This window comes from Columba livia, chromosome 7, assembly GCF_036013475.1.
Source record: "Columba livia isolate bColLiv1 breed racing homer chromosome 7, bColLiv1.pat.W.v2, whole genome shotgun sequence".
NCBI lineage: Eukaryota > Metazoa > Chordata > Aves > Columbiformes > Columbidae > Columba > Columba livia.
The window spans coordinates 33,083,978-33,210,945 of NC_088608.1; the positions used below are offsets into that span (position 1 = coordinate 33,083,978).

The 126,968-nt window shown below is 42.6% G+C and overlaps 1 long non-coding RNA gene across 2 annotated transcripts; it reads left to right on the top strand.

The window, feature by feature from the left end:
- The first annotated feature begins 251 nt into the window (after positions 1-251).
- Positions 252-69,275, top strand: LOC110358223 (uncharacterized). 2 transcript variants are annotated; one of them, XR_002412420.2, is made up of 4 exons: positions 252-388; positions 892-1,016; positions 67,220-67,296; positions 68,302-69,275. It is a non-coding gene; the product is annotated as an uncharacterized LOC110358223 (long non-coding RNA). The 2 variants fall into 2 exon arrangements; XR_010473742.1 differs by lacking the exon at positions 67,220-67,296.
- Positions 69,276-126,968: the final 57,693 nt, after the last annotated feature.

The window sequence follows — 126,968 nt, forward strand, 5'->3', positions numbered from 1 at the left end:
TACATCTTTTTAGCATGTACTGAGCAGAAATTTGAACCAAATTAAGCTTTGAATTTACAGGATTGTTTTAGCTGTGTGAGAAGGAAGAGGGGAACCAAAGTAACCCTAAAACAATCCCTTCAGCCAGGAGTGAAGTGTTTGTGACCAGCTGCAGCAGAAAGCTGATGTGCGTTAGCAGAGCGAGCTCGTTACTGAGATGGTAATTGGAGGGGAGGGAGGGGGAGAGCTGCAGGTGGTTTTGTGGTATGTGCCAAGTGATTGCTGCCTGTACCCTTTCAACTGGAGCACGAGCTCTTTGGGTGGTGCTTTAGAAGGGGGATTCTCTACTGGGTGTCTTGGAGGGACAAAGCTTGCAGGGTGTGTTGGTCTTCTCTTGCTTAAGAAAAAGGTATTTTTGCATTATGCTCTGTTGTGTCTTCTTGGTTTTCTGTTGCTTGACCCAACTTTGTGTGAAGCTTTCTGCGAGCTCAAAAGAGTGAAAATTTGTTGTATTGGACTATTTTCCTTTGATGAAGAAATCTTCTGTTGGAAAGGTGCTGTGTTTGTGTGTGATGGGGAGTTTCTAGCTGCTGACAGCTTTGTTCTACTCTAATTATGCCCTGCTACCCTTAAGACTTCAGAAACCTTATGAATGTTTAAGCTATTTTAAATTTTTCATTTGTACAGGAAGATGTTTAAAATTAGGAATAGTCAGTGTCTTGCTGCCTTTGTTGCTGCTTGTGTTTTCTGCTCCTCTTAACCGATGGTGACTGGAATGAGCCCTTGTATTCCTTTTGCCCCTGTGTGCTTTGAGTATCTCTGAAGTGTGAGACTAGGTAGAAAACCCCATGGAAGACTAAGCATGAAGATGACCTAAAATGTTTGGGGTTTTTTTTGTGTGCTCTCTTTCAGCATTGTCCTTTCTTGTGGATGAACTTTAACACCAGCAAGCGGTCTGCTGTAGCTCTGGGTAGAGATAACAGCCTCATGTGCGCAGCAAGTAACACCTTTCACTTAAGAAGTTTTGGGTATTTGTGGTGAGTATTTTTGTTTGGTTGTTTTTTTCAGTCTGCTTCACTGAGTTTTACAAGTAAGACAAATATTATTGGTGCTGGTGTGCAAACGAGTGAGAAATAAGATGTAGCAGTAGAAATACAGGTGTTCTGAAATAGGTCTCTATCTTGTTATGTGGAGAAATTGAGGCTATTCATAGTACAGAAGCTTAAAAACAGCATCTCTTCATGTGTGGGAAATAAGCAAATGGACAGTGAATGATTGATCACAATGGAGAGATACAGATTCACCTGAGACGTTACCCATTGCATGCTTAAGAAATAGCATGACAAATACTGTTTGTTTGTTTTTCTTTCTTTTTCCCTAGCCAACGTAATGGAGTAGTTTTTTTCTCTGCACATTTCAGACAGTGTTTTAAAACTTGCTATTAACAAACAGAAGAAAATCATTTCTGCTTTTTGTTCTAAAAAAAAATAAATTTTGTTTCAGTTTTGTGGCTTTTATGACAAGGAAAATATCTTTTAAGAAGAAAATGTGCAAGGTGTAAATAAGAGTTTACTGTATTTTGCCAATTATCTTAATTCTAGTGTGCTGGGTATTCTTATTTTATAACCACATCTTCATTCTCACATGAAAATGGTAAAAGTCTTATTTGGAGAAGGGTGAATATTTCTGCAGAAGATATATGAAAGTGCTTTTGTAAGGAGGTCTAGACAGCGATATTTCCCTCTTTGCTGAGCAATGCACAGAAACAGCCTGAGACAAAGCCCGGCTTGTTGATGGAGTGTGGCACAGATAGCAGCTGCAAGCAGTTAAGGGCTAGAGGAATCGTTTCAGAGCTGCCGTCTTCCCCACACAGACCCACCCAGTTCTTACACTCCTAGTCCCTGGGGGCAGGCAGAGTAAGGTATTAATGTAAAATGCTATTTCTTATTCCTGTTGTTAACAAAACTGTGTTTTGGGAACAGTGTATGTTAAATTTAAATAGTCTGGAAAGGCAATACTTGTGAATGCTCTCTTAAAAATGTGGATAATGCTGGTATGTCTAATTCCTTGTAAGCTCCTCCTCATGTTTAGACCGTTTTACAACCCATGAAAGTAGGAAGGCTTTCTGGTGCTCTTGGTGTTGTTACCAAATGTATTTTCTTCTGCTTGCCAGCTTCTAAAAGCCAGGTACTACTTTGGTCTTGAGCGTGTTTGTATTTCTGTCAGCCACCTTCTTTCGGCTTTTGTTAGAAACACATGTTTATTTGAGGCAAGCCTGTTCTGTAATGTTTTGCTGATGCCTTTGAAACAAATGGTGGTTGGACAGTTGTCAGAAACAGCCTCTCTCCTTTGAGTATGAGAGGAGGGTGCAAAGGCCATGTATCCTCTCCCCATACATCTGGTGCTCCCACCCGTTGTCCATCCCGCTTGTCCCAGTGAAAGAGCAGCATGGCTCCTCTAAGGTGTGTTGTCAGCCTACAAGGCATATCTCAAGTATGGGATGGACTGGCTAACCTCTTTCTGGAGGATCTGTGAACAAGGAGCTGGGGTGCAAAGTCTGGTCCAAGTTAATGAGTCTTTTGTTGTGCTGTATTTGCTAATTCTGGCTTCCCTCTGTCTTGGTCGTGGCTTCTAATAATGCAAGGTTGGCCATTGGTGGCTCAGGTAGCGCAGTGTGAACCATTTTCATGTTTGGTTTCATCTACTTTAACTGAAAAATCAAATTTTTATTGCGGCTCGTGCAAATCCAGATTCTTGAACTTCAGTCAGCTGCAACAATCAATTCCCTTGGGCTTCAGCCTGCAGTTCTCTCCTGTGATAAAATGAATCCTTTGACCTGCTGCTAGGATGGTGCCTTATCAGGTTTGTGCTGTCTTAAGCAGCATTCAGCTTGTGGAGGTTACAAGTTTAATGTAACGAAGTACTATCTATCTTTTTTGACCAGCTGGGAGCCCAGTCTGTGTTGAGAATGAGTTTAGAGTATCTTGAGTGCAGGCAGTAGTTGGCTAGAATAAGACAGAATTAGAGCTTGTGCTGTTTCTGCAGTGATGGCAAACTGTGAAATTTTACTACTGGTAGGTAGTTAGGAGACTGGGCCACTGTGATCCACCATATTATACCTTCTCCCTACAGCTGTTTCTGGCTTTATACCCATACAGTGGTTGAAATCCGTCATCCTTGCACCACATCAACAGCACAGGCATGAAAAAATGAAGACTGTGGCCCAATATTCTTAATTTTCCTCCACTTTCTGGATTATCCTAATCTTAACATTACTGTCATTACATCTGTGTCTTGTTTGTTTCTTTGTTTGTTTTCCTGGCCAACCCTTTGGTTTTGTGTGATGTAGTTTTTTTTTTTTTTATTTAGTGGGTTTGTTTTTGTTTTGTGGGTGTTTTTTTTGTTGTTGGATTTTTGTGTGTGTGTGTTGACTTTTTTTTTTTGGCTCATTTGCTGATTATGCAAGCAAAATATTAAGGCTACATTTTCTCTCCTGGATTGCAACTTTTGAACAAACATAACAAATTCCACTCACTGGAAAGTTACCAGTGCAATTAATTTCTTTGGTACGTGTGTCTGAAATCTACCTCTTGGAAGCACTTCATTCCCTGTAAATACAGGAGAATAGAATAGCGGTACCTGCCCCATAACTACTTTGAACATAGTTAAAGACTCATTCCAGGTGTGGGCTTTGTCCCTGCTTTCATGCAAATACCCTTTACCACTGATTCCCTGGTTCTGTGTGGAAGAGCATTGGTTACATGAGCTGTTATTATTCATGTGCACAGTACCGATGGTTAAGTGGAAACTGCTTATATGAGTGAAACCTTTGCTGGTTCTAGTCCTAAGTTACAAAAAGTCAACCATTTATTAAATGTTAAGTATCTCTGTCAAAAGCCTGGGTGAAAATATGATTCATAGATATATATAGAGAGTTCTCCTTACCAGATGAAACCTGCAGGGCAAAAAACTGGTGGCTTCAGCGGAGATGTTGCGCAGATAATTACCACCTGAAAGTATGACTAGTAGAAAATGAGATTGGATGCTTTATATATGACAGTATAGTCTTAAGGTATTTTTTTTTTCCTGCAGTTTTTGATCTAAGAATCATTATGAGGTTGGGAAACCATGATAAAATGGGTCTGGAGCAATAGGAAAGGAAGAAAAGCTGTGGTCAGTTTTAAGGGATATAAAGCATGTATTGCTGAACATTTGTTGACATGTAAACAGTGCTCTCTTAGCAGTATGAAGATGCTGATCACTAGTAGTCATGACTAATCTCCTGACTCCTCTTCACAGGGTGCTTTGCTCAACAGAGCCTATGGACACAGCCTCTTAAGAGCAGATGTGGTAGGAAGCCTTCTGACAGGAAGTTTCCACACAAAGAAAATTTGTTTTAACAAATTCAAAACTTTTATGGTAAAATGCTGGCGTTGGAACAGTTGCTAATAGCAGTGACAGAAAAATGTGAGATAAAGTCTCTGCTGCATTTACTTTTCAGTGTTTGTTGAACAAAAGGGTCTCTGCCTTCTAGGTTATGAAGTCCTTATATCAGGCTAATCACAGAAGAGACAGTAGTAGATGAGGTAGTTTGGTTATTAGCATAAATTAGAGGAGTTCTGTCATGTTCTTGCTCTTTACTGTAGTCCCCAGAAAGCCAAGGTAATATCAGAGCTCTGTGATGCACAGGGAATGGCACATGTTGATAAGAGTATTTGTTACCTGGGAAGTTTATCACCTAAAGCAAGAGATGAGTATTACTTTCTTGCTGATGTTGGGCTTTTCAGACATAACTGTGAAGCAACACTAATACATCTTACTGATGTTTTGTCAGTCACAATGTGGGAGGCAACTTGCATCCCTGGCTCACATGAATAAACCTTGAGCTGTATCCTCCCTTCCCTGACCTTGGCTTCTCCAAGGGAGCTTGAAATAGATAAGAAACCTTTTGAGGCAGAGAAAGATAATGTGTCCTAGATCACAAGGTAGGTGGCAGACCCAGAACAGACCTCAGAAATCTTGCTCTACAAGTCAGCATCCTCTTTATCTGCCACAGAGCTTTATGTTGGGTTTGGGCTGAGAAAATAAAATCTGGGTACCTTTCAATACTCCTTGTGATACTTGTCTAGAAACAGCACTTTCTACCTCACTCTGCCCTGGCTATGCCCTGTACTTTTGAGTGCTGTGAAGAGGGTGGAGTAGGTACCGATGCCAGTCCTGGAATAAAATGTTTCTCCACATCCGAAGTATTGGCACTTAGCTGGGTCTGGGTGGAGTTTAGGGCACCAAACCAAATCAGTCCTACTGGGACCAGGGCTGATGGGACCACTCTTGCAAGACTAGATGTAACCATCTGAGTGTACTGAATGGAGTCAGTAAATGGCAAAAGTTTGTAAGTGTTTGGATCGTGCCTTAAATGGTCACATCAGCCACAGTCTGCACTGTGCCAAGATCATAAAACCATGTTAAATTCTTGCTTGCCAGCTCTTGATAAAAGAGCAAAACTGTCATGCAAATTCTTTGCAGATAAAACTGTGTTTAAACACTTCTACTCCATAATTTAGTGCCTTTTTTTAAACTGCTCCAAGTTGATGACTTTACAGCAGACACAACTTCAGTGGATAAATATTATTTCTGAGTGGTGTAATGGTGGTTTGTCATCCTAACGTTCAGGCAACTCATACTGGTATACCGGCTAAAACAGGGGAAAGTCATTTTTCCTACTTTAAGTTTCTGAAACTTTCAGGATTGTATTTTTAAGCATATATGGAACCAGTTACTGAAAGAGTGAAATAACTCATTGTGCAAAAAAACAACTGTGCTAGTGATTGAGGATGGACTCAAGTTCGATTCTGCTTGCAGGAGAACTAATGCTCTTCTAGCTTTACACAGCCTCTAACTATTGCTGTAATGCTCTGGGAACATGTATTTTTTTGAGTGAAGGTGCTTTTTGTTCCTCTTCTTTTTTAGAAAAGCATAGAGAAGAAACTTTCTCACACTCTACAAGCCAAAAGTAATCTTGTTTATTCCAAATGGGCAAATGGTAGAAACATTCAAATTCAGTGCTTTTTGAACCTCCAAATAGTCAGGCTTATCTGCTCTAGACGTGGCTAATATTTGAGGTGAGGAAGTTATGACTGTTAGTGTGTGGTGTTCCTTATCACCACAGTATTCATCCTAGAGTGATTTCTCTTGATGACTCTGGGTGGAAAAAATCTATTGCTATTGTACTTGCAAATGTGTCCTCACCTCTCAATTTAGTGCAGTTAATTCTGGGTTCAAACCTGCAGTGAGCCAGAAGACCCAGCCCAAGCTTGACAGTGAAATTATGTTAGGTACAATACTAGGCAGAAATGTGCAAAAAGGATTAAACACCACTGGAGGATGTTCAATGGGATGAATGCAAAAAGCTTCAGTGGCCTTTTATCAGAAGCGCAGAAATGTCACATCAAGCATATATTTATTTTAAAATCCAATGGTGTAATCCAGAGGGGCTGGAATATGTTGATTGAATTTTGTTAATTAGAATTGATGCATTTCGCATCAGACATCGAAAGCAGCTGATCGTGTATGGTATTGGCTTAAGTTTGTCGCAAAATCCAAAGCACTGAAATAAGTTAAGTCTTGTGCTGACTCTTGAAGCTTTGTTTTCAGTTTGGAGTTCTTAGTGGCTCCTAAGTTGCTGTTCATAATTAGCTCAAGAGTCTGAATTTTCCTGTGTAGCTGACAGCAAGATATGCTGCACAGGAAATTGAACACAAACCCAGAGTACTGATTTTATTTCTTTTTCCTGTGAGGACACTGCCTGGAATAAGGTGCCTCACTGCATGGTACTGGAGCTTTGTCCAATAGCCATCAGACTGTGACTTCTGAGGCTGGATTTGAAATTCAGGCTTGAAAACATAACAAAATGTTTGATCTGAAGCAGGGAGAGAGACTTCCTATTAGGGTGGAGTGTTTACTTTGCTCTGTGAAATGTTTTTATGGTGTTCTTTATTTCTTCAAAGCTCTCTGTGCAATCATTTAAGAAACCAACATGCCGTCAGCCTTGTTAATGGCAAGTCCTGGAAGCATTTTTCAAACCACCTCTCTGATTCATCCTGCCAGTTTCTTCACATATCTAATATTTGTATATGTAAACAGTTTATTTCTAGTTTCATGCCAAAAAGGGTGCTCATGCATGTACTTAGAGCTTACATTTTTGTAATGAAGGGGTTTAATTGGCATCAGTACAGTTATATTGGTGCTCTGTCAGTCTGTCCAAACATAATACCTTCTGCTCAGAGCTTTTTCTTAAACTGCTTTTGGCTTTACTATGTAAAGACCGCAGACTAACTAATTTGAGGACTAAATTAGCTCTGTTCCTGGTAACACAAAGGTTTGTATGTAGTCCTGCTGCAGGCAGAGCTTGGAATGCTAGGGGCCCTAGCATGCATGAGGATGTCTTGTATCGTTTTTCTATTATATCAAGTGATGATGCTTCCATAGGAGACTTGGGATTTCTACCATGTCCTGTAGGTTCCCAAACTGATGCCAGAGACTGTGACTTTGGCTGAAGCCTACAGACCAGCCATCTTTTCCTCCCTGTCTTGAATTCTTCATTGATGGGATCATTTCTAGGATGCATTAGAGGGGATGAGGTAGATTTGGTTTCCAAAGGGACTTTACCCAGCTGCTGCAGCTGCTCTGTGGGAGTGTACCACAGGCAGCCACACAATAACAAGGATCTAGTCTTTATTGTAAATGTGAACTTCACCATTTTGGATTGACTGATCCTGTCTACTGATATTCCCTTGATCTTCACAAGTACCATTGACTGTTTTGGTCTTGCCCAAACCCAGTTCAAGTGTATTTTAGGTCATAAGAACTGGTGAGAGTGGGTTTCAAGCTCCCTGGATGTAGCAGGGCTGCAGTGAACATAATTATTTCACAAGCTTGGAAGCATGCCATCATTCAGAGCCTGCCACTTCCAATAAGCGTGCACTGCTCAAATCTACATACAGCTTAGTTGTAGGCTTGAGTTAAAATGAAAATCCAGAATGAAAGCAGCTAATTCCACTTCAAAATTGGACAAGAGACACCGAGCTTGCTAAAGGGAAACACATTGCTACAAGAATGGCTCTCCACCGAGACTGTTAGTACCGTTCAGGTTGCAGAACTGCTTGGATAAAGCTGGTGTATGTTGTGGGAGGAAGTTATTATCATATAAATTGTTCAACAATTCCTACCAAAAAGGAGTCCTTTTTGATAAGACACTACCCAGGAGCTGTATTTGCCCCTCTGTGTGGCAGTTCGGTTGGGAATGCCATGTGGTGAGCCACAACTGTGCCTATGGAGTGTGCTGCAGGTTTGCAGGGAGTCCTGAGGAAAATCTGCAGTATGTCAGATGCAGTTTTAACTTGCTGAGTGGATCAAAAGCTACAGGGTTATTAGTTTGAGTTTAGCAATTAGCTTGAGCTTAGCCCTCAGTTCCTAGCATCTCTGGGTCAGCCCTGAGCAAGCAGTTGTCAGTGTGAATAACACTTGGTGGCCACATCCAGTGTGTTACATGGTGGACAAACAGTTAAACATGTCTGACTACTGAGCCTGGGACAGTACAGATGCACCTGCTTGTCTCACCTTTCTGGCTTCACAAGTAACTTCTGCTGGTTTCCCTTTAAATACCAGAGGACTTGCCTTGTGCAGTTTGATGCTGAGTATACAGAAGTAGCTTGCAGCCTTCTGTCTTGATCAAGACAGGTACTTAAGAGCAACACAAATACTGGTGATACTGCAACATTCAAATAGTCCACTGAAACTTGACACTGCCAGCTATACCTGGTGTTGTACAGAAAAAGGGAGAGGGATGTCACTGTCCCTGCTGTCAGGTAAATCACTTAGCATATGACTAGTCCTGCTAGAATTGTGCTGACCCTCAAAAGCATTGCAGCAAATAACACCTGCTTCCCTCATCTTCTTTTAAGATCATAATCTCTTTTGCCTGTTTGTTCTCCTAACTGCGGAGATGCTTGGCTTTTACCTGTGGGCGATATTCAGGCAGAGATTAGCATGATGATGGAAGAAAGAAAACCTGAAAGGAGGCTTAAGCAGTGCCCAGCTCTTGTTCTGACCCTTGATTTCCTCCACTTGATAAGAGCCAGCTTCCTCCTCCCACAGAAAACCCACAAACAGCACCTAGTTATACAGTAATGGAGATTAAGAAAGAGGAATTTACTGAAGACCTCAGCACTCTGGGAAGTGTCTTGTTTAAACCCTGTTTTGCACTTTGCTATTATAGTTTACTCGAGTTATCCCAAACCCAAGGAAGGAGAAGGTGTGCTGCCAACTCATGGGTCATGAATTTCCAGACCATGCTGAAAGGTGCAGAGTTGAGCATATTTTTCTTAGTGTTTTACTGACAACAAATATTTGTGTTTGGAATATTTTTGTAGAAAGCAGAGAGTGGGGCTGCTTGCTGGCTTGGAGCTGCTCATGGCATCACTCTGCAGTGAGGCATTTTGAAGACCTTAAGGCCATGTGGGACGTGCCTGGCAGACCATGGCAGTCATTCTCAGCTTAAGATTTATGGGATGATAACAGATTCTGAGTTCTGTGGGGGGTTTTGGTCAGCTATATGCTAATACTTTTCCTTTAGTAAAACTTATCCCCTCTGGTCATTCAGTAGAAATTCTACAGCCTCTAGGCTGTGAAATTTTGGCGTATGTTCTTGTTCAGCTTCCTTTGAGCTTTGCTGTGCAATATCTCATCTCTTGCAGGTGATGCAGATGGTGCTCAACCAGTGGCACTCTCCTCTGGGGTTTGCTAAATTAGGATAAACCACCACTCGCAGAGGCTGGATTTTTTCATGAGATGCTAAGGCAAGGTTTTTAACTTGAACATAGTGCTAAATAGCTTGCAGTATTATTTTAGTTTGGAGAAATGATGTAAAGTCCGGTCTTGGTCAAGCTTTCATTTATGCTGTTACCATCTGCCTTTCTGTCTCTTCCTTGAACTCTTATTGAAACCTGATGGCTTTATTTCTTTGTGTCTTCTGTGGTATAGACCTGCTGAACAACTTTATTTTTAGAGATGTCTGTATTTCAATGGTATATAAAAAATCTTTCATGCATACTCACTTCGGCAAAGACAGAGACTGGTGACTAATTTTAAGTAAATGAATAATCTCACTGAGTTGGGAATACTCCTATAAACAAAAGTCCTCAGGGGTTTCCTAGGATATGAATCAGTTCCACATGTGAAACATTTCGGGAAGAAATTTTCTGTGTAAAATACAATTCTAAATGGTTGTTTGAATTTACACAAACCTACACTTCTTCAAGGTTACAGGAATACTTCCAATTTGTAGCTTTAACAGTGTAAATGATTTGTTATATGTAGTTTTAAATACCTTATTTTCTAGGCCAATTTTTGTGATTTTTGCGGTTATGGTTTCTTATAGTTAAAAAATACTGTTTTTTCTCTTTGTTGCTAAGAGAGAAACACAAACAGCAAAGCAAACTAAATACAGTCCATTTAGCTATTCAGAAGAAAGCTACATCAAATGTAAAAACAAATAAAAGCCTTTCTCAATTTTTTCATTTGCAATATGCACATTTCAGAGTGAGAGTAATATTTTTGGACAGAAGTATAATTAAGACTGTGCACATTAAGGCAATAATAAATTGGCTTTGTAGAGCTGCACACTTAATACCTGCCTTGGAAATGTTGTGACTGTGGAGCTGTGCAGCTTTAAATCAACTCTGTTCAAAACCATATCCTGTGTTTTATTATTTGATCTTGGATACTACTTCAGCTATGTCAGAGTTGTATTTGTACAAATTCACAATGCTGTTCCTATGAATGTCATTATGAATAAACAGAAGCAAAAGTTATTTTAAGTCTGAAACACACAATAAAAAGTGTCACCTGCCACAATGTTTTTAGTTACATTGCAGGTTGTAGTTTTTCAAGTAATACAGTCCTAAGACTGAGGGGAATGTTGTGTTATCTGTATTGTGTCTTTTATCTGGGGTTTGTGTGCTTCAGTGTTGGATCTTGGTAGCCAACAGTGAGGGCTTTTCATGTGGAAATACTTGGTGCTTTGAAATTCCTATACTTTTAAAAATAAAGGCATTAAAAACATGAAACCTGGAGAACTTGGGGGGTGGAAGTGGAGCACTTAATGATGTAAAAACTGAAGATAGAAGGTAAAATGTTGGTTTAATGATGTAAGTGTAGATAAGAGCAATGTATGTGCTGCAGGTACTGCTGTGGGCGAAGAACACCAGGTGTGCTTACAACCCAGGGGTGTCTATGCACCTCTGGTTGCCCATTTGATCTGGTTAACCCTGGAAGCAGCGCATGAGCATTAAGCTGCCAATGCACAGATGTCCTCAGAAGGAAGAGTAGGGTCCCTTAGGAGACAGAGAGCCCATATGCTGAATTTTATTAATAGGGTGCTCAAAGTTAGTGATAATGGTCCTCATCCATAAGTGCAAGCAAGAATTGGTTTACGTGGCCTGTGAAAAGCCATGGAGTTAGTGCTGGGTATTTTTTGATCCAAAATGTATGCAATGTTTTAAGGTATGTTATCTGTGTAACTCAATTTACCAAGGTGCATCTAACATAATTGCTCACATATCCTCAACGTATCCAAAAAGCAAAAAATGCGGATTATTTTATGTGAACTGGCTTATCACAGGTATATGGAAATAGGTAAAACTGATTGTGTAGGAATATTTATATATTCAGGTGTGAATGAGGAGCTGTCAGAACAGCTGTAAGCCATGCATGTACGGAAAGAAAGGGAAGGGAAGGCCATCTATGCAGGGATGTTTCTCTAGCACAGAGACCTACATCCTTTTTATCAGGAGTTATGCTCAATTTGGAAACTCTGATACACAGAGCTCTGATACACTCTGATTAGTCTGTAGAAGAGAGTGTTGGCAGAACCTGGCCCTGCAGCATCACTGAGGAGATTGTAATTTCACGCTTTGAAGTCACTGTACATAATATGATGTAGGATGTATGGGATGTCTTTATGTAGCTAAGAAATATGCACATGCAAAAACATGTAAGAACAATATATAGTATTCCCCTATATATGCCATGGTGGACACTACAGTTTTATGCCAATATGCGTTCCAGATTAGGAATTTTTTTCACCTGGATGTTGTTCAGATCTGGCATGATACAGTTTTATAACTAAAATTAAGAATTTGAAGAACTTCCCTTTAGCTTCTCAGGAAAGGACTTTCCTACCAGAAAAGAGCATTTTAGAAAAGTAGAAAACAAACAAAAAAAGTCATTGTCTTCAGTTGCAGACACAATGCACCCTAAACCACAGGAAGCGTAACAGTGCAGTCCAGCCATTCTTGCTACTTCTGCTGAGTTTCAGGTATTCATAATTTTCAACTTTTAAGCAATGGTTTAAAATAGGTAAAAGGGAATATGTATATTTATACAACTAGGAAGATCTTCTCCTGTGATTTCTTGGATGAGATGATTCACACTTTCACATTTATTTTTTTTTTTTCTCCTGAGTGACCATCTTTGCAGAGACTAATATTTTTTTCAGTAGCATAATCTCTATTACTGGAGGAAAACCTACTCAACAAAAAACTTTCATCAAAATAGGTATGTGTACAGGAGGAGTTTATCCTAAATAACCTCAATTCAGGTTCTCCTTTAAACTTCATAACATCAGGGTCAGAATCAACAGTCCTGTAGCTGAGACTGGCATGTAGGGCACAGCAAAGTATAGCAGGGCTGTAAATAAAGATTACAAGTATCCCTGAATGTCTTATCCGCTAAACTAAAGCAAACAAGAATGCTTATTATTGTATCTTGGGTAAAATTCTTCCTTAGGTCCTTGCTGCTTCTTCCTGCCAAAACTTCTCATGTGGGTTTAAGTCATCATTTATGACTGTAAGAATAACAAACTTTAATCCAAACATTTATGTATAAAGGCTTTTACTGTTGTTTTGGTATAAACAAATGTACACAAATTCTGATTGTCTTTGTCTAACAAAGCATAAAGGACTGGTTAGAGACACTTTCAAATAAATTCTGGGTGGCTTTCTTGTTTTCCCCTGCAGCAGTGAGAAACTTGCTGAAGTAAGACAAGCCCTGCTCCGCTTCCAGCCTCTCCCAGCCCTGTCTTTTCAAATGCAGCCAGCTCCTGCCTCCCCTGTGCTTCCAGGCTTGGACCTCGACCTGTGCATCTGTCAGGAGATCTTCACTTTTGCCTGTTTTACAAGCCTTTGGGTAACCTTGCCTGAGACCTTGTGCTGTTGCTGCATGTCACATGGGTGCTGCTCTCTCTGTTTTAAATATCAGGGTGTTCATTCCCTAATTTGTCATTAAATGTGATTCCAGCTGTTTCAAACATTTCTATGCCTCCAAAGGCTCATAGAATAGTCAGTGTTTTCAATAAGTAGTAGAGACACACAGTGAGTCCGGTCTTCCTAATGATACCATAAAAACAGAAAAATATCGAGAACTAAAAAGCAAGACAACTTAGAATGTGTTCCTGAGGGTTTTGATTTCTATCCAGCTGTGGTCAAATAATCCCTTGTTCTTTCAGATGAGCAGTGAATTTCCAGTAGGGATGGTCTTAGGAAACTTGTAAATCCACACATAGTTTCATCTCTTCCAGGCATTTCTTCTTGCTTTCTGTCAGCCAGTGTTTCTCTTGAACACTTTCATTTTCTGTAGAAAGCCCTCCTTGTCCTGTTTCTAAACTTCTTGGGTTTTTTCCACAATACCAAGTGCTTTTTCTCTTTAACCTAGATTTTAAGTACACTCTCACTTTCATTGGGTGCTCAAATAATTAAAGAAATCTTGGTATAATTATCAAATAATCAAGTTGCTGATATCTGATTATTCTTTGAGTTTTGAATATTACTCAACCTATGTGGAGCAACTGATCTATGAACCGTAACCTCATACTCAGAGGATATTTGGGAGTTCCCACCAGGGAGAGGTTTTTGTTTTGGTTTGTTTTTTTGTAAGTGGTCCAAGCTGAGGAAAAGCTGCAGTTGAACTTGAAGTTTACACTTCTGATTTTTACATTTCAAAGTTAATCAGGTGTGAGGATGCTCCTGAATGCACCTGCGTACAGTTGAAGTTGCTGTTCATGCTACATGACAATCTGGCTTAGCTATTTTTTGAATGCTCTTAGAAACACTCAGTTTGGTCTTCTAAATATTGAGAAGGTCAGTTCCATACTGTGGCCACTAGTATGGCTAAGTCCAAACAGTGTCAATATAGCTAATACAAGTAAGCAGGGAAGGACTATTGTCATACTTCAAGAAGAATGACACAAAACCCCTGGGCAGCCTAGTAGGTTATTTCTTTGTGCTAAAGCCCACACTTCCGCACTCATTTCTACTGGTAGCCGTGCTGGCTCCTTGAGTCCACCTCTCTGTGCTATGCTTTTTGTATTAGTATTTGTGTCATATTTGAAGAATGTTATGGGCAGACTTTTTTTGTAGCACTCATGGTAAACAAATTGTGCCATATTCCAAGCATGTAGTCTTTATTTACAGCAGCTCTGTATCAATAAATCCCTGGTCGAAGCTTAACTCTTAATTAAGAAGGAAAATAGCATTCTTTAGCAGTAAATGCTGTTGGGGTAGCTGCCTGGCTATACTTCATGTAAAGAAAACTTTGACAGTGGGTGGGTGGGCTAAATAGCTCTGTTCTGCTCCTGTTGCCTGCAAGTTGCTCTACTGCCTGGGATGCTGCACAGGACCATTGCTGTCCTGAATGCCCGCGGGGGGGTGTCTACACCTCATGGTGCAGGCAGTTCAACCTTGGAAGGCAAGTGGCATCAGGTCTTGATGAAACAGGGATGAGGATGGCAGGGATCTCTGTACCATCCTGACAGCTCTGCCTTGGGGGTTTCCAAATGCACTGGCAGTCATCACTTTTTTTTCCTGGCTTTCGGTTAAGCTGTTCCTAAATGTTTGGATTTGCAGGGATACTGTCCAGCTGTTATACCCCCTCCTCTCGCAGAGCAAAATGTCTCTCCTCACATGTTCTTTTTCAACAAGATATCAACAGTCTGAGTGCAAGAAAAACCATCATAGACTCACACATTTCTGAGAAGAACTGTTGTGATAGTACACTTGGATAACAGAAGTACATTCAAAGTATCAGGTGTTATCTGGTGGCTGACTTCTGATTGGTCTGAATCTGGGAGGGTGAGAGCTCAAATATGATATAGGATGGTCTCATCTTGCTGTCAGGAATCAGTTTCTCTCTAGCACATCTGCTTGCAAATCCTTGGGTAAGAATTATTAAAAAATACCAAACTGCAGGGTGCCCCAGGATATGATTTGGCTTCACATGTGAGAAACAAAGCAATCAATAGGAAATAATATATAGCCAGTGCTAGAGCATCTAAAAAGACATCATTGTTACTGGGGGAAATTTCCAGACTGGCATCAGCTCTCAGCAGCTTTAATTTCAGTTGTGATAAGGTGTGGCCAAGAGGTCAGAGTTTCGTTTGACAGTTCTTAGTAATGTCAAATGGGGTATCCAGTGACTGCATGATCAGATAAGGCTTGGGATTTTAACTTATTTTTCAGTTTTTCAGCTGAATTCTACTTCTGTGGCAAAAGCAGAACAGCTAAATCCTGAAAATTTGCATTGCTAGATGGTTTGGAATAAAATTTTATTTGGAAAGTCTTGGTGTCTCTGGTTCATATGCCAGAATAGAAGAATTCAGGAGGGTGAAACCTAGTGAAACATCTCTCCAGGGAAGCTTTACTTTGTGGTGGTGTTTTTTTTTTTGTGGGGGGGGGGTTGTTGTTGTTGTGTTTTGGGATTGTTTGTTTGTTTTAATAAAAACATCCTGGCTGGACAGGAGAACTGTGAGTGAATCTATTTTAGTGGTCAGTTCTGCCATTATTTTACACACAGGGCTGCTCTTCAGGAGTAAAACATGCTGCAGCAGACAAAAGTGTTTTGCCCGTCTAGTAGAGAATATAGGGAGTATTTTTGAATTTGAACAAATAAATGACAGTTTCATCAGGAGAGCTTAACTCTGAAATAACTCTCAACTCAAGGAATTAATCTCATTATGCTTAGACTCTCTCCAAATATAAGTGCACCCAATTTTGAAACAGAGAAATAGCTGTTGGTTGTAATGGATATACTGTGAAGGTGGATATTGTGGGGTGAGAGACTTCCTCAAGAAATCTGGACAGATGTGGAACAAAAACAGTTTTGGGGAGTAATGGCTTAGCTTGAATTTATCCACTTCTTTGGGCTTCTGTTGCTGGAAATTCACTGCATGCTAGAAGTGGCAAACTGTTTCCCGCAACTGGGATGTGAACAAACATACTTAGTAATAAAACTCCTAAACCTTAAGACAATTTGGCTTATTCTGATACCTCTTACCTCCCTCATCAAGGTACAAATAAAACTATTTTTGCTTCATAATTCCAGCAGAATAGATTGCCATACTTGCCCATCACAAGTATCTCTTGATTGGAAAAAACATCAGCTTAGGAGTGATTTTCAAAGGAAAGTGAATGAACTGCTTATGATATTTGGCTAATTAATCAAATCTCTAATTACCTCCAAGGTGTATAATGATAACGCACATAACACTTGACAAATGCAAGGACCGGTAAATAGGTATTTTTCCTTGTCAGACTTCTTTCCCACCTCACAATAGCTGTTAAATAAAGTGAGAAACAGTGCATGTGGCTCAGTATGAGCTGCTTGAGTTGTTACAAATGCTCATTAAGTCAGAAGATGGGAGTAATATAATGAGTACTGGATGTTGGGAACCGAGTTCTGTCATCTCATACATCTAAACTTGATAACCACTGTGAGATGGTTCTGATTATTGTCTATGGCAGGGACATGGTGTTGGTTTTGTTGTGTGTGGTTTGTTTGGTGTTTTTGTTTGGGTTTTTTGTTGTTTGTTTGGTTTTTGTTGATGTTGTTTTTTGTGGGCCTTTTGTTGTTGTTTTTAAGGGAAATCTGTCCCATCGAATATGGAGGAGGAAGCGAAAGTTGCTCTGTGGTGCAGGTGTCAGGTGCTTGTTTGGAGCCCCAGAAAAGCAGGTGCCACTCTCTCTTGCTGTGCTGAGCTACCACTAAAGCTGATGGGACCTACATTTTTTTAAATGTCTGTTTGTTTTGGTTGTGGTGGTGTTCTTGCTGTTGGTTTTGTTTGTTTATTTTGAATAACTAATTTGCATCATCTTGAAGGAGGGGGGTTTTTGGAGGTGTGCTATCCTAACTGCAACTGAATTTGGACACTGAAAAAAAAAAAAAAGTAAAAAAACCCCATCAGTATCAGAAACTTAGGTCAGTATTGCAAAAGTTTGAAAGGCACCGAAGGGCTCAGAACTAATTTGGATATTAATTAGCTCAAATCTTTTGGCTTGGATATCTGTCTACCTTTCTTCCCTGTGTTGACATTGCTGTTTCTAGTTGTATCTGTGTCTGGAGCCCTTTCCTCTGAAAGATATCACAGATTTGAAGAACAAGGTGTCATAATCCATGGGTCTTCCAGCAAAACCTTGAGGCTACAGCATGGCAGGTGGCTACAGCCAGGAGCTGTTGTGCAGCTTGGAGACTGAGATGCCTCAGACACATTCTCTGCTCTGTTAAATATCTCACAAAGTGCAGGTGTGATGCTGTTCAAGTGGGAGCAATGCACAGTTTGAGCACATCTCGTGGATTGCACCAGGGGAGAGTATATTCTGGGTACTGGTGAGACAGCAAATATAAGAATTAACCAGATTTAAATATCTGTTAGCCCTTTTAGACATACTAAAACATCCTGATTCTTCTCATTGCTATTAGTATCTCGTACCAGTGGCCAGGTATTAACTTTCTTTAATGTAAAGGATGTTTTCAGATGGCGATGGATGTTTTGTATTCACTGGGTTGGGAGTGGACAGGGAAAGGAGATAAAAAAATATTCCAGCACTTTTTCTCACCCCTGCCTCTTCAATAGGGAAATTGCAGGTTGGTTTCTACTAAATGCTGTGAATATTTATTCCAGCAAACTTGAAAGGGATATGAGTAGTTTGCAGGTCTTAAACTTTACCTGGTTGAATATTATGCATTTTCTCCTCTAGGAGATATCATGACTTCATTTTGTAAGAGTAGTTTAGCTACGCTATTGTGATATCAGTCATCCAAGGTAGGAGCCAACCATGAAGAATGCTTGTGATAGTGCCAGTAGTGTCCTGCTTCCCTGTTTGGGAATGACACCATTTTCTCTGCTGAAGCAGGGGAGATGAATTCATGCCCCCTCACCCTGTTTTTTATTTGTATCAAAACAGAACAACGGGACTGACATGGTCATTTGTTGCACTTTGGCTAAGAGGGTGTTGTGTCTTAATTGGCAGCACTAATTTTAAAGCATCTTGTTTCTTGCAATTATCTAGTTATGCCCCTTTCAGTGTGCTAAGCAATTTCTTAATGGAACTTTACTGTTAAAAACTTGATTAGATCTGGTGCTGCTTTGGCTTAAGCTGGGTGAAGCAATGATAACTTTAGTCTACTAAAAAGAAATGTCAACTCTGAGGAAAACAATACATTAATTTCCTCTTAACAGCATCTCCCTTCTACTTATGTTTGTTTCTCTTTCCTAGTTCCTCTGAAGTTCAGAGGTTTCGTAGTGTGAAGTGTTGGTCATTTGGCAAACTCTTTATACAGAGAGGTAGGAGTTGAATGTTTCTGTCTCTAATTAAATGAATTTCTCTAATTTCTTGTTAAGGAGAATATTTCTTGTGTGTGTGTCATGTTTTGGGGGTTTTTGTTCTTTTGTTTTGTGGTAGTGTGGGGTTTGTTTTTTTTGTTTCCATCTGGGAGAGATTTTTGAGCAGTGATGCTCTAAGAATGTATGGCTGAATTATCTGCTGCTGATTTCAGTGGAGCTGGGCCAGTAGGGACTTTGGCCCACTGTTTGTCTGTGTTTCTCAGAAATGCTTTTCTGAGCAGATTTTCATTGTTTCCTGGAGGAAGGTTAACTCTACTTAATGTATTAATCCAGGCAAGTTTGTAAATGCAAGAACCACATGGCAAAGTGTATATATGGGAGTGAAGGCTACCTCGTGTTAAATTCCTTTATCAGGTTTTATAATGCATTAAACAGTCAATAGTAACTCTTCTGTCTCTGCCTAGTTATAAGGATCTGTTGGGCGTTTGTCACCTGAATGTGTGTTTCTCCTCTCCCTGCAACTTTTGAGTACATAAATCAGCCTCTCATATATCACAAGACCAAATCAAACCAAGTCGTCAGAGGGTTTCCCACTTAGGTGTAGTGAGGTTAAATCTGGCCAGTTATGAATGAGCTGAAGAAATAAGCAGGTGCTTGTTATGCAGTAGTTTACATCAGCTCAGCTCTGATGTGTCTGTAAATACACTACAAATGTTGTGTCATGTAATGAGTCAGGTGAACTATGAGGCCCAATGGCTTCTGTATTTTTGTGGCTGATATTTGTTACTTGCAAAGCAGAGAAGTCTTGCTATGCTTGCAACTTTATTCCACAAGTGCTGTGGTATTCGTGTGATACAAATATTTGTCATCCTTCATTGTAAAGATGTGTAATTCTACCAAGCTCTGAGTACTCAGCCATGTGTGACCAGCCAAATGATGAAGCCAGGCCCATATTGTTGTACTTTTCTTGAGCCAGTATTCCTCTTGGGATTTCCATGATGTATTACAGGACAGGGCACTTGCCCCTGAATAAGGTGACTGACTTAGACTGAGTCACAGTGAAGGAGAGCACTTCTGTCTTTGAGTAACAGAGGGAATTGCAGAAGGTTAAACCTACATGCCCATTCCAAAATGAATATGTGACCTCCAGCGCACATGAACCTCTATAGGTATCTGGCTTCCTTGGATTTTGTACCATATAGGGGATCACAATGCAGGAGTCTTGTCTCCAATTCTGAAGCACAGGTCAAAATTTGGGTGTTGGGACCCACTCAAAATGTTACATTGGAGAGAGAGGAGGACTTCCTTCAATTTCTGCATTTTTCAGACTATTGCAAGTGTTAGGCTGTCTGACTGCATATCTTTCAGTGTCACTGGCCAGTTCAAATGTCCCTTTTTGCACAACTGGCAGCACATCTCTGCTTATTAGATGTGGAACAGTTGTGGCATCTCTCCCTGCTTTGGACAGAGGCAAAACATGGACTTGTGGCTCTGTATAAAAGGCCACAGCCTTACTGACAATATGCCATCATATGAGTCATGTAAGAATAATAATAATCTAAGCTGTCTGAGCAACTGTGAGAAAGATTTGTGGTATGAACAGTTAGGCTAGTACTCGGAAAACTGGATCCATCCTTTCATGCTGTTTACCATTGTCTGCTGTTACAGACAGACTTAAGAGCAGCTGACTGCAGAGCTAGAGGGAAATTTCCCAAGTGTTCCTAAAAGAGAGACCACCCAAAATTCCTGCCCAAAGATATGAATAGTAACCAGGGATGAACCCTCCTGTAGATGAGAAGAAAGGCTATGGCCTACTGCTGCTTAGAGCAACCTTATTCTCCTCCCTTCTTGGAAACTTTTCTTTGTTATGTTTGTAAGAGATACTTCTGTTGGGGACTAGAATATGTAACCAAATACCGGAGGCAGATGTGTCTGCGGGATCCTCTGCAAGTTGTTCTTCCAAAAGGGGAGCTGATTATGTGTGACTGAGCAGCCCAGAAAGCCTGCAGGGTGAGGGGTAAACCCACCACTTCCCAATCTGTCCATCTTTGGCAAGCTTCAGTAAGAGATGAAGAAGGAGGAGGTGTGATGATGGGGACATTATGGTCCACTAGATCTGAGCAATAAAAGGCTATTCTCAGGCAGACTGGTTGGAAAAATCCATTCTCCTTCAGCAGAGTCTGAGTAGACAAGGTACAAGCTATTTTTCTTGCACCTGTGCTAGTTCAAGAACAGCAATCAGTCTGGCCCACCAGGTCTGTTTGTCCTGAGAACACCGTAATCATTCACCATAAAACACCAGCCAATGGAGCTTCCATGAAACACACTCTGAATAAATATTTTTTTCTCCTTCGTCTATTTCTGTAAAAAGGGTCTTTTGATGAAAATATCATTAGTATGTTTGAAGAAACCATCCCTTGAGTAGTTATTTACTGAGTCTTTAAATACACAGGCAGAATAATTGCCTCCTGTGAAAGTGCTGCTGCTGTAGACCAGGTAGAAATGCCCCATGTCCCAGTCCAGAGCCCCCAGTCATTTCCTCTCTGTGCTGCAGACGGTGTGTGGCTGTGTTTGCATGGATGCCCAAGGGGACAACCTCTGCCACCCCTCCCTGTCTGACTAGTGTGGGACATGGTCAGCGTCTCAGACCTTGTCCTTGCCTGTGCACCATGTGTCTGGCTATGCATAGGTGGGGAATAGGATCTTGAAAGACAAGGGACACTGTGAAACCTGCAGAAGATGTCAAGGGGGATTAGGAGTTTTCAATGCCTTATTTTTCAGGTAGTACGTAGGGCTTGTGCGTTAGTATTGTCTAACAAAAAGACCAGCCTCAATAACTTTAAGAGAATTTAAGGAGTTTTAGTGTAGTCTTTATACCCCTCTTGTGCCTCTTAGAGACGGCTGGTGCTGTGGTAATGTTCTTCTCTCCCATCTAGCTGAGTACTCTTTCTAAAAGCCTCAGGCAGTGAAGTGTAGAGGTCACCATCTACAATCAATGCAATTGTCCCCTCACCGAGATCCTATTCCAAATGAACAGTGCCATGGGAGATACATGTTGGGTGGAAATCTATGTAACGGCTGACTTGGCAAAAACTATTTCAGAATGTGCCTTTTACCTGAACATAGCTTATTTTGCTGCAAGCCAAATATATGTATGTATATATTATGTATAAGAATAGCCATGAAGTTGAGAAGCTGATGGAAGGTTACCATATAAGCGGTTGATAAATCCTTGACCCATTTCACATCCCACTGAGCTTTTTATGAATTAAGGAATCTGTGGATCCTAATGACCAGCAATATATGAGATAAAAAACCTGCTCATACTGAAGAGCAAAGCAGTAGTCAGTAAATGGAAATGGTCTTCTTTTGCTGTAGGTGTTACAGATGTTATTTCCACTCACAGTCTGCATCTGCTGTAATATACTTAGGGTGCTGCAAGATACTGCTTGTGAGCAGCTGTGAGGTCTTGTTAGCTGAAAATGGATCAATTTTTATTGTTTGTCCTTAGGAAAGGATGCAGCTGGGTGTGTGGAAATATACAGCTCAGTCTATATTGTTGGTGGGAAAGAAGACAAGCTGCAAACTCCAGTTCCCACCTCTGTAGCGTTGTGCCTTGTCTCTGTGTGCAGGGCTTATTCTCTCTCCTGCCTGAAGTTTTTTGAGGTATTGGTAGCCTAAATTCTGGTTGGAATTGAGTTTGTAAATAGAGCTGTTCAGTTTTACAAACTGTACATCATGTTTAGAGTAAGTCCTCAGCTACAATTACAGCTAACGCTCCCTGAAGTTTAAACTAGATCAGACAGGGAATTCAAGAGTAATCATGTTATTTGGAGGAAAAAAACCCACAAAATTCTGCTGATCTGAATGAACCAAGTGTCTTTTTCTTTGTGTATAATACATAAACTAAAATACACTGGCTGTACTGGGAATCAGTCCTCCAAGTCACTGAGATTCTTTAAAAATTGCATGTACTTTCAGTTAGATCTTAACAAAAAAGGCTTTTTAATCAGCACCAGCCTACATCTTTGAGTAGTTAAAGCATCTTTTAACTTGGGCCTGTGCTCTAGAATCTTTATGTTTAGGTGTCTGCCTCTGCTGTCAGGTGCCTAATTCAGTCTTGAAAAATGGGACTTAGGGTCCTAAATCAAATGGTACTTACTGAAATACAAATCTATAGCCAGATGCTGTAGTAGAAATGCCCAACTTCTAACCTCCAGAAATTTGTTTTACGTTTTCTTTTGTTCTGTTGTGGATAAATAATTATTCATTTATCTAGAACCTGCTTAGTTCTGTAGTTGATTCAATTGCCTGTCTAATCATTCATTCTTCATTGTTTTTTTTATTAACCAGGAATATTTTTTTACTATTCAGCAAGGTCTGGTATTTTTAACATCATCTTAGTGAGGAGTTTATAAGCATTTTTTGCTGTTTTCTCCATTAATAAAAAGGTCTATAACAGTGCTGTTAACAGTTCTGCAGTGCCAGAACAGCACAAAGTCACCAGTGCTGAGACTTGCTCTGTGCGTTTAGACATAGTACAGAGTAAAATGTTGGCTAGGACTGTGCTGAAAAGGTGATAGGAACATTTTGTAATCTGTGATTGCTTTCATGGTGTATTTTGGGGGTGAAATTGAAATGCTTGGTAAAAATGTTAATTTATCAATATATTACTATCATACATGTGTGGAGACCAGGAACCTTTTGAGGTTTAGTGATTTATTAAGTCTTTCTGCAGGATTCTGGGAAGGATCATTTAACAGATCCCTTTTATGCTATCAGTGCCATGCAGAGAGCTGTTAGTCTAAGTCAGCTTTCAGTTCTTCACATTTCAACTTCTGGAGGAAGTGTTTGAACCAAGCCTCTTTGTATAAATAGCATCTTGCTTTCTCAATAGCCCCAAAATCCACATAGATACATACCCTAAGTTAAGGTAGACTGAACTGAAAAACCTCCAACTTCCCCTGTGTTCCAAACTCATCTCACTCTGGAGCTAGATTTGTGTGGGTAGGAACTGCCTATTTTATATGTGTATTTTGAAATGTGTGATCTGAGGGATGGAAATTGTGCCTCTGTTCTAGGCGATTTTCATTTTCCATACTTTCCAGGCTAGTCTCTTAATAAACTAATATTGATCGTGCCTATATTCAGTGTTAAGAGGAGGATGGCTTTGTGTTCTCAACTTCAGGCCACAGTGGTGGTCCAGCCGTGGCAGCACAGCAGCATTGCTCTCTAATGCTGTGTTTGAACACTTTGGTGCCCTTCTTAAAATATCACTTCACATTTATCCATGCTGCCATGTGGACAGCATTTAGTCATTTACTTATTCATATAACTACTGTTGCTGTTTCCATGGTAAAAGCAGTTGTCTGCTGTTTCTGCTACTTAAAAAGCTTTGTGTGCTCAACAGCCCAGAGGAGCCACATGTCCCATTCCCAACATAGGCCCTTTTATCTCTAGGTTACTTTGAAAATGTCTCTTGTATTACTGTAGCTCTTGTCTTAATAATAAAGCTCATGGTCACAGGAGACCACCCATGCATAAGATGTTCAAAGCAGCAAAGGGGACATCCTCTGTTTCTTATAGTAGTCAGGGTATCATCATCCCTCAGTGTCAGTGTTATATGGATATGTTGTGTGAGGCAGCCCCTGCTTGAGAAACACCTGGAACTGTCAAAAAATGAAATCAGTGACTAGTCAGTATGATGTTTATCAAGTAAACCCTCTACTCTGGATAAGGAATAAGCTGTTTTCCATATTGCCAGCTGGGTTCTGAAGAGGATATCCTGGAAGGAGGCTGCATGAGGATGTATATTTGGGGAGAAAATGAGCAGAAAGAGCATTAGATGTGTAGCAATGGTTCTTAAGATAAAGTAACAATCTGAGTATCAGGCTCAATGGGCAAAATGACTTTATCTGGGAAGAAATCAGAAGAGGAGAGGTCTATAGGCTAATGTCATAACTTTGTTAGCTTTAGGAGCTGCTGACTGTGACAGCAATGCCAGCTGAGCATTGGGGCTAACATTGTTCAGTAGCATGTGTATGGTATGACATAGGATCCTTTGCATCTAACGCAGATTTCCTTGCCAAAGTTGGTGTATAAATGTACATTTTGACCTGTAACTTCATCACTGTAGACAAATCTAAGCTAGGATAGATGCTATATTTAAAGCTGAGATTATAATAGTACTTACTATGGTTATAGCCTTCCCACAGTACTAAGGAAACATGACAAATCCAAGCCAACTATTTTTCCAGATTTTGTGCCAGAATTCAGTTTGCATAGGTGGCAATATTGGAAACTCACCAGAGAAAGCTTTTTATCAGACCATTCATTTCTACTAGCTGTTCTCATCTTGAATCCCACTGAATCTGAGTCTAAACCTGCCATAGCAGAAAAAGCCAAACACTCTGCTATCCAAAACAACTCACTAGTTTCAAACCTACCGCAGATTGAAACAAGCAAGTCTCAGATAAAGGCAAAGCTGGGCTTTTCCATTTCCTCTGCTTATCAGAGCCAAAACCCCTTTTCTAACAAGTTGAACTCATCCAAAGGAACTCAAAGGAGAATATGGGTAATTGGCTGGTTGCTTTCTGCACACACGTGTAGGTTTTCACCATTGGCACAGGCAAGTAAAATATCACATAGTGTGCTGAGGGCCACCCACTGGGCAGATCAGTGGGTAAAAATGTGAGTTCGCCTGAAGGCTGTTCTTGCTTCACTTCAGACAGCTTGGAGGTGAGAAAAGGGAGCGAGCTGTAATTAGTGACCTCTGCCATTGAGAGTTATGTCTACACTTCAGCCAAATGACACCTCTGAGTAAGAGCGCTGAGCAATTAATAATAAACTTGGAGTTCTCAGACAAAAGGTCTGTTGCAGTGAAACTTTAGGAAATTGGGCTATTGTCCAGTTATCTGAAGATACTGAATGGTCTGGTTCTACAAATAATACAAGAATCACTCTGGAACTCTAATATGGGTACTCTTTTAGAATAGACATATATACGCATTCTTATATGGAAAACAATCATAATAATTTTACTTTTTGAACAGTTCTACCAAGTGGCCACTCATCCTGAGCTGGTCCCTTTCTGGGAACCAAGCCACTTGGAAGCTGAGTCTTTTGATCTAGTGAGCTTTTAGCAGTCTTGGAACATGAGTTACTTGTTTCAGACCAGTGTCTCCTGTCTGTATCTGGAAGGAGCCAACAAAGATGGCCACAAATGGTATCACCTCTGAAATTCAGGGTTGTGAATGTGAATGATAGAGATGGGTGAATCCATAAGCAGCTGAAGATGAAATAGTGCTCAGCAGATTGAAATCTCTTGTGCATTGTGTGCCTTGGGAGCAGCAGTTAGTGCTAAGCTCTCTTAAAATTCCTGAAGTCACCAATTATCTAGGCTTGAACAGCTGTTGAAAACCTTTTACTAAGGTTCTGTTACATTGGAAAGCAAAGGAAGGATCAAAGTCTCATGACTATGAGAATATATTAAGCATTTTGAAGGCTGAGGTTCCCCTTTTCTCCAGAGAATATTATTAATTTTGCTGAGTTTTGAAAAACCAGACCACACCATGTCCAAAAAGAAGAGCAGCTAATGATGCTGGGTGAACTGACTGTTCTTAGATGTGGAGTCCTATGTGCAGAATCAGCTCCCCTGGGATTCTCACTGGAGAGGGTTCCTGACTGCAGCAGTAAATGTAGCTTGAGGCATTCAATAACTATATAAAATTCTTCATTACAAAATAAGAGCCACTGTATCTTCTTTATTCACTTGGCTCCATGTATTTGCTCAATCTGTTTCTCTGTTATATTTTAATGGCTGAGAGGTAATCACATGGAGAGCCTAAAGAATTTGAACTAGTGGGGAAGGAAGATCACAGCTGGATTGCACAATTCTGAAATAATGTGACTACCTCTGACAAAAGTCACTTTTTTGCCTTGTCTATTTAGACTACAGCTTTTAGGTTATAACATAGTGAAGATACTAATTAGTGTTTAACGGAAGTCAACAGACTCTCTTAAATTGGGGAGACCTTGGTAATGAGCTGGTGCCAGCTGACAGCCCTTTGCCATTTATTTGAAACAGCTGAATTTACTAATCTTGTGAAATCACTAATGACTTCTACCACCACAGCACCCTGCCACTTTTTTTTTTCCACTAGTAGATGACAGTTGAAATCACTTTTTAAGTGTCTGTCATAGTTATGTCTTAGACTTAAAGCATTTAAATACGTACTTAGGTTTATGCATGTGAATGCCTTACTGGCTTTGCTGAGATTACTTGTGTGTAGGCACACGTTATCAGTAACTCACCAGATCAGAGTTTAACTATGTATAAAAAAGTTTCCTCTGTTCTCTAGTCCAGGAGAAACAGGATCTGTGCAAAGCTGGAAGGCATTGCTAGTTAGAGACAAAGGGACTCCCTCATCAGACGCCTCATAAGCCTGGGGTTAGAAAATTAAGCTGAAGCATAATAGAAGTATTGGCATAAAGTAGAACTTGCCAGTTAGAAGTGAAATGCTGGCTAAAACAAATATCCTCACAAACCTGGGCAGCTGGATTGATCAGAGAGCTTGATTACTCATCCTTTCCTGTCTAGACAGACCTAGGTTTTAGATTTCATTATAAAAATTAATACTTATCATGTTTCATGGCTGTCTTGGTGCTGGGGTGAGTTTTTTTGAGTTACTGTCAGTATGATTTCAAATAGTTTGGGAAACTACTAGTAAAACAGATTTACCTTTTACTATATCTCAGTGGAAGAAACATGGTCTTCTGGGGGTGCATAAAAGAGGGAGAACCTCCTCCTGCCCCCTTTTCAGAGTTCAATTACAGTAAATGCACTTGGCATATTCTAGATTGATGTATTAGGGAAAATCTTGGTCCATTTGCTTATAAAGAAGGAATACTGCTTGCATGATATGAGTTCTTGAAAGCTGAACAAAATCGAGGTTGACAAAGGTAACAGGTGTATGGAGAAAGGGAAGTGCATTAATGTGTTCCAGGAAGACTTTTTATTTCTTGGGGGATAACATTGCTTGTTTAAAGCTATAAAGGCAGGAGGTGACCTGTGTAACCTGAGGCTGGGGCTTTACATTGTATGACAATGATGAAGCTGTCCCCTTAGTAAGTGCTCAAGGAAGGCAAAGGGTTTGCTTTTCCCCTTTATCTGTTGCTCTGGTTGCAAAGTGATTTCTCATCCTTGGGGATAAGGAACCACAGAGTTGGCTGTGTGCTGGGCAGTCTTTAAAGAGGGCCATTTGTTGTTAGCCCAATCATTCATATATGGGGCATCAGAGCTGAAGACACTGATGTGAAACAGTCCAATGTGTTTTAATAGATTCAAAGGAAAAGAACATGAGAAATAGATATGACATTGTCAAAACTCTGAATTTTGTTGGAGAAAGGCAGTTTACCTTTATGGGTTTTTTGTTTCCCCTTTTCTTTGTTTCTTCTTGTCTGAGTGAATCTGATTAAGGTAATAAGAAATTTTCCCTGGAATTTCATACTCCAGAACAGGTCAGTTTGAACAACTTTTCAGTTCTTTTTTAATTAAATTTTAATTAAATATGTTGCAATGTCTGTTGAACAGTTGGGCAAAATGTAAAGGATCCAAACAACCTGAAAATGCTTAGACTTTGTGCTCAGACTTTACAGGTGTATAAAGAGACATAATTGGGTTTGATGGCAATTGCCAAATACATTTAGGAAAAATAATGTGGTAAATAATATCTTGATAAGAAACATAGCTCCTGTTGTTGTGCTTAATAGGGTGAATTTTGAAGCTTCCAAAAAAGTATGGTCATGGCTATTTACTCATAATACTGTGTTCTATATTAATTATCTGTGCTAGTTTAACTTAGTGTTTAGTGCTGCCCATTATTGTATTGCTGTATTGACTTCTGAACGTACTGGAGAGTGTTGCCTTTTGCAGCCCAGCCAATATTGAAGTGGGAGTTGAGAGACACTTGAGTACGTGCCCCACTCCAAATACAGTTGCTTTAGACAGTCAGAATGAAGACACTTTTACAGAAGGGAGGTCCAGATCCAGGTTTATAGACTCTCTGACTCTTACATTGGAAGAGAACAAGGAGTACAAAATATCTGCAGAGAAAAGTGCTGAAAGGACATGCCTATAACAGAGTTGAGAGCTAGATGAGAATTTCAGTCTGTACGTAACTGGATGCTCTTAGTAGGTAGTCTCTACAAGTTGAGTCTATCATAGTATGAAGACGACTGAGGTGTTATGAGAGAAACACAGCAGAATACTGGAGTGATGCTGTGCCGTACCAGAGTGTGAGCTGACTTCATTAATGGTCTGGTTTTGATCTATCTTCACTAGCCACAAATTTTAGTAACTGCCTGCTTCCAGTTTCAGACACTCTAGCTCAAAGCATATCTGTTCCTGAAGGCAGGTCAGATCCTGGAATTTACCTTGGAGAGAAGCTTTAACAGGTATCTGAGCTGTTATTTCATCTTCTATGAAGAGTGTTATGGTAAGTGCTCTTTGGCTGCTGTTTCAGGGAGCTGGCGTGAGCGAAGTGGTAAGGAGTTAATTTTAATACGGCTGGACTCATTAACATTCCAGATGCTGAAAATGTGCACAGCTGGGTCATTGCCAAAAAGCAGGCCTCCTCATCTGTGGCTTTCTGGTGGCCTAAAAATAAAGTTCAAACTGACTTTATTAATAATCTCTCTATATGTATACCTATATAAACATATATATTTATATGTATATAAGCACACATTACGGCCAAGCTGATGTTTGCCTATTGCCTGTTTAAAGGATGAAGTCCTGCTCTGTCCTTTGCTGGTGGACAGTGTCAGATTGCAAGAACTATATTCACATCCAAGTCTTGAGGTGATTAGTTTGCCTCACAGTAGTGCTGAGATGCTCTGCTGGTTCCTGAGCTGGAGAGGCACTGTTGCTGTAGAGTACTATATCACCTTACTTAATATGACTGTATTCTCTCTGTGACCAGGCTGGCATTTCACCATGCTTATGCAACTCTAACTTCTAGTGAGTGGGAATGTTTAGAAAGCCACCTTCTTCAGTAAAAGTTGTAATAAGTGATTATATGAAAATAGAAGCTCAGCTGGGGTGAGGAAAAGATCAAATGATGCTAAGAACTTACCAGGACAGGAAAAAGAATAAACCAGACTTGTGGCAGTGTATAGATCCTCAGCACATCCTTTTCCTAAGAACTGTGTGCGGTACTTGATACTCAAAAATAAAGTATACGGAGAAGGACAAAAATAGATGAAGAGTGTGAAATGGCTTTTGTACAAGAGATGACTGAAATTTCGTGTCATTTATTTCAGCATAGAAACATAAACAAGAACGAACTGTCTTTAACTTCATGACCTTCAGGGATAAGGTCAGTGAGGAAGACTTAGTCACTCATAGTTTAAAAAGCAGAGGCCTCAAATTAAGTTACTAACTAGATTTTCAAAATGCATGAAAAGATGTACTTTGTCACTCAACATGTGAGTCTGGTGTGGACGCTTTGCAACTTTTGGCAATGACAACTACTGATATCCAAAAAAGGTTTTGGAGAAATTACCGGAAAAATAGGGATTACTAAACACGAAGGTCTATTTAAGCACATGGACTCTGGCTCAAGAAGTCTGAGCCGCACATTGCCAAAACCTGAGCGAATAATGGTATGTGTTGCTGAATGTCTGTCCTCACATGCTTCCCTCTATAGCTGGCTGCAGCAGCTGAAGGGATGTTACTGGGCTTGGATGGCCCTGTAGTCTAGTCCATGGTATGCAAGTTCTTCAAGACAAAAGCTTCCTGATCCAATAGGCTGAAGTTGAAAGACTGGCTGCAGTGCTGCAGAACTAACCAAAGAGACTTTATCTCCCTTCAGTCACCACTTGACTTTCTACCCTCTTTCCTTTAAGGAGTTAGTTTTCTGGGCTTGACTTTAGGGGAAAAAAAAAGCTATGAGGGCTAGATATTTCAAGATGCTTGGGCATTTTATTTGCTTATATTTTCAGGAGAAAACTGTATCCTCTATGGATCTTTCCCAAAAAGAGGTCGCCTACATTTAAATATGCCTAGGTCTTTTAGGATCTGTTTTATTGGCAGAAAGGAGTACCTTTCTCTAGCTACTTACACAGGTAAAGGTCCCTTTCTTAATCAGGCTTTGCCCATTCCTGGGTTTGTAGACATGCATGTTTCTACTTGAGAACTTAAAAATGGCTTGTACACTTCTCTGAGCAAGACACTCTGACACAAAGCAAATGAAGAATGGAGGGGGGAGAAGCTTCATAATCATGAATGTGGACAGGATTGACCTTTAGGTGGAAGGGGGAAATGAGAAAAAGCTTAGCAAATTTAGTGCAGAAAGACTGTGGAGAGAACAGTGTCAATGAATATCACCTTAGGAAGAGGAGTGATGGAGATCAGCATTGTGCTACCAAATCACCCCTCTGAAAAGTCTGCAGACTTTACCAGGGTGTCTGAGATGGGAAATATCCATCTACTGTTTGTTTACCATTACATGGTGGCTCAATGAATATGTTTGCAAATAATCCCTGTTCCAAATAAGATGATGTTGAATATAACCACTATTTTCCCATCACAGTCTAGTTCAAAGTTGGCCTTGCGGGTTTATGGTTGTCTAGTTCCCTCTAAATTCTGATACATGGGCTCATTTTTAATTAAACACCCATCATTTAAGGAAATAAAAACAGTCCAAAAAAGTTCTGTTGACTGAAGTCTGAAAATATGAGATGTTCTTTGGGGGGTTTTGGGTGTGGATCATAAGGCACATTTTCGTAATATTTAGTATGTCATCTTCAAGTAATGTTTTTAAACCTCAAAACTCCAGGGAAGTTCTTTGGGCTCTAGCAAACAGATGTTAGCAGTCAGGAAAGAATTATGATTCCTGCCCAAAAATATTCCCTCCTGCCTGTCAAGATATCCTGACATGCAGTCCCTTCAAGATATGTCTTTTATGGAAGTGGGAACACAATGTTTCTGCAGGTCTGTGTATAGATAGATTAAAAAGAGCTCTTGTGTCCCTCTTAATCATCAAGGCAACGTATCACTTGGGACACCCTGATTAACAGAGCGTGTGTGTTTTAGTGCACGCTTTGTCTCTATCTAGTAGCTGCCTAAAGTGGTTTGACTCAGCTGCTGCCTGTAAGTTAACAGTCTTTTAACTTAAACATGTGCACCAAGATCCTACATATCCCGAGCTCTGTAATCTGCTTCAGGGATCAATGAGAATTAACTATGAATCCAGACCCCTGCTTTTATGAAAACTGAACAAAAGTTGGTGGCAAAGGTCTTGATGAGGGGGAAATAACATCATCTGGTTAATGGGGAAAAATTTAGCTTCACCTCAATGGAACTCTATCACCTTACTTGCATTTTCTGTTTAAAGCTTAATGGTGAAGGTAGAGTGAGGTTCCTGACACACAGCAGGAGACCATAGCTCACTGATCCTACGGACAGGGAGCTTCTGCTGTTTTACAAAGAGTTTGACAGTGTCTTCATGAAACTTCCACGTAACATGGGGCAGGTGTGTAAAAGCTTGAAAATGAGCTGACACTGTGCTGACATGAGAAACCAAAGGACTGTCTCAGCATTCCCATTGCAGAGGCACCACGAATAACACAACTCCATTATCTTTGGGTTGATGCAACTCTGTGCTGTGTCCTTACCATTGGAGAGCATAAAAGATATGATCAGCTCATCTTTCAGAGCTCTTGTGTGTTACGATTTAATGGAGGCATCTGAAATCTTGCTCTCGCTTGCTTTCTTTGTAACAGCCCTCTGTGTGGTCAATATGAAAACCTGTAGGCAACATGCCTATACAGCCAGCTGTCAGTCTGTGGCCTCTTGTTGCCTTCTAGGCTCATGACCATGTTTCCACACAGCAGAAGAGCTGTGCTTTTGAATCTAGGGTGGCTGGACTTAATCCCTGCATATGCCTTCCCAATTTTACTGCTTTTCCCACCCTTTCCTGGGCTATAAAGAAAACGGGAAGGAGGGATGATGACTGTAAAGGGAGTTGTAACACTTGTTGACTGTGGTACATGTTACCTTCTGGTGTTCTGCTGCTGTTAGCAGTGTATGTTTTTCTATGTGTTTCGACTCTGTGTTTCTGTTCCTGAAAGTTACCTTTCAGCATGGGTTCCAGCCTGAAAACTGCTTTCAACTGCCTGTTGAATGCTCAGCTTCTGCCCTTTAGGTCTAGAGAAACAGCAGCCAAAACCAAAGACTTTAGGTTTCCTTTTAGTACTTTTGTCAGTGGGAAGCAGATAATAATACTCATGGTGTAGTCTTGGTTTCTCACTAAAAATACAGACTGATTTTTATTTCTCTGGGAATCCAGTGTCTGAACTGGTGTGCCATTTTCATACCTCTCACCAGCTGTTATATCTCCTCTTTTATGCTTCTGCTTGCCAACACTTGCAGGATTACTGTTTCAGTGAAGGTGAGTCATAATTTCAGTCTTTTTGGGAGTTCTGATTTTTAAACTTGTGGTGGAATTAATAATTTCTAATGGAGAAAAAAAAATCACTCTTGGAAATAGCTCCACTTAATGTAAATACTAAGTTTAGGATCATGTTCTACCAATATTTACCTTAATGGACATGCCTGCTCTACACATGAAATTTGCTAGACTTTTAAATTACTCTAAAGTGAAACTGGCTGCCCATGAAAAGTAAATATCTGATTAATACATGCTAATTTTATCTGTGCAGTGTATACATAACCCATTCACCTTCAAAAAAGCTTCCTGTGTCTGTACTATATTGTCTCATTTTACAAATGATTCATACTTTGTGGTGGGGAAAGAACGTAGGACATTCCCTATTAACATGTTGCATTATCCATACCTTCTGTTTGTTATTGCATAATGGAAAGAGATAATCCTGTGTGTGGATGAGCTCTTTGGAGACCAGCCCAAACTCACTTGGGTGTTTGAAATGAAGTTCCCCTTGATTTGGGATCTGTGGTGGAGCTGTTGCTTTATGAGAGGTGTTAATTAAACTTTAGAGGATTATGATGTCTTAATTACATTAATGTAATCACCACTAGTTTGGAAGTAAGCTGTCAGGAAGGCAGTGATTAACCTCAGCTAAAGAATTGCTGGTGGCATAGGCCAAATAACTTTCTCTGTGATTGATATTGAGAAAAAGAGATGGTCCAAGAGCAATGCTAAGGGTAGTATATTTTGCCTAACTCAAAATCCATGAAGTCTTTGGAAAGACTCCTTTTTATACTTCACCAGGCTTCAGACATGCTCAGAGAGGCTAAGAAAATATGTGACATGGATATGGTGCTTTGACTGAACATGAACCCAGACATTCTGGCAGATTTCCTGACTTAAGGTGAAATCCCTTGCAAACAACTCGGTCAACCTAATAAAAATCAAACTACAATCTCTCAGTTCAGGAAAGTACAGCCTAATTGTGAATATAACCTTCTGCTGTCTGAACCACTTAAAAATGAATGACATGCTGAAGGAAGGTAGAACTTGCAGATTTATTTATTTATTGCCTTTACTACTTTAGTGGCTGGATGTAAAGATACATTATATGATTACAAGTCCAAGAGAGGTGCTCCCTGGGATGTTTTTAAAAGCTTTCAGAAATAGTGAGAGTCTGACGAGCTTGGATTGAAAAGTGCAAAATTCCAAGCACAGAAGCTCACAAGTTTTGTTAGAAGCAAAGAAAGCTTAAGTTTATAGCTGTTTCAGGCCTGATCCAACTCTTGCTGATGTCAATGGAAAGCACTTTGCTCACGTTCTTCATCAGCGAGGTTCTGAGCCTTGAGAGGAACGAGATTTATGGAGAAAGCCATAAATAGGCAGTTTACACCTTTCAGCCTGTTTAGCAGTAGGAGCTGCAAAAGATTAATTTACAGCAGTTTCACTGCTGAAGACATTGAACCATGAGAAGATGCAACAGTGCTAGTAATGAGTGCTCAGATGCTGTCATTTGCATTTCCAAGGTTTTGAAAGAGTAAACAGTGACGGCTCAAGTGGTGGACTTGGAAAATAGTGTCTAGCTTGGTATGTTAGGAAAAGCATGGGGTGTTGGGGGGGTTAGTTTGTTTTTCAGGAGGCAGGGTAAAGTATGACAGCACTACCACTGGGGCACTGGAGGTGAGCCAGATGTACATATTTGGTTAGAGAAGAAAAACATCCATGTGTCTAGAAGAGGATGTAAACATTAAATTTTAACTTTCTGTCTTAGCCTCTCCTGTGACAGAAAAGAAGCCTTGTATGTTGAGCCATTCTGCTACTCTGTTAAAAGCTACTGTAACTCAGACTGTATTGAAAAGGAGCAATTTAGGAGCAGATTTTTCTTTTACTGTATTTTTCCAAAAGATTACTTTTTCACATGGGTCCCTTCTGACGTAAGGAGGGAGAAATCATTTGGAAGGAAATACATCTCTACTGATGGCTACTCAGAAGAGAAAAGCAGACAATGAGTAATTAATAAATGCCATGGATGATGCACTGAATAATCTCTTTTGTTATGCTTTTAAGTTTAACTTTAGGCTTCCAAGAACTAGAGACGCTCTTGTTTTTTTGGGGTGTGTGCATTGAAGTGAAACTTTGACTGGATTACCAGTACAAGGAATGAAAAACACTCCACTAGCATATCATTATTATGGCACAATCAGTTTGTACATGGGCCATAAGGCTGGAAACGTATTGAATGCAAAGGATCTTTGCACCTCTTCAGCAGTGCAGGATTCGGTCTCAGAGTGACTGCTGGCCAGGGGTCTGCTAGCATTTTAAACTGGATTAACTTCTGCCTGAAGAATGACTGAACTGCTGTCTAAAATAACTTACTGCTACATAATTGTGTCAGACCAGGAACAGACTATTGATGGGTTACCTGAGGGCCTGACCCTTCAATTCACATTCTTTGTTCTTTATCCTCAATCTGGTAGCTGAGGACAATGAACCTAGTTTTAACTAGGTTGGGTGCAAGCAACATACAGAACTCCTTTCTGCTGTGACTAATCCTCCATCTTGTGCCTTCCACTTCTCCAATCCATCATCTTTGCCTTGAGCCCTTTCCCTTCATATCTTTTTAAAGCTGTTGAATAGAAGACCATTTCTGTTCAATTCTCAGCTGCAGTCAGGAGTTAGATGGCAGATCTAGACTTTAAATCCAAGTCTCCAAACAGCTTTGTCCCCAAGAGGTTTTTTTTTATAGACTTTTACAATGTCACTCCTTTCATTCTGTTGTACATGCAAGGTAGGTAAATATCAATTAGCTGAAGCCTTGTTATAAGTCTGATTTAACAATAAGGGAAACATGCTTCCTGATATATTACAACTTTGATTTAAATGAAAGACAAGCAATTAAATTGTCTTTTTTATTGTTAGGCTTAGGTCTGCAGGGACTGAAGAACAGTGGATATGATTTTTGGGGTTGTGTGTTGTGAAACAGAAAATGAACCTGAAAAAATATAGGAGAGGGTTGATTTCTTATCACCAGAGTCTGAGGAAATGGCAGAGGAGCACTTTGGGATGGTCTCTGAGGCTGCTTGTGCTGTGCTGGAATATTGGTAGGGAGGAGAAATGTGTGCTGAGAACATAAACACGCTCCAGTCCTGATCCAAGGCCACTAAAGGCAATGCCCAGGCTCCCACTGCCTCTGTGTCTGCGTGTTGGACCAGACTGTTTCCTCCACCCTCTGTGCTGAGCCTTGAGTGTGTTTTTGCAGTTGAGTCATCTAGCCTCTCAGAATAGGAGCCTAATGTTAATGCATCTGGAACAGCAAGAGCCTGGCCAAGTGCCTATTCTGATTTGGTGAAATATTCTTGGCAACTGTTGGGTGTTTTTAAACCAGTCCTTCATTAAATACAGCTTTATATGCCAAAGTATGCCAGTTTCACTTTATATGCAAACTATTTTAAGGAGAGTTATGTGCAGGCTTATATTCGTGATAATAGCAGGAGCTGTAGTGCCACAGGCCAGGGTAGCGGTACCTGCGGGATGAGAACTGGCACTTGCTGTGTCAGGCAATACAAACAGAAGTGCCTCTGTTATTTCTGTCATCTTTCATCTACCCCATCTATGTAAGCCTGGATCTGGCCACAAAATCTGAGTCATATGGACTCCCACTGACTTCTGTGGGGCTCTTCTGGCATGGAGGGGCTTCTCCAAACTGAGCTCAATGCAGTGCTGAGGCCTTTCAGGGCACTGGCTGCTCTGTTCCGTGAGAGTCTTGGCTGGTGTTTTCTGTGGGGTTGTACAGCAAGTGGTGGTAATGCTGTTGATGGTGTTTTCTACCTTTATGGGAGGAGATAAATGCTAGCTTCTTAGAAAGTGCATTTTAATAAGCCAGCATTACTTTCCAGATTATTTTAAGGTCATACTGGTAGTAAAGACATAAGTAGCAAACTTTGTTTTCCAAACAAGTTTTGAAACTGTTCTGTGGTTGGGATCAGTACTTCCCTTTGCATAATACTGTCAGACTTGCTGAATTTGACCTTCTAGGTTCTAATATTTTGCTGTTTAGCATTCACATTGCTTATGTGTAACTCCCCCTCTACACAAACTTCTGGGGCTTGATATATCTCCTGTGCATATTCTTTCTGTGAAGGAGAGTAGAAACCAGATGGCAACACCAGGCAGGAATGAACCTCACAGTTACTGTCTGAAGTGAGGGAGTCGGCATGTGGATGGAGTGTCTTTAGTAGCATGAGAGCAATCCCAGATGAGGGAGGGTGATGGGTATGTTCTTCTGCACCCGTTGTCCTGACTCATGTTCCAGGAGAAAAGGGCAGGAGCCACCAGTTCTTGGCCTCCCAAGAGAAAGGAAGGTTATATGCAGCCAGGATCTCCCTTGGCTCTGGACCAGTGTCTACATATGTTGTATCCTCCCAGTGGGTGAACAAGCTACAATTCTCCCGTGCCCTCAGCTGGGATGGGGGAATTGGCATATGGCTGGTCCACATACTCTCCTCCTATTGTGGAAATGTGGAGGTATGTCTGGATCTTACAGTTGGGAATAAACTGTGTTTGAGAGGTTTTCACACTTTAATGTTAATACATAAAAGCATTACCTTTCTGGAAAGAGATCACTAGCCTTGTATTTGCCCAGGCCCTTCTCCAAAAGGGGATATGTATCCCAGTTCAATCAGGAGTGACTTCTTCAAGGGCCACATGTTTTTCATGTGCCTTATTCTATGTGTAAATGTGGAACCAATTTACTGAATGCAGGTCATAGCTGAATTAGGCTAGAATGGGCTCTACCCTGAGGTGCTTGGACTGCAGAGCTAGTGAGAACACCAGCAATGTAGGAACTCAAGCGTTTGGGTCAGGAAAAAGTGAGTTTATTCCAAGCTGCCTCAGAGGTTCTCAGGTTGGCCCTTCAAGTGGTTTTGTCCTCTAATTCCGTCAGTGGCTGGGGCTGCTGTAGGAAAGGGCATTGGGGAAGGGAAAGTGCAGTAAAGCATCAGGGTGGCACTCAGGCAACACAGGTGTGAGACATGGACTTTTTCTATACCTACTGTTTGTCTTGTCTCTGAAAATGTGACCCCATATCAATACTTCATGTCTTCTGAAAGATGCTATGTATTGGCAGTGCTGATGTGCAGGCCCTTCAAATGAAGCTCTTACACTTCTGTCACATATTTTTGTAGCATGCTGAGGGTAGTGTCACTGAATAAAAATGTAGGCTTAAAATATTATTTTATCTTTTTCCTTCTGGGCTGAATGCGATGTTTTGTTTGACCCCAGGTGGGGGGTGGATGAATTTTATTTTTTGGTGCACTCAAAATTTTTAAATCATTTTGGATGGATCTGAAACAAAATACTGTGTTTTTAAGTTCAGCCAGCAAACCAAAATGTAATTATTTGCACAGCTGTAATTGTACTTCAAAGGAGACATGACTCCTCCTGGAGCCCCAGGTGCATGGAGAGGGCACTCCAGCCCCTGCCATGAGCTCTGCATCCCTCCTCTCTGCATCTGTGGAACTCAGGACCGCTGCCCCACTATTTGGATGACTACTGTAGCATCCTGACTAACAGACTGCATTTTACAGTCGAAAACTTGAGGTATGTCTGCAGTGTTTCATCAGCAAATGCATCTCCCCCTTTGCTATGGGCTGCTGTGCTTTGTTAATGTGATGCTGGCCTTGTCCTTACAACTCCATCAAGTTAGTCCTTTTCCCTGTTAAAAGTCTGACTGGCATCAAAGTTCAACCAGATGAGGCTGTGTAGAGCTGAAGGCAAGGGTGAGGCTGCACTTATGTGTGCGCACCTGCACGGGCTCCAAAATTTCTGCCTAGTTTCCTATTTATAAATAAATAGGAGCAGTTTTCATCCCATAAGGACGGGTCCAAAAAGTTGTGTGAGGTGGCTCTGTGGGGTCCAGGAACATGGAAGAGAAAGTTTACCAAGTTAAACCCTGTACATTTCTTTCCTTTTTTTTCAATAATATTGAGTTCTACATCTGATTATAATGGGTATTTATTCCCATCTTGCTTTATAGAGTGGTTATTAAAAAAACAGCCTCTTAAAAAATTATTAAAAATTGTATTTCCATTGGCAGGAGAACATTTTTACAAATTACGTATGTAATTCTTTAACTAGTGAGGGACCTACCATTTCCTTTGGTCACTGATAGAGTGTTCCCTCTTTTTAATGACTGTGTAAAGAGTTTGTTTGGGGTTTTTTTGAAGCTTTTGGGACATGCTAGCTTTAGCAAAAATTTGTTAAAGCAGACAAGACTTCTGGAGCACGCACTTCTCCAGCAAGGCTGTTTGAACAGCTCTGTGGTCTGGGCAGATGTCCAACTGGATGTATTGATAATTTGCTGGAATGATCCAGGAAAGTTTTGTTCCTAAGTTGTATCTTGACTGGCAAATCCTGCTCAGCAGTGGTTTGAGATCTGCCCAGCCTGAGCTTTTACCATTGCCTGGGAACATTTGTCCCACTTAAATCTGGGATGAGTGAAAGGTGCTTTTGCCTTGCAGCCTAATTGCTGCTGTGTTTCTCTCTGAGGTCAAAGACCCTTGGATAACTTGAGCTGGTGTTAATTCCAATGCTGCCATCCATGTCCCCTGGGAATGAGTCAGTTGAACAACCAACCTGCCATATCCTGGCTACTTGTCTCTATGCAGTTTTCCACTTCAGTTATCAAAGACCAAGATGTGTCCCCAACAAGGTGCTGAGGCTCTAGTTTCATGTGAGTTAAGTGTGCACAGCATTTCCTTCAAGGAAAAAAGTTATAATTTGGAGGAAAATGTTTAAAAGCTCCATTTATCCTCAAATTATTTTCTCTGCTAGAAGCAATTTGTCTTTATGTACTCATTTGTGTTGCTGCATTCTTAAGTATGATAACAAACACCAAACTGTACGCAGGCTTGTGACAGGATGTGGCCTCAAGGAAGACCAAGGAGGAGGTTCTGCCTGCCAAACAAAATCCCTGCAAGACTGTCTGGTGTTGCTTAGAGAAATGGAAAGCTGAGATGTGTTACTCTGTCAAAACTCTCCCTTCCCTGTCTCCTGCTGCCACCCACGTCTCCTCATACGGGTGTCCTGTACACCTGACATGTGCTTTGTATGTCTAGACAGAAGTCTGTGCTTTGACCTGACAACTCAATCACATTCATTCTCCTGGATTGCCTGGATGCCCTGGAAATGCTTGCTCTGGGACACAAACATTTGTGGCTTACCTAGAGCTGTGTCATAGCCTTAAACCACAAATATTCTGTGTCCTGGAATTAGTCTTGCATTTACAAGTGTGTTGTTTGAAACAGAAATTGAGATCTGACCCAAAGACCCCTCTGCCACACAGGCTGCAAGGATGAGAGAGATCCTCTTTTCTGACACATCTGCCCAGATGGTGTTTCTGCACTGGCTTCTTCTGCAATATATACAATTCCCATCACGGATAACTGTTAATTAAATGGTAGGCTCAGTGCCCTGAAGCACTGGTTTCTGACACAAGGAAGTAACAGGCTCTGTATTTATGGCCTTTAGCAACATGTGTTCAGTTTTGAGCAATTCATCAACAGCATGATACTGCTGAATTAGTGGGATTTTAGAGAAAAGTGTGTCTAGAAGGCTGGCACAGGCATTGCCACAGAGAAGGTTTGAATGTTAATTATGAGTAACTTAACTGAGCAACACCAAAGAGTCTGTCTGCTGGGATTTGCTAGTTCAAAAAGAGGGAATTGCCCCAGAAGAGACTGAAAACACCTGAATCCAGAAACGGATTCTTGCTCAGCTGCTGCCTGATCCCAGAGACAGATTCCCTGGTCATTTCCTCAGTAGCAGTAGTATCCTAAAATGTCAGTCTTGTTCCCTTCCTTTACCTGCTTGTTTCTGACCTGGTGCCTGGCATGTCTGTTTGATTAAACCAGCATAGTAAATTGGGTCAGTGAACTGCTCTGGGCTATAAAATGATCCTAGATGAGAAGTCTAACCTGATCCATTCTCTAATGCTGTGTCCTGGGCAGCCCTGAGATCAACTGGGCTGTCAAATCATAGTGGGTGATTGATGGGAGACAGACAAAGGTGGAAGCTGTTTAAGCTGGCATAGCTGCTGAGACTAACACAGGCTGACTTTGCCAACCATGCAAAATCCTGCTCAAAGTCAGGCATGCCTGTGGTCTGGACAGAGCCAGACATTTCAGTTCTTACTTAATCCTCATCCATAAATTAGATATATTTTGGTTTGTCTCACATACAGGGTTCAAACCAGTGCACCTTCTCAGATCAGGTGGAGGCAGGCTGGATGCCTAGCACAGTTCAGGGCAATGGTAGCATTTGCCCTGATCTAAGAAGTTATGGTTATAGCACATTCAAAGGATCAGCTATGTTGAGCTTTGGGTCTTCCCAAAGTGAGGCAAATCCAGCACATTGTCCCCTTCCTTCCTCAATGGTTATTTTAGCTACCAGCTTGTAAAATATTGATGGTGGGGTGGAGTAGTCCCGCTTCAAAATGTCAAATTATTTGCAAGCTTAGGATACTGTGCCTGAACTTCCTCTCTGTTTCCAGGTTGCTGCCCAAAACACTTAGCAACAGTTGTACTCATTCTCAGCTCACTTCTTCTGGCCTAATGCCTGTGGTATGCTGGGAAATGGAGGGAATGAGAGCACCACCTTTGCAAAAACCTGGGTGCTGGGGCAGTTCCCTGCAAAGCAGCATCTACAGGTTTAATTTCCTCCAGCAATGAGCTGAACCCCCCTGCAGTTTCTGCCAAGCACTGAACCATCAGATGAAGCAGGAGACCATACAATTACTCCTTCAGCCTTTACAAGACAAGCTCCCAGGAAAACTTTTGGGCTGGGAATCACAAGTGTAAGGAATTGCTTGCAATTTAAGGTTAGGTACCAAAGTTGTGAGAAGATGGGATTAAGGAACTACTCTGGCACGGTTCCCAATGCAGAACAGCTCCTGTTCTGTGGCAGTAAATCTGCCCATACACTTTGCAGTGCATCTAACTTGGATGCTTGAGTTTCATTAAGTGAAACTGCACTCCAACTCTGCCATCTGGGTTAGTGAGGGGTAATTATATTCTTAAATATATGCTACTAACTAGAGGAAATGCTAGCTTTCAACCATGGCCAGAGGCACTGGTCTGTTTGTGATCGATCCTCCTGTAAACAGAAAGGTGATTTTGACCCTGAAGTGTTTCTACAACTTCTTGAAATTTGCTGTTGAAAACCACTTTGAGAATCACACCTGGCTTGTAGCAAACAGCAGCCTTACTTGTTGCCTGGGAGAAAAAGAGAGAATCCAAGCCTTTGGTATGAAAGGTACATAAAGGATACTAATGGCTTCATACATTCAGCATCAGTCCTTAACTCCAGTGGCATGTAGGAGCAGCTGATGAGTGGAAAAACTAAAAGCTTGTTCCAACTTGTATGACACCATTGCTAGTGAGTGAAGGGGTGAATGGAGAGTCCAGGAAGCCTGTGGACATGTGTAATTGGTACCTTGTCACTGTGTGTGGGTCTAAGCTGGCTAAACTACCCTAATATTCTGGTTTGTTGGATCTGACCTTCTAGTCAAATAGCTATATTTCATCTGACTCAGCTATTTTGCTTTTAACAGATAAGAGACCTTTATGTGTCTCAGCTGTTTATTTTCTAATCCCTCCTTTTTCCTTGGCTCAGGTTTCCTACATCTACCCATGGTCTGCTTGTGTCAGTCTGTCTGTGCAGTCAGCATCTCTGCCAGCCAGTCCCAGCAGGGACAGCTCTGAACTGTCTTTTTATTTTAATCAAAGTATCTGTCACTGTTATTGTTATATACAGTGTTCAAAATACCTGGCCTATCAGACTGGTCCTTTTCAACATAATGTGCTTATTTGAGATAAAACCTAAGGATGCTGGTTTGCTTTGCAGTTTCATAAACAGGCAGGTGGATTGCACAGAATAGCTTTGTTTGGATCCTGTTGACTGTGAGGTTCTTTGAAGATGCTTTAAATAAACAGCACTTGCTGGCAGCTCATTATCTAGTCAAACAAGGAAATTTTATGGTTTGGAGCTATACAAAAGAAGAAATCAGCTAATGTAAATAACAGTTAATGGATGAAGGAAGAATTAATGATTTTTATATTCCTGATTGTCAGAAAATGAAGTTGGGACTTGCAGAGCATCTTTGCAATGACTCCATAAAATCTTTAGCACAGACACAAGTGTAACCATTGCACAGAGCACAGGGGCTACCTGTTTACTGAAATGTTAAATTCTACTTAAGTGTTTTGCTGGATTGGGCCCGGTGTATGTATTTCTTGAAACCCTGATCGCCTTACTTCATAAATATTTAATAAAGGCATCACTATCTTAGACCTACTTATGCATCCATAATACCTTGAAATGAGGGCTGGAATAAGACTTAAAGAAACCCAATAAATAGACAAAGGAGTGCACAGAGCCAAATATCTGCTTGGCAAAGTTCCTCCAGCACTAGAGCATTTGGCAGACAATATTTAATAAAGCACTTGCATACACACTTAAAACTTTACACTATTATCATTCCCTGCCTCTCTTCCTCATCATCATTTTTCTTCAGATGTTATTGGAATTACACAGAGATGACCATTATAGCTCTCATGGTATTCATGTTGTTAGAAAGTAGAGATGTTGGGTAGTATAGGTATCACCACGGCTAATGCTTTGGGTTGGCTGCTTCTCTTCTGTGCAAAGAAGATTCCCTGTCTTAACTCAATGCTTTGCAAAGGACAGTGAAGGACTGAGTTAAGATGGGGAGTCTTCTCCCTTTTTTACCTAGGGATATAAAAAAAAAAAAAAAAAAAAAAATCAGCAGTTGCTTGCTTTTTCTTCCACAGAAATCAAGAGGCTATGGCTAAACACAATTTTTTAGGAGGTGATGCTTTTCACAGGAAAGGGGGATGCATGAGACTGTGAGGGGGACTAGTGGTGCATATTTGAGATCACGTGTGTTAAATCTTTTGCTCCATCTTCTGCTGCAGATGTGAGTGTAGCCAGAGCTATTCCCTGTGGTTCTGCATGGCCGGGCATCCCAAGGGATCAGCACTGTGTACCTTGCTCCTTATTCATTAATTTGTGATCTGAGTTTTGTGGAGAAATCTCTTCAGCCAAGAGCAGACCAATAATGCTCTACTTTATATGCTGAGAAGTTTAACTACTATCTGTAGAGTGCTTTGAATGCACATTAAATTTGGTTTCTAGCTCCACTGAGAATCCCAGCAGCTGGAAGATGGCAGGGAAATGGCCAGCCGGTGGCTGGGAAGCCTCACTGGGGATGGGGAGCCTCCCCAGCTCCACTCAAACAAGGGCAAGAAGCCACCTGCCCTATCCTAAAAAAAATGAAACCTTTTACAGATTTATATAAAGGGAATTGATGTGGGCTGCTTTATCCTGGGTAAGTAAAAAGGGTTAGGAAGCTGTGTGTTCTTATTTTATACATAGATATATATATATAAATATATATATTTATAAAATTTTTCCCCTGGGGATAGTTTGAATGATAATTGTAGTGTAATGTAGGAGACTGTTTCCAGGTTTAAGGTGAGTTTTTTGCTCCCAAGATGGGAACACCTGACAGGTCAGTGAGTGGTGAAGCACAAGACCTGTGTCAGAAAGTCAGTCAAGAGGAGAGTGTCAGGCTAATCAGTGATAACTATGAGAGCCAAGAGAGTCTGGTTTTCCTTGGACAAAAAATGTCTGCACTGGGCTGGCTTAGTGATAGAGTGATGTGCTGAATAGCAGGAGCCTGGATAGCTACCCAGCTAATGTACAAAACTGGCAGCAGCAGCAAAACTTGAAGAGATGTTTTAAACCAGGTAAATTTTAGAGGCTCCTGGTTCAGATATAAGGTGGTGAGAGTTGCATGTAAGTTTCTAAGCCTGATTACCTGAATTTGAACACTATTTCTACAATTGCCAACATATAGATGTGAATTCACTTGATAATTTGATACAGCCCTCAGCCATGAACTGCTGTTCAGTGGACATGAATAAAAGGACATATTGACCATACTGTATGCGTGCAGGGACTTGTCTAGATAAATGCTTTCCAGTTACATGATGCTGGAAAACTGGTAGGCTTTGTGTAGTGTATTGGTGAGTGTTCCTCCCGTCCTTGTTTGTTTCAAGCTCGGCAATATTCAGGAGCTATGTATACCTGTGCTGTGCCTAGCACACTGAGCCTGGTCTTGGTAAGGGATGAATCATAAACGACAAAAAAATATGGGGGGGGGGGGGGCAAGCAATAACAAAGTAGGGCTCATAAACATTTGAGTTTCAAGCATTATGGTTGCTCAGAGCCAAGTTATTTCTTTTGTCCCATTGAAAGCAAATGTCTGACCAGTGTTTGACCCTCTTCTCTGTTCTTCAATGTCATTCATTTGCATCTTTACCTCTTGTCACTTCATCTCTGGGTGATAAGAAAGCTTTTTTCTTTATTTTTCAGATAGGAGAATCATAAGGCAATTAGACTTGCTCAGGGTCCCACCTGAGCTAGGGCTGGACCACTCTTTGGTGTGTTATTTTTCTGCATTTGTGCTCAGATTTCTTTTTTTTAAATCCAGTGGTTGTGTTTGGCTTTTTTGAACTCAAAATCATCTGTGGCTGAGAAAAATGCCTTCCAGTGTCTCTAGTTTTAAGTGAAAGGTAACCACACGTTCCTCTTTCTGTACATAACTTCTCCTGCTCCTCCTTCCCCAGGCTGCTCACATCTGCTCTCTTTGCCTACCCTAGTGCACCTGGCAAGGCCACTCAGCTCAATGTGTCACTCCTCACCTGCCTGGGTGTTTTTTCCCCTGCCCGGTCATGCTGCAGCCTGTATCCAGCACCTTGACTGGCCTCTGCAGACTCTTACACTGACCATCTCTGCTCTGCAGCTGCCCTGGTAGTGAAGGCAGTAAGGGCTGTTTCTGACTGCAGCAAGTTGTCCAAAAGAAATAACTTTCATGTCAAATTCCTGACAGAAATTCAGGTTTATACTCCAGCTGCATGACTGTACAAGAATCATACAGATGTGTAGTCAGCTCAGGGACTCACCTGGCTGCAGTGCAGGTGCTTGGCTTCTTTTCTTGCCCAGCGAACTGCCCTGGTTTAAGCTTGTCTGCCCCTTTTTCCCCTCTCTCGGTTACCCTCGAGCGCTGCTTTGCAATGGGTGTGGATCTATTGGAAAACATAGCAAGCCAAACCTTTGGAAATGTTTTTTCCAGGGGCTGTGCCCTACCTGCTCCACCCAGCCAGCATATCACGGCAGGCTCGCTGCTGCAGGGCAGAGCTGCCGAGGGAAGGTGGTAACAAAGGGCAGGACATGAGGGGGCCTGGGGTCTAACAGCCTTGATGGTGGAGGATGTGTCTGAGGTCATGCAGCCCCTTTTCCTTTAAAACTTGTAAGTGGGATCTGTTAAGTACAAGTGGAGGTAGTGATGGGAGTCATTCTGATTTCTTTTATTTTTTTAATGAAAACTAAGAAGTTCACCTGCAGAAATTGTCTGTATTTCTCCTTTCTCTGCTGAAAATATAGGAGGGGAGGACTAGTGAAGATTTTGGCAACAGAGGAACCACATAAATAAAGCTGCTGAGTCAAGGGAGGACTCAAGCTGTTTGTGCTGTAGGCAGATCTATACTGCCTTGGGAAGGCTGTGACACAAATCCCACCGGAGTGGTTTCCAGGACCAGAAAAGGTGGATCCCTTTAGCTGTCAATTAGAGACACTGCAGGACCTGGAAATAGGGTCGTTTGCTGGTTCATTAACATAGAGACTAGGGGAGGGAGGAGAAGGAGTTTGTATTCACACTGACCCACTAAAGGCAGAAAGATGCCCAAACAGGTGCCCAAATGTTGCTGAGAGTCCTCTAGCACTGCTTGCTGTAACACACCTGGTTGCTTTGTTAGATACTAGTACTTGCTGGCACCAAGCCTTGGGATAGAGGGGAAAAGCAAAATGTCAGGTTTGCGTGATGAAACCAGAGTAAGAAATCCAACAAAAGCTTTTTGTTACCATTCAGCAAAAAATGTCCACACCTCACCCCACACTTCTGTTTTGTGAGGGCTGTTTTTGCATTCCTTTGTTCATGGACAAATCTCATTGCTCTGCTAACTGTAGGCTTGCCAGAGATAAACTCATTTTCCCTTTTCCCTGTCATTCCTCTTTGCCCTTGGTTGTCCCTTTGCTGGGAAGTGCAGGGCTCACACCCGCACATCTGTCTGCCATCCCTTTCACTTCATTGACAGAATCCTCCACCGCTTTTTATTAAAGATGGGAAGTGTTTTGCAGGCTGGAGGTGACTCTAGGTCTGCTTGTCTCAAGCTTTCTAGTGACTCATCTGTCTGCAACTGATACAATGTCATCTGATATATAAATATATATATATGTTCCTTTTTTTTTTTCCTAACTGCAGACAGTATTATGTGCTGAGGTATTGAAAGGCTGATTTCTATTTTGACTGTTGTCATGTTGGCTTGCAAAGCATAAGGTATGTGTCACTTTTGGGGGTTAACTGTTCTCATTCAGCAATTTTATTAATAGCTTCTAGGCTCATGAATGAAAAAAAAAATGCAGTTTGAAAATGTGACTTGTTGAAGTTGGAAGGAGTAGGAGGGAACTTTTTCTTTTCTGGTCTGCTGTGGATTTCAAAGACTTTCCCCAGAAATAGACACAGACAGACTTTCATTCTGCCTGGATGGAGCCACAGTGAATTACAGCAGATCTGACTCTGGCCACATTATGTTGGAGAATATATTGATACTTATGAATGAAACCTGTTACATACTAACATGTTAAATATACACTCATGATATCTTTGAGCTGTGTAGTAGTATCTTAGAGACTTAGAATTTATAAATTAAAAAGCACACTGTATTCAGTTCATTAAAGTGATAAAGGTAATTTATAAATTAACGCACAAGATAAATCAACTTAAAAGGATAGTCTAAGACAACTGAAAATATTGCTCTGGCCACTGATCATTACATCTAACCTAAAAAGTAAATTATAACAAATATGCCATTTCTTTTAAAAGCATCTGTTTCTTTTTATTTTAACTGTATTTATTTCCATGTCCTAACCCCTCTGTGATTTATTTGCTTTATGAATAAAACTAACCTGCTGAGTTAGTAATGGAACGGCTTTTACAAAAAGGCCCACAGGTTCAGGAATTGTGCGGCTTTCAGATGAATACTTTATTGTGCCACTCAAGGTGGCCACATCTCTTGTCTTTGATTGCCGATTCAGGCTGTTTTCCACCAAGCAGAACATCTCTTCAGAAATTATGAGCTTGGAAGGGAAAAGAGCTGAACAGAACTTTCTTTTATCGCATAAATAACCCCAGAGTTGCAGCTGAGGGGGAGATGTGCTTGAAGGCAAAGAGCTTGGGCTGAGGGATAAAATTTCATCTCTGCTTCACAGTTCCTGATCCAGCGCAATGAGAGCTTGCCTCTGATCCAGTGGGCTGCAAACGACGCCTGTAATCTTTGGTCCCTAAGCGCCTCAACCAGGATATTAATAATTCTGTATGTCAGGACCAGAGGAAATGAATTAATTAATTGAGGAGCTCAGATTGTACATTAATGAAGCTGTGGGAACAGGCAGGCGAGATGGCCTGAGCCACTCACTTAACAACAGATACCAGAGGATAAACAAAGCATGAGAAAATAGGGAAACAGCTGAAATCTCAGAGAGAAAGAGGAACCCCCCTGAGATCCTTGCAGTTTTAATGGTGTTGCATTCCTCCCCAAAACAGAAGTCCCTGAGGCTGAAGTAACAGGAGAAAGCTGAGTTGGGCTCTGGCAGTCTAAGGCAAAGAGGTGGAGGGGCCAGGTTGTCCCTCTGGAATTTTTATCGGCTCCAGCTGCTTTTCTGCAGGCTGATTCACCTCTGTCTCTAAGGAAACATGGGTAGGAGATGCAATCTGAAGGGGCTTGCAATATGCCCTCAGGGCACTGGAGGTATAAACAGAAGAATTTGAGATTAATTACCTGTGCTGTTTAGGTTGGCTTTCCCCTCTCCTTCCTTTACTGACCTGTAACAGAACTTGTATTGAGGTGATTCATCCCCCCACATTCTTAGTTACTATGGAATACTTTACAAACTGCATGTATACATGACATAACCAGCCACATGTATGTGTACTGAAATGGTTATCAAGGGGTCATTGGGGGCCTAGTATGGTGTTTTCTTAACTGTGTTTTCATTTATATTAGTGAATTGACAGTAATTACAAGGACAAAAAAAACCCCAATGTCTGTGACTTGTGATGATCTTTTGTTAAAGAGAAGCCCCTGTAAACATGGTCTCTGAATATATGAAATGGAAAAGGGGTTATTTCTCCAAGTGACTTTTAAAATTCATTTCACTCATGTGCAGCTAAGAGATACAATGAAAACACCTTGTTTCTTTGCAAATACAACTATTAGCAATATATATTTGATAGAAGGTTCCACATTTGTGAAGAACTTAAGAACATCTCTAGGTGTTGTTAAACAGCCCATACAAAAGCAGAGAGAAATTATCAGAGTCCAGAATAGGGCTCTCAAGTTCTTGACTCAGTGTATTCATCAGATTTCTTGGTCCCGAATACATCCTTGGTCTGTACAGCCTCCATAGCCTTGTAGTTAAATATATATGATTTCCTGAGTCAAAGGAAAATCTACTTATGAATTATGGCAAAGCAACACCCAGCTCGTTCTCACAGGGCTGTGTCTCCCCACAAGAAAACAGGGGTGGTATTAAGGAACACTATTGGGAAAGCAGAGGACTGTAAAAGGCTCAATGGGTGCACATGGCACTGTAACTGCTCTCAGCCCGGGGGTTTTCCCCTGTAGGGGAATTTGGAATAACAGGTGGGAAGAGCAGTATTTTGTCTGTATGTTTAGCTTCTGTTAATGGTTACCCAAAGCAAACTTGCACTTGCTCAATGGGATGCTGTCCTGTCATCCACTTCTATTGGATGGCAGGTAACCTTTTATGCTTGGGTGGTGGAGGCAGTTGCCCGAGTGCCTATACTGATAAATGCAGATGCAAATCCCTTTGGCATTTCTCAGATCCTACCACGTTGATTAGGCTAGACCTTCTAGGAGGCCCTAAGGCTCAGAGAATTTACATGCTGTAAAACTAATTCCCCCTGCTTGCTGAGATCCCCATACTTGCTGAGTATGTGAAAGTACTCACTTTAATTAAAAAAAAAAAAAGGCAGCTACTGTGTTTTGCATCACACAGCATACATATAAGTCTTGCAAAGGTGGTGTTGCTCCATCTGGATCAGAGTTGACTTGCACCCTGAGAGCTCCACCATGCTTCTTCTCTGGTAGCTTCAATGTTTGCAATGACCAAGAGCCTAGCTGGAGCCTGGTGTGGGACCACGAGGTAGGCCTGTCAGCAGGATGAAGTTGCGAGGGCATCTTGCTCTAGTGAGGAAGAGAGACCACCAGTGTGAGGTGAATCACATAATTATGCCAGCTGATGTTGCAGAATTTCAGCATTCATCCAGTAACAGCCATATCTTCAGTCCATGACAAGTCTCATCCACAATCATAGATGACCCCAAGGTAAATTCACCAGGTAAGGGCCACCTCTCCTCCCACCAGTGATTAGGTGGCCTTTTTACAGCAATTGGAGAAATGGCCTTTGGTCTTTCAGTTATAAGGACCAATAAGCGCCTTTGGACAGAGTGCAATTTGAGTCCTGGTTTAAAGTGAAGGAGCAGGCAGCCAGAGAGAAGAATGGGGACCCTGTTGCTGCTCACCTGTGCCTAGACCACATGCTACTGCTCTGCAAATGATGGCTCAAGTCATGGGTTGCAATCTAAAAACTTTTTGTCAACAGCACTAGGGAGCTAAATTTAATTTCTGCCTGTCCCAGCACTTCTGAAGGAGCAGAGCTGCAGAATCCTATGCTGCAGCATGTTGGGTTTGTGTTATTTATATTTTCTTATATTAGAAAAATTAATAGATTAAAGCATGAGGGGAAAAAAAATGTGGCGAAGAGTGTCAGTTAAACAAACATGTAAATTCATGGTAAGCCCTATGAAGAACTCACACACAGAATCACAGAATCAAATGTGCTGGCTTTCAGTCTCAGTTGCAATTAGCCTGTGTGCTGCTTTACTAGGTACTTCCAACCCATGGAAATAAAATATATCAGGCTAGATATAACAGCTGCTCATGTGTTACAAGGATTCATCCTTTTGGAAAAAATACATCTATTTAATAGTTCTGAACAGAGAGGCTTGTATTAATTGCCATGTTTCACTTGTTTGGTAGGATTCTGTAGCTCCTTCAGGTCAAATCTGGGATCAAGTGAAGTGTGAGCACTTCTGTAGATGTGCATTTGTGAAGGAAATTGCAGTGCTACTAATTTGTGGTTAATCCTGACTCCTCCTTGAGTGTGAGGTCTTTACAGGAGGGTAGGAGGTAAAGCTGGTTCACCATAAGTGTGAAAAGAAGTCTAAAAACTGAATTTTTAAGGGGAGGGTTTAAATGGGGGGGACGGGGGGAGTTTGTTTGTTTCCTGTTTGGTTTCTATCTTTGAGAAATATCTACTTTTCTGTTTTTAATGCACTTTCTCACATATTTCCTCTGGAGATTTCAAAATCTGAGATGTTTATAGACTGAAATAGTCTGATTTTATTGGTCCTCTAAGAGCTCCATGTATGGCTCAGCCTTAGAGTCAACTGATGTTATTCTCCATGGTTTAAACAAAGCTGTTAAACAAATTAAACCTCTAAGGATGAAACCCCCCAAAGATCATTTATCAGACATTTGGCAGAATAAGTAGCAGGTCTGATAATGCTTCTGATGGTCCGAATCAAAGATCTATAATCATTTTTCTGTAGTAAATGTGGGTAAATTTGGATCTATTCCTCCTAGCAACCAATAATTTGACATAAATTACACAGCAACAGCTTAGCAGGGTTTGGAGGATGGTGGGGTTTTTTTCTTTGCCCTGAAGATGAACTTCATTTGTGGTGTGGCTGCCAAATCCATTTCATTGTAAAGAAATTTGCTTTCTAAACTAGATAGCCCTAGGGATTGAAATTGTGTGGAAACAAAGCCAAATCCAATTGCCTGGCTATCTGGATGTACGTTAACAAACAGTATCATTCTTTGCATCTTATATTTACTAAGCTCTTTATTGGCTTCAGGCTGCATTCCTGGAAGTCTGTCAAGCTGCTAAAGCGTGTGGAGCCTGTTGGAGAGCTATGGGGGAGCCTCACACCTTAATGGGCGGCTGTGTTACTGGCTGAGAGGTAGACATGGCTTTTTTGCAGGGACTTGTCTTGTATCCCCTGGAGAATTTCTCTTTGCAGGCTGGTGCAGGGGGGAAATCCCATCTGCTGTCTTCCCTCCTCCCAGCTGTTGTGGGTGGGTGCTTGTAATGTGGTCCTGAGGCTTTGCTGGCTGCTGGTGGGGCTTGCAGTTGGTTTTCCCTCTTCTTTTTGTGCTAATATGGATGTTTATTGGAAATCTAGCCTTGAGTAAATCTCAGAGCAACAACAAAATGCATCCAAGGTGTAGCGCTGGGCAATTTTGACCTTTCTCTAGAAACATAGTTATGAACTAAACCTTTTTTTTCTTCAGTATAGCAATTGAGAATGCTTTTTTACTTGGAGGGTAGGAGAATGGGTTTATCTGCTGGCTTTGAACCTTTGGGATCCTAACTCCAAGGTGTCTGTAGGTGCCACTCCAGTATAAATACTTTAGCAAGTGCTGTTTGACCCTACGCTTTGGCTTTAGATCACAGCAGAAGAATATGTGGCCTTTGAAAATCCTCCTCCTCCAGCCTGTCCACTATTGCTGTGGAATTACAACCTAACCATACTGGAAAGGGTAAGTATAGTGCTTAAACTCACAAAAAAAATACAGTCCAAAATGGGAAAAAAGTTCTCTTAGCCAATCGGAAGGTGGACTAAAGAATGAGTCATGTCTGATGCATTTAAAAATATATGGCCTGTTCCTGTAATGTAAAACATTGCTACAGCTCACTGTTCTAATACAGTGGAAATTCCATATTTATTTCTCATGAAGCCTATCTGTTATGTTATCCAACTGAGTTACTTAGAAACAGCAGTCACTCCAGTGTTTTAACAGGGGACTATAACTAAACTCTCCTTTGTGATTTCAGTGTAGGCTTGTCTTGACAATCCATGAAGATGATGTAACCAGAAAACAGCCCATTAATCTCATCTGAAACTTTAAATTCCAAGGTGCAATAAATCAAGTTTAAATTACTTTCCACTGGAAAAAAGTAAAAGGGCTTTATGAAAAACTTTCATTTTCAGTGAGGGGTTCTTTTGCTGCATATTATTTTATAGTTCTTCAAGCAACAGCTTGTTATGCTAACAAGTTAGCACAACAACAGCTAGAAACGGCTAGTTATGTCATAGCAGGAGGGCACTGTTAAATTTTATTTCTGCATCCTTGTAAAATAGTTTAAAAGAGACATAAGCTGCTGGGGGTGGGGGGAGGGGGGGAAAGACAATTTCAATGTCATACTCTTGGGTGGGGGGAATACAGAATTTACTTCTTTATGGCCTGTGAGCAAGGCTGATTGGAGTAGTGCAGAATTACCAGAATCAGCTGGAGATGTTGGGTATGAGCCTGTGAGCTCACTTTCATGTTCTGGCACCTCTAAAGCGCTAGAAATACAAAACTATCTGGGTGTTTGTAAGCTATGTTTTTTTAAAGCAAGTCTCCAGCATTGAGCCTTCCCCTGTTCTTTAATACATAATATTTGAAAATGCTGAGAGTATGTGAAAGGATATAGCAGAGCTGTGTGAAAATGCAGTTTTCTATGCCCTTGGATATAGATGCTGGAGAATGTAATACATACAAATGCACGTGCATGTGTTTGAATATACATACGATTACAGTAAATAAGCACTTGCAGTAAAGTCTGGTGCTCATCTGATGACTCTGCAGAAGTTGTTGACTGTGTCTCCCTGTTGATACATGTGTGTTCCCCCAAACCTTCCCCTTGTTTGCCCAGTTACCCCAAATGATGACATGCATTGATCTGAAGAGACAGATCTCAGCTAAGAGGAGGTTGGGGGGAAGGTCTGAAAAGCTGGGACTCTGCAAAATCACCAGTGCTCTGACGTTTAACAACATTTCCTTACATTTTTCAGTACCTGCCAGCTCCTGCCTGCTGTAGGATGCAGAGGCTCTAGGGTTGCTAATGGCTGTGCCAGACCCGTTGGGCTCCGCAGAGCCCCCAGTCAGTCACATCAGCCCTTCGAGGCTTTGTGAGAGAAACGGGAGGCCCTGCAAGGGGAGTCAGAGAAGGGAGGAAAAATGCATTTATGTCCTCGTTGTGCCGTCTTTGATATATTTTAATGCGGAATTCATGGCACGAATGACATGGAAGCAAGACTTGGAGGACTGGAGTAGATATCTTGGCTTTGGTGGGTCCTTAGTAATTTAGGCTTTTTTTTACTTTTTTTTTTAAATCCCCCAAACTGTATTGAGAAGCTAGAGCCACATTTCAGTATTTCAGTTCCTTTTTCTCATGTAGTCCCTACTTGGAATGATGACCTGAGACAAGGAAGGACAGAAAGGGAGGAAAGAATTCAGTAAAGCTGAGCAGGGTCACTTTGTCTGGAGCTGTTAGGCAACAGCACTGTACCAGCAAAACCGAGAAGACACCCGGGTGCCATCAGAGGAGGGTGGGGGCTGGATCAGTAACCTTTTCCCCCAGGTCAGCTCTAACCAGTGCAGCATGTCCCTAGTGGAAGGGGAAGGAAGCCTTCCCACATAAGTGTCTTGTCTGGGATGTACAAAGCTACTTGGTGGCCTTTCAATGCCTGAATTTTTTTGTTGTCATGTTCCTTCTGCACTTATGATGTCAAAAGTATTTTGCTGGAAATTATGGCAACATCACATTCCTTTGCTGTTAAAACAAAGAAAAGGAACAGAAAGGCTGCAAAAGAAACATGTATGTTCAAGTACAACCATTTACATCAGTGCTCATGTTCCTCCCTTAGGTCAAGAATGTGTTCTTGAATAATCAGTCACAAGTGATTGGGCCTGTTAGTGGTGGCTCAGGTAGAAAAGCAAGATATTTCCCTCCCACAGAGAAGTCATAACAGAGGCTCACTGGCCTGGGTGATGGAGGAGGTGAAGATGTATGAGCAAAGGGTCCCTTTTGGCCTTAGCAAAATATACAAATCCACAAACTTCCTCTGACTTGAACAAAGCTCTCCCTGAACTGAGGAGGAGCTGAAGCATGCAAAAGCTGGCTGCAGTAGCTTTTGTAGTATGTAGATTCAGTAAGAAATAGCATGAAAGGAAAATGGTTTCTGGCCTAAATATGACCTGGGCTTACAGAGCTCTCCAGCATGGGAACAGTTCAGCTGACCAGCAGACCAGATTTGCTGTCTACCTTACCAGGTGATGTCTCTAATTAAAGCTATGCCAGTGTGCTCCTGCTCCCAAGGAGTATTTTTAGAGAGCTCAAGAAGCGCAATAGGTTTGCCAGTGTGTGTCCTTTTAAGCTAACTAAAGGCATATGTGAAGGCATGCCTCCCTTAACAAAATATTTAGTGAAAGGATCCGCTTCTAAAATCAGCAGAGGAATTCTCTCAGGAAGTCTAGATTTCCCCAATAAGAAACTTTCCTCCTTTTCTGGATTTAGGACAATCACCTTTTGTCATCTCCTTCCCTCTGATGGCACTGTCACTTTTTTCTTTCTTTTTTCTTGTTTTTTCTAATAGCAAGCACCCAGGACAGGCAAACAGTTTTTTTTTTTTTGCTTTTCTTATGAGCGCTTATCAGGGCTGGGAACTTTTCTATTAAGGTGCCTTCCCATCTAATTTCCATTTTTCCCCTCCTAAACTCTTCCCTGCTTTATTAGCTATACCGTATTTCACACTGCACATTTTACAGGGCTGGCTAACCAGCTTGTGTTTGCAGATGCAGTTTCTGATTTTGATCCCTGTAGGCTTCCTGTCTGAAGTTAGGACACCTAGAAATTGTTTCCTTTGTGTTTCTCTAAAGGCCGGTCCTTCTCTAGCAGATGAGACATCTCCCTCCATCACCATTCTTGCAACAAGAAGAGGACAAACAGGACAGCGCAGTCAGGTCACACGTAAGTGGTCTTGCAGCATCAGCAGACGTGAGACTCGACGAGTCAGCCTTGAGTCATAAACATCCAGCACCAGAGTCTGGCTAAAGAGGCCTCTCTAACTGGTCTCTGGGTGGGAGGAACTTGCACAGCCTTGAGTAACTACCCAGACTCTTAGAAACCCACCAAATCTGAGCTCAAAACCATGTCCTGGAATAAAGGTTGGATTCTATGTTCCAACTGTATGGTCAGGGGAAGCATCAGTTTCAGGTAAAGGAACATAGTTTATTCCCTTGAGCATTATTATTAAGTCTAGGGTATGTGCAGAAAGATGTGCAGGCATTTTGATATCAGTTTCAGGCTGCTGGAGGGATTTTGTCTCTTCAGGATCTTCTCTGAACGCTGTTAGGCTTTTGGGACTCTGGGGCCATTGCAGCCTCACATTGAATGGGAAACAACAACAGGGAGCGTGATGAATGAACACAGATTCTCTCAGACTCTGAATTTATGAAAGACGGCATATTTTTCCTTAATTATAAGCACTTCTCCTGAATCTCCTGACAACAACCCAGCAAATAGCCCACAAACTCAAAAGTAGTATCGACTGTTTTCCCAGGGCAAGGGAAAAGCAATGTTTACCCATATACTTTCATTTCCAGGATTAAATATGACAGGAGAAGGATTTCATACTTTTCTCTCTTTGTCATCAAGTGCCAATTGGTTATGAGCTTAAGAAACTCAGAATCATGGTTTTTGGAAGGGTGCTTTGGAGATCTAGTCCAAACACCCTGCTCAAAGAGGGTTGGCTACAGCAGATCATCTATGACTGCTTCCAGTCAGGTTTTGAGTATCTTTGTTGGGTTTTTATTTTTTATGTGGGAATGTATTTTATTAAACTGTAGTGGAAAAAAAACCTGGAAAAGACTACCTTTGTGAAACACTGGAGAGCACGGCTTCTTGCCATTGGGCCTGTACTTGGCCTCTGCAGGTACGTTTTAAACCCTCAGTTTCAGCATTTTGTCAGAAAGTTGTTTCTGTATTACAGGAAGAAGAGAGCACTATTATCAATTAATGCGACTTTATGCTACCCACAAGCATAGAGCTGCAAAGCCCAGCACTGAATGGGGAATAGTCCTGGAGAAAGCGTAGATCTGTATCGGAGTTCCCTGTGAGGGTCTGTGCTGGGGAGGATTTGCTTTTGGTCTTGTAGGGCAGAGCTCTTGCTGCACAAGGACCTGCTGGTGAATGATACTGGGCCAGATGTCTCTGGAGGAAATAAGAAATAGCTGGTAATGGTGGTTTTTTCCTTTTCACTCTGCTTTTTCCTTTTATTTCTTTTGTTTTCCCAGTAACCTTGGCACAGCTCTAGATAAGAGCAGTCAGAGGCACCAAGCTCCCAGGCGAGACTCTTGGTGAGAGTGCCCACCTTGGCATAGGTGAACAGAACTGCTGCAAAGCCCCAGCTTCTCACATGAGGTGTGGTGCTGGGATGCTAGGTCCTTGACATATTGTAAACCAAGTAAGCTGTTTGGGTCACTGTCTGTCTTGCTCCAATGAGAAAAATCTATGGAAGTCTGGCATAGTGGAAAATTACTGAGGGTAAACAAGGATGTCAAAAGGAACAGAAACCTCTTCTGATGTATGGCCAGGAAACCTCAAGGTTTGCAGGAAGCTGTGTTGGTGACTCAGGGGGTGGTATTCTTCCCTTTGAGTCAGTCCTGAATCCATGCCTGGGTATGACCACATCTGAAATATGGCCCCTCTGACAGCACAGTGCCCATGAACACTGTGCTGGAGGGCTGGCTTGTTGTTAGATTTTCCTTGGAAAACTCCCATCCAGGAAGAGTTCAGGCTTGACCAACTTAGCTGATGAAAGCTGGCAGAATCACAGCAAAGGCTTTGTAGCTTTGCTTGAGCAAGGAAGAGGAATTCAGAGATGTTAGATCAGGTCCTTGGTTAGTGAAAATCAGTATAACTCTGGGTGATTTGCAACTGCAAACAATCAGTCTAACATTATTAATAGTGCATATCTGCTGATTAAATGGGAGGAGAGAAGAACTGAAGACCTGCTGCTTGCTGTAGTTACAAAAAGGTCACCATTATTTCTAGAAACCAAGTAAAACGCATTATGAACACTGAAGCAAAAATAAGCAGAATATTGATAACAGTCACTGAATGAGTTTCAGGTTGCTCTTTCCTGCCAATGTTGAAGCACTTTGCTTCATGCAAAGGGAAGTTAACTGGAAGCAGGTCTCCCATCTTCACTGAAGCCAGTCATCCTACAACAGCCTGGTCTGACATCTGTGCAAAGTTGGTTTGCTGCAATATTGTGGGCAGGATGTAGGATGGCAAATCACTCCATTTGGCACAAATTCACACCCTGGCTGGAAGAACCTCATAGGAATGATTGGCTCAGAGATGTGAATACCTTCTCATACCCAGGCATGATACCTACAGGTCTAGATTCAGTTTTGATGACTGAAATATGTACAGAGGTTTGTGCTGCTACTCCTCTGTAGCAGTTGCTGTTCAGGTAGAGCATTTCTGTCTGTAGACTGGTCTACAAAGTGTGTTGCAGGGAGCAGAAGATTCTTTAGTTGGAGAACTTGAATGTTTGGGAAGAACAACAAATGATGGAGAATGAGCCCTGTCATTCAGTAAGGCTTCAATGTTTCCTTATGAACAAAGAACCAATTAAAGAAGGCAGCTGATGTGGGAACATGAGAGTAATAAGGTTTAAGGAAACACATTTAATACTAATTTTCCATCACTTGATACTGGAATGATAAAATGGCAAACAGCTGAGAAGTTATTTTCCATAAAAGTTAATACACTGAAAATAATGGGGCTTTCTACTGATTAATGCTTTATAAATGTGTTGATGCAGATGTAGTCCAATGGATGTCAGTGGTGTGGAAAGTAAATTTTGTTGAAGTATTTTCCTCGATTATATTGAGACTGTAGAACCCATAAGAAATTCTGGAGCTGTAACAGCACTTAAACCTGTCCTATTCCACATTAACTAGAGACTTATTAGGCTCCTAAAATACAGGGGCTTATGCAATTTTCAGGTCATGTAGCTGTGGCTCATACAACACTGTTGAACTTGGTAGTATTACCTTTTGGTAATGCTTGACAAGACTTTGGTCAGATATGAATATCTATTCATGTGGACTTGCATAGATGTGAGTGGGAGGAAGGAGAGGGAAACAGAAGGTGAATCAGCACTGCCCCTAGATTATATTTTTCCTGTTTTCCTATTTTACTTTGGGTTAATTGGGTGTTTCTGGTTGTATCCCTCCCCAGAGATGTTACAGTATCTATAACCCCATGCTCTGGGACTTGGGAAGCTGTCTGAATAGAGGTGACTCTCGCCTGTACAGTCAAAGTCACTTATTCACACCTGAGGAGAGCCTACAATATCAGTCTGCACCAGGCCACTCTATGAACACCTCAGAGCTGATGCTCCACAGCTGAGGAACGGGTGCATCTTCTGTCGAGTCCTGCTCTGAGCACAGAGGGGACACTCCAGCACTGAAGTGCAGCAAAGTAGCTTCACAGATTCAGTGTCATTTAATTTCCAAACCCACAGTGACAGGTGTGAGACTGGTCAGAGCTGGTTCAGTTACACAAATGTGGTAGCATGCTGAAATGGATAATAGTTTGCTCTTTTTCTACTGACAGCTTTTGACAGAAACCATTTCTCTGAGCCCCAGATCCACCCATGAACATTATGAGCTCAGAAACAAGGCCTGCAGCCAAACCATTCTTGGTATTAGTTTTGCAAAAGCAAACAAAAAACAAGTGATGAGGTCTGTCCAGCTGTTTTTAACCCATTTCTAATTATAGAATGTCTTCCCAATACAATCAATTCCTCCTGTTGCCCTGGTGGGATCACTTAGAATGGTCATCAGGAGCTGATGGTTTTGGCTGAGCCAAATAACCTGTATTTCTCTGTAACAAAGCAATGCTTGTATGGCAGGATGGTTTCTAGTTACATGCTGTCCCATAGCAGTGCACTCAGGTGCTGAAGCTTGTTCCTTAGTCCCATCACTGTGTCAGCTGCCTTTGCTAAACCAGTAAGAAGGGACTGAATAGCACATGAGAGGGAGAAGGAGCCTTGCTGGGGGACTAGGCAGATAAATAATTGCACTCATATACAAAGAGGGCAGTAGGGCAAGGCAACCATGTGTTGATCTGACTGGCACACTTTGCAGGTAGGTGTCATTGTGCTGCACCAGCGTTGTCATGTTCAGTGACAGGGACATTATGGACAGATGGAAAGCATTGTCTTTAAGTTGGTGTCCACAGCTTCCCTGTGAGTCAGTGCAGAGGCAGCCAGAAAATCCGAGTTACAGTATTTTGGGAATCTGGGTAATTATGGTGGTAGAAATAGTAGGAGGGGAAAATTCTGCAGAGGGGAGAGAATGACAGATTTAAAGAGCTTGCTGATGGTGATTTTTGCTAATAATTGTCTACAGTTACTATATATTTTCATTTAATCTAGTTAAAATACAGAAAGAAAACAATCAACAAAACAACAAACCTCAAACAGGAAAAAAACATCATTCAGATACTTTCATGGATTGCATGAATGTTTTTTGGCTAGAAGTTTCTGGTTTCCTAGCACTGACAAAATAAAAAGCAAGCTTGATATCAAGCATACTTTTGAGTTTGTCCTTTTATGCCCCACAAAAGAAAAATAGATTTGAAGAAGAATTTCTGACCAGGTCTGGTTTTATGCTAATAACCTCTGTAGCAGACAGAGGTGGCTATTTCTGTTGCTCACCCTTAAAATCAAGCTTCTGAGCAGGATCTTGCTTTTGTGGACACTGTTGACCTGATCCTTGTAACTTGTTTGAGCAGAACAGCCAATTCCACTATATGTAATTTGCAGAAATGTGTGTAGTTTGTGTTGTGTGTGAATTTTATTTTCTTAAAACATCCTTTTTTCCTTAGTGATTATGCTATGAGCATTTAAAAGGGTAAACAGTGCCAGTGAAAACCCTTCTAAAATACAATTTCGCATGGTCATTCTGCGGGCAGGACTTGATGACTTATGTGAATCTCTGTTCCTCTCTCCCAGTGGGAGCTCATATATCTTAATGGAGTAACTACCCTTTTATAGCTCTAGGAAAGATGGAGGAAATGAGCTCCATTAAGACTTTTGGTGGATGTAGGACACAAAAATCAGAAGACTGAAGGAAGCTTGGAAGAGTTGAGTAATACATGGTGGTCTCACTGCTGTTCTACATATCTGTAACTGGAAACACTGCAGCAACCTCTGTTTCTTTTCCATGTGTTGGTGCCACCTGACACTGAAATATCCTTGTGTTTGCATTGACATAAAGGAGCCATAGGCTGTTTCTTAAGGATACTATTGCAAGACCTCAGGACACCAAAATGCCTGTAGTCTCTCACTCCTTCCAGTAACATTCTGTAATTTTCAAGGGGTTTGGTCTTTCCTGCTAACAGCCTTATTTTATTAGGTCACTCTCTTGGTTGTGGTGAGTGTGGAATTGATGTGCTGTGGACTAAACACCTTTGCTGTGCTTCTGTGAAACTTGTGGGGAGTGATCTCAGAGTCCTAGCTGCTTTCCAGTCATGTGGAGATAAGTGACATCCATAACCCATTCTCAAAGCACTGTCAAGGGAATGATTTACTGAGTGCAGCTTCTTTCAGGAATGATGACATTTGCACAAAGCATCAGTGAGAAGCTCAAATGGTGAATTTGGGTCCCAGTTTGCTAAGCACAGGGATTCATTGTGCAAGGAGGTGGCTTATGTTGTCAGTGTGTTACAAGGACCAGCAGATGAACCCAGCCAGCCACAGAAGCCCAAACAACAGTGGGAGGATGACTAAGGTGTCTGTAATGAGTAGACACTGCAGCACATGGCCATCCTTTATTGCTGTCAGAGCTGAGGCAGCTGTGGAGATGAAATTGTCATCCCTCCAGCCTTGCCCTGCTTAATGCAAGGCTGGCCTGGAGCAGGGTCTGCCCAAAGGCAGGAGGTGGGGAGAATTCCCTATGAGACAAAGGTCCTCACAATGACTCAGTGCTCAGGTCACTTTTAGGTCATGGTAGGATCAAGGTAGTGTTGCTGTCTTGGCTTTCCCACTCTCCTCTCTAGTTGACTGCAGCACATGGGATGGTTTAATTCCGTACACTCAGAGGAAACTTAAAAGATATATAAAAACCTCTTGAATTGCCTAGGTAAGCTGAGAACATATTTTAATAGCAGGTGTCAAGTGGGAGCTGTTTGAGAGGAATTGCTAAGTGTAGGTACTTTGTAGGCATTACAGAGAAGCTTGTCCTGATGGAAGCTATTTTCAGAAAATAGCTTCAACTCCTGTGGTGGTCAGCCTAGCTCTTCAGGGTTATCCTCTTTTCTATCAACAGCATGTCTGGCCTCTGCCTGCCATTTATTCACTGTGTGTCAACGTAACTCTTATTTCAAAAAGAAGAAACTTTCTCCCTTCCTTCCCCAAGCACGTCCCCAAAGAGAAGTTAAGGAAGTTATTCTTTCTTTAATATGAGACATCTGGTCTCTGGGATCTACAGCAAAGGCAAAGAAACCATGAAAAACATTGGGTGGAAAAAAAATCTCAGCTTTTATTATCATGTCCCACAGAAATGCCTCCCATAGAGCTGCAGGAGGAAAGTAAGAGTAGAGCTGAAAAACAGCACACAGACCAGCAATTCATTCCCTTCACTTTCCTTTTGCTTTACATTGTGCATTGCATCCCTTCCAGAATATCACTTGCTTAGCTGAGGTGGAACACCAGCTTTCATCTGCTGCTCAGGATCCTTCAGTGACAATCCACACAACTTTGTTATCATATCTGTAGTTGATTAGAAATGCTCTGGCCAATACAGGTGGGGTTTTTTTGGTCAGACAATCTGACTTTTTTAAAAAGTACATATTGCTTTTTTAATGAAAAGATTGTGAACTGTGGAAAAATATCCATGGAAAAGTTTTACCTTTAAGATGATCACTCAAGAAATCCAGAAATGCTTCTGGTTTTTGCCTCAAACCACAGTGTTTTGATCTGGAAATGGTGTGCTAATTCCTGGGAGCTCTAGCACAGGTGTCTTATAGCACTGAGCTTCCTCAGCTGCACAGCATTTCCCAGGATGCCTTCCCATCATGTTTTGTTGGTAGGGTGTTGATGTACCATGGGAGACACTTGGCCTATAGAAGTTGATGGAAAATGCTGCTCATCAGCCAAAGCAGAGGTTCTGCACTGCAGAACTTTCCCTGAGTGCAATGATTTTTAGTTCAAGATGAAGTAGTCAAGTTTATGGATTTCTGTCCCAAAGTTTAAATTGTCACTAGGCATATTGTTGAAAACACAGGGAAGTGATTAAGGCACGTCATGAGATTTTGCTTTCTGCTGGTTTCCTGCAGTATTTATTCCACAGCTCAGATATGCAGCAATGGAATCAGTGTTACAAGAATAAAGGGAAGAACATGACTCTGTTACCTTTTGAATCCCTGCATCATGAGCTGGCTTGGCGTTCATCCTGACTCAACCTAAATTAGACCAGCCTGAGGACTGGTTTAAATTTGTACCAAGGGTGGCTGGAGACTGACTCCAGCACTTAAACCAGACTCATACACTCAAGTCAGGTGTGAGGCCACTGACTGTCACAAAGGTTTTTTTTCTGTTCTAACAGGGAAACACAACCAGCCCTCCTGGATGAGAGTTATTGCCCATTAAAATAAGTCTGGCTTCAGCTGATTGTCAAAGAAAGAATGAGTTTGTCTTGAAATGTTGCATGTCTTGGTGTTTGAAGGGCTGTGAGTTGGTCCACTGATCTCAGTTGTGAATTGTGCATAGTTGAAAAACCTCATCTGGGCTCCTTCTGGAAAACCAGAGGATTAAATCAGATATGAACTTAAATATAGCAAAGTCAAGTCTGAACAGAGGTCTGAACTTCATGTCCAAATCCAGACAAATTAAAATGAGGATGAGAACAGGTCTGCATGGCTTAGATCAATTGCTGATAGATAATAATGCAGGAATCCATACTTTATTAATTTCAGGAGGTAGCAGTGTGGATATTCAGCATGATGTCAGCAGAAATAAGTAAACTTCTGGTGCAGAGATTTTCTGCTGGACTTCATGGACCAAGATTAACCTCTGAGGGCCAGAAAGCTTTAAGATTTTACTGGCGCAGCTGAGCAATCTGAGCAGACAGAGCACTGGCAGTACAACAGTCAAGACATGATTGCTTGTCAAGGTGAAAGACAAGTTATTACGGGAATCAGAAGCCATGGAAAAGGTTGGGTTTGTACTATATTATTACAACTTATGCCCTGCAAAAAGCAACAGTTATGATTCAGACCTCCAGCTCTTTCCAATAGTTACCATAACTCAGGCTGAGGTAGGCTGTTGGAGGAAGGAATGATAACCCCACGGAGTTTTTGGGTGGAGTCATGTGGACTAATGACTTGTGTTTATTAATACTTTCCACTTGCACAGCCATTCCAGATATTCTTTGAAGATTACTGGCTGTCTACTAGACCCTGTAGAGTGACCTTCAAGACACCATCCTTCACTTACACATCTGTTGAAAAAAGAAATGCTGAGGACAGGGAGGGGCTCCTTCCTCAGAAATGTTTGGGATCCACTCAGCTGTAACACTGGCAAACAGTGAACACCAAGAAGGATGTGTTTGCCCTCAGTTAAGAACACAGTAATGGGAGGGATGATGAGGAACAGTGTAAGAACTTAGGGGCTGGCTGCTGACGGTTCACCCATTTTTGAGCTAGGCAATCACTCTGAATTTCAAAACTTCTCAGATAGTCAGGATATCCAACAAAATATTTATGTAGGTGGATCAGAAGTAACTTGGGGCCATTCTCATCATAGCTATTTGGTGGATCTCCATTGACTATAATGCAATTCTTGGCATTGAGTAACAGAAATCAGAAAACCTTGCTTACAACCAAAACCTGAAATGGAAAGACTTGCCTGTCCAGATGAATGACACACTTTTCATCATGCAACCAGGAGAGGGCAGAAATAGGCACAAAAGCTCTGCTACCTATAATATTTTGGTCATGGCTGTCACCAATGGTAAGATGGTACCTCTTCTCTGATGGTTGGTGCAGGCCCATGGCTTTCATCAGATGGGATCAGAGCTCTCTGAGCCTCCTGTCCAGAGTGGGCCTGTGGATAACTTCTTCCTACTGAGGTTCTTTTCTTTGTGATTTCAATTGAAAAGGGACTGTGATTCACTGTTGCTTCAAGTTCTGAGAGACTCTCTGCTGATTCCAGCATCTGAAGAAAGAGACAGGGCACACCCTGCTCGAGGAGGTCCCACAGTGCAGAGACAGGGCAGTGTGACCACTGCTTCCCTCTCCATGGCACTTCACTGAAAGCATAAACTTTACGTTTTCTTAGAAACTCCTAGAGAAGTGGCTTGCGTGTGGTGAGAGTTCCCCTCATGAGCAAACTGTGCTACCCCATAGGATAACAAAGAAGATTAGAAGAAACAATGGGTGTTTTCCTATGTGGTGTTTTTGGAATTTTTTTATTTTTTCTTCCACACTTCCAGTACAGATACTAGTCTGGACCAAAGCCAGGCTTTTTCTTCTGCTTTTTAACTGCCCCCATCCCATGAATTGGGAGCTGCTTAAGCCATAGACAGGATCCACTCAGGCATCAGTGGCTCACCATATGGGTCCTACTCTGATCACAAATGTTATTTGCAGTTGTTCCTGGACTGCTGTAATGGAAAGATTTGGACATGACCAATGCGGTGCTCTTCATATGCGACTATGTAATATTTCCACACAGTAGTTGGTGCCTTTCCATTTAAATGGGAAAGACAGAGAGCAGGGGGACCAGGATTGTGGCAACAAGGAAATGCCCAAAGCGAAATGTTTCTGGTAAGTATGACTCATGAGAGTCAAAATACTTCTTCTTAACCACTGGCCAGCTGAGCAAGAAGAGGAAAAGAAGATAAACAGGATAGAACAACAGAACAGCATCTCTGCAAAGTTTCCAGTCTTCCTGCCCAGTCTCTGAACACTAGTTTCCAAATGTCTTTCCCTCATTTACAGTTCACTGGCAAGGATAGTGGGTGTTTCAATAGAATCATTTCGTATTATATTTTCCATGAAGGTATATTTTATGGGGTTCTTCAGGATTAAAGTAAAATTCAAATAAAATTGAGAATAGTAACAGTTTAGTTGTGTACAAGTCTGCTAATGATATCCTGATTGCCTGTAAGTCTTTAAAAGCATCTGTCCTTCATTTTCTCTGCTAAACTACACATACACATGTATATATGTGTGTATTTATACATACATGAAACACTTAAGAACCAGGGTTTGCAAACCCCCAATTAGACTGACAGTTCATGTAGCTGGTTTCTTGTTTACAAGAGTGGATGTTTCTCAGTGCTTCAGAGTAACATGCAGAAAGCCCTTTGTGAACCAGTTGTTAAGATATTCTGCTTCAGAAAAATCTTTCAGCCTGCAGTAAAGGTCAGCTTCAACCTGAAATATGTATAATAACTTTTCAAGTGCCTCTGATTGATTTAGATAACTCTGTATATAGTTGTCACCCATAATTTCTTTATGTCCCTGCAAAGCTGTCAGGCTCATGATCTTCAGTGGCAGGGACTAGATGTGCGCTGCATGGAAAAAATGAGGCAAGGGCTGGTTCCTCAGATTGGTGGTGATGAGCTGCTTGGAATGGAAGTCTCCAGCATCTTTTCTGTTTGCAGGCAAGCTGGGCTGGGAGCAGTTCACTAAGCCTGGGGGGGTATTCTTTGTACAGAGATACCTGCATAGGAAGAGGAGGCTTATCCTTCTACCTGCAGCTCTATTAGGGTATTTTGTGGAAAATGTACTTTGAGGACAGAAGAAACAGGCTGGCACTATGGTGGACTAAAATACTATCTCTCAACAACAGAGAACAGTATATTTTCTTAAAATAATGCTGCCAAGTGTCTTTCTTAATTAGAAAAATGATTTTGTTTGTTTGCCAGTACTGGCAGTATCAGAAACTGTATTTTATTTTTCTTTCCTTACCCCTCCCCAGGGCTAGAAGAGTATATGACATCTTAGAAACTTGAACGTCAAAAATATAAAGTTTTTTGAACTGTTCCTTGGCACAGGGTGAGTTTCCACTGCACTTTTAGCTTGAGTTTGAACCCTGACTTTAGCCTCTCCACACAGAGAAGCCTCCCTGGGGGTGGTTTAAGCTACAGTGAATTCAGCAGGGGATATGAATAAGAAAAGGATGTTGCATTTCATTTGAGTTCACATCACCCACTCGCTGGTTGTTGTCTATTTCCTTCCCAAACTGCTCCTTACAGGACACATTTTCTATATCTGCATTGCGCACTTACCCATTCACCTCTACCAGTGAAAAACGGGTAGAAATACTTATATTTTTATTTTATTTTGCACTGAAGAAAATCAAATGCCAAGTATACAGGGTCTAGGACAGAAAGCCTTTTTAACTCACAGTTTGGATAAAACAGCAAATCATACTGATAGATGTCATTGTATTGATGACTTTTACTCATGTCTAAAACTCAATGTATAAATTCAAACTCAAACTGAATGGAAGTTAGATTTTTTTTTTTCATTATTTTGTTTGTGGATTTCCCTGATACTCATGTTCTTAGGAAACTTGGAAATTAGTCTTTAAGAAGAAACAGTTATCCGTAGGGATCTGCTTAGCAGAGCTTCAGATTGTAAGTTAATGTAGAAAGTTCATAGCTGTATACTAATTTCTGCATTGTGCTCACAAGGAAAAGCAACGTTGAACGAATGCAGTGCCAGCAGAGATTTCATTCTCTTGTGACATCTTTGAGCAGAGACAGATGCAGCCCAGCACAAAACTAGAAATCAGATGGTACATCTCTTCTCTAGTGTTTCCGATGAGCACTGCAAACAACAGAAACAGACTCTGATCATTTTAATGGCTTTTCATCAGGAAAGAACAGCCTAACAGCATGTCCTGTTTGATGTAACAGCGCAGAAGCTATTTAACTGAGTAATATAGCCTGAGATTTTTTCTAAACTCTCTGATATTAAGCTCCAAAACCTCTGTCAGTCTTCTGCTGACACTGCCCCAGGGCACTTATTTGTTTTGCACCTCTTCCTACCACACAGGATCAAGAGAATTCCTTTGCCGTATCTCTCTGAATACAAACTGGGAATGGATGGATGGATACAGGAGGAAGCCTGGAGCATTCCTGAAGAAAATCAGTGCATATGGATCTGACACCTGCTGATTTTAGGCAACTCAAATTTAGGGTGGGATATCACAGAATCACAGATAACTGTTGACACTCACTGTATGTATTGTACTTTACTGTCTGGCTGAACCATGACCTAAATTAATCCCAGCTGGGACTTTGTCTCACAAAAAAGGGACATGAATAATGATACAGCTCTAGAAGTAGCTAACAGGGGCTGAAGTTTTCTCTGTGAGATATCTACATCCTCACCCTAGAGAGAAGTCAAACTAAGAATGAGGAAATATGGATCATCTGGGTCTGTGTGACTGTCATAGCTGACCTTGGAGCAGGTCCCTTCATTTCATTGTCCCTTAGCTTATTGTCTGAGTTATAGTTTTCCTGATTAATCCATTTATATTTTATTCTCCTAAAGGTGGGATGGTTTTGCCTCTTTATAGTTTCAGTGGTGTGGTGTGGAGGGTTTGTTGTTGTTAGGGGTTTTTTTTGTGGTTTTGTTTATTTGTTTTGCTGTTGGGGGGTGTTTTGTTTTGGTGGGTTTTTTGTTGGTGGTTGTTGTGCTGGGGTTTTTTTGGTTGCTTTGTGGTTTGTTTTTTTTTTCTTTGGATGTAAATGTTATAGTCATATTAAATAACATTTGCACCAACTGTTACTCATTAGTATCTAGTCATACAGTACAGTGCTAATAAAACTTATAAACAGTAACTTTTGCTAGAAAAATTTATAGTGCTCAGTACATTCAAGGAATCATGCAAGGAAACATCAAAATAAACTTTTTCTTTGTAGCTAGTAGAACTTAAAAAAATTATATCTCAAATATAATTTCCTTTTGAAGGAATATTTTGAAGCATCCCATGGAGTGCAACAAGTTACAAACATTTCAATATCTTTGTGGAACTGTGAAGATTAAAATACATAGAGCTTGTTGCTTATTGCCTTGTGGTGATATGAAAGATTTAAAATCACAGCAAAAGCATAATATGGTAAATTAATCCTAAACACCACAGCCCTGAAAATGTTGAAACCATTCTTTGCTGCTGCCTGCAACATTGTGCTTTTGAGCCACCAGGAACCGCTTGTTTACAATCTCAGCGATTTATATTTCCCTTTCGCAAGAGCAAGACATCATATTGTCTCATTCCTGCCTCCGTTCTCTCAGCTGTTGCTATTAACTTACATTGCTCAAGCTCCAGTCCTGTTTGCTTCAGTAATGAAAGTTGCGTAGATGAAGCAATACCAGAAACAATACAAACAAATTACAGCAAATTTCTGGAGGAAAAAAAAAAGAAAGGCAGAAGAAAGAAAAAAGCAAGGTGAAGGGAAAGAGATTTGGGAAGAAGGTTCAGAGCAACTTTGTGACACTAAAAATTATGAAAGCAAAACTTTTAATGTTCTCCATACAGAAAATGAAAGTTAAAAAGAAAGAATTCTTTCTGCAGTTGAAGAAGATTATAGGAGGTTACAGCAGTATCTGTAGGAGGTAACTGGTATAATCAGGAGATTTACAGGAATTAATTGTATTTAAGCAAGTTATTGTTAATGGAAGTTACAAGGATCATCAGTTGTTCTTGGGAGACTTTCCCACCATGAGTCTTGAGTATGCTTGGTATGCATTTCTTGGCTGACAGTTCAGGCATTATTAGGTTGGAGTCAGCCTAGATTAAGTGTCTACTGCAGTCCCAGTACTTCAATATATGGCTTTAAAAGGAGCTGGCTTTAAACTACTAGGTGAAGTATTGATATGGCCCCACCACACAATGCTGAGCTCACAACAGGTACGTTTCTTGGACAAAAACAGACTGAAGGGTAGATGCACTTTAAAAGTTAATCTGATGCAGCTCAGGAATTGCATAGTAAGCTGATGTCTTATGACAAAACGATATTTCACCATGTGGTCAGAAGAAGGTGGCATATTGTAGTTTCTCTGAGGTGTGGCCTGTTATGGTTTTAGTGTGTGTTTGGGGTTTTTTTTGGTTGGTTTTGGTTTGGTGTTGGGGATTTGTGTGTGTGTGTGGTTTTGTTTTTTTTCCTTTAAAGCTGGAAATTCAGACTGACGTGTCTGAGCTCATGGTCTTTGAGATTACGTGAATTAATACATAGGATCCGCAGGCAAAAAGAAATGTTGTAATCGGAGATCTAGCTTGGGGAGAAACCTGAAAAACTTCTGAAATGATAGCCAGAAAGGGAGCTCAGTACAGCTGCCACTTAAGATATCTTGAGTGTCCATACTGGATTTCATATACAAAGTCAGAAGTGTTTGTCCATTGAAATACATTAAGTAGTGAGGCTGCTAGAAACACCTGAAATCAAGGAAGAGAAACCACAGTGCCTAACAAGTGTCACCCTGACCACAGAACATGACTGTGTTGACCCACACGGTTCTCCTTGATGTGAGCCATGACTGCCTGGCTTGGAGACTAGTCACACCGAGGCTTTTCCATGTCTCTTTCTGGTAGCCTGACCTTCAAGTTAGGATGTTGCTGGTTTAGTGTACAAAGACGATAACAGAGCTTCCTTTTTGTAAGCTTCACCCTTATCACATGCAATGGAGTGGGAAGCAGAGCCTGGCTGGCCAAGGGTTCGATAAGCTTGGGAGCAGGTCAGTAAACCAGCTCTTCAAGCTGCTTATGTGTCTCTGATAGTCACATCATTTTTTCCATGTCAAAAAGCCAGTACTCTTACTGTTAGTATAGAGATGCATAGAGTGCTTTTTCCCTACTGCGCAGTTTCCTTGTTGACGTAGAAAGGAATAACAAGGGCTAGTATCGTGTTTTATTTCCGTGCAGAGCAGAGGTAGAGAGCATACAACTCACTGTGCATTTGCAAATGGCTTCTGCAGTTAGCAGCAAAACTGGGGTTTGGTTTTCTTTTTCCTTTCCAGGAATGGCTTATGCAGTGAACAGTATAGTGTGCTTGATAATGTGAAATAGCATGTAACCCCATCTCTAGCTTTGGCCAGAAAAATAACTAAATAAATAAAAATACATATATATATTCAATGAACTATGATACCCTGACTTACTTCGTCCTAACTGTTGCTGTTGGTACAAAACACCAATTTGCTTCTCTTGCAAAAAGGAGACACCAAGCCTCCAAGTTGCATCTGAATTATGAAGTGTTAGAACTCTTTCCCAAAGCAAGCCTTCAAAGTCTTTAGCTGATCAGATAAACATTTCCCAAACATTTCTGCTGGAGCTGCAAAATCTTTTCTCTCTAGCATGCCTCAACCTAGGAGAACGAATAAGGACAGCAGATGATGCTGAAGAGATGTCTGCCTCATTTCCTGGTTGTGGCAGACCAAACACACATAAGGATTCCCTTTCTTCTCTTGAAATTAACGCTGATCTGACACAATGCTTTCTCTTTCCTTCCCCCTAAATCTGGCATGGTCTCTTGAAATACAGCTTAGAATCTCAGTAGTCTACGAAAGTGGGATCTTTACCAGTGACTGTGGCTGTGTACACAGGGGAATCAAAGCTTCCTTTGAGAGGAAATTTAGGCTAAAAAAAGAAGAAATAACAACAACAAGAAGTCTGTCATGTTTAGGAAAAAAAAAATGGGGAGGTAAATAAAAATATTATTCTCTTGCAAAATTATTACTACTATATCAAGTGATGGTCCAAGAAACAGACCTCATTGCCTGTTATAAAATCATAATTAGAGCTACGTATCTAGCAGAGATCTTGTCCAAAAGTTTCTCCAGAAGATGGCACATCACTGTAAGAGGGCATGACAGTGTTGGCACAGTGTACCTTCTTGCTACAGAAATGCCATAGATGACAAACGATGCTCACTGGTTGAATGGAATGAATTGATTCACTCTCAGCAGAAAAACTTTTCAATGAGCTGGGTTCAGATCTCACAGGAAAAGAGCCACTGCAAACACAAGCATTGTTTATAAGTAAGTTGGGTCTCGAGAGGCCTGTTCTTATCCCCATCGTGTCTGCGAAGCTGCCTGGGAAACATCAGCAAGTTGTGTGCGCAGCAGATCATCTTGTAAATGCGTGAAGCCGGCTTCGCAACTCCCAAGCACTGGTTTCTGCCCTGGGAAGGACCAGGCAATTGTCTGCAACTCAGGATTCCCCCTGGTTTTCCCTTCTACCTTGACAGCTTTCTCACTTCAGCAGCACCATGACTCTGGGTCTGGAAAGAGCTCGTTGAAATCACCTCTCAAAGACGACAAGACTCTGGCACAAAGGTGTATGTGCTGGCCGTCACATTTGATCCGCATGCTGAGGTTTAAGCCAAACTGAAAGCCCAGTCTGCTATTTTCCAAGCTAAAAGCTAAGGTTCCATAGTTTTTGTTTGGCTCAAAGAACTGCTGCATGTATTCAATGGACAGAGAAAAGGAGGGTTTGTATACAGCATGCACCTGAGCTTCGGAGGTTTGGTTCCTCTTTCACATTTGGGAAGCAGTAGCTCTTTTGGAAGACGTTGTTGCAGCTCAGGAGCTAGAAGGAAGAACAGGAGAGACAAGAACTTGTAGCAGAGATCTGATACCCTGCAGATCAACGTGACACAGAGCCTCTGAGTGACCAAGCTGTTTGCATTTGGTGCATAAGCAAGAAAAAAGGAATCTGCTTAGTAGCGAGTACAAAGTTGATGAGATGGGTATTTTGCTTTCTAAAGCAACAGCAGGCCTGTGCAACAGTTTTGTTTTCCCTTTCCTCTTCCCATACACCGGCAGTGCCCATACACTTTTGCTGGGGATGGACCTATGGCTGGCCTAAGCATTCACAAATTCTTGTCCTGTAAAGTGCTGATACTTTGCATGTCTGCGTGTTTTCAACTCCCAGCTCTGTTTGCAAAATGTCTCCATCACAGGCCAGCCTGCAATTTTAGTTGTGTAGCAGATACTGCTTGTTCTGGCAAGTAACAGCTGCTCACTTGAGACAGGCTGTGGGATAAGACCTTGGTACTGTCAGCATCTTGAAACACAGACTTTTCCCTTGGGCTTTTGGTAATGCCCCAGGACTGACAGTCATAAACAAAATGATATCTGGGATAAATGTTATTCTCTAGATTAGGGTCCTACATCTGCAAATGTTTGGACAAATGTTTATCCCTAAGCACATGGCAGGGCCCATCAGTTTCAAGCTACTTAAGCTGAAACAGTGGGGAGCTGTGCAGGGTCCTTTAACCAGCCCCAGAGAAGGGCAAAGGCAGCAGGAGAGGAGTGGTCAGATGGATGCATTTCTCTCAGCCTCACTGGCTACTGTCATGGCAGGAAAGAGCTTCCAGTCTGCATGCAAAATGTTAGCACAAGGCAATAGCCTGAATTGTGGGATGGCCAGGCTTTGTCCCAGAGCATCTTGGATGGACTGAATTGCTGTATTGCAAAAAAACTTCCTGTTTCTAACCCTGCTGGGAGCAGTTCCTGCCCCACTGTGCAGTGTTACGAAGCATGCCCATTCCTGAAGGTGTTGCCTGGATCCCACTGTGTTGACCGATTCTCTCATTCAAGGGTAACCTCATCAAGCGCACATCAGCTTACAAGCTGAGATACAGAACTGATTTTCAGCACCTTAATAAGTTACCACTCATCAGCTGAGGCACAGATACTGGCAGGGTGTACTCACAGCCTCCCCACCTGGGAGGGAAACGAACTGGGCCAAAATCTCCAGGAATAGGACCATGCTGCTTCCCCACGGGACAGTAACTTGCTGTGGCTCAGCAGGCAACAGTGGTGGCTTGTTGCACTGGCATACACAACCCCAGGTCTCACTCCAAAGTTTGTCAAGACATAAGGCACAATGGTATATATAAAGGGTGTTTGGTTTTTAACTTGTGTTTTGTTTCTAGATAGGTGAAAGATGATGCTCGCAAGAGATTTCTGCAGAAGTGTGTGATGTAGCCAAGTCACTGGGGCCTTCTAACCACTAATTTCTTCTGGCCAGGATTTTACCCACTGGCTTCGCTTCAGTGAAATAGTAAAGCCAGCACATACTCTTACTTGGCCCACAGGTTCTCAGGACAAACAAGAACAATATTAATAATAACTTACTAAGGAATATTTATGACAAGTTTAAATAATTGCTGCATGGTTTTCTCTGTATGTGTTGTTTAAATTATTTATTTCTGTTAAATATATCAGAATATCTCAGCTACCTACTTACTTTTAACAACAGCAAGAGAAAAAGGCGATGATGCAAACCTCCCAAATAATGGGAAAGTCATTTCTACTATGTGTGGCAATTCTTCATTTTCAGGAGGTAGTACAATGTAAAGGAGCCAGATAGGTTCGGGAGTACATAGTATTTGTAAGTAAAATTGCTTTCCTCTAAATCTCAGGCAAGAGTGCCTCTTGGAAATGTGCAAGTGCAATTCATGAAACAGGAAACAGATGTATTCTGCATTGTAACCCTCTGTGGTTTGGAGTGGGGAGGTAGAAAGGGTATGATAGCTGAGGTCAAAGATATACTGCAAAGTAAAGGGCTATTAACTCAGAGAATAATAAATAACGCTTGTCACTTACTGCTATGCTTTTTCTCTGTGGGCCTCAGGGTGCTTTGCAGACAGCAACTAATTAGCCATTGACCCCTCTGCCTCTGATTCGTGATAGGGCTTTGAAAACTGTGATTCAGTGGCACGGTAAATCCAGCTCTCAGTTTCTTAGCACTAGATCAAAACATGATGACAGCATGATGCAAAACAAGACAATCCAGTGTGAAGTCACTTTTCTACCTCAAAAATGTTTTTAAAAATGAGGCCAGGTGAACTCTGCATTGAAAAATGTTGCGCTGCATTAGGAATTGTTCGACTGCTGACAGCTAGGCCAAAGCTAGTGTAAAAGCATGGAGCAAGGCTAAATTCAGTCTCATATACTCAGGGTAGTTTGACAGAATTGGGGTTGTGTGAGCTGGCATGATGAGGGTTACACCCATGATACAAGTATACAGATCTGTTTCCAGTTACCGTGGAACTGAGGTCTGGAGGACCTGGACCCAGAGAACAGAGGTGGCGATTTGCAGTCCCAGCTCCCTGCAACTGGGCTCATAAAACTGGTTTTTGGCCACCCAAGGACAGCTGCTCTTGCTTTGAAATTGCTTCTGTGTGGTCTTGGGCTGGGCTTTGTCTGTGTTTAGCAGGTCTAATTGCACTTGCTGGCCCTCCTGCTGTGGACAAAATTTACACTGGCAAAAGATTTCCAGCTGAAATAAGTGCTCAGGTGCATGGCTCAGGACAGCAGAACTGCTGAGGCTTAGCGGGTATTTGTTGGCTGCCCTGCCCAAATTGCAAACTGACACAATGTGGATTAACCTTTCATGAAAAGTGATGAAATTAAAGCATTTGGCCTCAAAACTAGGCCCAGTTAAAGCTATACCTGCCTGACTGTTTGCCTCATCCCTCTGCTAGACATCACCTATCCAGAGCAATATTAGCAGAAGACAATATGTGCTTAATTTACAGGGTGGTGGGGTTCTGTTGGGGATGAGGATGTCTTTGGCCAGCACAGCCTAATTCACAACGTCACTGAGACTGAATTCAGCAGGGTATATATGTGTGTAAATTAACACAGCGAGCTTGTGCTCATGTCTGCCTTGCTGAACTTTCACTCTAGATACACCAGCCATTGCCTGGGCACATCCCTTTTCTTTGCTCATGGGGCATGTTTGGAGATGACCCACAAAATGCTTCCTAGAGATGCAGGGGGACATAAATCCACCCCTTTAAAGAGAATGGTGGTGTACCTATCTCAACACTAAAATAAGAAGTTGGGGACATGGTGTGTCGTCCTACACATCCGCACCATGCACACACGACTGTCTGCCTCTCCCAGAATAGCCACCAGTTATGCTGCCAACTCTGCCTGCCCTTACATCTGAGCTCCATGGCAAAGCAGGGATAGAAATGGATCTGAAACTTTTTTCATGCTGAATTTCCACAAGACTGGTGCTTCTTTTTCCCCCAGAAGCTCCAGCGGACTTTGTTTCTGCCATTGAACCTAAATTTTTGAGTCTGCTCTAAAAGCAAAGCCGTGTTCCCAAAGCCTGAAGACTGGCACATGTGAGACAATGGAAAAAGCAAACAGAGCTCCATGGGGAAGAGATTTTACCTGAGCTTTGATTTATTTTCTGTGTCCAACACAAAAGGATGTAAGAACTTGGCCTAACTTTGACTTCTTAATCAGCAAGCTCAGATGGCAGATTGGGAAAGTGAGGTCAAGTGGTGCTGAGTGTGCAGAGGTGGGCAGCACTGGCGCAACAGCCGAGGCAGAGAGAGAAGGAAATTGGCACATTAAGCTGTTTTCTTCCTTTGTGCCAAGTGAGAGCAACTGGGGGGAACAGGTCGTTGCAACGTAGGAAGGCGGAAACAGATGCGCTTTGCTATGCCACAGCCAACTGGTACTGCAATCAGCCACGGCTTGGGCAGGGTGTGTGGTGGGAGCCATGAGATGCCTGAGCATCAGAGCAGGGCAGCTGAGGTCACCAGGGTGGATTTCAGAGTGAGAGCCGGCTTGTGTTGAAACGCTATGTGGTATTGCCATGAGAATATGAAATAAAGCCCTAGTTGGAGCATTTGTTGGTCTGTTGCTAGGCAAACATTTCAAAAACAATCATATTTTGCAAACTGATTCCTTCTTGTCTCTTTTTTTCCTTTTTCTTGAGGCCCTTAATAAATTGTCCAGGGCAAACTGATTTTTATCATTATATCTGTTCTTTGCTGTTGCTGTGACTGTGCACTTATCAACTTCTCAAATCACCCATGAGTTAGTTTTTAAAATATTCATCCAGGTATTTGGCATATTGTACTTCAAGACATGGTCACACCATTTACTAAGGCACAGGAATGGTTTCTTCTCCACAAGAACAGGCTGAAGGAAATGAGTTTTCATGGTTGTATTGCTGGTGTGAATTTTTTTCTGTGTGGTGTTCAGAAAACCTTACTTTTTTAGACATTGTAAAAGAAAGTGCAATCGGTTCTTCACCATAAAAGAATAAATAATATATCAAGTGCTTTAAATTAAACATACAAAGTTATTTACTTCATGAGATTACTCTGTAAGTGAATTTAATCTACTTGTCAAATATGAGGATTATGGCCATGAAACAGTCCTTTTTTATCTTTCATGCATGGTGGAAATAAACCTGGATTCAGCCTTTCCCATGTGTTTCCCCTTGTGCTGTGACATCCCACTGCCCACACTGATTTGTTATTTGCTAATTGTGCTTCTGCAGATGATCTGTTCAGTGTCCTCCCAGGCCAGCTCCAGATCTGCTTTTCTCACTGCATTTATGGGGCCACGATGATGGGATATGTTTTCATCAATGTACCAGAACTTACATAAGTCAATGTTTTGAGGGCAGCCTGAGCATCAGCCTTGCTTTGCCAGCAGAAAAAAGGGTTGTGTGTTGCTGGGAGACCTGGCTGCTTGCTTTTGCTCTGCTGGGCTGTTATTAAGGCCTTCAATCACTGCATTTAATTTTGAGCATCTACCTGGTGCATCTCTTAGTTGCCCTGAATTCCTTCTCCAGGATTACAGACATGAAACAGTCTCTGTAGCTGTAAACCCTGTGTGCTGACGCATGGATGATGACGCACTGTGCTGTACCCAGTAGCCTCCTGGCCTGTCATCAGCCTCTGGCCTCTCTGTCTGGTTTGTCCATCCCAGGAAAGATCAGAAGCACCTAAGCCTGGCTTCCTATGAGCTAGAGGTGAGATCATCCCTGGCACGAACACCAGAGTGGAGGTCTCCTGCCCTTCCCAAAGCCATGGGCTCCCAGCCCTACTCAGAGCTGACTGTCCCAGGAAAGCGGCTGTTTTGATCTTCTGTCTCCTGAGTGCATCCCATCCTGAGCAGGAGGCTGTGACACCCACTCCATGTTCCCCCCCAGCTGAAGGTAGAAGGTCCATGTCTCCCCAGGTCCTGATCAACAGTGATAAGGTTCACAGGTGGCCCCAATTTTCCAGGCAAAGGATGCACATTCACTTCCTTGGCTTCCTGGTGTAGCTCTTACCATCATTGCTGGAGCAGCCATGCTGGTTAGCCACAAAAATTATCAGCCAATTTCTTGGAGTTGACTACTGTTGTGGGTTGCATTTGATTAGTATCAGCAGAGGACTTCAACTCAGATTTGTATCTGTCATTCATTATTCCCACTCTGTGTCTAGTATCTTGTGCTGTCTCCTGTCATCCCAAGATGACAATCAGCTCCTCCCCAAAGAGTGGATGGGATACATTCAAAAGCACACGACTTCGCTCTACTTACAGAGCATGAATTGCTTCATCTGTCCAAACACTTGCTTCTAACACACTGTTTCTTCCACTCCACTTTAGGTGCATTTTATCTCCTCAAGGGCCACAGAGAAATCCACGTTGTTGCACACAAAAAAGTGGTCTTGACTGAATTAGTCTTTGTATCTCAGCTGGAAAATTATAATTTGAACCATTCCACTGAAGCGGTGAAATAATATGCACACAGTGCCTGAGAAGAGCCCAGCTTGGAGGCTTCTAGTGGAAAAAGAAAGTTCAGATAGACAAAAAAAATCTGGCATGAAGAAGAATGTCATGAGATCAGCCCGTAGAATATGCTGAGGAAGACAGAAAGTGACTGAACAAATCTAAGTAATTTGGGTAGCAGTTTGCATTTATTAAGTTCTGGCTCATCAGATGTATCAAATTAGGCAAGTGCACAAGTGCCATGTTTATCATACCAGGCTCCTAACGAGCGTCCTCTGTCTTAAGGAGCTCCATTTAAACAAACAGACGCAAATGGGAGAATGACTGGGAGGTAATGAGGTGGTGAGAGGAATGTATGTTGAATTCAGCACTTCTCTGGCTAATGAACAAGCCATTAGTCCCACAAGAAATTCCCAAGTGTTGTGCATGAAAGACAGGCTCCCTTACACCATGTTGTCTAAGCAAACTCAACCACGTTGCATCTGCTGCTGAGTGAGCCCAGACCCAAACCCAGCTCCTGCTTCCATAGAGAGGCTTGGAGGAATCCAGGATTCCTGGGGGTGCAGGATTTGCTGGTGGTGTGAACCAGGCCTGTATTTGCCTTCTTGCACACAAACTTGCTTCCTGCATTAAACTTCTGTTCTTCAAGTGCTTCATCTAGTCTAATTGGGCTGCTAGACTGAATGGGAGTGCTCTGATATTTAGCATGAATATCCCAAATGGCATTTGCATCAGTTCCTCCTCGTTGCACACTCCGACTGCAACCAACAGCCATGAGCAAAACTCATTTGGAATCACCCTAGGAAAGAAAAACAAACAAGTCAGGAATAGATCTCATATGCAGAGATATATCTCCTTAAACTCATCTTCTCCCAAACAATAAATTTACAGATACAATCTTAAAACCTTGTTAATAGGTAAACTGGAGTATATCCTGCCTAGAGATTAGTTTTGTATCCCAGATTGCTGATATGTCTCTTCTGTTGTTCCACATACTAGGTCTCTTACTAGGTTTATGAAGGTCTGAGATTTTGAACATTTATTTTAATATCTTTCTGAACAAATACCTAGTACCTAGTGGGGGCTTGTAAGTGTTTTGGGAGTAGCGCTATCACAGCTCTTGAAGGGTAACTTCATCTTCTCTTAAGGGCTTTCTAAATTTCATTATTTGAATGTGTCTTAAAATTATAAGCCTTTATCCCTTCATCATTCCTATTATTCTTGCCTCAGTTTTCTCCTTTTTTTCCATTTAGGGTTCTGATCAACAGTAGTTTCCACAACGTCTTGCTAGTGATCCATTTGCCAGAGATGCGCTGTCTCTAGTGCACACAGCAGTTATGTACAAATTGATTACAGCCATCTTGCCTTACTGTTTTATACACGTGTCTCAGATTATGACCTCCACCCCAATAACCACTTTCAAATTTTATTTCTTCCACTGAATATCTGCATTTTGCATCGCTCTTCCACCCTGGCATTCACTATCCTAAACTGAGTCTTGTTTTGCTGTTTCCTCCTCCTATTTCTAAGTGCTTCATGCAACACGGATGTTGGCTGCATGTTTCAAAGTCATTTCAGATGTGAATGTACTCATTCCTTTTTATTCTCAAGGAATTAATGAGGTTGTTAAATAAAACCAGACACCAACTTTAATCTTTTTACCACTCCCTTCAGTATTTCAAAAAATATTGTGCATCCAGCATCATCCCTAAGGACCAAGAAAAGCTTTTGAGTGCTTAGCGCGTGTGAATCATGGTCGACTCTAGGTACTTAAAATGGACTTTAAGCCCTGTCTCTAGTTCTGAAAGTTTGTGCTGAAAGGTTGGACTGCAAAATGATTCACTAATGGAGTTGTCAGTATGCATACATCATCTATTTATCGTTTATGTATTGTACTAAGCTCAACCCAAAGGAGGCACCCTCTCTTTATCTCCATGCTCTCTGACAGCTTTGAATACACAACAATTTCCATTGCACGTTCATGTCTTCTGCAGGCAGCAAAGTTGGAACAACTTGTGAGAAGACATTTATTCTACAGTTATTACAGTCCAGGCACTCTTACATGTGGAACAGTATTGGACTGGCACTGTGGAAGTGGCATCTCTGCTCCTGACTCAGCTAGTGAAATGGTGGACAACCAACCCCACCCAGGTTGTTTTGCTGCCCCTTATTAGACATTTCTGAGACCTGCTAATAAGAAGGGCTGCAGTATCTGCAGTCATGCAAATACACATCTGCATGACATCATAAAGTGACTTTTTAATGCAAATGGACACGAGCTAATTCTCAGTGTTTAAAAATGCAGCATAGTTGTGTTTGAATGGAAGTTCTTCAGGGTCAAAGTCCTATTCCTGTGAAAGCGAATGGGGATTTTATCTCTGGCTTTCATGGTATCCATATCTGGCAAGCCATGAATGCAGATCTGTCACATTTCTTTCTGTTTCTTCACTAAGTTACTGAGAATTTTTCCTGGGAATCAGATTAGTGAATTCTCATCTGACTAAATACCTTTCTGAAGTACCTCAGCAAGGCTGGAACATTTCCTGTGGCTATCGTATCCACTTCAGTATCCTTCAAAGTGAAAGTCACAGCCCTTAACCAGTGAAACAGGCTTTTCTTTCACAGCAGCAAACCAGCCTGGATAAGATGAGCAGGACATCATAAATGTTACATAGGGTCTGAGGCATTTACTGTAAATTCAACAGGAACTTTTCCAGCTTCCCACTGGGAGACATTTCTTGGGAGCAGAAAACTCTCTGGAGTTTGTAATAACTTCTTAAGTGATACTGAGATTTTTAACATTCCATATTACACAACGGGAAGCAGAATCTTAATAGAAATGCTGCACACATTTGCCTTTAATAGGAAACAGAGTCTGTGCAGCAGTGGAGGAATATTTTAAATATTCTTTCTTTTTCTTTCTTTTTTTTAAATATTTTTAAATTAAGACTGATTTTAGATAATCTTTAATTTAGTGAAATGGATTCAAGCGTTACTGCTGGATTCAAGGAAAAGCTGTGCATGGTGACGTGTGGTAGTCACAATGACAATGTGTTACACTCTACAGGATCCTCTCTCCAGCTCTCTCAAAGCTGCAGGCTGGGCAACCCAGAACAGGCTGCTGTACAAGTGCCATCGGGCTTCAGCTTTGTGTTTGCAGACAATCTTGTATAGAAAGGACTTCGAGCTGAAACTATATCCAGGTGTTTTTCAACATCAGCAGGACCTCCTAAACTTCAGGCTGAAGCAAGTGGAGTTTCTTGCTGAGCCCCTCTCAGAATGGGTGCAAGCTGCAAACCTCAAGGTTTGTTAGTGTAGAACATGAGTGTAGGATGCAAAAGCCCCACTGGGAATTGCAAGCACATGTAAAGCTAATGGGATGCTGGTTAAATCTACAAGCCAGACTTCTGACTCCTCACTCATGCCGAGTATCAGGAAAGACAGAGAGAAAGGTAAGCCCGATCCTGAAAAGGAGTTTCCATACCCTCACTGAAAATGCCAAATGCCTCCCTCTCAGATTTACACGTGTTAAAAACTGCACTCAGTACAACACATATAGCAAACTATAGTTAGCAATGTGTTAGTAACTCCTTCACAGAGACTTACTCGTTAGGACCCTAATTGACCAAGGCATCGCTTACCCTTGTGCTGCTACGTTCAGCCATCAAGGGGGTTGTGCGGCTGTCTGAGATTGAGCACGTGGTCAGGGTGGTTTGCTGAACAGGGTTTGCTGGCCACACAGACAACAACTGAGAGCAAGGAGGGATTCCCCTTGCTCCTCACTAGAGAACTATCTTTGTGCTCTGGCATTCAAGAAATACCCAGACCATTCAATAGTCACAAATGCTTTTCCTGGCTTTCAGCTGAGAGAAATTCCTTCCAACTGATGTTGCTTTTTTATACAACCCGCAGGGTACATGATCTTGAATCGAACCCAGCCCTTTCGCTTTAAGGTAATTTGTGGCTGTTTCTTAGGTCTGAGCAAAGAACGGGGCTTGAACTTCTCTGTCCCCACAAGCAAGTGGCTGGTGAGTAACACTTGTGAGTAAGCATCGTCAGATGTCTGTGCAAATGAACCTTTCCCCCACCCAGTCTGAAACACGTACAAAGTGATCCAAAGAAAGTAGAGGTTTTCCATGAAAGCGGGCAGGCAGGAGGACTCGAGCAAGCCTTGGCAGCACAATTCACCTCTGACTGCAGGGAAGTGCTGACCGGAATCTGGACTCCTTGCCTCACCCTTGTTTCATTTCTAAATTTAAATGTGATATAATGTTTACAGTAAATAAGGTCACCTCCATGTCTGGGAAGGAATTTCATCTTCCATGCACTCTGTGCTTTCAAGAGAGTTGCGTTTTATAGCAAGTCTTTTATTTATAAGTGGTTGGAAACAGGCTTGTGTTTTAATAAATGAGTAATCAATGGGTAGCACCCAGCAGCATGCTGTCTGTAGCATATAATTTTCCTGTCTGTAACCTGCTCAAGGAGCTCTATTGACCATTTATGAACTCCGTGCATCACTTAGAAATCAAGCTGCGCTGTGAAGTGCACTCGATTGCTGCAGAGACTGTGGAAAAGACAAATATAAAAAGCCCAAATATTTAAAGGAAATCTCATGCCTGAGAGTTGCTCTGGGTCCTGGGTGCTTTAGGATCACATTGTCAGACCACAGTGAGAAAAGGACTCTTGTGGTTTTTCAGCCTCTCCCCAAAAGAGCAGGACAGACAGAAATTTCCTTCTGGAAGTTTGCTTGTGTGGTCATCCCCACAGTCTGGTACTTTTTGCTTGTGTTTCTGGTCACTTCCCAGCAGAGCTGTTGTGAATAATAACTAAACTGAGACTGAGATCTGATTGTGAATGACTGAAGAAAGTATTTTCTCCTCTGTGCCAGAGGGCTGTATGCTGAGTTCAGATTCAGAAAAACTTTTACCAGACTCAACCAGCTTGGAAGGACAGAGCTGTGGCGGAGGGAAGACCATTTCCAGCTAAAACCATGATTATAAAAATGATGCTATGGTGGGAAGCAGCTCTGGCCAACGCAGCGGCTGCTGGGGATGGCACCGTGTATGTCCCTCGGTGCTATTTTCCATGTAAAGTGGAAGCTGCCTCCTTGCCAGAGCTGCAGGAGTCCTTTCTACACCTGCTGACCCTGCACCTGAGCTGGGGAGCGGTGGCCAGCACAGCTGGGCAATGGGCTTTGCAGGCCGATGAGATGGGACATCAGCTGCAGCCGGGAGGGGTGGGAACGTTTGGGAAACTCTCCTATCATCCGTTTTTTGCTGGTCTGTGATGGGACGTCAGAGGGAAAGCTGATGACAAGTGAGGCGTTTTACCTCACTCCAGCTCATGCTCTTTCCTACAGGATGTGTGTAACCTCAGTTTCAGCTTTTTTGTGCCCTTGGCACCCAGGAGACGCAGATTTCTTTATCAGTCCTGCTCCTGGCCCACAGTGTGACTGTAAGATGTCCTTTCACAGCCGCCTGCTTTAGTTTCCCCCACACAGTGAATTTTTCAGGATTAGTTAGCTCGTGCCTATCACCCCTTTCTAAGGGATGCTGAGCATGTGGACTATCCAGGGACTGTCACCTGTAAAAGAGATCAAAGACAGGTCCCAGTTAAAAAATTAGATTCCTGGTTAGTGGCTTCTGACCTTTCCCATTGCTGGGACTGCAGTTGAGTTCTCTTTGCGATTTTGAGCGAGTCTGGACAATTTCGGCTGGTTTAGTGTCAGGAGTTCCTGATATAGAGCTGTCTTCAAGAAAAAAGAGTCTGGGTGTATTTCCACCTTTCCATGACTGAAAGCTGCTGCAAGTCCCAGAAAAGCTTTTCCAACATTAATAACATTGTGTAGCTTCTATCCTGAAGCATATTTTAAAAGGCTTGATTTTCATAAGGTGGATAATAATGTGAAAATTGTCTCCAATTACGATTTCTCAAGCCTAGTCCTCCTCACAGTTAGTACCAGAACTGTTCCGCCTGCTTCTGAGCATTAAATTCAACTGCTTAGACTTGTTAAAAACTCTAGGTTTAGCTTCCTGCTTAAAGCTGTAATTTTAGACCCTCAGCGAGTATAAATAGACACAAAGACACAATGCAGTTATGCTGACTGACATTAACTGGGAATAAGGCCTGAGCATTTATTCCTTCTCTTCACCTCTGCTGTCTGTCTTTTGCATGCAGACACACACATGTACCCACTCACTCATTTGCACAGACCGAGACACTGGAAAGGTTTTTTGGAACTTAATTTCCTGCAAAACCAACAGATTTCCTTCTTCTGCGTAAATTGATCTGTAGGTTTATTGGTTAAATCTAGATGTGAAATGAAATAGCCATAACAGGAACTGCGTGCAGACCTTTGATGGCATTTTTACATGACAATTTGCAAGAATACAAAAGTCTGCAAATTAATGTGGTGACCCGCTAGAAACGCTGGAAGTTTAGCATTCCTTCTCCGTGACTTTATGTATACAGTGTATGGAGGAGGAGGCTTTTTCTGGTGGTTTGGTGGGGTTTTTTTTCTGTTTTTTGTTTGTTTGTTTTGTTTTTAAAGAAGAGTAATTACAACCCAGCAAATGCTTTTGGAGTTAAAGGGGAAAGAATCTCCCATAAGTGTGTTTGGAATGACTCAGCTCTGTGCTGGGGCTCTGCAACGCAGAAACTAGGATATGAATGTGTTTCTCAGGCATTTCTCGAGGGGTGGCAGCTTCCCACGCAGCCCCGTGGGCCCTTGCTCACAGTCAGCAACCCTCCACCCTGGACCAGGGCCATGCTCAGCCCTCGGGGACGGGTGGGAGAAGCAGGAGTCTGCAGGATCCATGTACATGCTCACGTGTTAGTGCACATGGACGTACCCGCCTTAGCACAGGCAGATTTGTTCTTCTCACACAGCAATTGAAGGACGCATGATGTGGGGTCGGTCATCATGGGGTCAGCAGGGCATGTTGGCCCCATGTTCATGGAGCGCCAGCCCAAAGGCTCATTCCCCAGTGTGGCTCCTGCAACTGGAGTTGCCAGGCATGGGAAGGCTGTCTGTAGGCAGTGGACATTGCCTATCACACGTCATCTTTGCAGTCTCCCCCTTGAGCTCTGTTTTTGGCAGCTCTCTGCAGCAGCCAGTCACTGCAGCCTATACCTGCACAAAGCAGCTGGTCAGAAATACTTGGTCAAAGCTTTTCTTTTCTCTTCCCCCCCATGAAAAATGACTTTTAGACAAACTACTTCCCATGGACAAATTTCCTTTTGCATGGACGTTTCTGGGAGAGGAGGGGGTGCCCAAAACACTGAATTGCCTGTGGAAGATGCAAACATCTGATGATGCTTCAACAGAGGATAATAACCCCAAACGCATCCATTTTCACTGGACTTGAGTGCTTGAGCATGTTTTCTCACAGCAATAATGTATGATTAATGTTAAGTGGTTTCCATGACTGGTAAGTCCTTTTCTAAGGGCCTGCTCTACACTGGCTGCTCAGGGCATGACTTCCCAGTGTTGTCACCCCTGCCCCTTCCCAAGCCCTAAATCCCTCTTGGAGAAGAGCATCCAAGGGGATTGTTCACATCAGGCTGGATTTATAGGAAGCTGGCAAGAAAGGAAGGGGAATATTTTCACATTCTTTTGAAACACATGTTGGAAAATTTCCTTAGGAAAGAAAAGTGCTTACACAGCTTTAGTTACTGTACATGTGCTTTGGATTGTGTGAAACCCTATCTGCTTTTTCTCAGCAGAGTCCTGATACCCACATGAGAGAAGCAGACAGACAGACAGATGGGCAGACCCAGCGACGGTGACTTGCTGCAGAGCCCCTTCCAGATCCCTCAGGCAGGCACCGAGAAATGCACCCACCGCCTGCATTTTATCAGTCCAGGTGGGCGCAAGGAAAAGGAGGAGATATTCCTTCTCGGGCTAAAGTCCAAAAAACTTGTGAAAACAAAATGTGTAAGGTATAAATTCTTTGCTAGGAAATATGTCTGTGGCTTAGAAATGCCTCAAACTTTTTATCAGGAGATGAGTCTCAAGAGTTAAAGGGTCTGCTCCTCTGCTCCATGTGTTGGTGCTGCTGGTGCAGCTGGATCCTTCCTGCCCATGACAGAGAGTGCCTGGGATGGTAAAACCGGGACAAAGGCCCTAATAGCATTTATGTACAGGAGGGAAGCGAAGCACTGATCAGGCACTCGGAGCTCAGTCTGATTAGTCTCAAGTCTCTCTGTCCTATGTGTTGGAGTTCTAATCTCCTGTCAAGAAGTTTTGGGGGCTAAATGCTTGTTCAGCTTTGTTTGCCTTTCCTGGGAATTAGGAGATTCCCTCTTCTTCTGTGCACGTGTGTCTCGAAAAAGAGTCTGAAATTATTGTGGGCATGTGTGTACGTATGTGGGCAGCCACACACCACCATAGATGCCAGCAAACATGACACCTTTTTGTTGCTCCTGGCAGGATCCAAGGGCGAAACAACCTGTGAGAGGACAGAAAACCCCCTCGTGCTGTAACGGAAATGCAGTGCTGGAGAGAGCAAGACAACTTCCCCGAGACGACTGGCCTAGCACTATGGTTTCTCCACTGCTGCTGCCCACGGAAATGTGTCCCCCCACAGGGGCTCGGGATATATGTGAAGAGGAGGAGACAGTTCTTTGAGAGGGGGTAAGGCAGGGGAAACATTGGGAATGCGAATACCACAAAAACAAATCTGCTAATAATTAAAGCCCAGCAGTGCTGCTTGCAGCTGCTGCTTTTCAGGCTGGACCCTCACCCTAAACACATATCTCGAGAACCCCTGGACTTGTCTTGGCTAAAAGTTATGCAGGGTCTGGTAGAACAGCAACTTGGGGCAGCTTCCAGTCTCCTGAATCAGCATTTTGAAGGCTAGACAAGCTGAGTTACCCGCCTTCCTTCCCCCAAGGCATGTGTGTATATATAGAGTTATAAAATACACATATAGCAATGTGTTAGTACACACACACTCCTGCCTCTGTGAAATGTCAGCCAAAATATAATTCAAAGATTGCTCAGCCTGATTCAAATGCTGTTAGGCTTCAGAAATTACACCCCCCTCCAGGAATGGGTAAGACACAAAGCTGACACAAAGCAGCAATAACCAAAAATTTCCCCAGCTGTTGTGTCTGGCCTTTTGAAAACAGGAATTCCTTGGTACAGAGCCTGAAACCTTACTCTTTCCATTCAGCTTTGCCTGAGGGCGCTAGCATTAAAAGGATGTATGAGACAGGATTTATCGTCAGCAAGGTGCTTGTAGCAACAACATTATTTTTTTAAAGACCTGAGTATAGACGGACATTGGGAGGATGGGGGGTGACCACTGCTAGGTCTGTTTTTCCTCCCAAGCCTGTCTGCACGGAGAGCCACTTGCAAGAAACACATTATGCTCCAGAGTCCAATGTCCCTACAACACTAGCAGAGGTGGCTTATAGCTCTTCCTGGTTTAGTCAAGTTGGCTGCAGCCAGGGACAAAGAAACATGAAGCAGAACAGGAGCATCTCAGGGGAGAGCACCATGGGATAACAAGGTATGACGTTCTGGTTGTCCTGTTTTACCTGAGTTTTCTCTGGAGACCTTAATTTTCAAGGGCTGGTGGAACAAATGGCACAGATGAATGCAGGAATAATCTGTGATTCCCTTAGCTGCTGTCAGAGCATGTGTAGATTATACCTGGAAATTCGGGACTGGGATGGAAAGCAGGTTTCACCAAGACCTAGATCAAGAGTGGAAGCTGTTCTGATTGAACTTCCTGGTGCACGGGGCCTGAGGCAGGTAACATCCCCACGAGAGTGTCCCCGGCCAGGACCGCAGGAGCTGTCTGGCAGCTTTAAAATGCTCCACCAAGCCCCAGTCTGCCTTCCATTGGTCTTTGGTACACGACTTGCTGAACTGAAGCTTCAACTAAGACTCTCAAATACCCGAGATACTATTGCAGGGGTTGATTACATGGTATATCTCACCTTAAGAACATAGAAACCCACAGCTTTTAAAACAGCTTATAACACTACAGTGATTCCAAGGGAAGTAAAAATATATATTTTTTTAACCTGGAAATTTTCCTTTCATGGCTTGTGACATTGTTTCTAGCTCAAAGGATTGTTGATAGTGTGTCTTCAGTTGGATGAAGGATGCTGCACAGATTTATGCTAAACTTTGTGCTTCCTCTGACAAAAGCAAATCTGTGGGAGCTCAGAGCTTTTCTCCTTTCAGCCTCCCCCCAGGCCATCCACATCTTCCCTCCATCTGATGATACAAACATGCAGCTATTTCACTGCAGACTCCTATTGTTCACAGAGTGCTTTGATGGTAGAAACCAAACTTTGTACTTGGAGTGCTTAATTGGGTACCAGAGCAAACTTTGATTTATAGCAGTATATATAGCCGTGTTTTACATTTTATTAATGCTGTTTGCATAACCATGCCACTAAAGTCAGATCCTTTTCAGTCAGAGCTCCATATATTTGGTGGAATATTGGGATCTAAGCATTGTGATAAAATTTTGGATAATCAGAATCTCAAACAGTTGTAAATCACACTGATATTTCTTCCACAAAGTGTTACTATTAGAGGTTTCTTTATACATCCATGAAGAAAAACCTGGTGAAAACATTTAGACTTGGTGAGCATTTTAGTGTAAGTGTAAAAAATGGCCTAGATGGAAATTTGAAAAAAAACAAGTCATGATTTGTCTCATGGCTTTAACAATGATCAGTTTGGTTTTTTAGAAACAAAAACTGTAAATACAAAATCCTGAAAGAGAGAGTTGAAAAGTGCCTGCTACTTATTTTGACTCTAGAAGACTGTTTTTTTGAGGTGAAGAGCATCTGCAGCTCCTGTTGATTTCAGGAGGAGGACACTACCTCCAGGATTTGAGCAAGATGCCATGGAAACAGTTAAATGTGAATCATTCATCATATAAGTCAGCACAAAGAAAATGATCTCATCTTTATTTATGTCCTTGGCCAGATTTGTACTCATTTCCCTTGTGAAAGGCAATGAATTGCCTCAGCTGGTGTCTTCAGCAACATCTTTTAAGCACCATGATGCACACAATCCCTGTGGCATTGCTTGTGGTCAAAGAGGTCATGACTTCTGCAGCTGAGTGGACGGGAAGGGCTCCCACACACCACCTTTGCAGCACCACCTCTTTCCAAGGGCTGATGGAAGCTCAGGACCACTAGTCTAGGCGTTCTTACATGTCCCTGGAGACGGCGTTTGTCTTTGCCACGTTTCTCAAATTGTCAGACCCTGCAACTATCTCCCCGGCCAGTCCTTTCAGCTTTGCTCTTACAGTAGGGAAGCTGAAGACCTGGGGTCATCTTTACATCAATGAAATGATTCTGTGAGTGAAATATAAAGAGCTAATCCATAAATAACAGTAAAAAATTAATCATTTGGCACAAGCTGTTAGCAAGTCCATCAAATGAACAGAGTGCCTTTCACCAAAGCTTAAAACCATCACCACTTACCATAATTTCATTTCTGACCATTAGTAATTTGTATCTATAGCATGTGTACAATGTTCAATACTCATTTCTTGTTTACCCATCCAGGAATTCATTGTGGAGCCAGGAAGAAAGATTCACTGGTAAATCCAATTCTAGCAGTAGTTGTTTTGTATTTTTGAGTTGATCAGTATTTCCGGTAACTGGTAGGGCTGTGTGAGTGAAAACACAGTTGGTAATATTGTGATTATAGTTATATTCCGTGATGTTTTATTTAAATTAACTTTTTTCTTTTCCAGTCTAAGTAATGTTCCCGTGTTATTTTTATGATGCAGTCCTGTGGTTTCTAAACTAAGGCCCATAAAACCCTGCAGGCTGACTGTCCCAGAGCTGGTCCATGGGTTGCACCAGGCTGCAGATTCAAAGAACCTCCCAGCTAGCTGACATGAAGCCTTATGTCCCACTGCCACAGGGCTCGGCCAGTTAGATGTACACCCCAGCATGCGATGGGCCTTGTTGCTGTTTTTTGGTTACACACACACAAAAATTAAAACAGATTTGGGAACCACTTGCCTACTACACTCTTGCTCTCAAAGGGATATGGCTTTGTCAGTATTTTACATAGAATTAACCCTAAGGCATGACCCTAGAGAAAAAAGTATTTAATTGGTTCAGAAAGAGCTAAAACCTGCTCCCACAGCAATCAAAGGAGGTTTTACCATTGCTTCATGAAGTTGGAAGGGATTCAGAACATCCTGTGATGGCTGCTTTGGGCTATGGGAGTTATGATTATGGTTTCTCTAGCTGTTCTTTGAGTTGCTGCTTGCTCCAGGTGCATAACATTCAAAAACTTGGAGGTTTGGTGTACGAAATAGAGGCAGGCTGGGGAAATGGAGGGGGATGGGATGGGATGGGATGGGATGGGATGGGATGGGATGGGATGGGATGGGATGGGATGGGGACTCCAGGTGCAATTTCAGCCTGTGAGGTGGAAGAGATGTGTGGTACCTTTCATTTCCCCCACTGTGGAGCTAATCTGAAATTCTGAAAAGATCTTTCCTCTACAAAATAACTTGTACTTAATACAGAAAAACGTTTCCATGGTGGTACCGGTGGTGGTTATGTTGGTTTCAACCCAACTGAGAGCCCCGAGACAGACATTGTTCTCTCTAGAGCTGCACTTGTGGCCGAAGAGCATTTCTGGGGGAGTATATGGCAACAACGGTCTTTCCTTATAAGCAAGGAGTTGTCACAGAGTGCTTTTAGAATCAGAGTCTGTATATGCATATCTCCAGAAAGCTATGGCAACCGTCTGTACATTCTACTTTTGTACATCTTTTAGGCAGGTGTTCATACATGCGTTTCACTATAAAAATTCAGGTAACACTTTCTAACAGTGTGAGAGTGCAAAGGAAGGTTTTATAAACCACCTGGGCTGGAACTGGCTGATTTGGAAAGCTGGCACTATGAAATTTGTAAAACTATTCCCTCTCCCTATACAAGTTAGAGCTCTCTGTATGTAAAGTGAATAGTTATGTTCAAAAAAAAAAGGCATACTTGCAATTTAAGGAGTCCAGGGGAGAATTCGTTTTTATTAAACAATTCACAAAACAAAGGACACCAATGAAAACCAGGAATTCTCCCTAAACCGACAGCTTTGTTAAAACCTGCTTTTTCTGGTGCACTAGAGCAAGGAAGATGCCAGCCCCATGACAGAGGAGAGGTGTGAGGTGAGACACGTGTCTCCGAACAGGAAGAAAAGAAATCACAATTCATTTCAAAGCCCGGCCTGGGGCTGGTTGTCCCTCGTAGCCCATACAGCACCAGAGTGGAGGTGCTGGTCCATGAGAGGGGGCACTGAGCTGGAAGAAGGGAGTTCAAAAGTGTTATAAAGGAGTGGGGCTTCTGGCGTCCAGGAGGTTTTGGGTATGCTGTTACCAAAGCTTTTGTCCATCCCTGTCAGAGCAGGTGAACATCTCACTGTCTTTAACATAATCACCTTCCTCAAACCCTATATTTCAGTGCGGAAACGGCAATAGAAGGTATCTTATCTCCAGATAGATGGGGAACTTGTTGTAAGGCCTGAGCCTGGGTCTCCCAAGCTCCAGGCTCCAACTCAAATCACCAGACAACTCCTGCCTCTTCCTCTGCAGCTGCTGATCCGGAAAAAGCTGTGGCCATAATCTGGTGCTAAACCTCTTCGGATCAAATAGCTTTGCTCTTAACAAAATAATCCTATAGAATGACTTGGCTGAGAGCAAGAAGAAGATCTGGGCAGTGTATCACAGTCAGGGCCCAGCACCAGGAAATTAAGCTTTATTATGTGTGCTCTGGCAATGGAGTGTACACGGAAGGCATGTTTATGGCATTCATACCACTGTTCTGTCTCTTAATTCTTCATCGTTTGCCCACCACAGTATAGTTGGGAAGCTTTCTTAGGGGAAGCCAAGGTTAATTTCTAGGCTTACTGTTGAGAAAAAAAGTCTGGCTGTGAGCTGATTGCTCTGCCCTGCCTATCTCTGTCCTCTTCTGGAGTGAGTCAGGTGGGGCACAAACCAGGAGTATCAAGGGTAGGTTCATCACCAAAACAGTGCAGGCATGATCCCCTGACACCCACTTGCCTCTTCACCACATGGCAGTACCACATGGTCCTGAGGCCACAGCCACCAACATGCCATTTGTTTGGAGCTAAGGGTATAATGGGAAACTTCTTGTGCATCACCATTGCTGCCCAGACTCACAAAGCAAGGAACAAAAGAGTCACTTTGAGACCAGCTTGTCTGCCACCTGGGAGCATAGTAATAAGACTGTGGATTAGCAATTTGGTATTTAAAAGCATTATCATATCTTTTCCCCCAGCTCTAAGAACCATGTAGTGGTAATGAAATTCTGAAGCTGTGGTTTCGCTTCCTTTCTAATTTAAAGATTAGATACCAGACTACGAGTCAAGAGATTTGGTGGCTGGTCTTTAGTTGTACTGCAAATCTTTTTCCATTTCCTCTGGCCAAAGCTGAAAAAAAAAAGCTGGAGTCATGACCCAAAGCAAAATCCCCAGCAGCTGTCAAGTTGCTGGCATACTTCTTTGCCTCAGGGAAACTCTGCTGCATTGGTGAATTCCCAGATTTTATTTGAGGTTATAATAATACCGATAATCAGAGGACCTGCCTCTAAGGATCTGTTCCATGGAAATACTTGTGATTTTCAGAAGAATACATTATCTGTAATAGTAGTGCTTACCGAAGTTTCCTTTAGCTTGCATCCATGTTTGTGAAATATTTAGCTGAGCACAAGCATGAGGAGGTGCATAAATGGCACATTGATAGTTTACAGTAAAAAAAAATTCCTGAGAGGGTTTTCAGGAGAAAATTAAGAAATTCTTTCAGTATGTGCAGGTCTCAGCTAGCTGGAGACATCCATGTTTCAGACATGGCACAGATATCTAATGAAGCAAACTACAACTCTCCTTGACTCTAGACCTTCAAATGAGACATTTGTATTATATTTGTGGATCACCAGGAACAAGGGGTTTGTGGTTCAGTTCTACTCATTTAACACTTCTCAGCCTCTGTGTGAACTTAAACTTTCAATTAATTCAACATGTTAATGCTAAACATTGTTGAAGCCACTAAGTCTCTCTTCAATGGATTTGCTATCAAAACTATTTATTTTACAGGATCTCTCTGTTCCCAAATATATACTTATTTAAAATTGCTGGAAAACATTTGGCTAGGCTTGTTCAGAACTGGACCTTTGCTTACTGACAAGGTTCATGAACCTTCACAACTCTCTAGGTGAACTTATCCTGACTTTCCCATATATAACCAAATCCCAGCCCAGATCAATCTCATTTGGTTTCATGTTTCACTACAGGCATCTTTTTACAGCTCTAGTTTTAAAGACCTGAGCGTGGGACAGATACAAGGCTCCTATAAACACAGGCAATAGCCATGGTAATAGTTGTGCCTCACATTTGTTGTATCTGATGCTGAAATGTATTTCCCTGTAGCAAAACACTGGAGTAGCTGTTATGTGAATTAGTAGCAAAGCAGAAAAGGAAGAGGAGTGTTTATGGCTTGTGTGTTAAAGTAATTCCACCAAAGTTTGATTTACTCCAAATCTCACTGTATTTCTGTTTGGTCTAAGGCAATGCAAGTTTACAAAAGTACCCAGAATACTGAGGGTGGCAGCTCGATTTGTTCTGAAACGACCACAAAAGGGCAAAGACATTGGCTAGAAGTATACACTATAATGCATATATGAAGTCTGACAAAAGGTCTGAATTAGACAATTCTCTCATGCTATTTCCTTATAAGAGCCCAAAGAGGCAGTCCTTTATGTCAAGAAGCATGAGTCAATCCTCCGAGGAGGATGCCTAAATGGAAAACAGATCGAAGGAGCGCTCTGCAGGCTGTGCTGCTGCAGGTCCTGTCCCTTGAAGTGAAAAGCAGAGGAAGGGAGGAAAAATGGGATCGGTAACAAATGACGTGATGGCAGAGTGTCAATCACAGTGGAATTTCATCCTGGCCCAGTATTACAGCGGTGCTGGGAGTGCTGTTCCAGTGAAGGCTGCGTCAGCACTTTGTTTAGCTTGTACACTGATTCATTATCTGCCCTTTGGGGTAAGGCTGATTTTTCTAGGAGTTAACCTGGCAACAGTTCTCTACATGTATTTTCAGCTATTGTGCAGCTCAAGAGTTGTTTAACCTCTCACCCCTTCAGCCTCAGTCCCAGCTTATCCTACTACACCACAGTTTTCTTGGAGTGACTGGGGTTTTAAGCCTGAAATCCAGGTTCCACAGCAAAGACAAGGGTTTGCACAGAGCTCCCAACAAAACACCTGCACCCTATTCCCGTCCTGTCCTTAGGCTGCAAGACCTTTGGCGGCTGATAGAACTGGTGGATATTTTGGGGCAGTTTCCAGCTAATTTGAATGTGAACGTCATGCATACCTTGCAAGGGCAGTGACTTAAAATTGCAAGCAGTGGAATTGTCCTACCTGATTAGTTAGTGCCTGACAAAAAAAGCTGGAATAAATGTGTCTTCTTCATCCAATTATGTTGTGAAGTAAAATGCAATAGGTTAAAATCCCCTGTCTTTGCAATGGGAAATGAATGCAGTCAGCTTGCCTGGTGGGTGATGGCTCACTAACCCATGATAACTCGAACAGACAAAGCTGAGAGAATGAACGGCAATCAATTCCTAGAAGGAGATGCTGTTCCCTCAGAAGCTCTAGTGTTGCTTAGATAGGAAACTGCAGCTCCACTTGCTGTAGCATGACACCTCTTGCTTAAATCAGTCTCCATGCTTGAAGTTTGGAGTGTGGTAAATATGTCACCAGTTCTTAAAACATCTCCTGGGACCCATATACCAGGAAGCCTGACTTCTATGTCAGACAAACTGACAGAAATTTTAGAATTAGTAGGCACTTGGATTAAACTGATAATTTGGGGGCCAGTTAGTGTCACATTTGTAGGTAAAAATCACACTTCACAAATCTATTACAACTATTTGAAGTGTCAAACAACCCTTAGCTAAGACTGAGCTGGCTGACAGAGTCAGAAGGCTTTTAACAAGACCCCTCACCAACAGGCAAAGACTTTTCATCAATTTCAAACTTGTAATAATAGCAAACAAAGGACGGGATGAAATTGTTGGAATTTACAATGAAGTGTTTTACAAACGCTTAGGAGTGTGGCAGGGAAAGTTATCATGTTTGCTGAAAGTACATAAATATTTAGAACCAAAGCTGACTCCAGAGAGATGCAGAAGGATTTCTGGGTACTGAGGGGATATTCAGGAAAATGGCAGATGAGATCTGATTTTGCAAATGCAAAGTAAAGCACACAGGAGAAAGGGACCCCAACCACACGTGCACCCAGTTGTCACTACTCCAGAAAGTTTACTATGGATTGGCATCTACAAACATCAGCTTAGTGTTCACTAGGGACCAAGAGTTAGGACTTACTACAGACAAACAGCAAACAGAACAGAAAACACTCTGTGTAATTACATAAATCCCTGGTATAGGAATTCTGTGTGCAGACCTATTAATCTTCTCTCATGAAAGATATAGTGGAAAGACACAGGGGAGGAAAAAAAAAAAACCAAGTAAAGGAATGAGTGCCTTGAAGGGCCATGAGAGAGGGCTTTCAATCACACATGTCATGGAGAGTACATCAAAACTCCTCGTCAGGGACTGAAAAGGTAAGAGGATTCAGCACAGTGCAGGTCAGGTTCAGGAAGGAGGGTTCCATCCATGCTGCTGGCGGACCCTGACCACTGGTGCCTGCAAGGAGGAGGGCATGGAAAGGGAAGGGTCCCTGCAGGCTCCCCTCTTCTTGCCCTCACTCCCTAGCTGTGGTCAGCATACTAGGTTTCGTGAACCCTTGATTTGACCTCAAAAATAACTGTTGGCAAGTGTAGTCTTGCATCTGGGTAGGAACAACCCCAGGTTCCAATATAAGTTGTGGCCAAGAAGGCCAATGGCATCCTGGGGTGTATTAGAAGGGGGGTGGTTAGTAGGTCGAGAGGTTCTCCTTCCCCTCTACTCTGCCCTGGTGAGACCACATCTGGAATATTGTGTCCAGTTCTGGGCTCCTCAGTTCAAGAAGGACAGGGAACTGCTGGAGAGAGTCCAGCACAGGGCAACAAACATGCTGAAGGGAGTGGAGCATCTGCGTTATGAGGAAAGGCTGAGGGAGATGGGGCTCTTTAGCTTGGAGGAGACTGAGGGGTGACCTCATTACTGTTTATAAATACAGAAAGGGTGAGTGTCACAAGGATGGAGCCAGGCTCTTCTCGGTGACAACCAATGATAAGACAAGGGGTAATGGGTTCAAACTGGAACACAAGAGGTTCCACTTAAATTTGAGAAGAAACTTCTTCTCAGTGAGGGTAACAGACACTGGAACAGGCTGCCCAGGGGGGTTGTGGAGTCTCCTTCTCTGGAGACATTCAAAACTGCCTGGACACCTTCCTGTGTAACCTCATCTGGGTGTTCCTGCTCTGACAGGGGGATTGGACTAGATGATCTTTTGAGGTGCCTTCCAATCCCTAATATTCTGTGATTCTTATATCACTTTTTACCCTATGCAGTCTCTTTAGCTGCCATTAGGGTCCACTCATATGCTCTTTTCTAGCTGAAGACCTTACAATGCTGGCCGGCAGCTTGCCATGACTATGTCCTGAAGATAATCCTCCCTTTTTGCAGCACAGATTGCCCTTCGTCCTTCTCAAAGCAATGTGTGTTAGTGAAGCCTATTTACTTCAAGTGCTTAAGGGCCATACTTGCACTGAAATGCTTTTGGGCATCAGCAAGCAACCTCTGCTAAAAGGAAGGTGGTGAGAACCTAAGGGCACCGATGCCTTTCTATGCACAGCTACAGGATGAAAGAGACTTCCCAGAAGCAGATGTGTGAACCTGGACTGATTTATAAATCAATCCACCTCTTGGATGGAAACTCCCATTCTGGTAAAGAAGTTTTGGATTTATTTAAATCTGTGCCTGGTTGGTGCTTACTTTTGATTACCAAACAAAAATTCATTCAGTCTAGGTGAGGTTATCTACCCTTGTTCTTAACTGCAACAGTTTAAACGTTGGCCCAAGATCCTGCTGGGAAACTTTTCCTGTGAAGTACTAAAATCTGGTGGTGGATGAACCTGTGCCATGAACTGAGGACAGTTGGGTTTAGAGCGATAAATGAAACACCTCTTGTGACCAATCTGACTGTGAAAGATCTCGAGAGGAGACCTGGCCAGATAAAAGAGTGTTTGACTATGAGGGAGAGGTTTGGGCTGTAATGGAGGTGGAAATACTAATGAAACACCAGAGGAAAGGACTCTCATTTTGCTGAGATTCAAACTAGTTTCACGCTGTGTCACCTACACCAATGTTAACAGCAGCTCAACTATGTCCTCCAAAGTATGTCGCAGAGATTTTCTAGTCCTTTTACCAGAGTTTCTCTTTTCTAGAGATAAATATAAAAAATTTCTTGATAAATTATTGAGGTCCTGAAATACAAGGTTAAATGACCAGAAGTGAGAGGCCTAGTTTCCCGAAAGCATGTTCTTCTGGGTTACAAAGGAAAGACACCCAAATTATGAGCTAAGCTGGAGCACTGGAGCTGCATGCAGGACGGTATCCAGCGATTGTTGGAGAATAGCTTGTCTTGGTCACTGACCAGGATGATTGCATGTTAAAGTTATTGCTCTTCCCAGATATCCACCACGCACTACGAGTCAGCAGCCAAAATCAATTAGGAGTGATCACATAACACCACAGAAGGCAAATACACTGTCAATCTTTTACTGAGCATCAGAACTGCTTATTAGCTTATTGAGGATGTAATAGGAATAGCAACGGGTGAATAGTTCATGACAGATTATTTATGTACCGGATTTCCTCCCATTCAGTCTGTTTGCAAATTGACCTTGACTTTCCCTGATACATTCATAATTCAGAACTACTTGGTAACTAATTTTGGTGGCACAGCTCATTTGAGAAGGCTCCATTTCAGCCTTCTGTTAGCTGAAAAGTGAGGTGTTTCTTCAACGTATCTTAACTCTCTCCATCCAAAGGTGTCAAAGAGATCTGTATCTTGAAGATGTTTTATGGAAGCAGTACAGTGAAATACAGGGAGACCAGCAGCTGGGTGCCAAGAGCAGAAATCCTCCACTGACTTCTTCTGAGGTCAGTGCTTTAGCCCCTGAACTTGTCATCCACAGCCATATGCAAAGCCTCATGACATCACTTAAGTGCCTTCCCACTGACGCCTGCAGGTTTTGGTTCAATGCTGGATCTCCTCGCTCCTCTGTCTGTGATATCACAGCCTGTTTTCATACAAACGAGTGGTGAGGTCACATGTTCAGGCCCCCAGGCCTGAAAGCACAGAGGTCAGAAATCGTTTCAGCCAGGGGAAATAGAGTAGAAAAGTATTTGGCCCTACTCAGAGACAAGGGAGAGGAGAGGATGAGCTGGGCAAGAGCCCACATGTGCTTGAGCAGAAAGCATCTGATGTTTCACAGACATGGGGAGGAATGCTCCTCCAGACGCAAGGCACAGCCTGGATTGGATGAGCTGTTTCAGCTCTCACTTCAGAATAAAAGCCCAGCTCTCCCAAAAAAAAGCCATGTGCTCAGGCAGGAGGGACAGTAAAACAAGGCACTTCTGAAACCTACCTGTGTTATCAAGTCCTGAGCATGATGTCACTCCTTCTTGGCCTGTGCAGCTGGGACCTGTGACCCTGAGAAGTGATGAACTCGTTCTTGACACCTGAGGAAAACCAGCTCAGAGATGTAGCAGCGCTGCCAGCTTCTGTTGGTGGTCTAGGCAAACCACTGACTAGACATGGATGCATTTGAATTTTCTAGAGTGTCACAATTTGGGGTCATCTTGGTGAAAGCCTGATTGCAGCTGAGGGGCTCACATTATCCCTTCCAGCAATGTGAAGGACCAGCAGATTGCCTGTAGTACACAGAAAGTTCAGGGTCACCCTGACCCAAGCTCTGTGTCAGACTGCCCAGAAAGTGTCCATCCCCATGGGAAATGGGTCTGTGATTGCCCTGATCCAGCCCTGAAAGAAAGTAGGGTCCTGGCACAGTCCTGAAGAGGCAGATGACACAAACGCAACACTCCTGAGACACCTTCTGAGATAGCTTGGGAAACGTACTTTTGCACTTTGGGCCAGAGCTGTGAAAAGCAGGAATCTGGCTGAGGACACCTGCCCCGGCTGCTAAATGTGTGAATATGATTCAGCTGTGTTAGGTTCAGCTCTCCCCAATATCTCTGCTCCACCACCCAATTAGGCAGCTCTTCTTAGTGGGGTGAGATTTGTACTCTGGTTCTTGGATCTTGCCTGTTCCTGGGATCAGAGGGAAGAAATAACTGTCCCCAGTGATACAGCCATTAGCAATTGTGCAGATATCACTGACACGCTCTAGGAGCTGCAATTTATAACAGGTATTTATCATTTTTGTGATGTTTTTTCCTTCTGGTATGTTGGATCTCTGCAATTGATGTGCAGATATTGATTGCACTTTCTTTTTTCTGTCAATCCTTCTTGCAGGGGTTTTCTAGGCAGAGTCTTTAGTCTGACAGTGAACTGTTGGTAACCATGTGGTAAATGTCCTAGTTGGGCACTTTGTTTGTATAATGAGGCTGCTCAGGAGATTATGTGGTAGAGGACTGGAAATTATACTGTTACTGGGAGAAAAAGCAGTATATTTTGATATATTGTATGAGAGCTCAGAGGTGTTTGGGGACTAAAGGGTCTTGAAGCACCTGGGTCTGACCCCAAAGAAGGCTTGAGTGGGAAAATGGAGGTATGCAGATGTGCATGACTGCATCTGGAGTTTTGTTTCTGTGTCTCTTTTGGTCTCTACAGTAAGAGAAAGTTGGTATGTGACTTTGTATGGTGCAGTTGTCACATGTCTTCTGTACAGAGGTGTGGTGTTGGTTAAATATAGATGCAAAGGTGGTGTGTGACAATAAAGTGGAGCAAACCTCAGGAAAAGGGGCTGGCTGCTGTGGCAGATGTTGCTGATAGCCAGCCACCACAAGAAGGCAATATTTTCTGAAAGAGAAAGTTTTCAGCAGAATTTAAATGCAAACAAAAGGAGCCATTCAGAACTCACAAGTCCTGTGAAGCTGTAAGCCCAGTGAGGGAGAAAAGCAAGTTCACAAATTATTGTAGTGACAGATGAGATATAAGGAGATGGAAGAAGTTGCTCATACTGGCAAGTCTTTCAAAAGCGTGTAGATTACCCAAAGTTTCCTTAAAAATAAATGAATAAGCTTTTTTCTTTTTTTTTTTTCTTTTTTTTAAGAAAAAAATCACAGCTGTTTTTGCAGGGAGTTTCTCTGTTAGGAAGTGATGAGATTTTGCTGCCTGATTGATAAAACACACAGAGGCTTGGAGTAAAGAGGTTTCATCTGTTGTACTCTTCAGGGCACCACTGTGCTCTGTAATATTAAAAAAAAAAAAAAAAAAAAACCTTCTGTGCTGACTCATGCTCTGCTTGCTGGAATCTGTAGCCCTCTTGGCAATTGCTTTCCTTTCCACCCTCCACAGAATCACAGAATGTCAGGGAATGGAAGGGACCTTGAAAGATCACCCAGTCCAATCCCCCCACTGGAGCAGGAACACCCAGATGAGGTTACACAGGAAGGCATCCAGGTGGGTTTTGAATGTCTCCAGAGTAGGAGACTCCACAACCCCCCTGGGCAGCCTGTTCCAGTGTCTGTCACCCTCACTGAGAAGTTTCTTCTCAAATTTCACCCCTGGCATTATTTTCCTTGACAGTGGTTTCCCAACTTTTTTTTTTTTTAATACTCAAACTACATCCAGAAGAGTTTAGCTTGTTGAAGGCAGTGTTCTGCCTTCTCTAATCCTATTGGGAACAGATGGAAGATTACAGAAAATATGCCAGTGTGGCTGGAAAAAATGTTCCATTATCTGTAGCTGCTTGTGTATGGCTGTCTTGCAAACTTCTAGCCATGTGCAAGGAAGACCTGAATGTTTCTTCCCAAATTACTCTTATAAAGTAACTTGAAAAGACTCAGAGTAAGAATTGTGAATGTTTCAAAACTACTTTAATTTCAAAGCTTTCCAGAAAACAATACAACCTAAAACATTCAGTTGCTGTTTTTCCTAAGCAATACTATTTTGCAGTATATTTTTTCCTATTGAAGTAATGTTTTTACTTGGGATGTGTTTGTAACATGGAGCCTAATCTGTTCTAACAGCTGCCAAATCAAGGCTTCTGATATTTTTCCCTTTCGAATTTCTTTTCCCCCTGTGTTATTCTCAGTGTGAGCTAATGTGGAAAATGCTTTGAGCATCCTTGGAACATGGTTTGCTCAGGGCAGAAAAGAATTTCAGAACCAAGTTATGTTTCCATAGTCCTCATATCCATCATCTCTTTTCAGCCTGGTTTTCAATGTCTATTCTAGGCACTGGCTGCTGTTTCCAAAACAACAAACCCCTCAGCAGCCAAGAATTAATGGTCTGGCTTGGTGGCCTCAGGCATCTCTGTTGAGAAGAAACAGGGTGGATAAATGGGGGGACAACCCTTAAACATGTAGCAATATTACTGCTTGGGACACTATTTAAAAATAAATTAAAAAGAGAGAGAGAAAGCCACTATAATACTTATAATAATAATTTTACTATAATTGCTCTGCAATTACTTTACCTTTTTTTAGGAGATATTATTCTTACTCATCAGCTAGTTGCTACTTAGCATCCGATACTTAAGACAGTTTGATGATTTCAAGTTGATTTCCTCCCGCCTTTTTTCAGTTCATTGTTTTTGTAGCTGTCAGTATTGCTATAATAATAGCACTTATTATTTTCATAATCGGAATGACAGACCATCTGGGTAATTTGGGCTATTGTGATTGGAGTGACTAGTTCAGGGAGCTGAGTTGAAAGCATGTGTACTGGTATTTGGAGGATGATACAGTACTATGTTTTTCCCTGGAATATCAGGTCAAATGTGAGTAAGTGTTGGCTACTCTCACATTGCTACTAAGATTTTCCATATCTGTTGTGTACCTAGCTGTACTTTTAAGTCTCCCTTTCTCTTTGCTAGCTCAAAATCATGAAATTACATGCGATTGAGAGGTTTTTCTTTTGTTTTAACAAAGGAAAAGCTTTGCCTTTAGTGTCGCAGAGAAAGTTGTGGCAAATGCAAAAGCAAATTGGATATACTCAGTTGTGCAATTAGGCTGAATAATTCTTGTCTTTAATGCCTGGTGCTGCCAATAAAAATTCTTCACATATTGTCTTCTAATAATGTCTAGAGACTATGTTAATCCAGTAAATAGTCTGTTCAAGTCAAACTTCATGCTCACTTGACTGTTGCGCGTTTCTTCTGCTTAGAAGTTTGAGTCCATGAATTCAGCTGAAAAGAAGAGATGCTCTCCATACCATTTGGGGAGTCAAGCCCTAGTGTGTCTACTGACAAGCCTGTTGCAAATGTTCGTGTGTGCTCTTCGATGTTGTAATTCACCCCTGTTCATTTCCTGAAATGGTCTTTTCTTCAGGACCTGGAAGTTACAGGATATCTAGGGTGTGGTTGTATATCTTGTTGTATTTCATTCATTATAGAATGATTTTTCTTGTAGTGCAACTGAAATAATGAGGATGGGGTGGGCTTTGTGGGGGGTTGTTGGGGGTTTTTTGACCTTTTTTTTTTCTGTGGTAGTTGAGAATTGCGATGCTCTAGGCCTACTGATAGAAAGGAGGAGAATCAACAAGGAGTAGTTTACCAAAGCTATATCCTCAGCCTTGTCTCAGAAAGGCTTCTCATGAGTAATTTGGAGGAAAAATAAAGTGGACCAGAACTGCAGTTTCAAACCTGATCATCTATAAATTAATCAGAGTTGTTGTAGTTCACACAGGTTTGGATAGCTGAGATTCTGGCCCCAGATCTCTGATTTCTAGAGCAGCAACTAACAAACAACTCCCCTCAGCATCCATCTTGCATGGGAAATGACACGTTAGTTTGGTTTAAGATGCTATTGATTTTTTTTCAGCCGAGGAGCAGTGTATGAGCTTGTGATGTCTCTGTGCAAAACAGGTGGCTTCTTTGACTGTCTTAAGGGAGCCATTTTCATGGGAGACTGGAATGAACAGAGAGAGTAGAAATAAGCCTAAACCTCTGTCCTCCCTTCAGCGACTGTGCCTTTTTAGGTTGGTCTTTACTGGAGACAGAAGAGCAATAGGACTGCAAGGTCATAATCCATTTCTCCAAAACTTTGGTGCTCCAAGCCCTTGTGCGGGACTACTTGATGCACTTATAACGCATCTTCCCAGGAAAGCTGCTATTTTTGTGTGAGCCATAGGATTTGCCATCTGCCTGCTAGCTGGGATGAGAGTGTTTGAGGGCAGGCACCATATTGTTTTGTTCTGCTTCATACAATGCTTGGCAAAGAGGAAAGAGAAGGGCTTCTTGGCTCTCTACCAGGTCTCCAAAGTGCTAAAATAATACTAACCCAGTAATAAATCTAAAATGTTTGTTGTTGTCTGACACTCAGCAGCTTATTTTGGCTCTGGGAATCTGTGAATTTGGATTAAAAAAATGTAAAAACTTCTCAATGTGGAGCAAATAAGAGCACCCAGCTTCAGTCTGTTTAGCAAGACACAACTATGAATCACTGCTTCTTGGTGAGAAGAACACAGGATTTCCTGGAAACAAATTCAGGCCTCGTCAGAGCTGTTTGATTTTCAGTTGATGTTTTGTTTTTGTATTCTAAGCAACAATAACATCATTTTAATCTACAAATAGGCCATTTTCCCTTGTCCTTGAAGTGAATCATTAATTAGTTAATAACATGAATTAATTACTGCCTGGACATAATTAAAGGGGCCATTTTTATCTGCTATGTTCTTTCTAGTAGTGCATTTGCATGAATAGTCTATCAAAATCCAGTTCTCCTTGCTCCACTCAGGATCCGCTCTTCCTAAACCTGGTACAACACCTGTGCTTGGGGTGGAATGAAATGCAACCATCAAGCTTATCCAGGGATGAGATATGCAAAATAATTACTCTTGTATGACAAAGAGAAGCCCTGCGGGCTGGGTTCACAAAAGGGTGCCTTGTTTTTTTTCTTGAAGGTTGTATCCCTGCCTCCCCTGCTCACCAGGAGCCACACTTTTATCTTGGGATGGGAATTTCAATGCGGAGTTCATGGCCTTTTGACAATTGCTTCGTGGTATTTGCTGGCTAAATAAATTGTTTGTCCAATTAATTACCAAGCAGCTCTTGCTGATAGGGCTGTGGACAGTTTATTGTGAGAAGTTTATGTGCATAAAAGAGGACACTTCATACGTTCTCAGATAAAACAGACCTTATTTTTTGATGGAGATTCTCCTGGTAAACAAATGAGAGAAACAACGCTAAGCCAGCCTGGGAGTGCCTGTCCTCTTTCTGGGAAGCCAATTTAGTGCTTAGCTTGGGCTCCTTGTGCTTGACTCTTGCCTCTTCCCTCAGTGACCTGTGTCCTTTTGACATGTGCCCTGAATCAGGTGCCATTGTTTGTCCTTTGGACTAAGTTCCAGTAACCTGGTAGTAGCAATGAATGAGAAGTGCTGCACAGACAAATGTAGTAACTTCCAGGAACACATCCCTCTGCCAGATCCCTTCACCAAACTTGTAATGTTGGAGACCAGTGCTGAAGCAGAGTGAATCTAAGAACCTATTCCATGCTTCACAGCACCTTAGTAGCTCACCCATTATGCTTTTATCACCGCACATTAAAAATGCCTTTTTTCCTCCAGTCAAACTGCATGGAAGCCTGACAAATTCAAAGGGAAAAAAATAACCTGTTGGTTTCCTTTATTGAAGTGGTGAAACTGCCTTGGTAATTCTAAATTGCTCTGCATATTTTGGGGACAAAGGCTTGTCATTCTTGTGAAACTCTTGGCCAGTCTGGACCGTTGATGGGCATGGGTAATTTGTTCAGTCTGACCAGAGTAGCTGAGCAGTGTGGGAAAGTTCAGATATCTATTTTAAAATATATGACTTTATCAGATTTTCATCAGATCCCTGTTGTTCTCCCATTACATGTTTTCTCTCTCCACATGGGCCTGGTTCAGTTTCTACCAAAGTCTTCAAAGTTACCTTTGGTAGGTGGGCAGGTGGATTGAGATCTATATATGGCCCTATCCTGGCAAAGACATTAACCACTGTGGTGTCATGTGGCCACGAAACAAGGGGTTACTGCCTTGTCATGTCTTGTGGGAAATATGAGTCCACCAGAACCTAACAGCAGGAGGAGCCATAGATTTAGGACCAAGTAGTCTGGTGATCCCTAAAACAGGTACCAGTGAGAACAGGGAGTAGTGACCTGTTATAGGGATTGTATATCCAATATTTTGCCCTGTGACCATTCCATGGGGATGGCAGCATCCCTGCTGGGTGACATTAAAAGCCACAGTGCTACTGATCTTAGGGGGACTTAACTGGCTGAGAAACCTTGGCAGGTTTCTCTGCTGCCCGGTAGCATGGTAAAACACAGACTGTGCATGATAAGCTGCTCGTGGATGAGGCCAATTCCCAACCCCTGAGCCTGCCTCCTGCTCTGAAGCAGGAGATCTGTAACCTTTTAAAATGCTGTGTAACAGCATTGGGTGCCCTCACTTTTCATGGCGGTGTGTAGGTGAGATCTCACGAGTACTCAACTGCAGGTGATATCTTGCAGCAACAATTCCACTGGGGAGGAAAGCGTTTCTGCTATCTGAGGGTACTGTGTTGTTTTTGTTTGTGGTGTTTGGTGATTTTTGTTTAAGCCCTTGTCAACTTTTTCCCATGACACAAGAATAGACATTTCCCTTATATAAGCCCAGGCTGAGAAATATGTATTAAATGGGTTTGTTTGTTTTCTTTCTTTACATTAACCACTTCTCTTTCTCCTGCTATCCCTGAAGCGGAAGTATTTGGGATTCTTTCCTGGCTTTAGCCTCTGTTTTTCAGACCTGCTTGATTTTGTGTTTTAACCTGTTATACTTTAAAATTCAGCAGGCCATAGAAACTTGTCAAAATTCCACTTGTGGACACCAGTTTTACTCAGGGCTTGTGTATTTTAGTGACCCACGTGTGTTCTTTATGCAGCATCATACAGTGTTCCTGTGGTCGTGACAAGCTGTGGGTCCCGGGGCACACCTGGTCCACAGGCAGCCATAAGAGTGTGGTTTGCTGAATGAGATCAGGGGGCGAGGGGGTGCTGGTTTTGTGAAGGGGTGGTAGCCTGAAAGCAGTGAAGGGGAAAAAGGTCAATGGTGAAGAAGGGTGGGATCCTGACTCCCAACCCCATCTTCTTTCAGACTGTGACCCCAAACCTCTTTGCCTGGCTCCTCTTCTCTGCCCTGGACTTTTATGGCCCCTTATTTGTTTTTTGTTATACTGGAAAATGTGGTGGGTTTTTTTGTTTTGTGGTGGTTGTGAGGGGGGTGTTTTGTTTTTCCTCTCTGTGTGATCAAATATGATCTGACTCCTGTGCTGTAAAGGATGGGCTAAACCAGAGCTCCTTTCTCTCTTCCTGCCAGACTCCAAAGGATTTGTTATGCCCAGGTGTGCTGCAGGTCAGACAAATCCAGTGCAAACAGGGAGAACTCTCCTTCCTTCCTGCTTCTAGAATCTCTCCTGTGGTCCTTTATAACCACAGATCTTCAGATGTTTTGCTGAATGGTGCATGTCCCACTCTGGCAGCCTACTGAGACATATGTCTGAACCGAGCACTTCACTTGCACAGACATCCACTTAAGTCTTGTTGTTGTTGTAGGGTTTTGGGGATAGATTTTTAGATATGTTCCAATAATTGACAGGCTGAAACAAGTGAGACGTGCCTGCTTGTCACCATGTATGATTTGTGTGGTCTTTGGGACTGTAAGAAGCTCAAGGAGTGAAGTCCTCCTGCCCCCATTACTCCTACTGAAAGATCCAGACATTGCACTAGGGAGTACAACTATCTGGAGATGCTGGGATGGTATCCTTGAGGGGGTTGCACCTGAGACAGTGCCCGGTTGAGTTGTGGTGGGGGAGCACTGAGAGGTGTGGCTGGGACCAGAGGAAGTTTAGGTTAGTGAGGAGGGAGCAGGGCAGCAGTCCAAGCAGATTTGAGACTCTGCCAACTACTAGCAATGGAAGTCTTGCTGATAGGTGACTATCAGCCCATCCTGCCCCAGGTCAGCTTCCCTGCAGGCTGAGTCCTCCTTCCTGCTCATGGCCCCAAGCGCACTCTGCTCCTGAGAGAGCTGATTGCAGCTTGGCCCTTTAGGCAAGATTACACAGACCTCAGCTGATGGCATGATCTCATTCCCAAATGCTTTTCCACATGCTTGAGATGTGTTTAGCAGGTAAGGGAGAGCTGGCAACCATCACAATTTGCAAAACAAAAATACGCCTCTGCTCTGTTTAGCTTTTTCTAGTTCGTTTTAGTCTGAGCTCCTTGTGGGCTTAGCAAGCTGTGCCAGCATCTCTGCATCTTCCTCCTGGCTTTAAACCCACCCTGCAAAATGCTAACACTGGCTTTGCTACCTGAGTGTGGGATCATGCTAACCAAAAGGGTCAAAGCATTGAAAGCATTATGGAGAGCTGCTACAGTCCCAGAGGTACAAAGGCCACTGACTCTCCTCTGTGTGGGATGGAAGAGTATTTGAGAGATAGAAGAGCTGTGTGTTTGGGGTAGTTTTTTACTGCTGCTGTCTCGCAGGTCTCTAGACAAATGTACTGAGCCACTCGAGCAAAGGTTGTGACCTCTCTGTCCTCAGTAAGAAGTGAGCGTATTGCCAGGAGTCAACATGGATTTGACTTCTGATTATGAGCCCTCGAATGCAGGAAAAGTCCTGGTGGCTGCACAGTGGATACCAATACACTTTCTCAGCTGCTGCTTCTTCCTTCTCCCTCTCATACCCACTCTTTGTTCTGGAGAAACCAGCCTCAGGCTGTGAATCAGCAGTGAATATTAACACCACCAGCCCAGCAGCGTGATGTGTGTTCCCTGCTGTGCCTGAAGCCCTTATGATCGGAGTCTTTTAGTCTCAGCTGCAGGCACCACAGTGGTCTGAGAGATGGCTCTGATCGACACAAATGGTGGTGATGTGGGCCAACACTTGCTACTGTGTAGTTAGGTCTGGTGAGAGCAGATCCACTGTTCCTCAATCAAGAGGACAGAAAAAACATGTCCTCACATCTTTGCAGTAGCTTGTGTGGGACATGAGGAGTTTTACAGGATGTCTCGGGTGATGTTCAGTGCTTTATGCCAACCCAATGCTGCTATCCCTTGTGGGCAGCACTAATCCAGCCAGACGCAACCTACTGCAATCCCCTCGAGCTGTGTGTGGGGAGTGTGTGTGCTACAGAGGCCTGTGGGGTTGTTCTTGCAGCTGGCGGGGAAGAACCTCTCCTGGTCATCAGTGTGGAAAAAATGTGTTTTTCTTCCTCACAGCAGTGTTCTGCTGCTCTCCAGGGAAAGCTGAGTGTGAAGGGCCGTTGACACACAAGTGCTGGTATTACTGCCCTCTTCCTCCCTTGCAGGGGCACAGCTACGGGCAGGGCTTGAGTTTGGATAAAGAAGTGAGGATGAGCCTTATTCTCATGTTCTGCTGAAGCAGCCCAGTGTGTGGATGGGGAGGGGATGTGGCTGCTCCCCCTGTGTCCAACCCAATTGTCAAACGCTACAGCCTCAGCCCACCTCCAGGAGCAATGCCTTGCGTCCTTGCAGCTCCACAGAGCTTGCTGTGGTCTTAGCTGAGCATAGCTGAAAGCACGTGAGCAACTGGTGGGCTGATCCTACATCTGTTTCTAATAATGTCTTCTTAGAGAGACCACTTCTAAGCGAGTCTGGTCCAAGTATGTGTGCTAAGGTCAGGATACAACTTCAGGAGACACTGTCCATGTTTGCTGCTGCCTTCCCTGTAGGCACTCATAATCAAAGAGGCACTGGAGACAAGATACTTGCATTTCAGTCCACAGCCACTCATACGTGAGACTTTGTTTCCTCTTGTGCTACTGCAGTATGTAAGAGCAAGTGAAAAAACAGCTTATGAAATCCTTCTTACATTTGTCTTTTAATGTGAGATCCGTTCTAGGAACATGGCCCCATGCAGCATTTCTAGGCTTGACCCTTGGTTTAGGAGCAGCAAGAACTGTGGAGGCAGTGTGTTATTTGTTTGTTTTTTTTTTTTTTTGTTTTTTTTTTTTTTTTTGGTGATGGTGGTGGTTGTTATTGTTGGGCTGGTTTGGTTTTTTGGGTTGTTGGTTTTGTGTATGTGTGTGTTTTTTTTTTAATCACAGGTTTCTTGGGTAAAACTTTTTGGTTCTCCTGGGGAATGACAAAAGCTTTGTACTCCTGCAGAGATTGTGAGGGTCCATGCTAGTGTATGCTACTGGTAATGAGGGGCTGTGACAATCAGCTGCTGCACGTGGTGACAGTTCCCCCCTCAAAGAAGATTGTTGCAGCCTGATCTGGTGGAACCAGAAAAGGCACTGACCTGGAAAGTGGGGCATGACTGGCTGCCATGCTTGTGGTGCCTTTGGACTCTGTGCGAGCAGCATCTGACAAAATTCACAAAAGGAATGGGTTTGGCAGCTCCTAGCAAGCTCTTAAAATGAGGAGGTAAAACAGGGATAAGCAAATTCTCCAGATGAGGGAGGTTAAATTGAAAACAACCACTTAGTTCTGCCACTGGTAAAACACGGATCTGACACAGGGCTTTAAATCCTCTGAAGCCCAGGTACTTTCTTCTTCCCCATCTTTGATTCTCAGTTCTGATGACTGTGTCATCAAGAACTCTAATGTGAATCAATGAAGTGTTAATATCCATTTTATATTGACTTTTCAGTCTTCAGTGAGACTGGACATGCAAATAAAAGTGCCGTGAGAATCACAAGACCTGAGGCTGAAAATACTGTATTGCAGAACTGTGTTTCTATTGAGAGCACTACCACAGAACAACAAGAAACTCATCTCATGATGATTAGCTGTGTGGGTGTTCTTGTTTTTAAACACAGATTTCCATATGCAAGAGATGTGGGCAGTTCCCACTTCGTTTATCTTTGCAATTGAGTTCATGTACAAACAACCCAAATTCCAGATATGTTGTTTCATGGTGATAAAGTGAATGGGATCCCATAATGCATAACTCCTTCAAGCTAGGTTAAGTGACCCTAAATCATGGAGGGGCACATTCTGAAATGATGTAAACTGAAATTAATGAGATTCCTCCCGACTCCAGCTTTCTGTGTGTTGCTTTAAACATGGCAATTTCAATAGAGCTGTGCCTATGTCTAGGGTGTCTCGTTGTCTCTTTCTCTGTTTCTAGGGTGTCTCTTCTTCTTTTGGATTCTTTTAAGAAAGTAAACGTCCTGTATATTTAAAGTAGAACAACGAACAACACCTCCAGTCTGTGGAGAGATAATGTGTTATGGCATCCTTTAATAACAGGTGGTGGGTAGAAGAAATACGCAACAAAAAAAGCTCTCAATTATGTTCTCTGTGTCTAATAAACTCAATCTTGTGAGAATTTCAAGGACATGCCTAAGTGAGGGGAAGGTGGTGCAGCAACTCATGACTTGCCAGCACACCCAGGTACCCCACAGGAGAGCCATACTTGCTCTATTTCTGTCTGGAAGACAGAAAAACAAGCTCCAAGCACTAGGTTCCTCTAGTATCTGAGGATACTGGAAGCTTTGTACAGGGCACATCTACCTGGAGCCAGGCTTCTTGGTTCTCTGCAAAACTAAGGGATTTTGCAAGAGGGAAAAAATACAAGGTCTCATTTTCCAGCATGTTTTTCAAACATTTGTGTAAGATGTCTGAAGTGAGAAGTCTTATCATAAGTTCTTGTTCTTGGCTAATTCTCATGTTCTGTTTCCAGCATGCAGCTCTTGCTTTATATTCTTCCCCGGAAGCTATGCTATGCAGATGATGTTTTTTGCGATTAAATGAGAGAATACAAGGAAAAACTTAGTCAGCTGTTTAGGAAGTCATGTGTCTCCCCTCAATGCCAGACAGGCCTTAGTGAGCTCTTAGATCAAGATATTTCATGGTCCTCAAGGCTGAAACTGGCTTCCAACAATACCCACTCTTACCATGATTCCAACGATGACTAATTCTAGGAACGGATGTAGTGGAGGAAAATTGGCTGAAGAGCTGCTCAAGAACATCTCAGACCCTCATGTTGTGGCTACAGGGCTTGTTTCAGCATTGCTCAAGTAAAAAGTGTCTCCCCAGTTGTATATTCTCTTCCCCAGAAGCTTCCTCTGAAACAAGAGAAACCTGAATTAGACCACTGATTTAAAGGACTCTTTTCCAAGGCATGATGGAGAAGAAAAGTCCTGGGTGTGCTGAACTTCAGGGTGCCAAATTTAATATCACAAAAAGCTGCTGGCAAAAGGTCTGCTTCCCCCAGAGAAGCTTCCCTTTTGGTCTGTGAATATGGAGGCTGCTTCTCTACTCTGACTTTTGCTACCAGCTTCTCCAGCCCACCTGCTTTTATACATCAGTTCTCTCCATGCTCCTTATGTTGTCCTCCCCTGAGGAAGGTGCAGCCCTCTTCCTCCTCTTGGTCATGGCATTCCTGGAAAGGATTAATTCTTATTGTCTCATTTCCGTTCACCATATCAGTAGCCAAGAAAGGACAATTTCAAATAGGTTAAAGGAGAGAAGACCTTATCGTTAGACCTCTTTTGAACTGAATGATCGAGGTGTCTGGCTGTCCTGCTAGGTAGTTCAGCCAAAGAGTGAAGAGGGTTGTTTCAAGGGCAGCAAGGAAACCTGTGGAGCAGTTCCTTGGCATTTTAAAGCCAGACATAATGCAGAGTTAAAGGACTGGCTTTCAAGCCCTTTGGTGTAATAAGGGAAAGCCCCACTCATAGTGCAACACCCACAAGTCACAGGCAGAACTGATCTTTCCTCTATAGTGAAGGCTTAAGCAAAACAAAATGCAGAACTGAGAATTTTCCCCTGCTTTCAAAACTGAAACTAAGCCAAGTGATGCTTTTTTTTTCCACTGTGTTTTTTTAATGGATCTTTTTCTCATAGCTCTGTTTCCTGAAGCAATTCCATTTCCCAAGGTTATGTTAAGGCTGCAGTTCCCTGTGTTATCTCTCTTCCAGAAGCCTTCCTGGCCCAGTGAGTCTGCACCTGAAAATTGTTAGGGAGACTAAGAAACAGTGGTAGCTTGTCTGTACACCAAGCTATGCTTTTCTTCTAAGTGCCAGTACCTCCAGATAGCTTGCAGACTAGCATGTTGCTTCTGATAGTCAATTGAAGATAGAGATTTGACCTCATGTTGGAGGTTTGACCTCATGTTTTAAGGTCCAGAAGTCAGTTCTGAGACACCGTAACCGTATTTCATATCCATAGGTCTGTAGAGCACCTAGCAGGATGGCATTCACTCCCTGATTGAAGACTAATGGGGTATCTTTAGCCACTGGAACCTGGCTGTGAAGTTTCTTCAACTTGTTTAGCAGGCTGGAGCTGCCTTTTACAAGTTCCAGCTTCCATTCAGAGTGCCAGAAATTGGTGTGGCTGCTTTAAAGGACTATGGGCTGAATTACTCCTTCACTGTGAAGAGGAGCTGAATGGTTTCTTTATACTCAGATGCCTGGTTAACTCTGTTTTAGGTTCACTTTTGTTCCTTACTGAGCCTCTTTTCCCTATTATTCTCCCTTGTTCTCCAAATTGAGCCAAAGACTGCAACACAAGGACTGCAGCAGAGATGAAAGCTGGGAGCCTGGGTCTGCCTCTCATGGAAGAAATCAATTGGCCTTTGTACTCTTGAGATAAATAGCACAGGAGGATAAGAGTTTGTGGCTGAAGTTTGCAAGGTCACAAATGTTATCTGCTTTGGGAAAAGCAAACATTTGATCAATTGCACTGTATGGAAACTTTGGGGGATGAGGGGGAATATGTACACAGTCTTGAATTTGTGCTGTCGTTGTTTAGATGTGGTCACGGGTGTCTCTTTGGCTTCAACTTGTGTGAAGGGTCTGGTCAGCAGGATGTGAAATGCCTCTGATAGAGAAGGGGTAACAAGTTTAGCATTAAAAAAATAAAACAACCCCCACTTTTTCCAAAAGAGAAGCCTCAAGCTTCTGCTTTCACAAAGATCTGGATGTAGGTAGGCATCAGTGTGCAGGTGTGTTGGGGAAGGAGGTGGGAAGAAAGGGAAGTTCATAGACTAAATCCTGCTTGCTGCAATGCTTCCAGGGGCTGGGAAGACCCATGGTCAATCTCAAGGGCTGCTTGCAGTGGAAGAAGCATTTTGAAAGAGATACAGAATTGCAAAGCAAGAGAAATTTCTTGTGCTTTGCTCCATGTTTTGCCTGCCAGAAAACAAGACGAGACTACTCCTTGCACTTTATATCCTTAAGTCATTTTTGTAATGGTTACTTTATTAGGAAGGAAACATGGAAATTTACAGGAAGAGAATAAAAGCTCGGCACAATCATCATTATTTACCAAATGTAGGGACATCTCCAGTGGCCCAAAGGTTCATTTTTCCCAGCATCCTTCCTCCACAAGTGATTAATGTTGGGTGCAGAGGGGAAGAATGCAAGAACAGCATAATACAGAGGGAGGTGTCCATGGACTTACCCACCCAACATCCTCCAGTTCAGCCTGGGAACCTCTGAAGCCCGAAGGCTGTGTCTACATCTTTGGTCCAATTTACTCTCTTTTGTGTTCTGAGATGATTACCAGACATCAGATCTTAGTATGTTCCTTTTCTACTTAGCAGCATTTTACATACCAGAAATTGTTTCACTTGCTTCCTTTTGTGAGGTTAAATGTATTTAGACATTAATAACACTGAAATTAGTTCAACATCAGTTTATTTTTCTCCACAGCTTACTAGCAAGAAATGCATTTTTTCATTATTACAGTAGATCTGAGAGGCCAGATAACTCCTTGTTTTAAAACAAGGTGTTTCCATTCAGAATTGAGTTGCTCCTTGCTTTTTTCAACAAACCAGCTGAAACTTGGCTCATGCAGCGGACCCACACATGTGTGTAAATCCAGACAAGATAAAAATAAATGTTTGCACCTCTTGGTGTGCAATTCCCTGCCCTCCTTCAGCCTCTGGTGCAAACTAAAATCTGACCAAATACTGTCTTGCCTGACACAAAGACTGGGACCATGGCTCTAACATCAACAGACACCCCCAAGCCCCAGTAACTCTGAAGCCTGTAAATATGTCAGAGAAAGAGTTAGAACAAAGTTAGGGTAGGGTTGGTTGCTGGCTGGGCTTGAGAAAGCATCACCAAGTTCTCTGATGTTCACCAAAGGTGTTAAATTCAAAGTATGTTCTGCAGAACAGTGGAAGAAGTGACAGAGAATGGCAGTTGTCTCCCTCCCACGTAGCTGAAGTGGGAGTCTAGGAGTTCTCTCTGAAGTGTGGAGATAAACCACATCCAGGGAATATTGCAGCAAGTGAATATTGCAAAACTTTTCTGGAGAATTCTCCTGCAGTACTTTTGATGGATGAGAGAAACTCTGACCTCATCATCTGTCTCTAGTTCTTGCAAATTAGTGAAAATGGCTCCTGACCTGTTTCCAGACAGGGAAATAGATGTGCTTTGGCCCCAGTTGCTACTTTAGGATTTTATCTATGCAGTCCCCAAGATGTGTATTAACACGTATTTGAGGTGACTTTCCATCAAGCTTTTTCCTTGATGTATTTTCCATGCCAGGTCTCTTCAGTGCTAGTCTTTCTTCTGCATTTCTCCCTGAGCTGGGACAGTGTCTCTTGCATCCCTCCTGTTCCCTGCGCAAAGCTGTGGACTCTCTGATCCCACCCTGGCTAGTTGACCCAGGTTATCCCAAATCCAGCAAGGAGCTGGGCTGTGTGCCGTGGCTGACTTGCCTCCCTGCCATCGCTCCCTGGAGAAACACACCTCTCCTGCGCAGCAGCTAGGAACTTCAGCCTCTGCTCCACCAGCATGCGAACTGCTGGCCCCAGGTGAGCTTAAGCTTATGGATATCTGCTGGTGAATAACTGCAGGCAATGTTCTCCAACATTTGTAATAAGCCTGCTCTCAAGGGTGTTTTTCTGCTCGACATGAGTTCTCCTCTTCTTCTGAAGCAGCACTGGATCAGACTTCTCCAGTCTGAGGTATAAGCAAAAAAAAAAAGGTTCTTTTGTCTCTTAGCTCACACATCAGACAGATGTATAGTATTTCATAGTTCCTGCTACAGAACGCCAAAGAGTTAAGCTGTTGCTTTGGCTAAAACCTACCCAGGAGAAATGTAGTAAATTTAATTCTGCTAGATATGAACTCTATGACAGGTCTAATGACATGAGGTATTACTCTGTGCAGGTAGTCGGTGTTCTTCCAGACTGATATCTGCCTTATATTTTGAATTATTTGCAGTAAGTACAAACATGTGCAGTGCATTTTTATATATATATATTTTATTCTTATATTTGAATGATTTATTTTTTTTAATAGACTTCCCCTTTTCCTTTCCCCCTCTGCCATCCTGGGAACCTGGTGCTCTTTTTTTTCTGGCACAGCTGTGCTTTTGGGGACTGCAAAGCCCTTTCTCTACTTTATCAAGGTCCACTACAGCCCACAGTGTCCTCTCTTGCAGAGCAGCTTCATCTCACACTCTGCAGCAGGGAGAGGTAAGAGTTTTCTCGCAAAAGGAACAGGGATTTGGACTGCAAGATACTCCACTTTCTTTGCGTGTGTGTCCCTTTGCAATTCTAGGAGTGAAGGCCAGCAGGATACAAAATCTGCTCTCTGGTAGTGTCACCAGCTCTTTCAACTCTTGTGTTATTTTGTGCTTGAGGACTTTGAGTTAAAATGAAGAGGTGAAAAAGTTAATAAAGCCCTAGCTATCTTAACTGTAGATTCAAAGCCTGAAAATATAACCCTGCAAACTGAGATCAAAAGAACCCAAGTATTACTACATGCTAAGCCACTTGACTCAATTCTCAAGGTTTGCTTCAGGATTGCTTGTAGTGCTTTGCTGTTGGCAAAAGGGCAGGTAGCAAAATACCACAACCTGGTGTATGCTTCAGGTGTGTAATCATATCCTGAGATGGGCTGTCAGCCTTGGGGAGAGAGTGAGCTGTCCTGAAAATTGAAAGGATTCGTATAAGCGACAGGAGTGATTGAGTGGCTGGGGAGAGATGTCCTCTTTAACTCTGAAATTGTGGATTTATGTGAACTGAACCACTGGGATTGTCAGTTAAGATACTTGTTCATTTGCTTTGCTGCTCTCTCATACATCCTCCCCCCCAAATCTTATGGTGGTGAATACAAGATGAAGTGATCAGTGCTGTGGGGGTGGAGATACCTGTTCAAAGCGTAAGACTCACTTGAGGAGACCCGCTTCAGGACCAAAGGTGGCTTAGAGAAGACCAAGGTGGCAATCTGAGCAAGCATGCACCAGTATCCATGTGTGCCTGTGCACGTGTATGGTTTGGGGTAGGGGGTTGTTGTGGGGATGTTGCTCCGCTTTGTAGTTGGTTTGTTTGTTAATTAAAATAAATGTTGTGGTCCTGTTCTTTGAGCTGAAGTACATGGGAGCTTCTTTTTCCCAGACACTTCTGGGAATCTATGCTCACCCTCCCCCCAATCCCCCCCTCTGAGTGCAGGATAAACAAACTAGAAATTTTGGGTTTTAAAAGCAAAACAAATAAGTATTGTTCTTACTTTCTCCCCTGCCTCCTTCTCTTCCCACTATCTCCCCAGCTGCCTTCCTTCCACCAGAGCATCCCTTGGGATCTCCTCTGTCCCAGCCAGACCAGCAGTCTGGAGATAAAACATCCCACCATCTCCTGCTGAGGCACAAGAGCAGCACTCGCTATGTCCTTGCCTCTATCTCCAGGGCTCTAGACACCAGCCCCATATCAGCAAAACGCTGGTTTGTGTGTTTCACATCAGTAGTTATTTTTGTATAGTGCCTGGTATAACAAATTTCTTCTCAGGCCTCAGAGACATGGACAGGATTTGTATTTGTGAACTGTTGTGATCAGCGGTTAAAATGGGAGGAGCAGGAAATGAGGGTGTCTCTGGTGTGGCAGGGAGTGGGAAAAATCTATCTGCCAAAAGAAAAACCTACCCTAAACCATGGAGCCTTGCCTGCAAGGAGAGGGAGAAAAGCTAGCAGGGTCTTCTGAGTCCCAGGCAATGCTTGTATGGGTGTGTAGATGCCATGATCATAAATTGATATGAAAGCTGATCACAGATTTTTACTAAAAGTTACAATTAAAAAAAAATCCAATAGGGTGCTCAACTGGCTGTAATCACTGAAGGCAATTTTGGGTGAGAACAAAGCTTCGCTAATTCACATGAGCTGTAGCGCAGCTCAGATCCTGTTGGTTATTGCTGGGTACCAAAAACATCAATCAGACATTGGTGGCTGATTTAAACATGTCAGTGAAGCTGAGACACGAGGCAGCAACTGGAACAATTTGCTGCAAGCACGTGCCAATGCCAAGTCTAATTACAGTTGTTAATGAACTTTGTACCACCTGTGTGGTAGGTGGAGATGTGGCATCTTTGCTGAGGCCCGTCTATGAATAAAACAGTTAGTGGACCACGTCCCAACCTGTGGGCTGTGGCCACAGAGCCTGTGGGAGAGGAGACAGCAGCAAGGAAATGCACGGTTGCTTTTAATTGTCACAGTGCCACAGCTCTCTGAGGCTGTGGGCATGGGTGGCTGTAGGGAATGGTGTGTTTCTCCTGCACCTCCTGCCTCTCAGGTGTCTCCAAGCACAGCAAGTCAGTCCAGCAAGTCTGGCTCTGCACCCCTGCTGAGTTTGGGGGGTTACAGGGAAGGAGCATCTGTTTGCAGTGATTAAATTGGACAGTGCTCCCTGCCTCATCCTGGAAAGACTGAGCTGCTACCAGCAGGTGCTGGTAGTTACACTTCTCTTGAAAGTGTAAATAGATGCAAGAGATTCTGAGGGCAAGGAGAGGAACTGCATGATGAAGGCAGATGATCCCAAAATAGGGAGAAAGTAAAGAAATGCTGTGAAAAAGCACTACCCCAACCACTGCTTGGCTCCTTCCTGAAGCTCTGCAGGAGTCCAGGGAGATGCTCATGTTCCTGTAGTGCAAGAAATGGTGCTTCAGCCCTTATCACAGGTCCTACTTTGTGCTGTGTCTTTGGGAGAGGCACTGCAGCACCTCCCCTGAGGTGCCGAGCAGTTTGGAGCTTTTCCTTATCTCATGAAGGCCCCTATTTTGTCCCAAGATGATAATGGGCTCTGATCCCCAAACTCCTTTCTACATGGGGACTTTTTCCATAACGAAAAGCACATTGGTGAACAAGGGTTGTGTTGGTTCTATTTAAAATATTAAAAAAAAATCATAAAGAGGGGAGACTAAGGCCCCTCACACCTACTAGGTGCAAATCAACAACAGAAAAAAATCATCTTGTTTTTAATAATCTAGGGAGAAAGCCTCCACAGGCAAGCTTGGAGAGCAAGCATAGGAAAGTATTGCTTAATGTGCAACCAAAATCATCTTTGATGCAACTTAAGCCTGTTACTACTTCTACTGTCCACCACAACCATTGAGAAAGGATTAATCCATTCCTCTCTGTCCTGCGTGTATTTGAAGTTCATAATCATCTGTCTTCTAGACTAAACAACCCTCATTCTTTCTTTCTTTCCTTATAAATTGTGTCTTCTGGCCCTTCTTGCTGTTCCGTTTTGGACTTTCTCTAGTTAATTCACATCTCTGAGAGCTCAGTGCCTGGGACCGGTCACCATGTTCCCAGCTTCCTCTTTGATATGAAATTGTAGCCAAAATTTGTGAATCTGCTGGGTGAAAGTGAAGGTCCAGGGTTACATGAGGCGAGTGTGGGGACAGTGGTATGTAAATTCTCCTCTTGGAAAATGAAAGTACCGAGAAAGTGCAGGAGAGTAATTTCTCACACGTTATTTGTAGTTATATTGTCCAGTGCTGGATCTGAGGATGTTGGTTGCTGATAAGGAGAGCAGAAGTGCCAGGAGGGAGGTGCTGTCTGAATGCCAGCCCTGAAGAGACACGTCCCAGGGCAGTACAGACCGGCCTTTGATCAGATTGCTTGTGTGCTGACATCTGTCTCAGTCACGTGCAATTTCTGCTTCATAACAGCTTGCACCCAACATGTGTGTTCTTTTAAGGTCAGATCTGTTCTATTGCTCATCCCAGGGGCATAACTAATGAAATTATAGCACCGTTTTGTCCAACTCATACTCTATAATGGCATTTTTCTTCTTCCTGTCCTCCTCCACACCAACCTTATCTCTCCATTGTTGATCTGTGAGATAGATATGCATTAAAGACCATTTGCATGGTTAATGGATCTAAAGTCTGGATCACACAGACACTAGATCATGAGCTTAATCTCTGGACTTGCATATAAAGGACAGACTTGCTCATCCATGAGAAAATGGCATGATATACAGATATTGTGGGATACCAGGCACCAAAACATTTACCTGATGCTGATCTGTATCTGTATTTACAAGGAGCTGAGCAGTGGTGGAAAACTCCACCATGGTGCAGCAGAAGCAAGGCCATTTTAAACCCATTATCCTTGCTTTGGGAGCACGTATCCTTTGTGACAACTCTCTGACACCAACTCTTGCAGTGTAAAGCTGCCTTGGCTAAGTTATGCTCTGTGAAAAAAAAAATCAAGATAAAGAGTAAGCTCTTTTCTCCATTACCAGGCTAATAGCCTGGGTTACTTCATAGCTCTGCTTCTCAAAATGTGCATTTTGAAATGTTCTCTTATTTCTGTTAGGAGCGCCATATTTACTGGAAGATAAATATGGGAAAGCAAAGCCGGGGGGGGGGGGGGGCGCATCTGTTTTTGGTGGTGTTTTTTTTCCTCTGTGCATAGTGCTGATTCAGTGGAGATGGAAAAGACGCCACTTTATGCCCTTGGCACAGGACATGAGAAGCATCATTGCTTTCAGGAGCTGGGCATAACAGCACTTCTCAGCACTGTCAACCCCATTTAGAGGTGAGACAGCAGCCAGGGTTGTGTTACCCAAACACAGCTCTGATCAAACAGATGCTTCCTATTCAAGCCCTGGCTCATCTGTCCACATTCTTTCTAGGTAGGGCAGGGGCCAAGCAGCTGTTCCCCAGGGTAATCCTGCCAGTGGGAGGGCACTTGGTGTGGGTATCATGGCCCTACCCCCTGCCTCCATCAGCCCCCAAAAGCATTTCAGTTTGGCAGAACACCAGAGAACAGCACCCTTGGCCCTGCACAGAGTTTTGTCCCAGTTTGACCAGTGCTGGGCCATTCCCACTGCAGTATCCTCCAGGTGCGGGCAAAGCCCAGTTTTTGTGTCTGGGGTGGCCAGGCCCTGTTTATAATTGATTCTTATTGTCAATAATCAAGGAAAAGTGCAGATAGCATTTGTTTACTTGGTGTGGGTATCCCTACCTGGCTGTTATGTAAAGCTCCTGACAAGCAAACAGAGGAGAACAGGGCTGTATTGGGAGCTGCTGAAATAAAAGCAGGACGGCCACCATGTGTGTGAGCCAGATGCTTTGCATAGTTGTGCTGTCAGCAAACACAGCGAGCCAGAGGGCAGGGAACCAGCCGCTAGCACAGCTTCTTTCTTAGCCTCTATTTGCCTTTGCATTTGTTATCTCGGACACAGAGAGGTCTGTGAGCCAGGCATTTGGGCAGTTAACCTCAAATAAACCCTAAAAGACCTACTTCAGTGAAGTGTAACAGTGTCTGTTGAATTTAATGGAGCTGGGCTTGCTCTCACCAAGGATGAAAGCTTGCTGTTTCCTAGGAGCTAATGGCATTTTGGGGTGTCTCTTTTGCTGTGTGTGCAACTTTGATTACTGCTTTTTTTACCTTGGCTTTATGTCCAGCTCCTCTGCACAACTGAATGTGCGTACACATGTGTGAGAGAGAATATCCAGCAGTGAAAGGATGCACCACTGTAACGACAGACATTTGGTTTTGCTGTGAAATAGTCTTCATATTCAGACAGCAAATACTTGACACTGAGCAAGAAAATCAGGTATGCTATTTGACTAAGCAGATCTCTGCAGAAAGTGATGTCGTGACTCACCAGCAGATCATTTCAGAGCCTCACCCAGCCGTGTTACTTAAAAATACTGTTCAGGATCAAAGTATCCTGCTGTCAGTGAGTTTTGTTTCTTTAAACAAAACTGAATCATGCTTTATAAGGTCAGCAAGTTCCCAAAGAGCAACTTGGTGGAATACAGCTGCAAGACGGATGGCTATGGTGTGAAATGAAGCTGTTTGGAGAGGCCATTAGCGGCTGACACTGTTCACAGGGAGAGCTGGGTGCAGATCTCTGTTTGTGCCTTTACAGGTTGGTGATTCACTTACGGGTAAAAGCAGCTCACAGCAATTAGAAGTGCTGGTCTTGGCTCTTGGCACGTGTGGTGTTGTGGGTTGTTTCCAGCTCTACTTGTTGATTTCTTGAGGCCTTCTGAGTGCTCAGGTGCAGGCTGGAAAACAAGCCCTATCATGGGCTGTTGGAAAGGGAGCCAGGAATTGTAGTTAAATACAAGCTTTGACCAAACTAAAAGTCTGTTCTTTTGCTTTATGTAATGACTAGCAATTGAGAGATCATGGGGAAATAAAACACACATTCAGCAGTCTGGAGGCCCAGGAAGATAAAAGCCTGACTGCATCTGTTGCATCTCCTAAAAGCGCCAGGCTGTTTGATACAGCCTCTAGGTCTTGGGACTACTGATGTGACCCAATTGAAAGCAGTGAACCAGAGGAAATAAAGCATCCCCCACTTTGAGTGACAACTTCTGGACAAAGACCAGGGTGGTATCATCTCCTGTTGGAAAAGCTTGGCCAAAGGCAGGCAGGAGCAGGAAAAAAATAAACTCTTATTGAAACAACATTTTTAGTAAGATTGGATCAGGCCAAAACTTGGGGATTCAAGAGGTCATGTCCCGTTCTCTGGTTGTTCCCAGTGTCAGGCAGGATTTCTTGCTTACTGTTTTATTGAGTTATAAAGATGAAGCACAGTATGTTTGCAGCTCTCCTGGTGATTTCAGTAAGTGTAGACTGACCATTTCTGGAAGATCACAATGCAATCTAAAACGTCTCCAGTGTAGTTCTCCTTTGCACTAATTCAGAACAGTGTAGCACAGTCTCACTACAGCACCCTGCCCCTAAATGAGCTACAGAGATATGCTGGGTCCCAAACCCCAGAAACCTCAGCAGTGCCTGAGGATGAGGAGATTGAAACTGCTGTCTTACCCCTGCTGTTTCCTTGTAGCCCTTCACACATCCAACACAAGCTACTAGAACTTCACGAAACTATAATCATCTATTTGTACGGCATTTTTAAAGATGCATAAGATCCTGGGTTGTTATTCCTTTTCAATAAAAGCTTCTGCGTGTGGATTTGAACATACGAGGATGAAGCTTACGCTGTTGCTGAAGTGTATCTGTGTGTGCAGGGGCTGATGGGGGTTATGGCAAAGCCCTCTTTAATACATACCATCTATTCTGAGCCTCTGCCAGCTTTCTGCTCCCCCTGGTTTGTTATTGCTGGGTGCATGGTGTAGGAAGAGGAGCTGATGGCAGTGCTTATGGGGAAGTCAGAGAGCTCTGATTTAAATCAGACAGAGCACACGGGGCAGAGTGGTTTGTCCTTCCCTCCCTGCCAAGGAGGGCAGATGTTTATGTGCTGCTGGACTAAAGGTACCCAAAGCCTGAAAGCCTCTTACTCAGTTTTGCCTGGTAATTGGGATTCCTTATTGGCATGTCCAGTATCAGTGGATCCAGCTGAGACCTGATGTCCCTAAACAAATCCTGCCTTCAAAGCCCAGCTTGCAACATCCTCCGAGAGGTTTCTGGCTTGACGTCATCCTGCTCAGAGTTTCTTTCAAACAGTCCCTTGTTAACCTAGGAATAGGGTGCATTGCTTGGATGCACGTTCACAGCCCCCATCGCTGCACAGGGGATTTATGAGACATGGAGACCAGAGCCCAGAGGAAAATGTTGGGTAATCGGAGAAGTGGCCTCAAGGAGCCAGTCAGGCTGTTTATCTCTCCTTCAGCCTCCCCTGGGGAGGCAGCTGCACCATGTCACCTCCATCGCACAAACCCTTGCCCAGCCTCAGTCATAAAATCCCACAAAAGCTTTATATTTGTGAAGGGAGCTCTGCCCAGGCTGGGCTGGGATTCGATGCAGACAAGCCTGCTTATCAGCGTGGGGCTGTGCCGGGTGCAAAAGCACGGGGAGCTCCTTTATCCCTCCTGATGGGGTTCAGGCTGGCTCAGCTGGGGGTATCTTTGTCCCCATTGCTCTGTGTGCATGTGTGAGGTTTGGCAGCAACAGGATCAGACCTGCCATGAATGGGGTTTGCAGGAGACAAACACCGACTTCCAGTGAATAGGACAGAAATCCCCTGCTACTAACATCTCAAGGAAGGAGCAAGGAAATGGTGTCAGAGCTGTTTCAGAGCAGGCAGCTCCCTATGTGAGGGCTCAGCAGTTATTTTTGTGTGTGTGTTTCTGTCATGGTTTTTTATTTGGTTGGTTTTTGAGGGTGTTTTTTGGGGGGATGTTTTTTTTGTTGTTGTTTTTTTTGAATACCATCACACATGGGTCTGTGGGTCATTCCTGCCCTGCAGGAGCAGGACAGCTGCAGGTCAGACCCTCAGGTGGTGTAAACCAGCGTGTGTTGGTGCTTGATTCGGATCCAGAGCGTGGCTGCCACCTGCCTGCTTTGTTAACTGGATTAGCTATTTACAGGCAGTCGCTCTTTTATGGCTTCAGTGTCTGGTTTTCCAACATAATTCTTCCTTTCCATGTCTGAGACTCTGTCTGGCCCCTCGATCTCTGCAGTTGAAATATGAGCATTGCTGTGTATCAGACACACTCATGCTTGCTTTCTGGGTGTTTTTCCTTTTTTTTCCTTTTTTTTTTCTTTTTCTTCCTTCTCTCTCTAATTTCTTTCATGGGGACCCATGGGAGTATGGTTGTAACTTTAAATACCTTCCAGCACCACCAGCTGAAATGAGGTTGGGGAACAGGGAGAATTAAAATATGCTTCAATGGAGTATGCAGGAGGAATACAAATAGGAACAGATAGACCCTATAAGAGATTAAATCCAGGGTTTCATAGCAAATAATATCAGCTCAGGAGGGGTTAGTGCTTGTAAAGGTAGGAGACAGATGCCTGCTACGTCTTCCTAAAGTCTGCTGTGCCCAGGGCAGGGAAATGTAGGGTCCTGGGATTTTTTCAGCTCTCCTATCAAACTGTGTTACCTAAATGATCACCTCTGCTTGGCAAGGAATCTTTCTTTCCTCTCAGGGCAGGTGTGTGGTCCTAAAGAAGGCTAAAATTAAATAAAAACCCTGATAGAAATGGCAGAAACTGGTTCTACCCACTGATGTTCTACAGCCCTGTGTGCTCTGGCTGAGCAAGGTGCTGACCTGCACAGTGCAAAGCAGGCAGAAAGTACATGCAACCTGTGAAAACGTCTCATCTGCCTTTTCCTGGGATGAAAACCCATTTATAAAAGCTGTAACAAATGCTCTAAATTCAAACTGAAAAGTTAATAGCTATGAAAGCACATGTTTGCTTCTGTCCCCTTGTTTACTGAAGACTTATATTTGAAAGCCAAAGCAGGTGCCCTTCGCTCTTTGCTGTCATATATCACATTTCGACCCAGGCAACAGGTCACCAGCTCTCAGAGGGAGCCACTGCCCTGTCTCAGGATTAAATCAGTTCTGCATCTTCAAAAGACACAAATCATTTAAAGGTAGTCAGGGATGGAAGAAATTGTACAAATACAGTGTCAGGGGCCAGGTCTTGAGACACCTGGAATCGGCAGAGCTGTGGTGATTTATGTGAGCGTACTCTGGCACACAGACCCCCCCACTCCTGCATTGGTTGGAATGTTGATCTCACACAGGAGAGCTTGCCAAAGCCATCGAGAGAGTCCTGAGCAACATCCATCTTCACCACGGGGCAGGAAGGGCTCTGATGGGATGGCATCCTGGGAGCCCTGTTACACAAAGGCTCGGGTATCCTCGCACCCTGCTGCTGCTCACCCACCTTTGAAGCTACAGAAACATCTTGAGGGTGTTGCCAGCCATAAGCAATGGTCCTCCATTGGCCTGGGGGACACAGGCTGACATCCCGCTGAACCAGGGAGGGGCTTGAGAAAGGAATCCTAGTGAAAAATAGCATTTGGCACACTTAGAGCAAGAAGATGAACTGCTTCGGTCACGTGTGTTTACAACTCAGTAACAGACATCCATGCTGACCTCTTCTTTACCTACAGTTTGCTGTTCCCTGCATGTAAAACCCTGTATCCATGCAAGACTGTAAGATTAAATGTATGTTTTCTGTTTTTTCGGAGGAGACTGCCTTGCGGGGCTGGTTCTCACAGTTGCATCTTGGCAAGGGTAAACCCAATCTTAAACTGTTTGTGACATCAGGATTATTGCCAGCCGACTCTATCTTGCTCATCATACCTCTTTATCCAGTGCTAGTTCACCAAGTGCAACCAGTCTTTAACATTAGAGAAATTTAAAAAAAAAAAAAAAAGTGAGAATAGCATCACCAAAAGAAGCTTCAAACACAGGAATGAAAAGCTGGGTGGTGTGGATCGCTCTCTTCTGGGTGATCCTTCTTCAGTGCTGAGAAATGTGTTTGTTTTTTACCTAGAAACTGCACAGTGACTATCAGCCCTCCCAGATTTAAGCCTCGAGCTCTCTCTGCTGAAGTCAATGGCTGTGTTTCCATGAATCATTAAAAAAGGAGTTTTGTTATCTCTAGCAAGTCTTTCTGCTTAGTGTTGTGCGTGGGAGGCTCAGTCCTAGTCTGGCAGTTGTGTCTGTACCACGTATTTCACAGTATAGCTGTAGGTTTGCTGGCTGTCAGTTCACATAGTTTGACGGTTACATTTTGCTCTAAATATAGGAAAAGCCTGGTAATCGCTGACATCAGGTGGTCCTGTTCCCAGTCATCCCCCTACCACCTCATTAACTTTTAAAATGTACAGGTTTACAATAATAAAAACTAGGAAATAGGGAGGTGTGAAAGGTAAGGCTCAAAGGCAGAAAACATGTAACAATAAACCTAACATGAAATAAGAATAATAAAATGTAAGGAAAGAATCTGAAAAGAGGCAATGGGTTGAAAAATGAGCCCCAGTATTTATAACTAGTAGTGTAAATTGTCGCTGCTAAGAAAAATAAAGGCTTGGGAGGAGAGAAACTTGCTCTGATCCTGCAGATGCTCTGCAGTAGCTCGAAGCATG